At 33.7% G+C, this 144,179-nt stretch overlaps 3 protein-coding genes across 4 annotated transcripts; 2 read left to right on the plus strand and 1 right to left on the minus strand.

Annotated features, from left to right (window-relative positions):
* Window positions 1-6,419: 6,419 nt before the first annotated feature.
* COPS7A_1 (COP9 signalosome complex subunit 7a) lies at window positions 6,420-15,101 on the plus strand (the record flags this gene model as incomplete). 2 transcript variants are annotated; one of them, XM_012944304.3, is given in 10 exon segments in its annotated part: window positions 6,420-6,424; window positions 6,637-6,974; window positions 7,178-7,478; window positions 8,132-8,305; window positions 8,321-8,608; window positions 8,632-8,729; window positions 8,829-8,945; window positions 8,986-9,368; window positions 9,401-9,586; window positions 11,785-15,101. In XM_012944304.3, 10 exon segments carry the CDS (start codon window positions 6,420-6,422, stop codon window positions 11,962-11,964), a joined length of 2,070 nt encoding a protein of 689 aa, XP_012799758.2. In that variant the 3' UTR covers window positions 11,965-15,101.
* A 79-nt stretch (window positions 15,102-15,180) lies between these two features.
* CA10_1 (Carbonic anhydrase- protein 10) lies at window positions 15,181-72,196 on the minus strand. Its single transcript, XM_051208886.1, has 9 exons — window positions 71,376-72,196; window positions 47,962-48,128; window positions 44,624-44,806; window positions 40,103-40,198; window positions 39,235-39,301; window positions 36,029-36,183; window positions 23,544-23,669; window positions 20,594-20,633; window positions 15,181-16,510 (listed from the first exon to the last, which is right to left on the minus strand). Exons 1-9 carry the CDS (start codon window positions 71,452-71,454, stop codon window positions 16,491-16,493), a joined length of 933 nt encoding a protein of 310 aa, XP_051074292.1. The 5' UTR covers window positions 71,455-72,196; the 3' UTR covers window positions 15,181-16,490.
* A 44,559-nt stretch (window positions 72,197-116,755) lies between these two features.
* On the plus strand, window positions 116,756-118,363 carry DENND5A_1 (DENN domain-containing protein 5A; the record flags this gene model as incomplete). The annotated part of the gene is made up of 2 exons (XM_051208447.1): window positions 116,756-117,027; window positions 117,066-118,363. The coding sequence occupies 2 exons, from the start codon at window positions 116,756-116,758 to the stop codon at window positions 117,385-117,387; spliced, it is 594 nt and encodes a 197-aa protein (XP_051074293.1). The 3' UTR covers window positions 117,388-118,363.
* Window positions 118,364-144,179: the final 25,816 nt, after the last annotated feature.

Genomic DNA, 144,179 nt, shown 5'->3' on the forward strand with positions numbered 1-144,179 from the left:
TTACTGCAACCACCAGCCTGGCCTCTTTGAAATAGGGAACAACGTGTAAATTTCAGCAATAAATACTCTCAGATAGGATCATTAGTCTTTAGTTAAATGTGAAATCACTAACGGAAACGACAGGGTGCACCATCATTATCTAAGTTCTACAACTTTGAAAGCTTATTCACTTAAACTTCACATGCCTTTCTAGGTGGTCTGTCATGCTATACTTTTAGGTGATTTATTCGTTAGTTTCGCTTCAGCCGCTATAATTACAATACTTCAACAAATATGTAGCAACGAATATATTAAGTTATGAAAGGAATAGCTATTAAGATCCTCGTATGAATTGAAGTGCAGTGAAGTATAATTGGTGTAAATCAACGTTAAAATGAAGATTTCAATCGAATTTCCCAAGTAAAACAAAATGTATGAGGATTTATTGAAGTATTTGACAGAAACTCATAATTGTATTTAATAGTACGACTTCAAAGTTGCCTAGTATACATAATAGGTCAACTGTATATAGTGGAATCAAGCGAAGATTGCTTTATTATTATTGACCACAACAATTTCAAATAATTTGTTTCTGTGTCAACTATATTCCCAAATTGATTGCCCGTATTTCCCCCCATTTTTGTTTTACGTTGGATGTGTGCTAACCTCTTCAGGAACATCATATTTCGGTTGGCTCGGCTATAATAAAGTACACGTCAAATATTTAACCAGAACCTTCGTTATTCCATACTGCTTTTGACTTCTCAAATACTTCATTCAAAGCCCACAAAATGACGGTTGATGGTTGATTTATTTTCTCGTAATTTCGTAACCTGTTATTCTGATAAGCTGAATGTCCTGAAAGTCCTTTCAAAGTTCTGTATTCAACAGTTGTCTTTTCTCGGGGTCACTACGATCGAATTATAGGTGTTTGACTAACATAGTCATGATTATCTATTTCTACCGGTGACAACTCACAATGGTCTTTCAGGCTTTTGGCTTGGGTTGACTCTGAAATGTGGTATATGACCAATATATGAATATAATATGAACGGGGTAAAACAATGACTACACCACGAGTAATTCTCAATATAAAACAACATTCATGCCGGACATAATCAAAAGGTTTTCTTTTACGACTAAACAAAAGACATTGATAATATGCAAAACAAAAATTAAATTTGTGCACAAAATAGGGCTACTCAGTTCCATGCTAGTGAGTAACCCTCGTTTTGCAGATATAATAAACTGGACTGGTAGTGAATAGGTCTTGATGTAGATCTTAGACTGTCCAGTAGACCGCGAGGTTATCTTTTCAAGCACACAAAGCTTTTCGACACTCAATACAAACTAATGTGAGAGATAATACACATAAAAAATAAGGAAATGAATGAACACTTGAGTTGTAATGTTCAGAAATTTACTTAGATGTCTGTGGTCGATTCTTAACCAATCAACCTAAGTTGTTGTAACTGTCCAATCAGTGATATCCTATATAGAAGTCTCACCATTGTCTAAACTGAGCCGTCCTTTCGTGACAATAGGTGGTTGTCGATAAGGTCGTCTGGATAGTAAATCTGGGCTGTAAGAGATAATATATTTGATATGAAAAGGAAAAAGTTGCGTGATGCTACCACGCCTGAGTAGCCGAGCCATGTCATACCGGTTAAGTGTTCCCGCACTCACCATTTCTGACCTCTCCCTGCCAAATAATGGATGTGAATCTTCTCAGTTATCGTATGTCTAGCTTCGAGGTTCATGTGGTTGAGAACCAACAGCACAATGTTTTCGTACTACGGAAGCTTTTGACTATATATTAGGTTAGCTGCACTGCTGAGGAATTTTATGTTTTTTGATGCAACTTCACATAGTAGCACTTTCCTAATTCAGCACATCAATTGTGTTTTAATATAATGGTTGAGAGGGGGACCCGAAGAAGCGTCGCACAATATACAGAACGACGTGGTTTGATGTTATCGAATAAACCTTGGCTTTGTCGAGTTCTTTTTACTTTCAGACCAAACAGTTGAAGTCTGGTCACTGGAGTTATTATGACATCCTTGTCGTAATTTTATTCAGGTGTTTAATGATCTTATTTCTTGGCGATCCTGCTGCAAGCATTGGTCTGAAATTTCCTGGTTTATTTTCTCTGTGACTTCAGTAATCCATATACTTGCTATGTTTACCGTGGGTGATTATGAATGGTGCTGCATTTTCAAATTACGGAATTTTGCCGTTTACATTTGCTTCTATTAACTGACATACACCATGTACACTTTGTTTTGTGTGGTTTCTATAAGCATAATCGAGGTTCGCTCATCGGACCTTCGTTTACTTCCCCTTAGCTTGTTTTGCGTCGGAAGGTGCAAAGGTAATCAATAAATCTGTGGAGTAACTCAGTTTTGTCGTCATCCACTCTACCGCTCTCCCCGTTCAATACGTAAAACTTAACCTCTGATGTTAGGCTAGAGTGAAAAACCAACAATTCGCAGAGGAAAGAGTACCTTTCTCCCCATTTCATAACCTCAGGTTTTGAAGTTTAAGCTCTATGTCAATCGATATGTACTACAATGAATCACAGTCAAAATATGTTTTACCCCATTCTCTTATATATAGGTCGATATTTACGGATGTGGAAGGCGGGGATTCAGAAGTGTCGGTGTGATATGCAACCAGTCTGTCAGTGGTATGTATTTACTGGTACTCTAAGACCTCGATACCTGCTAAAATTTACCGGGATGTCTCCAAATGTTGTGAGATAATAAAGATTATTGCTAAGGACGCGGTAACATTAGGACTTCAGATTGTACGGTTCGTCAGTTATCCGATACTGCCATTAATACACCTATAAGATGCCGTCTAGAGAACGGGATTAACAACGTCTCACCATCGTGGAAAGGATGCTAATCGTCTGTGGAGATTATGAAGAAGGAAGGTCAATACCATAATTAAACGTAGAAATAAAACCTGCCGAGTTTGGACCGGAGCATTAATGTTATAACTTGTGCAATAGGGATAAATAGATGGAATATGATCACGGTGTACTTAAGTAGGTAAGGACCCCCTTGAATCTCAAAACTACACTAAAGAGGACGTTATTTAGAGACAGAAGTTGAAAGGGTTGAAAAAAGCATAGGCTAACAATTGCAGTACGAATCAGTAGGCTATGGAGCGTTTTTCTTGGGGGGAGGGTAGTGTTACAGGAGAACTGAAGACAGTTGACGAATTAAAACCCTTTTATTGTATATTCATAATTTACTGTGTTTTTGGATGTATTTGTCTTACTTAACTTTCGAACTTGTTTGTTTATATCATTATTTCGGGTTTGGTTTCCCTTTGTCGTTGGTTTGGTATTTGGTAGTTTTGTCTCCGGGACCCTACAAAATTGAAGATTGTTTTGTAATTGTTATAATTATTGTTGTTAGAACGACATTTGTTCGACTATCTGTGAATTGCGAATAGATTTGGTATCTAAATTGGAGTTTGATCGAAAGTCCGTACTTCAATAACTGGAACGAGCAAAACTTGGACGTAACAGGTAGTGATGAGACTATGGATTAAATCCTTCAAGCAGAGCGTCAACAGATCTGTTCTCTGAACTGTCGGCTCTTGCCTCTTTTTTTATTTCCCTGTGAAATCATAGAGCGTCTGTTCTGTGGTATCTTTATAGACCATCATTTACTAGCAAGCTTCTTTTTAGATCGGCAGCACAGTTTTAGGAAGAGGCATTCCTTTAGCATGGAGTTGGTGTATGAAATAGATAGATGTACTAACATCTTTGATTCTAACTATAGGGTAGGTATCATGCGTCTTAACATTTTGAATAATGTTTATCATAAAGTTCATGCAGATAAATATTTACTTACTGTTGGTTTATTGGCTTAATTCATAATTTGTCAGTCCATACTTTGCTCTCGTCCGATATTAGAGCACAATCAGTTGATTCATTCGTAGTTTGCGACCACTGATTGCAACAAAACCAAATTCCATTTCAGGTGTCACGGTTTATTTGTAAATTACGAGTAATCAACCCAAATATATCGTTTCAATAATAAATATAGCAGATACAAAATAAACCAGTTCTTAGTATTTCGGAGCAAAACTTCCAAAATATATGTCTCATGCGATAATAACACTTTCTCTTACAATTAAGTGTAAATTTAGCAATTTTGGCGACTTTGTTTTTGTATGTTCACCACATTTTTGGTTTGCATGAGATCAGCATAAGTTGATCTGTAGAATTATGGTCTACTATAGTATTAGTGCTGCTCTAATAATAGACCTAACCCTAAATTTGTAGATTTGTCATGATATAACTGCCTAATCTATAAGATCTTACGTGGAAGTCACACCGTCGACTACGCCAACTCACTGTATCGTATCAATTACCAATGCATGATGTAGAACAAGGTTAGGCTAGAGAAAGAACAATATATTTAATATGAATAAAAGATATAAGATAACATTCAGCAGGGACCACGCCTGCATGTCCGAGCCATGCCGTTCGATCAACTCTAATTCATTGAATTCCTTATTCGCGCCTTCTCCATCGTTAGGTATTTCTCCGCGTTAAATATTGAATACCTATTTTCCGAGTAGTGTTGTGTTCAGCTTTGAGGATTGTGTGGTCATGGTCCAATGCCACTACAGATCCGCCTGTGTGTTTTGTTTTCTAGTTCTTGTTTTGATCTCATACACTCTATTACCATCTCTTATGAGCCTGTTTTACTTCATCACTTGAATTTGGTGGCAACCATAGCGAGTGTCTTTTTTCGATTTTTACTCTTTGGCTGACAGATTAAACTATTCTTAGAGTATCTAAGTCAGATCCCAGTACGATAGAGAGGTGCGAATAAATAAGTAAACATTTTTGAGGATTTTGACAACTTATTCACCTGATCCACTTTAAATTTGATGAAACTGACATTTTTTGATTAGCTGATTAGAATCTTACTCAACTTAACCTCCCTGTTTTGAACTCACTAGTGGGAAGAGACAAGTATTTAACAACCCCAGCTATAAAGGTTTGGAAATTACATGAAATGCATGTTTAGGTTCAGTTATAGTGCTAACTACCAGATATTCCCCACTGTTAGCTTTCTCGCTATCCAGCTTTGGAGTCTGTGAAAGTGTATAGTCAAGTTTAGCCCCACCCATATATGTGGCGAGCGAAAATTCCGGTGATACGGAGCGCACTGTAGAAATGGAATGATTGGTTTACACAGACTCGTCTGGCGTAGAAGCAGGGTTTATCCCCGAAGACGTGCTTATCTCCACCACGTCCTCGTTTATTTGTATGTAAAACCAAGTAAACCTAACAGCCATCTTCAATGGGTCATGTTATGACTTTATGTCCGGCTTTCATCACTCAATTTATCCACCAATCAAAATACGACTTATACAGTCTCCTCACTGTGCCAAACCAATGGCGTTCGACCGGTATGGGCAGTCTGGCGTCCTTATTGGTCCTATGTCCGCCTAGCCCGTCCACTTGAGTCCAGAACACCAAATACCAGCTTCCAATATGTGAATCGAATCATTTATTTCAGACATACTGGGTTTATATATCGACCAAATAGACCGCAATGCACCATAAAGTAGGAAATAACATTTGTACACAATAAAGCCAAAAAGTAGTCAATAAACTGAACATAGCTTAAGAACAGCAAATCGTACAATAATAAATTATAGGCCAAAATAAAACTTATAGTAAGAGGAATATAAATATGCATAATCTAATTATTGAATAGTTATACCATAAGAATGTAAAGATAATATTAGTCAATTAATATATCTCAGAAGTCACTCGTGATTTAATCTACGCTCGGATATAACAGGTCATAAGGGAGATCAAAGACATTTTTAGACGTAAGGTGCACGATCCATGAGTGGCTCACGTACGGTTAATTTAAGAGTAGGAATTTATTTATAGATTATCCAGTGAGAAAAAATTATTTCGAGATCCTCGAACGAAGCCCGGTGTCAAGAGGAGGACTCAGAAAAATGACAGGATCCTGCTACTCCTATCCAGGAAAAATCCACCGTCACCGGTAAGTGATGTTGAGAGAGCTAAAGCGTTAACAAAATATTCTGATAAAGTATTTCCCAACGACAGTAATAAAAAACTAGCCATTAGTCCCAGGAACGGAGGGTTGTTGATGAATTTTGTGCTTATTTAAAAGGACTCTGTCTTACGACAACTCCAACATCTTAAATCGGACACGTCCAGTGGTTTTGATGATACACATCTACATATGAGGGCAGGTTTGGAGGATATTCGTCCCGAAGCACAGGTATTTCGGGAGTCATAGTAATCTTCACATCTGAACATTAGAAAGAGTCATAGTAATGGTAATAGAACTTCCGATACATGTAAGGCTAACTCTATTGAGTCTTTGCGTCTTACGAGCTGTTTGCAGGTCATCTCATGATTTTGATGTATGAGGTATTTAGGACATGATACTAGACGTATATGAAATAAGATTTAGAATTTGGGATTCTTGAGGCGAGGTCTTTCAGGCATGAAGCGAATAAAGTTGAAAGGTTTCGACGGGGTCAAACTGGCGAAATGTCCGTCAGACCTCTCTACTGAATATAGACTGAGATGTCATGTCCTATTTCCGCTACTTCACCACAGATCTCGAATTGATTGGGTAGTAGTGGTAGTGACGGTATTCCCCCATTACTGTTAGGCGAAAATTCAAGTCTGAAAAAGCTGAGACTATCAGACTATTTTGGCGAAGTCTACTCAACGTGTATTGCTAACAATACTTGCCCTAATCACACCGAGATGCCAGCCATAGGGCCTGTACATGTGACTGAGGAGACTGTTCTTCCATTGATCCCTAACCTCAAACCTTGTAAGATACCGGGACCTGATGCGTTACATCTACAATTTCTGTCATCATTTGCAGACATTATTTCAGGATCGCTGATGATGCTCCTCAACATGTCCATTCCATTCATTCAACTCTCTAGAGATAGGAAAGATGCTAGTCAGTCCTACATTTAAAGATGGTTAGAGGCAGATCGTATCGAACTACCAGCCTGTTGGTTTAGCCAACATAGCTGTCAAGTCATTTGAAAAGATGATTTGGGTTAAGTAATTAGGTCACATAGTTTCGTACAATTTTTAAGCTCCCGAGAAACTCGGGTTTCGGAACAAGCATTCATGTTTAACCAACTTACTTATTACGAGAGAGGATTGGACGGCAACCCCAGTCTGTCGATGTAGTATTTATAGACTTGAGAGAGGCGTCTGACAACTTTTCACACTTGGGTCTTACTCAGAAGCTCTCGAGCTTCGGAATAAGAGGTACTGTACAGGAATGGATAGGAAACTTTTTATTTGACCTCATAATGAGAGTGAGGGTTAATGGGACACCATTCGAATGGAAGCCAGTCAAGAGTGGCGCACCCCAAGGCACTATCTCAGGTTCCCTACTTTTCCTTCTCTACGGAAATGAACTACCACCATTGCTTAAGTCATCGACATTATTGTTTTAAGGATGATGTCAGAATCTGGAGAATAATAAGAAGTGAGGCTGATCATTCCGATCTCTAAGCTCACCTAAACGAATTAGTCAGATGAGCTCGACGTCGGGGCTTAGAAGTTAGTTCTGGGAAGGTTGTGCTTATGCATATTGGACGCAGTAATAGTTATGTTGTAACTGTGACTGAGGATTAGAGCGACGCGTATTATCGATCGGACCAAAGACGCGTAAAACACGTAAGAACGACCTAGAGTCCCGAGTGGCCCTGCTTCCTTGTTTAGCCCAGCCAGTTGAGTCCAGAACGCAAGTCTCAGACTCATTATATTTCAAGTATACTGAGTTTATATACCAATCAACCCGACCACAACGTACCAATAAAATATGAAACAACATTTGTACAAGAATTAACCAGATGTGGCTGTGAATGTGGGAGGTAGCGATTAACAGATTGGGAATAATTCATGAATGGTAAATCGTACAATAATAGTTCATAGGTCAACATAATCTCATAATAAGAGGGGCATGAATATGAACAGTTTAGTTGCATAACAATTATACGATAGAAATATAATCACAATATTGGTCCATGAATGGATCCCAAAAATTACCATTCATTATTCATATCGGGATACAACAAGTTATTAGTATACTATTGACAGCACATCTTTTCCATGCGTGCAAGAACATAAAAACTTAGGAACAATAATAAGTCACGACTTGAAGCAATTACACATTGCCACGCGGCTGTTGCCAAAGGGTCTCATGCGTTATGGTCACTTCGCCGAGCATTCAAAGGCTTTGAAGAGATGTTTCGAATCTTATATTCCACCTATGTAAGACCATATTAGAGTACCGCATCCATGTCTGATAATGGATACTAACCCACTTGAGCGCGTTCAGCGTGTGGGAACAGAGTTGAAGAAGGGTCTTTCTAAACTCTTTTACGATGAGCGCTTAAAACGCCTAATGATTTCCCCATGTCGTATCGTAGGACGGCATGTGACCTTATATTGGCATTTCGTATCTTTAATTATGATTGGGGTACTAATATGTCTTATATTTTTGCTCTCTCCAGCACTAATAACGTCCGAGGTCACAGCAAGAAGGTTCACAAACCGCGATCTAATAAACTTAAAGTGGGGTTCTGTTTTTCTCATAGAGCGGTCAATGAATGGAACGCTATACTCGTACAAGTGGTATCAGCCCCATCAGTGAACATTTTCAAGGAGAAGCTAGACCTTCAATGGAAAGCAAACTGTCAGGATTGACACAGGTCCACCAACCTACTACCCTTATAATTGAAGACTGAATGTTTTTCGTTTGTAGGTCAGTGCACGTGCTCATTTTGACCCTCAGGGTCGCACTCACAGCAACCTATGTCTTCGGAGAAGATAGAGTCGTTCCTGAGTCAATTATCCAATACAGATTTATCTAAACTACCTGAGCTTATTCAGTCTATCACTGAATGTCCAGGTTTGATTTCTGGTTGGACATATGCCTTTATTTTCTCGAGGTTTGTTCGTCTTTGGTGAATTTCTTGATCATCCAAAAATTAAATCGATTGAGAATGGGGAATATTCTCAGTATTACAACTTAATGAACCTATTTTGCTACGGGACGTTCGAGTTACTTTCCACCAACCGGTCTGCATATCCTGATTTACGACCAACTCAAGTTCGGAAGTTAAAGCAGCTCTCGATAATTGATGAAGCGCATAACCAGAAGCACATACCTTATGGTCTTCTGTTTAAGAAGCTCGATATTGCATCTTCAAGAGAACTTGAAGACCTTGTTATCGAACTTTTTTACCTCAAAGCCATAACAGGAAAACTTGACCAACAGAAAGCACTGTTAGAGGTCAACTCTGCCATTGGGCGTGATATACGTATTGAGCAGGTAAAATGATGATATATTTCACCAATTAGCAGATAGATGAGCTGCATCAAAAGCTGGATTCATGGGGTGTTCGAGTCGAGTCTGTATTGGCTCATATAGCTAATGAAATAAAGATGGTTAATGAGCGACGATATGAATCCGAGTTACATCAAAAGGAGATTTTGGAAGCGTCATTGTCTATCAAAGAAGCATTGCGTGGCCAAATGGCGAAATCAGACGTATGTTTTCTTGCTTGTACTTATAAATCAACAAATCTGTATTGAGGGAACTTTGGCAGATCTATGATTTTATATACTCCTATGTTTAGTGTGTGATGTATGAAAATAGACCATTGAGTCAATATACTGCTTCCAGGCCATTATGTATTCAGCGATATATGATGTGATTCAAATATAATCGGATGTATCATGATCTTAAAGTATCTATTTTCATTTTTCAAGGGATTCCAAACAATAATCTATTTAAGGTATAGACTTCTATAGGGTTGACTAAGGCTGTTTTAATTCACAAACCCGCTAGTTGCCTCGTGAAAATTTTAAGAGTTTGTTATATTCGTTATCTTGATCGATGACCGAGGGCAGATGAATTAAGTAAGAACTGAAATCCAAATTTTCTTGAATATATATTTCAAATTTAAAACAATTAGTCCCTTTGATAAATTTCGATAATGATATTAAAAGACGAAGATTATCAGAACTATGTGATATATCAGCGCAATACATTTCGAACAATCTGGTCACACATATACTTGTTAAGAGCATTTATATATAAAAATAAAAGGTCAACTAGACAGGAAACGGGGTAAGAGGAGATAAGGATAATGATAAGAGTAATAATAATAATAATGTGAACACAAAGTGAAACCTAATTACTCTGGTAATATTGACTTATTATCCAGAGTAATTAGGTTTCACTTTGTGTTCACATTATTATTATTATTACTCTTATCATTATCCTTATCTCCTCTTACCCCGTTTCCTGTCTAGTTGACCTTTATTTTTATATATAAATGCTCTTAACAAGTATATGTGTGATCAGATTGTTCGAAATGTATTGCGCTAATATATCACATAGTTCTGATAATCTTCGTCTCCTAATATCATTATCGAAATATATATTTCAGTAATTGGATTCACTAGCATGTACAGTAGTAGCAAAAAGTGAAGGTGTGATTAGATTGAATAGGCACAACCGGACTGGAATAAAATTAGTATTGCATGGACACCAGATATAGGCCTCTGTAATTGTAGTGCATTTACATTAACACTGACATTTAGGGTCACCAGTAATTGTATTAGAATAGAACTAACAGTGGTAACCGAATAACTAGCAATTATGTTGTATTATAATAAATCCAGGACCAAACTAGACTGATCTAATCTGGATTATAGTGATATGAGCACAAGTTCTCTGGCGTCAATTAGCATGTCAAGTATTTATAGATCAATATGATAGAATAAGACCAACGGTTATATAGATAGACACAACCAACAAAAGGAATATTAGGGTTCATATATATATATATATATATATATATATATATATATATATATATATATATATATATATATAATCGTAACCAATGATTGGAGACTCTTGGTGATAGGCTCAGAATCGACCACAGTGGCGTAGGTGTATACACTCTCTGTCTCCTCTTAAACGATGAGATTAAAATTACTTTATATCTTTCTTTCTACCAACTAATTCTTTCTTCCTGTACTATACCCTTATATGCAATCTTCCTTTTATATATTACCACAATTGACTTAAGTACTATGAATCCGGTGTTCATCTTGTTGTGCTAATGAGGTATGGGAACTTGGACCGATGCACATTTGTGCCTGGTCCTACGTTGTAGCTGACTGACTGATTCACATATAAGTCATTCGAATTAATGACACAACTGGGCATAATTTAATCGGTAGAATTGAACTAACGCATTTGACTGTTACATTCTCAGTTAAATATCGTGTTCCAAAATGAATACACAATTATGTTCACTTAACATGTTTGTATTAACTGCCATAGAGGTCCATGTGGCTGAACATCTCTCTAGGTCTTAGTGCTGTAGCATAAAATATGTATCTTTTTGCAGTGGAAGTTAGAGTAGCTTACTAAGGTTTTATGCTGTTATAGTGTGCGTCAAATTAACCGTTTGGCTCGTTTACTAGTTTGCTTTATATAAGTGGGTATTATTTCTAATGTGTAAGAGTATTTTAAGGATGATAGATGTCCTATTCTCTGAAGCATGTCAGTAAAAATGTTGATAATCCTGGCTTTTCAAGCTTCAAAGGATCCATTATTTACTTATGTACTGACTCTAGGATTTAAATTTTGCCATTGAGTTTATTCGGCATGTGGATTAGAATTCAAATCTGCGAATTATGGTACTGTAAGTTCTTGTTCTATTTTATAGGCTCAAAGTTTACGGATGGATATGGACGACATACTGATTCATCCAGATTTATTAGAAAGTCGTGTAGAAGCAACTCGTCAAAGTTCAAGCAACACTGAAAGTGTTGGTGATCGTGATGTTCGCAATCGAATAACTGTTTTTAAAAATCTTCGGCATGGTAAATCTTCCAAACAACAGTAGTGTTCAACAACTGTAAACATGTATGATTTATTATTCTGTGTACAACTTTTATAAATTACTGCAACTCAAAGAGTGCTGCGTTTTACCTTGAATTTTTCGCAATGTCACTGTTTTGGATATAAAGCAGTCAATTTATTATAAATTTTTCTTGAAGCAACTTTTTGACAATAAAAACAGAATTCTAGATAGTTGGTCATTTTCATACTAATCAAAGTCTTAGCAAATATCAGTTGTTGATAAGGTTTTGGGGATAAATTGTTACAGTATTGTACTTTCGAATGGTCTTTTTTCATTAGGGTATCTTTTATCTTTTCCGCAAACTGCATTTTGATTATTGGGTTTTTACTTCGAGATGGAAAAAATTAACTGGATATTTCTTACCAATATTTAACATAGTATCTTCATTTTATTTTGTTGCTTGTTAGTGTTTTACTCTGGACTCCTCTGATGACTTTAACTTGTGCAGTTAGTTCTAGTCATTCACTTCAAACCGTGCTTATTGAATCCACTGATTAGGAATGCTGCATTTTCGTCTAAATATCATTGGGTTTTGATATCTATTTCGTTTATCAAATGTATAAAATGTATAAGAGTGGTTTTTGCTTCTTGATAAATGAGGGATTTAGGTCATGACTTTGGCCGTTAGCATTTAAGAATGCAAAAGTGTAGCTTGTTTTTCACAATTTCAAGATATGGATATAGTATATAAAACTAAAAATCTGTACCAACAAAGCTGTACTGGCGTGTGATGTCTTTGTTTATACTTTTTTTCTTTACTAAAACTGAACTCCTCACTATCTTGTTCTTAGCATTGACCTCTAATGATATTGACTCCACTTATAGATTAAATATTTGCCATATAATCAGTTTTTCTGTCTCCCCACATTATATCTTTTCGACAGATTAGTGGTAGTACTGTGGAATTTACGTAGGATAAGTATCACGCTTGGATCTTAACTATTCCGTCCCTGGACCGATACATATTTGTTCCAGGTATTTATTTTATTTAGTTAAGCACATAAACCTTGGTACAAGGAGGCACCAAATAGATATGTGCCACATAAATAATTCAGTTTGTGTGAGGGGCTGGGATACTGACCAGGTACCCGAACCGGAGCAGGTGGTTTTCTTAGGGGGCTACACCCGAAGCCTTCGACCTGAAGGTCTGATTCACAAGGCAGTGGAGCAACGTCAAGAGGTGCAATTCCATGGTAACCGGTGACTATACGCTATTCGTTCCTTCAGGATATTGGAACCCATGTGAGCGATTGGTTTGGAATGTGGGTTTTCCAACTCCCCTAGGTGGACTTACCGTGTCCACCAACCCGGTTAAAGCACCGGACATTCGCTTTTTGTCCTCTCAATTTCGTAAAAAACACCCCCGCCTTGAGAAGCCAGTGAGTAGGACTTCGCTGGCAGTGGTTGTATGCGTGTGGCCATGTGAGAGGATTTTGAGAGGGAGAGCTAACTCTCCCTACTCTCGGCCATACCAGGGCATATGGGGGTATTATTTTGTATATGACTAATTGGTTTCCTAATGATCGTCTGAGCTGTTCGATTTCACAGCTGCCAACATGTACTACTGTAGTGAAAAAAAACAAGTGGGGAAGACCAGTTTGTTTTCTAAAGTGAACTTATACATTGGCTTAGTAAAGTATGAAAACCATACATTAAATTCATCCTTGACACATCTTTGCGTTGTCCTTTACCTGTTCGATTATTCCCCTGATTCTGTTTTTAATTTTATTGCTCCTCGATTTTCTTTCTGTTCTCTTTAATTTTACCTTCTGCTACCAGGCATTTCACTTCCGATTGCGGCTACATACTACTTATATCTGTCGGCATAAGTAGCATACACCACACTATCATCTGCTTTTTTTTCTTAGTCTAAAGCAGAGTGATATGGAAGTGGTTATAGGACCGGCGATGTTATATATTTGTACTTAGTACGTATTGTTTGTGAAATTGATCGTGTGTTTGCAAGTTATAAAAAGTTTTATAAAGCTTATCAGTTTCTAGTTCTCATTTGATGTTTAATGAACGTCCTTCAAATATCTGGTAAAGTGAAATAAACTAGCCTTAGTTAAAACTGAGTCAAACTCATTAACAGCCAATTGATACCGGGTTAGTAAGATATTTCATTTGAGTTGCAAAAGCATATCACACATATCTGGCTCTATCTGACTGGAACATCGGCGAAAGTAATGTGTTTATTTGTGAATATAGATAATAATTTGAGATCTGTGGGTATATTCAATGTGATTTATGGATATTTTACGTAGATCCTATTGGCAATGTAACCGTTTTTAATAATAGTCATGTTTATGATTCCTCGAAGTTATTCATTTGGAGTCGGAAATGGTGCTTTAATCTATCTTACATTCGTTCAATATTATGTGAATTCTTGTTTATAGTTCTAATAGTAATTTCGACACAACTACACAACAGTGACCTTTTTAATCCATGTTGTAATCACTACAGCTAGTAGTGGTGGTACAACAATTCGTTGAGTTAGCTGAGATCAAACTTCGATAAAATTTTAGCCAGCATTATCTGCAGTGGATTTATAATCTATCTCTAATTAAATGCCACAATAATTTATTCATTAACACAAGCCGTCGAATGAGGTTTCCAGCAGTTTTTAGTTTATAAATATTTCTGACCATTGTCGCCGGATTTTACAGTTTTATTAATCAGTTAAATATATTTTGACCGTTAAGATTTAATAGAGGTTTCTTGGGTGAGACCCACACATAAAATTTTGGATTCTATTCAGGGACCTGAGGGATGGTACAATTTATGGACCCCATGATTGCAGGTCACACTGGTTTACAGTGGTTATTCTGCCAAGTTTGAATGCTGGAAACTGCAGGGAGAAAGATGTGAGGGAGAGGAGCTCTTTCAGTTAGTATAATTTCACCAGCAAAATAAACTAACCTTGTTGAGACAATAGGTTCTGAAAATGTGACAGTTTATGCTTGATTTATTTATTTTTTAAATTGTTTATTCCAGAGAAACATTTTAATGTGACTTGTCGGTAAGTGATAATAAAAATAATCTAATTAGTTTACTGACCACCGTAGTTAGATGTTGCTATTTTTACTTGAAAGTATCTTGTATTCATGTATTCTAGTTGTGTAGAATAAAACTTGGTTTTTCATACCAAAACACATTTGTTTTATAACTCTTAGATAAGAAAATGTGCGTATTCCATACATCAAATGATTTTTCAAATACATTTCGTCCCTACATACTTTTATTGATTTCCAAGAGACATGTGGAATACAAAAATGTTAAAAAATAAGATGAATATTTTGAGAGAGATTTTTTACCTGTTTATAAATACTAATCTAGCACTATCTCATGTTTACCTGGCTGTAGTTCATAAACATGTATTCCGGGAAATCATTATAAGATTGGTGTTGAAAACAGTATGGATAGATAATTTGTCAGCGATAATGCAGGAAAACAGTAACAGTACTTCAGTCAAAGTGGACGATATAAAATATGATAAGGTCCTAGACTGTCTAGAAATACAAACATAAGTAATGAATGCAAAAAGCATGACAATTCCACAGGTCTTTGGGCGAAAATTCAGTTAATTTGAAATTAAAACATTAGATCTCTGTGCTAACTGAACTCTGACTCGCCAGCCAATTTGTTTGCTATAGTGCCGTTGAAGTAACTTCAAAAACACAGTTTATTATCATTTTGGGATGTTTTTTGACTCAAATTGCTCATCTACTATTCTTCAGACAACGTAGAATCAAGAGTTAAATGCTAAGGTTTATGGAACAGTGCGTTTTGGTCTACCTATATATCTGGAAGTGTAAATCAGACATAAGAAAGCAATAAGAAAATTAACCGATAGGCAGACAGACTGACAAACAAAAACATCAAAGGATTAAGTTAAGCGTGTATACAAAATAACGTTTCTACAGAGTTAATTATTATTTTACAAATGATTCCTAAAAATGAAAAGTATGCAATAAATCTAAGCTGAATGTAGTCAGGGCTATAAAATATAAATAAGACTGTGCCACTGAGACCGATTTTGGCTCAATCGTGGGTTACAATTATCAATGAGGTTCTACATCTACACCTGACGTGTAATTCCATATATATCTCTATTAGAAGAAGATCTAATCCAGAAACATTTATTGTCAATGGAAAATAGTAAACATAGGAAGAAAACAAGGATGCATTGCCACTTTTAATAGTGTATATATTGCTATGTCCAATACTCTTAATGAATAAGTTATAAATATGCACAATATTAATGGTGATAAAATGTTCTTCTGTATAGAAAAAGGAAAATCTAATAGAGTTATTAAGCAATTATAATACAAATAGAAATATATTTGAGTTCTAGTTTAAAGTCTATTAAAGAAAACAAACAAACAAAAGTATCGTCTTTCATATTTGATGGGTTTTCCCTGATTATTTCTCATAGAAGGCAAAACAAAACAGGAGAAAGGAGCGATCCAGTTTGATTTTGTTCAAATATCGTTTTACAGAATTCCATTTCAAACTTGTGCAATATTAGCTGAAATAAACACAGGCTAAATAGAAATAAATGCACAATCTATGGTTTATGTAATATTTTGTCATTAAGTAACTGAAAATTATTGTTATTATTAGCAATTAACTTAGTACTGGGTAGATTCGAGATCTATATTTTGTTGTTTAACTAGTGATAGACAAGAAATTTACCGATGAAAATGATCATATGAATCAGCTATGCAATTTTCCAGTGATATTCTAAGTTATGAAAAGTTTTCTTTTATGAAAAACAGAAGTTTGGTGATTTGAAAATTCTTATTCATTGTGAATCATGATAATAAAGCCTTCGACTGGTGAGAAGACATTTTATTGAAAGTGAATTTATATGAATAACTTGTACTTACATTCTTCTAACTTTTCATTGTTGTTAGGACTAGCAACATTTATCAGTTATCCGAATGGCGAGGTAAAATTATGTATTTTTATGCATATATATACATGTTAAGTTTTTTGAACTCCGCCTATAGCTCTCCCAGGATTACTGCCGGTCCGAAGCCTGTATTAAGGAGGAGAGTTGATCATGGGGTCGGTAACCCTATCCCATGCTAAAAAAACGCTAACCAGAAAAGTCATCCAAACTCTGCCCTGGGAATAGAAAAATCTTCATTTAGGAGAGTTGTGACCACTCATGGTCAAAGCCGAGATTCTTCGGAAATCACGAGGCCGACGCTTCTAACGACCAACTAACTTCCAAACAATGTGGGAGACCGGGAGGACTAATCAAATAGCTACGGAAATGAGATACAACTTGACGGTTCTAGGAAACAGTGAAACCCACTGAACCCAAGTTGGAAAGAAAAGGTTAGATTTGGTAGATATGCTGTTGTACTCTGGTCGTGAAGAAGAAAATGCTTCTCACACACAGGACGCTGCAGCGATGCTGTCTAAAGGATGATGAAAAACATTTATAGAATGTGAATCTTATCATTTCAGGATCCTCGAAGCATCTTTCAAAGCAAAGAAGGAGGGAAACAATGAATGTTATCCAATGTTATGTACCCGCCAATGATAGCAATGCCGGCGATAAAGATCAGTTCTATGAAAAGCTGCAATCGACCATAGCGAGATGCCCACGAAAGGACCCGACAATCCTGAAGGGAAATCTAAACGCCAAAGTCGGGATGGACAACACCGGATATGAAGATATCACGGAACGACATTGATGGACTGTGAGAAAGGAACGAGAATGGCTACAGATTTGCAACTCTACATGCATTCAACAAAGTGGTTATTCCCCCCACAAACGCATACACAAAGCTACATAGGTCTCATCGGATCATATTACAGAGAACCAGATCTACCATATCTGCATCACTGAAAAATTCAGATCAATGGAAAACATGAGAACTAGAAGAAGAGCTGAGATGGATCACTACCTATCGGTTGTCAAGATGAAACTAAAGCTAAAGAAGCGCTAGACAACTGAATAAACATTACTACAAAGGTTTAATACAGCCTACCTTGAAGATACCGAAAAATTCAACGAATTCATGATAGATCCTAGCAACAGGTTTCAAGCCTTACAAGATCTACTTAGGGAAGAGCAAGCTACTATGGCGAACAACTGGAAAGCTATCAAAGAAGCACAGACTTCAACGTTTCAGGAGGTTCTGGGCCTCAAGAAACACCATGCAGAATGTATCTGTTGAAATACTTGGCAGGATCAAGAAGACCGCAATTAACAACAGTCGAGCAAAAACAGATAAAGTCAAGGCACAAGCTGAATACACAGAAACAAACAAACAAGTGAAAAAGAGCATTAGAGCCGACAAGTGGAAATGTGTGAAAGACCTAGCGATAACAGCGGAATAAGTTGCAAGAGAAGAAAATATGAAACAATTATATGGTATGACAAAGAAACTAGCAGAAAAATATAGCAAGCCAGAACGACTAGTCAAGGACAAATAAGGCAAAACAGTCACTAAGATTCAAGGACAGAGGAACAGCTGGGTAGAATGCATCGAGGAACTTTAGAGTAGACCATATCCACTGAATCCACCGGACATCGAGGTAACACACACACATACCTTCCTATAAATGTCATCCCATCGACGAAATAAAGATGGTCATTAGACAAATAAAGAGTGGGAAAACAACAGGACCCGACAATATATCACATAAATCACTGTAGTCATACATAGAAGTAACTGCAAACATGCTCCACGTTCTATTCAGGAAGATTTGGGAGGAAGTACAAGTGCAGATGAATTGGAGAGAACACCTCATCAAGATACCAAAGAGAGGAGATCTGATATAATGTGAGAACCACACAGGCATCACACTATTGTCAGTACCAGGAAAAGTTTTCAACAGTGTTGCTCAACCGGATGAAAGACTCAGTAGACGCCCAACTTCGAGATCAATAGGTTGGATTCCGTAGAGGTCGGTCGTGCACAGACCAAACCGCGACGCTACGGATCATTTTTGAACAATCAGTTGAGTGGAACTCGTCACTATACATCAACTTCATTGCCTAGGAGGAGGCATTTGATAGTGTGGATAGGAAGACATTAAGGAAACTTCTCCGACACTATGGAGTACCTGAGAAGATCGTCAACATTATCCCAAATTCATACGATGGGCTACAATCCAAAGTGGTGTATGGAGGACAGCTAACAGATACGTTCCAAGTGAGGACCGATGTCACACAAGGCTGCTTATCCTCCTCCTTTCACTGATAATGTTGTCGGCATTTAAACCATCCAATTCAGAAAACTTAAGGGCATCAAAAGCATCTATTTGAGCTGAAATATTCTCCCTATATATATATATATATATATATATATATATATATATATATATATATATATATATATATATATATATATATATATATATATATATATATATATATATATGCAATTATAATGTTCTGTTATGATATTGGATTTTCTATAAACTGGAGTTGTTATAATTGCTTATAATTCTTTGGACACCTCTTCACTCGACATGTCCCCAAATCTGAATACGGTTGAACAGAAACGCAATTATCTTCCACATAAACAATACTGAATGGGAGTAGGAGTCACATTAGGGAAGACGTTAGTATATTAATAATTTTACACGAGAAGATTCTGGATCTTTCTCCAAGTATCTGCTGCGTTGATTGTCTTAGAAATGGCTAATCAATGTTCTCCAACACAATCCTTCACAGAACATGCTTTAATCAAAGCTATATCCCGCTAACAGAAGTTATCCTCATCTATTGTGTAGTCAATCCATAATGGGGCAATGTTTGACCAAGGATGAATACGAATTTTCCTAAGTCATCATACTTTCCGATAAAATAACAAAAGCGGAGATAAATAAATTCAGAAGCATCAAGTTGGTATTCATATGCAATGCAGTGGAAAGCTAAACGTGAAAAATATGGTTCAGAATGAATATTCGAGATTGAGGAGTAAAATTGTTTGGCCACTTCATATAAGGTTCTGAACCATATTCTACGATTATTGTGGAGATGCAAACTAGGTAATCTGTCCTTCTCAACGTGGCTCAGGTTAATAGTCAATGAATCCATGATCTGTAGCTATGTCTTGTTCTGTTTGCTCCTTGTATTCTTCCAACTGAACATTGTGATAGTTAGAACAGCTCATCAGCTTAAAATGGTTTTATTGAATGAAGAATTATTACTTGCTTCATGTTGACTAAACTCATGAACTGTACTCTTGTTACAGTATTAAGAGCTATTACTCGATGTTGTGGGTTGATCAAAGTTAAACTTACACATTATTGAATCCCGGCCCAGTGATCAAGAGCTTAAGCGTTCGCGTGTGAGACTTAAAGTCCTGGGTTCAATTCTCGGTTGCGAGTTTGTAGAGTTGCAGTGCTAAGGAGAATGAAACATCCGTTCAGTATTTCCAGGTTTTCAGTGGCTGTCTAACATAGATCAGTTTCTGTTTTCAATGAAATTCGACAATCTCCACAACCCCATGTTGACTAAACTTTATTTTTGTTAATAGAAGAATATAAATCGTATATATATATATATATATATATATATATATATATATATATATATATATATATATATGATATTCTAAATTCCAGGATAACTATAGCTTACCAATATATGAAACTTGTTTACGCACATCACACGCTTCATTCTACCGTTAATAAGTAAATGGAGAAATTAACGTTAATAATTAAAATAAGATAAATACAAGTTAAGAGAATGATAATTGAATAGATTATTCATTACATAATATTAATGGACGGGGAACAGCTAAAAGATAGGTCCTGTAAATATGGAGTTTCAGTGTGCTTCTCTCAGTAGTGTCTGCAAATTCACCATTACAGATGAATTTTATAACGAGTGTATATTTAAGAAATCATTTTGTTATGGAAACATTGTTTCATCATTCTAGACAAAAAGCGTTGCGCTTTGCATCTTAGAGAAACTGAAGTAGTATGTAGAGCTGACTTAGAAATATTGGGTAGTAGTTGTAGCTCTCATTATATTGTAGACAACGGTTTTTTTTCCAGACCACAGTATGCTGAAGAATGCCTTTAAATTATGAGCATATTGGCTAGCGGCGGAATCCAAGACGCGCGTTTCGTCCTATTTGAGACTCGTCAGCAGGTACACCTAGCTGGATTCCACTGCCAGCCACTATCCATCTTTGCTTAGATATACTGTTTGTATAAAGAAATAGGAATTCTAGTTTGCTCACATATATCACCTCAGAAGCCTGGAAAACTCCACTCCTCATAGTAATAGTAATCAGAAAGTGTGATGGAGCTTAAACGTGGAGTGCTGACGAGTCTCAAATAGGACGAAACCCACATCCTGGATTCTACTGTTAACCGCTATCCATCTTTGCTTAGAATGCTTGTGAATTAAAGCAATATCGAGGCATTAAACACAGTATGCACATATGCCAATAAAAGACTGATCAATTGTAGTCCTAAACATCAATGGAAAGATTTAAGTAAACAATACTAAGTGAATTTAAGCTAATCTATTTTCAAAAAAATTTTCCTTGGAATTACTAGTTATTTAAAACATCTAGGTGATTTGGCAATTTATAGACTAAATAGAATTGATCAATAACAAATTGAATATATTTAGAGAAATGTAGACAATGAAGTAAACATATTGAAATGGATTCATTATTATTTTCTTGTCGTGAAGACAAAATTAAATTAAAGCAGGTATTTGAAATTCTAAGAAACAAAAATGATATGATCTAGTCAAAACAGATTAGAAATAAATGAAACAAACTTTAAATGTATGAGATATGAGGAAAAATTTGTTGGGTTGGCAACACTTTTTAAAAAAGAATAGATAAGGAGTCAAAATGTTTGTTAAGAAGTACTTCATTGCAAGAGATTTATTAAGATTTTGTATAAGGTAAATGAATAAATTCCTTTTTAAGTCATTAACATGTAATTAATTTATCAATTTAAAAGGTAAATGTGTTATTGTAATGTTAGAGGAGTACGATAAATTTCCAAGAAACAGTTGACAGAATTGAAGATAGACATCAGATTATAGCAGATATCTGCATTGCTCTTGTATATAGTTGAGTTAGGAAATAATTTAATGATTAATGACACTCTTTAAGATGAATCTAAAATGTGTTGTATGCGCACAAATAAGATATTTCCTACTTAAAACATTTTTTTCTGGATTCACTTTTAATTGCGTAGTAGAAGCAAGAAACCATGTGTCAATCTACTTCATAGTCTTTTGATAAAACTTGGAACTGTTACTGAATGACCTTTATCTTATCATTTTTATAGTAATTTTGACTTAAGAAATAATAAGTATTTGGTTTTCATCTTCAACTAAGAACTATCTGGTGTATATTCCAAGAAATCACCATAAAACAATTAATTATCTATAAATTACTACAAATTGTAAATGCTTTTTAAAATATTTGGTCCATATAAATTCTAAACTTTAATTCATTAGATTTGAGGTTACGTATATTATTTATCAAAAAATGCTAAACTATTGTTGTTTAAGACATTAAAAAGAAGAATATATTTGTAAAATCTCAGCGAATGAATTTTAAGTAAATCCAACGTTTCGCCTGGCAATCGGGTCCAGGCTTTTTCAAGGAAAATATAATCAAACAACAAAATTATCGAATATAAAAAAATCCTTCACGTTGATTGGATGACTTATTCAGTATACAGTAAACCGAAGAACCATGTACCTATTTATATTCGATAATTTTGTTGTTTGATTATATTTTCCTTGAAAAAGCCTGGACCCGATTGCCAGGCGAAACGTTGGATTTACTTAAAATTCATTCGCTGAGATTTTACAAATATATTCTTTTTAATGTCTCAAATTAACTCGGCGCCCAAATATTGTGAAACTATTCGTTCAAATTTAGATGAAAGTTCTTATTTATTGTTGTTTAATGATCAAAACGTATTGTACTATCTATATCATCGCCTGAAAACTCCCAACCCTGTGTAATAGTACTTATAACTAGCGGTAATTAGAAAGCATTTATGATTACATTTATTTCACTAGATGAATACAGTTAAAAGTTATTAATCACTTACTGCAATTCAGATATATTCAGAGATAACATTATCGATGTTCGCATTAATTATTCTACTTATTTTGTATTGGTCAGGTGCAGGGTTATTATAGTATTGTAATAATCCTAATTTAATGATTGGGCTTGATAAGAAACGATACGAATAATATGAATTAGTTCCAGAAGTTTATTAACGAAACTAAAAGACTTAAATGCATTTGAGAATGTTTTCTGAAAGGTTTGACAATTCTAGAAAACATGACTACAGCTTTAATGGATCCAAAGTAAGAATCTTACATAGTATGGTTGAACATATTCCACATTGGATGAGGAATATTATTTTATGTAGTGGGTTCACAACTATTTATAGTACCATATTAAACTGAAAAACTATGATTTTGGGCCCTCATTTTAAGCTTCAAGAGATTTTAGTCGAAGAGAAGCATTACAATTCGCTGCTATTATTTGAATTAATTATTCAGATAATAAAACATTATCGAACGACTACATTCCTACCGAACTACGAAAATTGATATTCGTCCGAACTGAACGGTTATTAATAGCTTGAGTTGGTCGAAAATTGTCAGCCATCGATCCTGACCATAATGTATCGGCAACTCGTAATCTCCGAAGAGTCTTTAACTACAGGAAATAAGATTGTACATAAAAATGAAAAGAAAAACATCGAGCGCATTAATAACTGGGAACACAGTTTAACTTAAAGTTATTTAATTTTTTCTTGCTGAAATGTAGTTCGTTTGTTCGATAAAACAAGATTTAACAAAAAAAAGGGAACTAGTAATTTAGAGTTTGACTTAGAACAGAATAACTACTATAACAAACAAGTTATCATCAGAATGAATATTTTTAAAGTAAGGGATTGGCTATGTGAAAAGTAATTAATACTTTTTACTATTTTTCTTAGCATAGACTAATGTCAACCAGAAAATCATTTAGAACTAGAATGTATTGAATTAATGTATGATACTGTTAACCAATAATGGTGCCAATCAGTTATACTACTGACTTCTTCACTATTGAGTAGTATGAAACTCATTGAATAAATAATGATCACCTTTATTCCATTTACTTTCTTCATCTGTAATCAATTTTTATCAATCAAAGTTAAAACATATATTTATTGTATTGAGTTGTTTTTGAGTCTGTTCTACGTTATTTTCAAATCTCTAATATTTTGTTGTATAGTTTTCTAACTAAATTACATAATCAGATATATTAACTAGTTTACCAGTGACAATTTTGTTTGTCTGTTATTAAATTTGATTTGGATTAGTAAGTGATGGTGTATTGATGACATTTATTAGATACTTTTGACATTGTTAACTATTATATGAATGATTGTCCCGACTGGTTTTTAAATTTTATGATATTAAAAAGATAATAAATTAAATCTATTCAATGAATTTCTTTTTGTTTAAATGAATTGTATATGAAAACTAGTGACAAGTTTAAAACTTCCAGAGATCACTGGTAATAGTGTTTTAATGCTAAAATTTGATTATAAATAGTGCTTTTGACTTGTACACTATGTCTAAACCTTCAACGCCAAGTGAAATCTTTGGAGTTGTAAACATTTCGTATGCATCAACTCCAACATTCACAAAACTTAATAATCATTGTCAGAAACCAAAATATTACAAACTATCAGTGAAACTCTTAGTAGGTTATTAATTGTCTTGTTCTTCCTAAATCTAAAGTGAAAATTTGACTTAGAGTGAATTCGAAAAACAGATATTTGCCACTTATAGTTAAATAACCGATATACAAGTAGCATTTTTCATTTCACACTTCTTTGGTTATAGTCTTCCCAGAATAAATGATATCTATTTGTACCGCAATTCTTATTGTGCCTCCTAGGAAGTACTTTTTAACAATAAACATTGTGGATTCAAGATGTCATTGAAATAAATTATAACTTGATTGATAATAAGTGACGTTGGATAGTGAATCATGCTATGCTGTCTTGTTTCTGACTCGGAATATATTTCAAGTTAAGTTATTCAACATTGAAGCATAATTTACTTCATTTGGTTAATTTAATGTAATGAGAAAAAATGCCTCGATCAATATTTTGTCTTTATTAACGATAAAAAGCAAAATGCAGTTCCATATATATGAAAGAACTAATATCAATTTTAGAAAAAGGTAAAACATGTCATCTAGTTGGATAATTATAGACATAAGTAATCCAGTTAATATTAGTCTAGATGATAATCTATTTAGACTGAAATTCCTCCAGAAAATAGTATTACGAAATACATCTGAACAATTTTATGGAATTTCCTTTTTAGATTTTGTCACTAACCAATCATTATTTCATTAAATAAACAAATAAATAATGCATAGCAACAAACTATTTAACTTTTACCATACTGAACCGATAGGAAGAGCAAAATTATTTTTATTTTTAGGAACAAAAAAAAAGAAAAACAGAAACAGAAAAGGAATTCAAATGAATATTTGTCAATAAATTATAAAAAACCATCTTATGTATAACATTCTAGTCATGTAAAGGAAGATATGAGAACATTTCCTTTAAGTTTTCTGATTATCATTTGGTATTGTTTACTTGAATTTTCCCATTGATGTTTAGGACTACAACTGATCAATCTCCTATTGGCGTATGTGCATTATTTATTATTTCAACATATAATCATTAGTACAAGGAGGCACCAAATAGATATGTGCCACATAAATAATTCAGTTTGTGTGAGGGGCTGGGATACTGACCAGGTACCCGAACCGGAGCAGGTGGTTTTCTTAGGGGGCTACACCCGAAGCCTTCGACCTGAAGGTCTGATTCACAAGGCAGTGGAGCAACGTCAAGAGGTGCAATTCCATGGTAACCGGTGACTATACGCTATTCGTTCCTTCAGGATATTGGAACCCATGTGAGCGATTGGTTTGGAATGTGGGTTTTCCAACTCCCCTAGGTGGACTTACCGTGTCCACCAACCCGGTTAAAGCACCGGACATTCGCTTTTTGTCCTCTCAATTTCGTAAAAAACACCCCCGCCTTGAGAAGCCAGTGAGTAAGACTTCGCTGGCAGTGGTTGTATGCGTGTGGCCATGTGAGAGGATTTTGAGAGGGAGAGCTAACTCTCCCCACTCTTGACCGTATCAGGGCGTTTGGGGGCCCGCATATGTATATACTGTGCATATTGCCTCGATATCGCCTTAATTCACAAGCACTATAAGCAAAGATGGACAGTGGCGAGCAGTGGAATTCAGGACGCGCAATTCTTCCTATTTGCGACTCGTCAGATAAATGTACCTCCATCACAGAGTTGATATTCACTCTGGGACTCAAACTCAATACCATTCATTTGAAACGTCATCGCATTATCCGCTTAGCTACTGAGTTCTGATTATCGTTGTAATAAAATTAGTAAATTTCAAGTTTTTTTCCAATTATTTAGAAAGAAAATATATCAGTAAAAGGTTATTTAATAGTAGTTTAAGAGTCTATTACATTTAAAGAAAAATTATAAACAAATAATTAACAGTGATTAAATTGACATGTATAAGTGGAAAATTTGTGTTCACACTTGAAACCTTTCTTCCCCTCCAACACCACCACCACCACCAAAAAGATATCCAGTACTTATAAACTTTCATATACATATAAAAAGAAATACTCTTCAATTTATCATTTATCATTTTACTTAGTTATAATAAATATATAACTTAAACAAAACAATTAAAAGTTAAGTAGATAACTAGTTTTTTGTTGTTGGTTAAAATAACAAGGTTGATGATAAGTAGTATTTGTAATAGAAAAATGTCTTTGTCAAGTGTGTTTTCTTTTTATAAAAATAAAAAAAAGGATTTCAAAGTGTTAATAATTATTTCATTTGAAGTTAGTATCTTCACAATAGTCTTTTATTCAGTTCTGTTTTGTATTTTTAAAGAAAAATCATTATTATATTTAACTTAAAAAATGTTTAATTAAAATTCAATTGGTAACTTCATGGGGAAAAAAATCATGATTCTTTATGAATATAGTACCAAAAACCAGATTAGAATCATTCCCTGATCAAACGGTGGCTACTTACAAAAAAAACGACAACAAAACAATCAAAAATATTAATTTCATTCACTATTCTGGAAAAGAGCAACTTTAATTTGTTTAAAATGCATTTAGCCAAATTTAATGAGTTTGTCGTAGCAGAATAACAAATCTAAGTATAATTTTAATATTTGTAATATAAGAAATGATATTCCATTGCTAAGAGCCTCAAAGAATTTTGTCTCAAGAAGAATAAAGATGTTTCGGTGGAGAAAAGTTCCCGTTTTTTTACGAAGATAACGTTTTCTTAAACCGGACAATCGTATCTGTAAGTTTCTACTGAGAATTTCCAGCTTCTTTGATAATGAGGTCACAGTTGTATTAGATATGTAATGAACGAACACACAAGTGGGGACGACATAAGTATTTTAAAAACACTAAGTTCAGCTAAGGGATCTCTTTTCAACGAATTTATTATCAAGCTGTAGAATCGTATATATATAAAAATTTTGTTGTTGTTAAAGTACTAATTTCTTGAGGAAATGTTAACACAAGTAACTAAGATGACGTGATAGGGGATTATAATACTAGATTACGTAATACGAATAATAACAATAGATTTAGTGAATGTAATAAGATGACTAAAATGTTTTTGTTACAACAATAAAAAATTTACAGCATGATAATAAATTCGTTGAAAAGAGATCCCTTAGATGAACTTCATGTTTCGAATTTTTAATGTTTAAATAGGAATTAGCTGTCAATATGTATTTTAATACGGGATTACAGAAAGTTTTAGTAAAATATGAGAACCATAAATTAAATACTTCATTTGCAAATTTCAGTCATTCGTCCTTTACATTCTGTATGATTCTCCCTATTCGTGATTCTTTTCTATTTTCGTTTCTATTCTCTTCTACTTGATCTTCTTAGCCTTCGACTGGCAAGGTTTCCATTTCCGATTGGTGTTACATACTACTTATGTTTCACGACATAAGTAGCACACACTACAGACATACTAAATTTTTTCATAGGGCAAGATTTATGTTGATAGTTTTGACCTAAAGTGTTTGAACTTTTTATAGAAATCTCGTTTAGATATTAAACAGGTATAAGATTTTCTTTAACATATTTCACAAACCATCCGTAGAATGAGTGTTGCGGGATAAATGTAGTTTGAGTCACTCTAACAAATTCTGAGCATTTTTGAAAAATGTCTTTTGTTACAGTCAAGACAGATTTAATATTGCTGAAATATATTCATTTCGATCTATAAATGTTTTTGTTTAGGTTTGAGTTAAATCAACTGTGGATTTCTTGTTTGCTTTTCATAACTAAGCGTATCAATATACGTGAGATACCTTACAGTCAAATATTTGGTTCGTCGATCACATTTTACATTAAGACCCACTTTGGAATGTCTGATTTGGTTAATTAAACAGATAATTGAAAAATGACCAATTGTCATTAGTTGTTTACAAGTACACAATCGTTAGGCAGCTAGCTTGTTTAGAAAAAGAATCAGAAAGTGCTTTACTAACCTTGCTGATTGTGTTTTTTATTCTATGCAAAACAGACAGGTTTTTTCTCGAGAGTTGAGGGGGGATAGTAAATAGTGATAAATTATGTATGTACCGTTTGGTTTACTAACAATCCACCCATTTAGAAACGAATTGGAGTAAAAATATATAAAGTATAGACGGTAAAAAATATTTACATGTTTAACGAAATTGAATATTTTACTTATTTGTTTATATTTAAGTAATCATTGGGTGTTAACCATTGTGGTGTTTGCGCAGTGTTAGGGCCCAATGACCAATATCATATTTATCATATCTTTTATTGCTAATCGAATTCTGTTTATTAGGTCTCAGATTGTGAGTCCAAATGATGAGGGTTATAACCATTCAGCTAACAGTAGTGCCGTTAAGATTACATGTATAGTTTTCTAACGATTCTCGACGTCTGGAAAGCCTTGACTACCTAACACCTGTCTGGTAATTATTGTTTTCATTTCAAATTTATACATACTGATCAATAGCTCACCACCATTTTATTGGTTTCTACTCGGTTTCCTGTTATAAGAAAAAAGTTATTAGTGTAAAACTAATAATAAAAAGAAATATTTATTCGCTTAACTTCCTTTCTAAAAGATGCTTTTTGAGGAAAAGCGCAAGTCATCCGGAAAAAACAATGTTAGTTTTTGAATGCTTTTTATGTCTGATTTCATTTTACTAATGAAATATTACCTTTTTGATAATTTCTTTTTTCCTATACACTCTTGGTAAAACACTTATTATACAATAATTTAGACTTTATGGAAGCGAGTTTTGATTATCCTTACTTCTATAATCAAATCCAAATAGAAATAGAGAATAAATTTAGTTGTGAAGTTGATAAGGTTTAAATAGTAACAAAATTAAATAAAATTGGAGTTCAAAATCTGTCTCCATTTCTCGACGTAATGTGTTCTTTGATCTTCCCCTTCTCCTTTGGCATTGAGAATTCCACGTGAAGGCTTGCCTCGTGACGCAGTTGAGTGCTTTCCTCAATGTGTGTCTTATCCACTTCCAGATCTTCTTCCTGATTTCTTTCTTTTCTGGAATCTGGTTTGTTCTCTCCAACAGTAATTTGTTGCTCATGGTATTTTCATTATTGATCCTGTAGAAATAATGTTTCAACTCCCTATATATTTACAGCAGTTATTCCGGTATATATGTTCTGTTCGTTTTTTGGGGAGAGGGGGAGGGGAGGATGGGTGAATGGTGGAGAAACTATGATCTGTAAGATCCAAAACATAGATTATTATGTAGAAAATAATCTTATGATACTTTGTATCTCAATTCCTGCTTTCTTCTTCTTCTTCTTCTTCTTCGTGTTTTCATAAACTTTGTTAATATTTGACAAGTTTTTTCTTAATATTATTTATAAATATTACATACCATTTTATAATTATTTATTATTTTAATAGTTCGATAGAAATTATACTTTTGACTACATCATTATGAAGTTGGGGAGGAAAAAAACCCACAGTGCATATCAATTTGTATGGAAATTAACAAGAAGTATAATTGATCATTTAAGTAGGTTGAAAGAATTTGTCAAACATGAAACTAAGTTTAACATTAATTTTTTCTTTAAATAAAACCATTAACAGAATTTTGTCGGTAGAAATTCATTTGATTGTTGTACATTGGAAAAATGAATCATCATTCGTACTTTTATAATAATAAAGAAATTTCATACTATTTCATATTTATATTCGGTTTAAACAAAGTCACGGATGTTTTTTTCTTTTTTTCCAACCTTAAAAGTTTGATCCTTCAATAAACATTTTTCATTTTATATAAAATATAGAAGGGAAAAAAGAATAATAAACGGTGGAAACTTTATCAATGTTATATTACTCATTTAACCAATAATTTAATCACATTATAAATATATAGAGTAGTTGAGTCAAATTTTAAATGAATTGTCTATTAGATATAAAGGATTAATTTTGTTTTGAAAACACAAAGTTCAGCGAAGGGATCTCTTTTCAACGAATTTATTATCAAGCTGTAAAAAAAGGTACATTGGTTGTAGCCAGCGTTCGCTTTAAACCCGGATACGAGAATTAAATATCCAGAACTATCAACTCTATCGCTGCGACAGAGAAACTAGGCGAGGAGGTGGTTGCATTATATATGCTTTGGATACCCTAGCAACTAATATAGTTGAAGACAGTGTCCTGAATAGTTTACCAGAATCAGTTTGGATATCAGTCAACACCCTGAATCATAGTCTACTCCTTGGATGTATACACAGAGCTCCTGATAGTTCGAATAACGGGAATGATCTTATTATCAATGCATTCATACATGCATCTTCTCTAAACTTTAATGCTAAGGTTATCACTGGGGATTTCAATTATCCTGGGATTAACTGGATTACCGGTAGTTGTCAGTCATGTAATGATGAATTCTCGGCAACCATTAACATGTACTGCTGGTCACAGTGGGTTCGTACCCCAACCAGAGGCGATAGTGTACTCGATCTAATATTTAGTAGAGATGTTATCCCACTATCTGCAAAAGTATACGATGAATTTGAAAGAAGTGATCATAAGATAGTAGTTTGCGCTCTCCCTATCTATCCCTCGTATAACCGACCCATTCAAAAAAACCTGTCAATATAGAGACTATAAGCATGCTGACTGGGACCTCCTGGATTCATTGATTAAACGTTCAGACTGGGCTAACTTTTTTTCATGTAATAGTCTCATGGATGCTATCGACGAATTCTATCTGATCATTAACTCTTGTTTAGATTCCTGTGTATCTCTTAAAACGTACAGGTTTAGTAAACCTTACGAATTATACATACCAGCTAAATATCGTAATAAATTAAAACGCCTACAGAATCGTTATTTTAAGTCAAACGATTTCACAGCAGTTGCACAAATAACAATAATTTTTAATCAAATTAAAGAGAAATATAGGTTAAAAGCCATTAATGAGGAGCTTTTAGCACTTAATAGTAACTCGAATGTACAAAACTTAACTCTCCTTTTCAATAAACGCGCTAAAGCAACTCGAAATGTTGATATACCGTGCATCCAACATAATAGAACTTTTATATACGACTCTAAAACCATGGCCGACCTTTTCAGTAGTATTTTTGCGAATAATCTAGAAATCATAAATGGCTCTGCTTCAAGAGTTATGTGCGTGGCTAGCAACTCAATAAAATCTATCTCCTTCACATGCATGAAAATTAATAAGGCTATAAATACCCTTAAGCTTTCGAAAGGTCATGGAGTAGACGGGATTTCATCATTTCTCTACAAATATGGTGGTCCAGATATTCCACTTCTTCTTCTAAAGCTGTTTACTCTCTCTATGGAAACCGGTTCTTACCCTTACTGTTGGAAAACCGCGCACATCATACCACGTTACAAATCTGGAGATAAGACTGACATGAACAATTACCGGCCAACAAATATTACTCCAGTTATTTCTAGGATTATGGAAAAAATTATAAGTGATGAACTTTCCAATTATTTACTTGCTGGAAAATTTATCAATGATACTCAACATGGATTTCTTAAAAATCGTTCTTGCATGACATGTAATTTTGACTTCTTTAATTTAGTCTATTCTCTACGTAGCCAAGGATATCTAGTCTTAAAGCTATATCTGGACATTTCTAAAGCCTTTGACATGGTCAGCCACCAACTTCTTATAGGTAAGATCGCATCTTATGGGGTTCAAAATCCTTTGCCTGCTTGGCTTGATTCCTTTCTCAGCAATCGACATCAAATAGTTAAAATTGACTCTTCATTGTCTAACTCTGTCCCTGTTGGAAGTGGTGTAATACAAGGTAGTGTCTTAGGTCCTTTGCTCTATTTAGTGTTTATCAATGATATTTGTGAAAGTTTTTGTGTCGGTAAGCCCCTCCTATATACAGATGATCTTAAAGTAGTATATTCATTTTCTCCACATGACCTGAAAAATATGCAAAATTGCACCAGCATGGAGCTCAACAAGATAGCACAGTGGTGCTTGAAATGGCAACTGGAGCTTAATACGCTTAAATGTGGATGGATATGCTTCGGCGATACATCACTCAACCTAGATATTACCATAAATGGAGAAGGGTTATCTAGGTTACATACAGTAGTAGACTTAGGACTTAGATATTCCCAAGACTTGTCGTTTACTGAACATATATTAAAACAGACCTCTAAGTCTCAACGTTTAATAGGTTACATAACTCGAAATCTTTACAAGAGTCACGTATTCCAATGTACAAAGTTTGTGCTCGACCTCTTCTGGAATACTGCACGTTTATTCTTAGCAGTGCGCTCATAAAGGATAAGTTAAGGCTGGAATCAGTACAGAGACGATTTACACTTCGTATTCTTGGAGCTGATTGTACCTTAACTTATAATTCTAGATGTAATAAACTTGGGCTAGACCCTTTATGGAGGAGGAGGAGGCTCAAACTAAATCTTATCTTTTTCTTCAAACTACTTCATAAACTATCGTTTACATCCGATCACGCGATTCAATATGCAGAAACCTCTCATTATGACATCCGTAATTCCTTGGCACTAGTGAAACAAACTCATTCTAAATCATCTCTTTATATGAATTACTTCACCTATGAATTTTCTAGACTCTGGAATAACCTACCACAATCTATCCGCACGACAAAATCACTCCCATTATTTGTTCGCTGCATCGATGCATACTGCTCCTCTGAAAATGCATTGAATGGTCTAGCGCCTTTAAGTGTATCTCATTCCACAAGTGATATTTTAGGAACCTTAAATGTTTAGCCATCTTTATTAGTGAATTTCCTTAGTAAAATCACCCACTTGCTGTCAATGTGTTAACACCGCCCCCAGCAACTTTAACTAATTTGAATAACATAAACAGTATATCACTGTGTCACATGACACACGCATTTAGGTAGACCTGATTCATATATTTTGGTAATTACTGCTTTGTTTTTCCGTGCTCTGTGTTTTTGTTTTAATTTCTCTAGTTGTAGATAATTATCATTAATTCGATCTGAGACACGAATTGACCTTAATTACTCCGTTAATAAATCAACAGGCTGTCCATTTAAGAAATATTAAACATTCCCGGCTGATGCATTGGATCGCTGTAATATATGTACTACTTAAACAACTACTGAACTAGTATACTTAAAACTTTCTTTTATCACATGTTTGTTCTGCACGTCTAACGTTACTATTTATATCAAATTGATCATGCCTGTAAACTGGTGCGAATTCTGTAATTATTATTTTCAGAATATAAAATTATTATTATTATATCCCAGTCTGGTTCTAAAAGGGTGAAAGGAAGGTAGATAGGAGTTCTATACTTGAACACCTAATCGACTGTAATCAATATCCGAATCCGCAGTGTGATTTTAAGGTTGTTTATATGATTCGTTCAAATCTACCTAGATTTCTTCGTATCCAACTCTTGAAAATCGCCGAAGCTCTTACCATCCAGGAGCTTAAACCAGAACTATGCGTACAAAAGAAGTACGTCTTATCATTATCGTTACCTTGGCCTTAATTAATATTATTATTACTGCATTCCCCTTTACTTTTGTCTTATATTCTCATTGATTTATTCATAAATACTCACCATGTCACCTTATTTATTTTTACACCTCTATAACCTTTAATTATTATAACAAAAACATTTTGATCATCTTATTATATTCACTAAATCTGTTGTTATTATTCGTATTACGTCATCTAGTATTATAATCTTTTTATTACGTCATCTTGGTTTATTGTGTTCATATTTCCTCACAGAATTAGTACTTTAACAGAAAATTTTTTTAAAATATATATACGATTTTCACAGATTGAAATCATGAGTCAGTTGAAGTTAGACCACCATGGAAAACCTGGAAGCACTGGACGGCCGTTTCGTCCTAGTATGGGACTCCTCAGCTGACTCATGATTTCAATCTGTGAACATTTCTAAAATCTCCACAAACCCCTACTGATAATATATACGGTTGTACAGCTTGAAAAGAGATCCCTTAGATGAACTTCGTATTTTCAATTCTTTAATGTTTAAATGGAAATTATTTTGTTTTATCATTCAAAAAATAAATGTTAACTTTTTTCTTTTAAATATTAGACTTCATCGATAATTTTTTAATGGTAAGCATGCGATGAATTTTTCTAAACTGTTACATTAAAAGTGATACTTATTACCGATTACTATATTGAGTTGATAAAGAATGAACAAACATACCTTTTTAATTTCGGTAGATATTTGAAAGGAATAGATTAAAAGTTCAAGTTCTAGTAACCAATGTTGGGTAGTGGCTAGCAGTGGAATCCAGGATGCGCGTTTCGTCCTATTAGGGACTGGTCAGCTGGATGTACCTGAATCTCAGGGTTGATGTTCACTCTGGGACTCGAACTCAGTACCGTTCGCTTCAAACGCCATCGCGTTATCCACTTAGCTACTGAGTCCTGATAGCCATTTGCTTGTGCAGTGGGGTGAATTTAAATTCACTTGGTATTGTTTGGCTTGTATCTTCCAATTGAGGTTTAAGACTGCAATTGATCAGTCTGTTATTGGCATATGTGCATACTGTGCGTATGCCTCGATGTTGCCTTAATTCACAAGCTTTCTGTAAGCAATGATGGATAGTGGCTAGCAGTGGAATCCTGGATTATTACATATGCCAATAACAGACTGATCAATTGCAGTCTTAAACCTCAATGGGAAGATACAAGCCAAACAATACCAAGTGAGTTCAAGTTCTAGGTTTGATTGTTTTCTGGTATTTAACAGGAAAGAGAACATGAGATATTAATAAAAGTCAATAAGTTATTGGAAATATAAGCTAGCACTTTTCAGTGGCGTAGAAACATTTACAGTACGTCGTCCAAATAGTAAATTTCTTTATATAAAACCGGGTTAAATACACTAATCATCCTAGTGACGATATGCATGAACTCCTGGATTAAGTAAATGTATCATCATGTCAATTATTCTTGACTAGTATGTTTATTGCATGATCGTCTGATAAAATTCAGTTAGCCATAGAGACCATATTACATATTACTAATAACTATCATTTGAATGACTATAAAACCCTTTAAATGAGGTTAAAAAATATATTTCTTTTAAGAAATTCTAGATTTTCATGTATCGATCAAAAAGTCTTTCATCTTTATTATGGAAATTTGTCGATAATTACCGGATAATAAGTATTTTGTTCTATTGCAACCCGCCAAAATATTTAATTTGTCGTAAAAATAGGAAATAATGGAGAGAGATTGTGTAATTCGGATTGTTTATAGCTGAAGAGAAATCCTCCTATAAAATGATTTCATTTCAGTCTAAGACTCGTGTTTTTACTGACTTAAAACACTTATAGGAATCACTAGAGAAAATGTATGAATTTCATTTAACAATTAGGATTTTTTTCGTAAACTCACTTCAGTTTCAGTAATCATTATAGGATGATTCAATATGATCCAGGTAACTGTTTCATGGCATGGAGGAAATGGCAATGATCCTTCATATGTCATAAACTCATGTGTTGATGTTAGTAATGAGCGCAGTTCAAGACCTTTTAGCTGGAATGTTTCACCTGCAAACGAAGTTTGAAAAGTAGTACTAAACAGTCAGAATAATAGTATTTATAATAATTATTTACATTAGGAAATAATCATATGTTTTGATTGGTTAATGGAACCGCCATAATGAGAACTAAAATAATATTAATCAGTACTGAACTTACTCATTACATTAAGTACTATTCTAAAGTTTAAATGTTAGTGATCTTGGACGATCTTATTAGTCTTTAACTCACACTAATTTTCTACATTGTAGACTGCACATTTAATCACGATATCGCTTACTTCATACATTGATTGAATTTCCAGCTACAACATAAGCTAGTTCCCTATAATAGATTTTTATGTAAATGAATCCACTAGTTATTGCTAAAAATACCCACTTATCTTCATTTAGAATTTACTGTTTAGAATTTAGCCGTATAGTGATATGCAATTCTGCTGAATTCCAATCACTCTATGAACTTACGAAGTAAATTGAAAACGGGTTTGAAATTAAAGTACGAATTCGGTCTTTAAGCATTCAATTTGTAATCTTTCATTTTGATAAATCAGATATGCAACATTTATTTAATATTTATTAAACTTTAGTTTGAATATTGGAAGGTCTAGTAAAAGTTTTACTTGGTGTTTCTGACCAAATAAGAAATTACTGAGCAAATTACATTTCAGTTTTGAATTGTTCTTCAAATATTATCAGTTTTACAGTGAATACCATTATCCAGTTATTCAGAACTCTACAAACAACCTCTCTAATCATAATATAAGTTTCTCGGAATCAAACTATTGTTTTTTTTAAAAAAGTGATGGCTAAAGTGTACAGTATAAATAAAATCCTAATGAGTTTTCAGTGAATAATTATAGTTAGTTTCTTGTCAACACAATAAATGAATGTTTTAAAAAATTAGGATCATCAAAGAACTACATAGTTAGTCTGTTACTACACATGAAAATTATCTTCAAGATATTTTTTTGAATTAAACTTTATCAGTTTATCGTTATAATGAACTTCTCTTATTAAATCAATCACCTGTGTAATAAATGAAAGAAGGTTAACCGTGTCTACTCATGCATTATAAAAGCTATTAACATCATTTGAAAAAACAAAACAAGCAAAGTGAATGCCAACATTCAAAAGGAAACTTCAAAAGCATATTTTAATCAAGAAAGATACTTTACATTTATTTATTAGTTTACTGAACTGAATTACTTGTTTTCTGTAGGTAAACTATTTAGTTGTATACAATTTATGATCATTAAATATAAGGTAATTATAGTTCAGAATATTTGTGATAATTTTATTTACATTTTTGACCTGATTTATTAAATTTCATAAATGAATAGTAACTGATAAAAATTATTGACTGTTGTTTCCTGTGAAAAAGTTTACAATAAAGAAATAAAAAGCTAAATTTTATTAGAAAAGAAATACTTGAGCTGTTATTATCAAATATTTTATCTGTAGGATCTTTGGTGAAATTGTAATGTTTGAAGAGATCATGATATTACTTAAAAACGACAAATGGAACGAAGGTCTATAACACAATAACAGGATTAGCTAAACTAGTTCATTTCTCTCTAGTACTGTTAACTAGAAGGAGAAGATCAGATTCGTAACTTAGGTAAAAGTATATTCTACAAGCAGCCAGGAGCACGAACGAACCAAGCACGAAACTCAAGCATATATATGGCATAAAAAGGTTCCTGGGAAACTTTACAAATTGGCGTATTGAAAGAGGCAATGAACCAATGATATTTAAGATCTTTCTAAGTGGGAAATATAATCTGAAAATAAAAATTAGCGCTTTCAGTGCGGAAACGAGAAATTTAGATTTCCAAAATAAAATTACAAAATTAAGACGTTTATCAAGAGATTTATAGGGACTCGGCATATCCAACAGAAATCCTGATTTATGAGTAGTTTATGTTTCAGTATGAACATTATATTTTTTCAAAAATCTATCGAATTCTCAAAAGGTGTATAAAGAATTTCTGTTTAAGTTAAGACATTACTTAGTTCAGTTGTCAAAGTGGATAATTTTATTACCAATATGAATATAATGGTTATTAGGTTTACATAGTAGAAAAAGAAATGGATACCAAAGTTAGTCAACAATTAATTAATTTAATATTTCGATTTTTAAAATCTGCGCTAAATGTCCCTCGATAACAAAAAGTACAAATGAACCAAGCAGGTTTGAGATTCAACATCGAGAGTTATAATTAAATTTCAAATAAAATTTAATTTACAAATTATGAGAATTTATACTCTAAATGTTAAACATGTCTTTTGATGTTTATCTTTAGTCACATTATTCAAGACATATATCTAACTGTACCGGAATACTTTGAACTCATTATTGAATTCATCAGATTGGAAACATCCAAGTGTTTAAATAAAGGGTGTGTTTTTGCAACTTATAAAAACTTGGGTATCAAACTAAAAGTCCAAACTAACTGAGAACATTACGACAATGACACAGGAATGTTAAAATTATGAGTCCCAAATCGGATAAAGTGTGTTCCTTGGAATTCACTACTATTCACAATTCCCTTTACTAGGGCGTAAGATAATATCGAGAGGATCAATTAAGGACGCATATATGGCAATAGAGACTGATCATTTGCAGTCCTGAATGCTAACAACAAAAAGTTACAAACCATTACTTTTACCAAGTAAATAGATATAGAGTGTTTGCACCTCTGAGCTTGTATTGCACTGATGAAGTGATTCAACTGGGCGAAAGCAGAAAGCATCTTGTTTTGAAGCAATTCATTCTTTTTACAATGACTAGTTGCTTGATTGATAAAAGTGCTCAATACATTGATGTAAAAGGTACCGATATAATAATAAAGCCACTGTTTGGAAATTTTCCCTCACGTGTATTGTAAAACTTCCTATGATATATTTAAATATCAGTAATGAGTTTATCAAAATATACCAAATAGTTTACAAGATCTAAACTGATGAAATCTTACTATCTCAGAAATGGTTATTCAAATAAAAATTATTCCGTTGATGAATAATATATAATGACCATAATTTAATAGAGATAAATATTTACCTTTAAATATTGTTTGTTCGGCTGCAGCTACAACTCCTAAAAGGTCCTTATTCGTTGCATTTCCAATCTGTAAAGTAGAAAAGATATTGTTTATTAAAGCCTACTAATGTCTAAGCCTTCAGTAAAATTGATTTGGAAAATAGTTTCTAAAGTTATTATGAGTGATAAGCTGGGCAATTTTATCAAGTTAATACACTCGGATAAAAATATTATCATTGAAACCTCCTGAAGTTGACTAGTTTGGATCACAAAGTTATAATCGTTTAGGAGGGATTGGAGACAGTAGCACACTGAGAATACTTCAACTCTGAAATTTTACTGAGCTTCATCTCGTTTAAAAATTACGGAATGGTAATTCAGTATATCAAACTGGATGTTATAGTTCAAGATCATGCAGTATTACTGTTAGAGGATAATTAGAAATAAGTTATTTATTGTTGAGATTGCTTTCTATAGCCAGAATAAATAAATTCTATTACAAGTGCCTAGAAATTAAAATTACGTTACAGATGGAAACTAGTGGGTGTACAAAATGAATATTGTCAACAGAAAAAATGTTAAAAGTCTTTTTCTTCCAAATGAACAAGCTACTAAAATGAATTAATTTCAGGACAACCAAGAGACCACTACACCATCATTTTTGACAATTTTTCTTGATAAATTTCCTTTGTCAATCTAATTGAGTAAACAGAATTTATAAGTAAAATTTCTTACTTATTAAATGCTTTACTGACCCAGTTACCTCTTATTCACATTATCTATTATTCATACAAATATATATCTGGTGATAGAAGGATATTAGATTGACGTTTGAAATATATATGTATACCTTCAAACTATAACCATTGTATTCATTTACAAAACTTACTTTAAAGAAAACACTGATAGCAAGTATACCATTCGGACGATAAAATGCCTCAGATAAATTATTGTATAATTCATTGTTGAATGAATAAATCTGCAACTGTGAAACAATTGACAATAAAAATAATAAAAGATTAAATTATCAACAGAAATAAACTAAAATAAACATTTTGTTAAAAAGGATGGATATTGGCTAGCAGTAGAATCCAGGACACGTATTTTGTCCTATTTGGGACTCGTCAGCTGGATGTACCTGCATCTCAGAGTTGTTCACTCTAGGACTCGAACCCAGTATCATTCGCTTCAAACGTCATCGCGTTATTCACTTAGCTACTGAGTCTTCATGGGAAGATACAAGCAAACAACACCAAGTGAATTTAAACTTTTAGTTATTTTTATCAAATTTGATATCTTCAGATTGTTATCTGTTATTATTGCAAATCATTTGAAGTGATTATATATATATATATATATATAACTGGGTACATATTATTTACAAGATCGATTGATGAAGTATCCCAAATAGATTGAAATTTCTCATTTCTATTATACATACATAATTATTAACATACACTATGTTAATTTAATGTAATAGACATTATCTAAAAGTCAGCATGTTTTGGTTATTATTTGTGGAGACTATTGTAGCAATATGATAGGTCGAAATGAAAACAGTTGAGGCAGGATTCAAGCTTACATTGCAGTAGATTAGTTTTAGATGTTTAACCACTGAGTCACTGTTTCATATATCATTTAATTTTTCTTCAAATAAGAACACTGTAAATTAATCACTAAATATCAGTGTTGGGTTGTAGAAATCGTTGAGTTTCTGATTGAGATCTATCACTGTTAGACTACTGCTGATGAGTCCCATTCTAGGACGAAACGACTGTTCATTGCTTCCAGGTTTTGAAAGGTGGTCTACCACTGATCGATGTATGATCTCAATCAAAACCTCAACAATCTTCACAACTCTATACTGAAAATTATCATATGCTCACTATAGACTATCTTCAAGAGGTAATTCTCGCAGTTCAAGTAAGAAGCCATGATGAATGGAGCTAATCTGTGTCCGATGTGAGACAGTCATCCATCAAAGACAATACAAGATGTTTGTACAATTTCGTGTATTCACTAAATAATTTTTTTACATAACGATCAATTAAATTGAATTTTATTTTAATTTTCTCTTCTTGTTCATTTATTCATTTACATATCTACATATGGACACATAATTAGTACACCTATTTTATATCATTCAATGCTTCAATACTAAGAATAAATTCAGTATTTTCTGGTCTGTCGGTTGTTTTACTTCTCTTTTTTATTCATTTCTGGATATCAAGTGAAAAATTCACAGAAAATTATTCATTAAATATTTTTCAATTTTCATTTCCCATAGAAGTACATCTTTGTTTTTTTTGTATTTTTAAAAAAAAATAAACAAAACAAATCAAAATTTTAATTTAATTTTATTTGAGGATAAAATAAAGTGAAATGTTTGTCCTTTTCGGTGGTGGTGGTGCTGTTGTTGTCATAGACAAGTAAAAACTGATAAAGTATAATTTATTTGAAATAACAATAGTTATATAATAGTAGTATTGGCAATAATCATATTGGTTAAATAGAGAGAAGAAGAGGATAAGGGTTTATTTTAATAATAATAGTAATAAGTTGAATAATTATTGTCATATAATTACAAAATATTTATTATTCATTTCCGTTATCAAAATAAAGAGTAGATGAATTAATATCAGAAGGGGTTTTGTGGAGATTGTAGTAATTTCAATAGTTGAGATCATGAGTCAATTGAAGCTAGACCACCATGGAAAACCTGAAAGCATTGGATGGCCGTTTCGTCCTATTGTGGGACTTTTCAGCAGTGCACATCCACGACTCCGCCTCTCGGGATTCGAACCCAGGACCTATTAGTCTCGCGCCAGGCGTTTAAGAAACTAGACCACTGAGCCGGCATCAAACGGTGTGAGTGTCTAAATTTAACTAATCCACGAAACTGAGTAACACATCCACCATTGTCGTCAGTGAGTTACTACCTCACAAAAGAATAATAGTTTTATTGGAAACTATTTAATAAGTTTTTTTTTCAAGAATAAAGTTTATATGAGGACGGCCCAAGTGTGAATTTGAGGAAACTCTAAGAAGCTCAGAAAGGAACAAGTACATTTCATCTAATCATCGTTTGGAAGAACTATCCAGGATCTCAACGTGTAGCTTTCCTATTGGACAAATGCCAAAGACCACTGGATGAGGGTTGGAGGACTATAATGATGATTTCACTTTTAATCGTTTAAAGATCCCCATCATATTAAAAGACTAATATTTGAACGGAAAATATTCTTTCCGATAAATTCCCTTCACTTTTACTAAAATATGTAAATACTTGAGAGTTTTGTAACATATTTGATACGGTTTAGAACAGCATTCCTTCTCACTCTTCTTCTGTCTTTTCATTTGCGAATAAGAGGATTCTATTGTTTGAGTGCTCAAGTTGTACACGGTATATCAATGATCTAACCTCTAGACATAACAGTTCAACTCATCGATAACTTTCGATATAGTTTAACTTAATTTAAACTCTTAATAAAACATTTATATTTGTAATATAGGGGATGTGGAGATTACTAAGTTTTTGATTGAGATCATGAACCGATTGATATTAAACCACCACTGAAAACCTAGAAGCACTGGACGGCCGTTTCGTCCCGTTGTCAGACTCCTCAGCAGTGCTTAGACTAGTGACCATATAGCAAACTAATCAATATAATTTAATCAATACCATGGTTATTAATCAGTGATCAGCTGGTGTAAATATTAGTAAATTCAGTAACTAACCACAGGTTTAAAAATCAAGCTTTAAGTAATACTTTATGAATGAAGGATATTTATGAAAATCGAATTAAGTTAAAATGGAATTCAAACTAGTAATTCAATAGTTGATATTTAATTAGTTTTATTTCTAAGTCACTTATTTAATTTTAGTAAACATACAATCCGAAGTAAACATTTATCGTATTTCTGAAAGCTTAAAAAGGAAAAAAAAATTTCGACAATACTTAATTGTTAAAGGCTCAAATTAAAGTTTGTTTTAAGAAACAAGTCATTACTTTTTTCGTGAAGTTAATTTGAATGTATGAATGATTTGTCTGAAAGTTTTATTGTATATTTTTTTGATTCATTCGACTCAAATTCTAATTACAGTAATGGTGATATTTGCAAGAAACTCTTTCTTAAAGTGAATGATTCAGGTATCTATGAGTTTAGTTTGTTCCGCCTGGAGCCCCTCTGGGGCTACTTCCGGTCTCAAACTCTGATAAAAGAAGAGGGTTGGGCATGGAGTTGACGACCCCATCCAGTAGAAGACTAACTCCCTAAAAAACGCCACTTTAATGATTGTAAATTAAACTTGTCCTAAAGTATTTTGAAAAGCAACTTTTGTTTATAAAATTTATTTTTGTTTTATGTATACGGAGTAGATGAAAGCAGACAATTTGAATATTCATTGTGAATTGAAAATTAGTATGATCAGATATAATGACAAGTTTCTGACAAGTATTTTAGACATCAGTTATCAATGCCAATAGTTTAAGGACTGGATGATACAAGTTGTAATACCAGAAAGAAAACCCACAGGACTTACATTCAGATCTTAACAATGAGTAGTGATAAATGAATACTCAGGTTCAAAACGCTCTGTAGAATGTACTTCTACGTTTTATGGATAAGCCTGTTATTAAGAAAACTGATATCAGTAATCCAATTTTCTACTTATTGAGATGTTACAAATTGTTTCATTATTACAAACAATCCACACACTAATAGTAATGTTATAATAGTCTAAGCATCTATATAAGTATGACTGTGAGGGATGAAAATCATTTTCAATACAGAAAGATAATCGCGATATTGTGTGGTGTGTATTGAGTTATACTCTGCTAGAAAATACATAGATTCTTAAATATACAAACAAAAATTTATTTATCAAATTTGTGATTGAACAGTATAAATCCTCGTGTTTATAAAGCATATAATGCATTACAATGTAAGTTTTACAGTTTGTAAACAATTGTTTACACTATCCACAGGTTCTCAGTGTATTATAGTTTCCATATAAATGATTATATGATTATGTTTCATAGTTAGTTTCATAGTCAAACTTAACATGGAGAGACAGAGGTTTTTTCTATGGAAATGAATTACAGTGAGTATTGATTACTTTAAATCTAATTAAGTTTGGCGTTAATGCCAATCATTTATAAATAAACTATACTTGACTTAAACATAATGGAAAGGAAGCATTTACAATTAAATAAAATATTGTGGTATAAAACATGAGTCTTTAAATGTAAAGCAGGTTATATAATGAAGAAAAAAAACACATAGATGTATAGTTGTAATCGATCCTTAAAGTAAACTAATTAAACAGATTGAATAAATATTTTATTAAGGAAAATAACTTTATAACTAGAATAATTCACTACTTATAAATAGAAATAGTCTTACTTACTTCACCTGGAAATGCTTTACCATCTATTGTATGCTCTGATCCTTGAGTTGATGCTGATCCAAATTTAATTTGCATAAAAGAAATTCGATAAGCATATGAGGATGGACCACCATTTAATTGTACAAATTCATTAGTTAAACTTATACGTATATCGTATCCACAATTTTCAACTATTAGTTCAAGCTTATAAACAAAATAAATATATTAAAAACAATGTACTAATTAAAATATAACACTTATCAACAAGAGTATCCAGAGTAGATCTTTGGAATTTGATTAATTTCTTTTTATAGTAACATAAATTCAGTTATCTGTTATCTATCAAAGTCATATCAAAATTTTTCTTAATGATAACTAATTTCATAAACACATTCACAACAAATTAATTGAAGATATTCGTGATTTGTAGTATCGGTTGTGTTGAAAAGAGAGTTGTGTAAAGACTTTAATTTTTAATGGTTGTCTAGCTGAATCTCGTTTGCAATTTATATCATCTTATAGATTAACTTTCATGATTTTTAACGGAAAGATATTTGAGGATTGTTCGGCGAGACTATAATTTATGGACGAGTCAGTCCGAGGAGTTTCAGGTATTTCAAGATCACGGCACCAATTTCAGAACCTGATACTCACGTACGATCGGCTCACAGCGGATTTTAGAAAAATGTGATAATTGAGCGACTATAATAAATGGGACTACTAAGAATTTCCTTTATTTGTGATTGTGGTAATCAAATTACTTGTGGCCCTTGTGCAGATTACCGTGATGTTATTGTTTATGTGTATCACGCCGTTATCCACAGGTGGCATTTTGTGGAACCAACAACCGCAGTGCACACAAACAATACTGAAGCCATGTGGTCGAAGCTGAATGAGTTTTTGCGACCTTATCATGGCTCCGGAGGCCGACTATTATGGAACCATATGAATGATTCTCTCTACTGCATTCGTTAGGATTTTAAAACCTCTGAACCTCTTTCTAACCCTGACAAGTTTTTGAACCATGTAAAACAAGTGTATATTTTTACTCTATACGAACTGTTTTCCGACTGGCTAATATTTCTTAAGGTCAAATTAGATTCGTCCAAAGGTACTTCGTAAATTATAGTCACACAAGACTGAATCATTAATGTAATCCTTTAACACAAGTGATATCAGAGGATAAGTTTTCTTATTTAATAAAATAATATGTTAGTACAAGAACCATAAAAAAAGACTTATATGACCGGTTTCATAAACCATTGGACTAAATCAATTTGCAGGTCATTCATGCTCCAACAAATAAGATTCAGAACGTATTATCATAATATATATCATTACACCATAAATGATTGAACTATATAAAGAAAATTTGATAAAAAACTAATCATAATTAAACAGTTTTCATTCATTTCATTTATTCTATAATAGAAAAAAATGTATTCAACTATTATCTTTCCATGAAATGAACATACTATCTAATCAGAATATATTTATTATCCCCATAATTTAGGTTAATTAAATTAGACAAGTACATACATCTATCTATCTATTTTATGAATGATAAATAATGTAATTTGTCATTTAAACAAAAGTTCATTATAAATAAATAAAAATGTAGATTTATACGATATGAATAAAGAATAGAATAACTAATTACACTTATTGAATTAGGATTATTGAATAGAGAGTTATGTATGTTGAATTTATTCAAGAAAAACAACAACAGAAAATAGAGTATTCTGTCATTTGTAACATTGAATACAAATTTTTGTAAGTGGACACTTGTCATAAATGAAAATAACAAATAGAATAAATAAGAACTGTGAGAATAATGTAAAAAAAATTGTATTTGACAAATGAATATTTAGTAGATATGTGTTTGAATCAACGAGTCTGTTTTATTGTATTCATATTAGTTAGTAGTATAAAATTATAAACGATTAGTTTTTTTATCTTTGTGATTGATTCGATTTGTATGACTATTGGTTAGATTAACGAATTATATTCGTATGAATATAGAATAACTAAAAGTTTATGGGAACTTGGGTTACACTGTATTACTTTAAATAATGTTAAATGTAATAGTTGAATTCATGAGTCAATTGGAGCTAGACCACCATGGAAAACATGGAAGCACTGGACGGTTGTTTCGTCCTAGTATGGGACACCACAGCAGTGCGCATCCAAGACTCCGCTTCATAAGATTCGAACCAAGAACCTATCAATCTCGCGCGCAAATGCTTGACCTTTAGACCACTGAGCCGGCATCCAACGGTGTTAATGTCCAACCTCAACTAACATCAACTAATGCTCACTAGTGACTGGCTTCAAGAGGTATTTTCTGGAGTTCTATTGAGAAGCAGTGACTAGTGGAGTTCAACCAGGTCTGTTGTGAGATAGTAACTCACTGAAGAAAATAGTGGACGGTAGCGCAGTTTCGTGGATTAGTTGAAGTTAAACATCTACACCGTTGTATGCCGGCCTGCTCAGTGGTCTAGTGGTTAGGCGTCCGTCCATTGCTTCCAGGTTTTCCATTGTGATCTAGTTTCAATCGACTAATCAATTTAACTATTAAATTACTATGATATCGACAAACCCCCTCTTTGATTGCAAACTGAAATGTGGATATTAAAAACCGTTCAGTGAATTTATATTTAGTAGATTGGTTTTATGCTTTACATTGTTCAGATAATCTATTTGTCAAAATTTGCCGACTATATAGAAGTTATAACAGTAGCAAAACTTATTAGCCAGAAGAAAACAAAGAGGTTTTAATGTATGTTTTATTCTTACTTTAATTATTTTGATCATTTTTTTCCCGACATTCTAGTAGTAAAATATCCCCGTTTATGTCTTAGTTTAAATTATTTGTCCAACTGCTGTGTGGTGATGAAACTAGTCACTAAACTTCGTTCACATTTTAATGAATGACAAGAAGTTACTCGTTAACTGTGAAGATAATCGTTTTATCCATTGATAGTTAGTTCTTTAGAAGTTTAGTTTTCAGCTCATTTCTAGAGTGAAACTGAACTGCATATTAAAAACCAATGGTATACTCATGTTCAGGAAATTTTCATGCGAAATCACTTCTTAGTATGATAGCAAATAGTAGATAAAATAAATCATGTTAAATAATATCCAGTGAAAGTCAATCTTTGTCAGTTCATTATCTTCCTTCGTCAACTTTAAGTTGGCTTGTGATATCATGTTGGAAAATGGGGTCCATTCATTAAATTATTGATGACGTAGAGAGAGAGAGTGAAGCTTAAGTGTTAATCTGACTAAACAGTTTATCAGAAATGTTAATAAAACAAGGTTACTGAATTATCAGAAAATTTTTATTATAACTAATTTACTTGCTTTTCTAATCCTTCTATCTCCATTGCGGATAGTGAATGATCATAAACAAGATTTTTGGTCATAATATTAATCGGTGATTGATGTCTACCATTTTGACATAGGTTAGGTGATCCATTTATGAAGTTTTCTTTTAAAAGTAGCTCCTCATTCCATATTTCAGTACCTTTAATTAGAATTCACATATTCAAAAAATATATTTTATCTTTTAGTTAAATATGGTTACATTAATTTAGTTATTTTGAAAAATCACAATGTTCTTTACATTTAAAGCATACAGTTAAATATTATAAACCGGATCTATTTTTTAAAAGTATACTATGCTTTAACTATTATATTGTTTTCTAACTTATATTTGGTATGCATTCAGTGGTTGAGTAAGTTATCATCAACGGATAAGCGACTAATTCTTCAAAACCTGCTTCAAAATGCCAAGTTCCGTTGAGCAAATGGTGATTGGCTGAGCTAAGTCTACATGGATGTAACTATGCACCAATAATTAGTACTTTTTATTCAAGGTGATATAATGAAATCGTCATCTTGAACATTCATATATTGCACATAAAATATTTGTCATAAATTGTAAGTGGCATCTAATAATAATTATTTCTAATTCATTTTAGACTAGTTTTTAATTAGACCTGTCACGAGTATGTGTACTGAACGTTAGCTATAATGTTAAATTATTAAACAAAGACTCAGTATGTTACAAATTACTTGATTCTATTTTCATTCGTTTGTGTGTCTACCATTTCAACTCTTCTTTTAAAAAGACTCACTTAGTGCTCACACTTTGCAAATATGGTTGTCAAGTTTCTAAACGGTTTACTTCATCGCTAAGCAACAGACAAATAAGAGTAATCAAGAGCTTTTGAACTGTTTGATGATTTGCTGCATAGTGTGCAAATAAGTGTACTAAATATGGCTTATTCCACTGGGTTCCATCTTTTTAAGTTGCCTCATTTCGTTCAGAAAAACATTCAATAACTAGACTGTTAATATGCAGTTTTATGATTTATTTGGTAGACAATAGTATTTTGAGGATGAATATTGTTTAGAATTGAATATCTTTTCTCGTTATTCTCTTTTAATTATAATTAATGTGCCTAGGTAACCTCTTTCAGTATTACACCTTTCATTGAAAGTTTTCAACAAATTATTACTATATAATCTGTTTGTTTCAATGAATAAACATAACAATAAATCAGTTCTCTCTAATCTGAGAATACAATTTTGACTAGTAATTGTAAATAATTCTAAGTATAGGAATATTGTGGATAAGACCACAATTATTAAAGTGCAAAACCGTAATAAGGAATCAGTTAAAGCATAACAATTTCTATTTCAACTTTTCCTTCTATATAAGTCTGGATGAGGAACTTTAGGTTACATTTAAGTCATTGCTTTCGTGAATAGAAGTAATTAAATCGTAAACAGAGCTAATTGGACTTTGAGAACTTTATAAACACGTCTTATAAACAAGTGAAAATCTAAATTTATTCATGCGAAAACTCAAAGAAATACACATCAATTTTCAGTAGTCAATGTAACTACCAAAAACAGTTTCTGGTTGACTACATAACCAAAACAATAAGTTATAGTAATTTAACACGTAAAGATATAATCAGAGAGAGGTTTTGTAGATATCATAGTAATTCTAATAATTGAATTAATAAACATAGAGTTCAAATCTCGCGAGGCGGGATCGTGGATATGCACTGCTGAGGAGTCCCATACTAGGATGAAACGGCCGTCCAATGCCTTCAGGTTTTGCATGGTGGTCTAGCTTCAAGTGACTGATGAATTCAACTATATATATATCAATTCCATACTATCATAATGTTTGTTCATTTATGTTTTCAAGTTATTTTTACAAAAATCTTCGAAGTCAATACTATTTATTTTAACCTTATAAATAGAGCTATTAGACTTAGTTGTATTCAATTGATAGTTTTTTTAAATTAGTGCTAACAAATAACGAAAATTAATTATCTTGTCATCATGAAATACAGACCACCTTTATGCTCATAAACAAGAAGTTTGTTTCGTTGATTAAGATCAGGATCAACATTATCAAATGTGAAAGACAATGATATGGACATGTTTAGCAAGTAGTTGTATGCTGTATAGAGAAGAACTATAATGATTTTATTAATGATTAAGCTAACTACCAATTTTAAAGCATAAGTTACATTATAACACATAGAAATAAGAACAAAATCTTTATAATTTTAAGTTTATCTCGTTAGAGATGTTACAGTTTATTAATCATTCATAAATCATAAATATATAGATGAACTGTGTTGTGGCACTTTAAGCACCTAGCGCGAGACTGATAGGTCCTGGGTTCGAATCTCGCGAGGCGGGATCGTGGATGTGCACTGCTGAGTAGTCCCACAATAGGACGAAACGGCCGTCCAGTGCTTCCAGGTTTTGCATGGTGGTCTAGCTTCAATTAACTCGATTTCAACCAGTGAAAAAGTATAATGGTTGGATTATATGATCCATTAAACTTCAGTTGTATATTCGTTGATATTTATGATACAATTGTTTTTTTAATTTTTTTTAAAAATAGAATACCCATTAACGTTACAGTTTTTTAAAATGAATAGTGTCTTATTTGTGATTTATTTTACCTCTGTGACATATCGTAATATTTCACTAACTGATTACAGTTTAATTAAAATGATTAATATGATATTCATTTTGCATATTTCTCATTTCACAAATATTTACATAATTTCTATTTATAAATAATCTCAGTATATATATATATATATATATATATATATATATATATATATGCAGTTATATGAAAGTTGGAATTGAAATTTAATAGTCATAATGTTAATAAACAGAATCTTCTTCATGCATTTTAAAATTATTTCAACTGACATGTACATTATTCGACTGCACTATGGGTTGAACATATAAATATTGGTACATGGGGGCACCGAATACATATGCGTCACACAAGTAACTTGATTTGTGTGTGCGCTGTGATATATTCGGGATGCCTAAACCGAAGCAAGTGGTTTTCTTAGGGGGCCACACCCAAAGCCTTTGACATAAAGGTCTGATCCACAAGGCAGTGGAGCAACGTCATGAGGTGCAGTTCTATGGTAACCGGTGACCAACGATTGGTTCATACGCCATTTGTTCCTTCAGGACACTGGAACCCATGTGATCGACTGGTTTGGAATGAGGGTTTTCCAACTACCATAGGTGGACTTGCCGTGTCCACCAACCCGGTTAAAGCACCGGACATTCGCTTTTCGTCCTTTCACTTTTGTAAGCAGCACCCTCGCCGCGAGAAGGCAGTGAGTAGGACTTCACTGGCAGTGGTTGTATGTGTGTGGTCATGTGAGAACATTTTGAGAGGGAGAGCTCTCGGCCGTACCAGAGCATTTGCGGGCATTAATAGTTTACTGAATCACAGTAGTATGTGTTTTTATTTGTTAACAAATTGAGACAGGTTTTTGTATGATTCTTAAGAGCAGTTATTTAGAAACTGTAAATCTGATATTTAATGGTTAATTATTAACTTGAAAGATTATTCCAATGTAAACAATTATATATTTTGTAAGTCACAAGGAATTATGAAGCTAGTGTGTTGAGGTTCATAAAATACAATACCAGTCTCCATAAACCTTGACTGTTTTGAATGAAATAGTTTGGTACATAAGTGATTAGAAAAATGCTTTAAACCTACATTTATATATATTTAAATTGCTATATACTGCTACAGAACCTTTGAAGGTGAAACTGGTTTCATTTGTGAGTAGAAGAGAGGTGGATACTTATTATAACGTATCAAGATGAAAATTTATTACTTAATATAATAATATAATGAAGTATATTCTGTTTCTATGTAATGAGTGGTTATTTTTTTCTTTTATTAATCTACACCCATTTTTTACTCTATAATTATCAGTTATTTTTTTCATAAATTTAATTTATACGGGTTTTTTGTTGGTTTCGATCATGATAAAATATATCCATACGTAATATTAAAATAGTCTCCATGGTTTGTACTTGGTTCTTTCAACAACAACAACAACAAACAACATACCTCCCTGTGTATTTTTTAAAATTCACTTTTTCTTCATTGTGATCTATATCTAAAAAGATAGTTTTGAAGTCGTTTTTTTTCTTTTTTGTTTTTATACCTGTTTCTTATTGTAGCAGATTGGTTGGATTACAGCTGATTAACACAAATACATAGATGAACACATACATAGATATGTAAACAAACAAATAAATTACACATACCAAAAAAATAATGTGTATTGTTCCCGATATGGTTGACAAAAAAAGTTAGACAGAATAAAAGGTAAGGAATAAGAAATACATGTATCAGTTGAACATTAGACATGGATGAATTTATCGAAACAAAGTAAAAATGAAATGCAAACATATTAGGCAATAGATTCCATCAACCTTTTTTGTCTTGTCTTAAAAACATTCAGTAAAAAAATATAAAATACAAACAATGTCCAGGAAGCTTGTAAAATGAAAGAGAATTTAATCACAAAAAGATTTGAAAAATCAATATTCTGAAATTGGATCTACTCAATTTTAATCATACAATGACCATACATTATCAAGTAAACTATAGAAGACATGTGTAGACTGTTCATTTACTTAACTGTGAATACAGTAAACTGAACTAATCTATCAATAATCCTTTGTCAATATAACAGATATAATATTTACCAGTAAGATTTAATCTAGTAATTTAAGTCACTTTCTCTGCTAATTATAATAAGGTTTGATGGTTATCTCAGTCAGTCAGCTGAAACGTAGGACCAGGCACATATATACATCGGTCCAAGTTACCATACCGCATCAGCACAGCAAGATGAACACCGGATTCATAGGAGTGGTTAAGTTAGTGGTGGTAATATATAAAAGAAAGATTGCATATAAGGATATAGTAAGGGAAGAAAGAAAGATATAATGCAATTTTAATCTCATTGTTTAAGGGCAGACAGAGAGTGTATACCCCTACACCATTGTGATCGATTCTGAGCCATGTCATTCAGAGTCTCCAACCATTGGTTAGGATATTCACGCACCTCTAACAACACTCAAGATCACTAATGGCTACCTAGTTATAGTTGTTAATATTTTGGACAGTTATTTCATACTTTATAGAGATTCATTCACAGTTCTTTAGTGTTTAATGTATTGCAAAGCTAAAGAATTAATAAATATCTTACAGTTCATTGGTTAAGGCTGATTATAGTCTCAAAGAATTTTATATGTTTCCAATAAGTATCCAGTGTTGAGCTACTCGTTTACTGTCTGGGTCGTATACATATATATAATACAATCTAATATTCAATATAAATTTGCTAGATTTGGAAAGTGCATCACATTGTGATTATATTTCCATGTTCACATTTATTTGTTCTAACAGTTTATCAAATTACTACAGGTTATAATCTGTAGAAGTGATATTTCAAAAGATAAAGTTTAATAATGTTAGGAAATTTGATATCTAAACTCTGACAAAGGTGAATAAGTGCATACATGAAAACGATTGAGTACACTAAAATACAAAATTGTAGACGTCTAAGTACTATCGTACTAAGGCAGCGAAAGTTCTCATTGGTATGTGATACAGGAATTCGAATGTGCAATATTATTCATCTAAAAAGTCTACAATTATAAGTGCTTTTTAAATAAAATGTAGCCATTTCATGATTTTACTATCATCTGTTCACTTTTTCATCGCTTACCAGTGTAAATCAGTGCAGCAATTCATTGATTGAGTCAGGTATTTTGTAATTTAATCAACCGCTGAATACAAGTCAGGCTCTTCATTTTCTTTATAATTGTCGACAAATTTAAGTGAATTTCTCGTGTAAAATAAAAAATAACGATTCATATCTCACGTTGATAGTTTTCTCACTTGTTGGATAATAGCTCAGCAAGTTTAAGCAACACATTTTAGTTTGAAAGATAGTAATTCCAAGCAGTTTTAAGAAACATACAGTTATTATCCAAATGAATCTTTAGCAAACAGTCTAAATAAAAGAATTCAGCAGATAGGATGGAGGCAGGGAAAGTGTTTTATAAATAGTTGTTTGCAGGAATACTCCTAGACTTCTTACTTTGGGACGAATTTAAGTATGATAATTCCTAAGACTAACTAAATTTTTGTGAAATGTTTCGACTACAAATATCAACTATGAAGATAATTGGGATGTCTAAATATTATTAAGTAAATATGATCTACCTGAGTTGAGTAGAATTCATTAACGTTTAGTAGGGGGTATAAAAATATTGTATTTATTGACCTAATTATCTGTCAGTCGTTCGTTTTACAACATACTCAAAAATGGATTCATTACTGAGAATTATTTAAACCCTGTCATTGTTAATGTTAAAGATTTGGATTAATTAATCTCTTTTGGTGTATGTTTATTTCGTCTGGATTGTTCTAATATTGTCATTTAGTCATAAACAATTCTAAACAAAGTTCGGCAATGGATAACGCATTTAGCGTTTGAATCAAAAAGTACTGGTTTAAGGGCGTGGTATGAACATCAACAATGAATGTAGTTACATACATTTGAATAGTCTCAAAAAGAACAAAATGTACATCCTAGTTTCCATTACTTTAAAAAATATCTAACGATTGTTATGTTTATTTTTTAAATTAATCTATTACAACCATTCTGTTTATCATTTCATTTCATCTTTTCATATGTTAAGAAAGAAAGAAAGACAACATATTTAGTTTACATAAACAAAACAAAATGAAAATCATCTTTTGATTATTCTAGTAAGTAACATATAAACAATGTTTCGAATGCTTTTAATTTTGTTTTTACACAAAACAAAAATTTCATTAGACGCCATTTCAATTGAATAAAAGAATCTCATTAAGTATATTACAGATATCTATCTATATAACTTATGAATTATAAATATAATTTGTATATATTCATTAGAATTTGTAATTTTCAGATTTTCTTTCTTTTTTTTTGTTTTAATTTATGTTAATTGAATGTCCCGCTTAAATTAATTAAATTTATTTTTCAAAATAAAACAACAAATTTAAATAAAAAATTTTTCTTTCTATTTTTGTTTCTCTATTTTTGGTTGGTTGTTATTGTTTTCTATAAAATAACAACATAATATATAGATATATAATTTGATGGAAATATGTTTCTTTTTTTCTCTTTTTCTCTCTTTTTCTCATAAATTTTATAGTAAAAAAATATCGAAGGAAAAAAAAAGATTCATTTATCTATTTATATGTCTTTATTTCAATTATCTAATTAATTGTATTAACATTTAATGAAATGCAATTAATGTGGATTATTTGAAAAATGTTCATTATTTGTTTTAAATATACGATTGATAAGTTGAAACTAGAAAATCCAATATATATATATATATATATATATATATACCGAGTTACTTGGTAAAATAGAAAAACCATACTATAATTATTAATTTGCAAAATGTTTAATAATTGTCTCGAACTTCGTTGTCCTTGCATTTCCTTGCTGATTGCTTTCTATTCCCGCTCTTTTTTTCTTGATCTTCCCCATCTTCCACTGCCAGACATTACATTCCTGACTCTCGTTATATACTACTTATATCAATATAAGTAGCACGCACCATACTATCATTTAGGTATTTCAACAAGTTATCAGTTTTCTTGTTTGTTTTAACATATCATTATGCCTATTAGTCTCATAATCTATTCAGGTGCGTTTATGAAAAGTTTACGACCTATAAGCTATACAAGTTACAGAAAAGTATAATCAGAGATATTGTGGTAGCTGGGAATATGCATGGGAAAGAATATATATTATTCAGATGTCAATTCCTGAACTGATAATATCTAACTGGCGATCACTCAATATTTATCGTCAGGATCGATCAAGAAATAAGAAACAGATACTCGCTGAAATGCTTTGTGCTGAGAATTCTATATTATACCAAAATATATAATATTGAATAGTCATTAATAATAATAATAATAATACATCATCTATGTAGAATTTGTCTCATTACACGAACAATAATTAATCTATGGGAATTTTCTTGTGTTTTAAGTTGTCATTTATCTTCTTGTCTAAAATGACATTTGAAATTTTGTAACTGATCCAATTCAATGGAGAAATTAAAATTTCACAAGAAATATATTTCTTAATCATTTTTAATGGTTTAATTTTTCATTTTATAAATGATCTTATTGTTATCAGTATTGTTTTTATCATTTATCGAAGTAAAACATTATCACTGATACTATTGAGATCATAGTGTGATATTTCAATCTAGAAAAGAATAAAGTTCTATAATAGTAGAGATTAATAATTTTTATATTTTTCACAAGTATTGGGTGGATGAAGGATGGTCTAGAAATAAATACATAATAATAGCATAACTATTTAGAAATCCATCTGGTACTGCTTTAATGAATCGAGAATTTATTTCTTTTCAGGTTAATTATATACAAATGTTTCAAAACATTGTAGTAGCCAATGGAATGATTGTGAAGGATTAAGTAATAGATGTTTCATTTCACATACAAAACGTTGATTATGAAAATAATAATGCTACCTGTTCCTCCGATCTAGATATTTCATCAAGTTATCTGTTTTGTTGTTTGTTTTAGCACATCATTATGTCTGTTGTGCACACAATCTATTCAGGCGCGTTTATGGAAAGTTTACAACCTTTCGCTATACGGGATACAAGAAGGTACAATCAGCGACATCATGGTGGCCGGCAATATGCATTGAAACGAATGAATATGAATCAAATGTGGATTACCGAACTCCTAACTGGTCATCATTCAAAATTTATCGTCACAATCGATCAAGGTATAAGAAAAAGAAACTTGTTGAAATACTTTATGCTGAGAATTCTGTGTTGTACCAAAAATATAATGTTGAATAAAGCTTCTAATAATAATAAATAAAAAACTAAAAGTGGACTCAAGATTGACGATAGTATTTGTATCAATTAGATTATCACTACCAGTTAAAAATAACTATGGTTCAAATTTATAGTCTCATCTCATATAGATTGATCTATTGTTTCCAATATCCCTTTAAATCATATCACAAATGTAATATGGTATATTTTAAAAATTTCCATTTTGTAATTAGTATTCATAGTTCATGTTCAAAAGACTACATTGATCATGGATTCAATATTCATATATATCGGGTATTGGCATAACATTCAAAATTAAAAGCAAATTTATCAGAACGGATATCAAGTTAAACATGTATATCACGTTTATGTACATACTGTAGTCAAATGTATATAAAATTATTTTATTTCCCAATGAGTCGGTTATCTTATCTTGTCATTAAATATTTAGAGCCAGTTTTTAATTTACCTAACCTTTAACATAGTGAAATAAACAACAGTTTTAAAACTCAATTTAATGGTCAGATATATCTTTTCATATCCCTCTTTAGTGGCCCAATATCTGACTCTAGTTAGACCGTATGATTGCTATTGAAATATACATGTCATCAATCCTCGTATAAAATTATAGAGTTAACTCGCATTGGTGAATAATGGAATTAAATAAGTCGAATGTGTATATTTCATACAATCGTTAATTCAGACAAACGATAGAGGGAATTAAGCGAAATGATGTGCAGTGGAGAAGGAATGTAGTCCAACTCCATTTAGCCAAGCATGAATCAATATTCATAATTGAACAAAAATAAGTTAAAGACATGTGATGAATATGATAAGAAGTGTACACACATATGCTCATATATAAACAGTCAAGGTTGATAAATGAATAATTAACATGGTCAAAATGTAACTCAAGGCGAATGGATAAATTAAACTGTCCGGAAACTAGAATAAGTTATATGGGCTCAACATAGTAATTGACACTACACCTCTTTTTTCCTAAAAACATCAATTAATTTCGGTAATATTCGTTGCTTTTATATTATTCATTTCTGATTTTATTTATTTTCAAGGTCATATTTTGTATCATGGTGATTAAAGGAAAGTTTTATTTCAACTGAATAGATCCGAACCCCTTTCCTGTAGTGAAAAAAATTTTTTTTTTAAAGTCAGATATCGTAACTAGTTTTTCTTTAGTTTCTAAATGATTTCAACTTGTTCAGATTACATTAATAAGAGTATGTAAGTCATGGTGATTTTAACTAACTTTCAATATATCTAATGAATAAATTATTGTTGTCAAGACTTAGTTAATTAGAATTTTTTTGAAAATATACAAATTTTAATCTGATAAGGACAATAAAAGGTTAACTAATATCATTAACCTCATTTACAAATAAATTTAACTTTTAAGTAACAACATTTGAAATAAACAAAACTTTGTATATTTTCAAAATTAAACCGGTTTTGTTGTTGTTGGACTTAGGTCATTAAGATTTAACGTAACTTTTCTTAATATCTGCTAAAAGATTCAGAATTTCAAAACTATCATTAATTCGAATAGATTTAATTATATAGATAATCGATTATATAAATGTTGGGTGATTTAATTTTGGTAGTTTGAATGATTTAAAAATATTTATTTCTTTATTTGTTTCAATGTTAATGTACATGTTACCATTTATTATCCCATAATGTCTTTATGACAGTTGGGGATAGTATAGAGTGTAAAACTATGCTTTTATACTTAAGTGTACTGAAAAATATGGTGAAAAATATGGTTATTATTTTCATCATTAAATACTCTTTTATGACTTATTATGATTTCTCTTTCTTCCGGTGATCTACTGGATTATGAAGGCGTCAACATCTGAGGGGGGAAACACGGGGTACAGTGAACAGCTACGATGCAGTTGGACTATCTAGACATCGCAGATGATTTGGCTCTTTTATCGCACACGCAACAACAAATGCAGCAGAAGACGACCAATGTAGCAGCAGCCTCAGCAGCAATAGCTCTCAACATACACAAAGGGAAAAGCAAGATTCTCCGACACAACACAACATGCACCAATCCAATCACACTTGACGGAGAAGATTTGGAAGATGTAAAATCCTTTGCATATCTGGGCAGCATCACTGATGAACATGGTGGATCTGATGCAGATGTGGAGGCGCGGATAGGAAAAGCAAGAACAGCATATTTACAACTGAACAACATCTGAAACTCAAAACAACTGTCAACCAACACCAAGGTCAGGATTTTCAATACAAATGTCAAGACAGTTCTATTGTATGGGGTGGAAACCTGGAGAACTACGAAAGTCATCTTCCAGAAGATACAGGTGTTTATTAACAGTTGTCTACGCAAAATACTTCGGATCCGTTGGCCGGACACTATTAGCAACAACTTACTGTGGGAGAGAACAAACCAGATCCCAGTGGAGGAAGAAATCAGGAAGAAGCGCTGGAAGTAGATAGGACACACATTGAGGAAAGCACCCAACTGCGTCACAAGACAAGCCCTCACATGGAATCCTGCAGGCCAAAGGAGGAGAGGAAGACCAAAGAACACATTACATCACGAAATGGAGACAAATATGAGACAAATGAACAGCGATTGGATTGAAGTAGAAAGGAAGGCTTGGGACAGAGTGGGTTTGAAAATGCTGGTTGGCGATCTATGGTCTATTGGGGGTCACAGGGGTAAGCAAGTAAGTATAGTTGTGTTAAGCTTACCTTGCCAGATAGACCAGAAACGTTTTGTATGTAGTTGAGCATTCATAAATCTCTAAAAATCTGTATTAAATCTTTCAAAGAAAAAGTATAGAGCAGGAGAAATCTTTTGATGTATGCTTCATTTTATTGAAATTCCATTGAGAAGCCAAAGTACGAAGCGCTTTACTTATATCTTATAAAATTAAATGTAAGCAGATTGATTTATTTAACTTTGAGACTCAGTGATATTATACACCTAGTAAAGTAAGTGAAGTTCCTTTCGAATCTTCTACTCGGTTATTAAAAGGTGGCTACTGAAATCATCATTCCTCTATGGATTAAAACTCGTTAATGATTTCAGCTAATAATGAATTACTTACTCATTGGACGGGTTTAATAACGACTTGAAATAACAATGTCTTAGCCTTTTTGGGTTACTGATCGGTTGGAGTTAGACAGTAACACCACTGGATGCCGGCTCAGTGGTCTAGAGGTTAAGCGTTTGCGCGCAGGATCGACAAGCCCTGGGTTAGAATCCTGCGGGCGAGATCGTGGATGCGCACTGCTGACGGATCCCACAATTGGATGAAACGATCGCCCAGTGCTTTCGGTTTTTCCATGGTGATCTAACCTTAATTGACTCATGAACGTAACTATTAAAATTACTATAATATCCACAAAAACTCATTTCTGAAAATATAGTTTCATTGAATATATTAATTGTAACAACAAAAATGACTCATTTCTAATTAAAAGAGAGTTTTAGACATAACAGTTAAAATTAGACTAGAGTGTTTAGAGATGGATTGTATAACAAAACAGTTTAATATATCTTAATTACTTCCGCTTACTGAATAACAACCATTAACGTGTTTAACTTCATATATTTAGGTTTTTTAATAATTAAAAATGTTGTTTAGTTGAAACATGTAAGTAGACAGATAAAATGCTTGATGGATATGAAATCACTTAAGTTAATATGGAGTAACTAGGGTGTGACTGGTTAAGAAAATCAATCCAGTGGTGTGAAATTGTATACCCCAATGATATTAGATAGAAATACTAGCGTGTAGTTGTAACAAAACGTGTATACAAATAACTCACTTAAGTAGAAAATACTTATCATGTACATGAATATATGTAAATACACTTCAAATATATGTTGTTCTGGGATAAAATCTTTTGTGAGGCGATAATATCTAAAATAATAAAAATGTATTTGGTTCATTGGTGAGTAGAATCGTACTATAAAGTTTGCTTCATAAAAGTTTTAAAACTCAGAATCTGATTAATAAACTTTACCGAATGTTTTTGATTGAGATCATGAACCGATTGACATTAGACCACCATTGAAAACCTGGAAGCACTGGACGGCCGTTCCGTCCTATTTTGGGACTCCTCAGCATTGCACATCCACGATCCCGCTCACGAGATTCAAACCCAGGGCCTTCAGTCTTGAACGCGAACGTTTAATCTACTGGACCACTGAGCCGGTATCCAATGATGTTAATGTCTAACTTCAACCAATCCACGAAATCGCGCGACCAACTTCCATTGTACTGAGGTAGATACCTGTCTCTATCCGACAAGGATTAGCTCCACTGATCACGGTTTCTCACTAGAACTCCAAGAATTCCCTCACAAAGCTAGTCACTAGTGAGCACATAATAGTTATCAGTATATGGGTTGTGGAAACTACTGAGTTTTGATTGAGATCATGAACCGATTGATGTTAGACCACCTTTCATAATAACAACACCAGATCCTTTATCCAGTTTATCTATAATAATATCTGCATTATTTCGCAATACTTTTAATGATTTGAAGTGCAGAAAAATTAATATGCTTTTCTGCTTCGGTACATGAGATTGAAATTCGTGTACGATATCCATTGTTTAGCTTTAAACCAACTTTGATTTTGTTATAACGGTTGGTTTTCCACGTATACATGTATGGATATTAATTTACCTTAAACGAATATCTACGCTAGATTCCCTTCCAGTGTTTATTCTACAGGAATTCAACACAACTCAGATAAAGAACACGTGGTTAGCCTGACTGGAAGGAGGATCAGATGCAGATGTAAAGTCGAGGACTGGCAAAGCAAGGGCCGCATTCCTACAATTGAAGAACATATGGAACTCAAAACAACTTTAAACCAATATAAAAGAATCTTCAATACGAATGTCGATACAGTTCCACTGTACGGAACTGAGACTTGGAGAACTACTGCAACCATAGTCAAGAAGGTACAAGTATCTATAAATATCACCAATCGGTTCATGATCTCAATCAAAAACCTAATAATCTCCGAAATCCCTATACTGATATTACCGAATGTATCTACCAAGAACATTTTTAAACTATGTAACTATGAGAACTCGAAATTCAGTCAAAAGAATTTCAATGCAATGTAAAAGCATTATTCATAGACTATGATTTAGTAAAATTATTTATGAAATAGATTTTGTTAAATATCAGTCTTAATAGCATAGATGAATTTGATGGTGTTCAAATCTTTAAGCAAACTATTTCAATGATTTAACTCTCATTACAGTTGTAGATAACATTAATACCAAGTTTGAATAATCTACTAATAAGATTGTCTATAACAGTAGTATAAATCTCACATTGAATAATTTAGCTCATAAAGTACAATAAAACAACACATATATCAAATGTTTGTTGAATAAATACTATTAACAGCGAATAATACAGATTCTCTTCATTACATCATCTGACTAACATTAATACAATAATTTACTATTGTCACAGGATATTCAAATATAAATGTCAAAAATTAAAAATGAAAAAAATTGAAATCTGTTCAACAAAAGTGTTTTGCTTATTCTGTCTACCACTCTTGATACAGTTATCATAAACTCATCCTCTCAACAACAACAACAACAACGACAGCAACAACAGTAACAAACTACAGCGCTGAAGTTAGAACAAAAAATAACCCAAAATTTAATTCACTGGGTAAAATGTCTGATTCGGTTTGTTTGAACGAAATACTTAAAAAATAACAATATAATTGTTATTCATTTAATTATAGTAAAATTTGGCATGCGTAATGATGTCGGATTTTAGGTGTTGGTATTTCATTTTACTTAGATTGATTCATAAATGAAACAAAATATAATCAGAAAAATATATGAAACTTTTTATGGTAAATTATTTGCTCCGTTTATTAAAAAAATATGATTTGAGTTGAGTTTTTTTCTTTTTGTTGGAACTATTTAAATAACCTACATTCATTTGAAATCTCTGCTGATATTATAATCAGAAAAGACAACGAAAGCTTCTTGATTAAACCATCTAGATTAGAAAAAGAGATTTCATCAGGATCATCTATCTAAGATACAATTCTTCATTATATCATATGTAACCTTACAAGAATAATTTTGAATTTCGGTAAACGGAGATTTAATGACATCCAAATCAGATAAAATGTAACGTTAAAATATAGACATTATTATGTAACTAGTAGTGAGTAACGTTTCATTTTGACTGGAATTACGATATAATTACTGAATGCAGCTCAAGAGTTTACTAAACAACACTAATTATCATACAAACGAGTTGAAAATCGGCATTTACTGATGACATTGATTGTTGTATTTCTTAGAACAACAAACTTTATAAATCACAATTTAAAACGATGATGCTGTTCGTGTTATAACAAAATCATTATTTCAATAGTTGAATTCATGAGCTAATTAAAGCCAGACCACCATGGAAAACATAGAAGCACTGGAAGGCCGTTTCGTCCTAGTATGGGACTCCTTAGTAGTGCGCATCCACAATTCCGCCTCGCGAGATTCGAACCCAGGTCTTGTGCGCGGACGCTTAACCACTAGACCACTAAGCCGGCATCCAACGGTATTAATGTCTAACTTCAACTAATTCACAAAATTGAGCCACACGTCTACCATTGTCTTCAGTGAGTTACTACCTCACAACACACCCCGTTGAACTCCACTGGTCACTGATTCTCACTGGAGCTCCAGGAAATACCTCTTGAAACCAGTTACTGATGAGAATATGCTGAGTAGTATCAGAAGGGTTTTTGTAGATATCATAATAATTTCAATAGTTCAGATCATGATTCAATTGAAGCTAGACTATTATTGTAATGATTTAGGTACATTAATCAAGCACCTTCATAACCGTTATTATATAAATCCTAACGGTGTTTGAAATCAGAAGACAATAACAAGTGGCGACTACAGTTTATTAGCGGATAACACAAATAACAAAGCCATAAGCACATCGAGCGAATTTGAAACAGAGGCGAATGTTTGTATGCGAGCAAATATAGAAGCGAATTTATAGTCAAATCGAATAAGGGCACAGCAAGGCAAAGGAAAAGCTAATAACAGGATTTTCTTACATATATACATGGGGAAGAGAATAAATCATCGAGCGATATTTAGGCTACCAGTATTTTAGCTAGAGTCTGTCATGTGATCAAGCGTACACGTTTATACAGACAAGATATTGATCATAATTAGTACAAAGAAATATGCGGATTGTTACTGTTCAAATAACATTGTCTGTTAAATAAGTTAATAAAAGAGCTTAACAAAATTTAACCATAATCAAAATTGATTGTAGGAGAGTTGCTATACTATATCACAATCAAAATCAACCTTATAAACTATCCTTATAAGAAAAGTAGTAATATATGGATTTCAACACTTCTCAAACTAAAATAACGTTACTTATATTGAACTAAGTTAACTGTGAGAAAAAGTAATTAAAAGTGACTAGTTATTTTTGCATGAAACGTATTTGACAATCAAAGAAGGAACAATTCAATCATATTTGCAATAATTTTTAATACTGAATGTGACTTTTTTTATCAGGATTCATCCATTTTTCTCATTACTTTATTACATAAAGCAGTTGTAATTGAAAGCAATTGTTATGCGAGAAAATACAATACTGTGACATCAGTAAATAAAAATGGAATCCAAAACATCAGCATAATTGTTGTGGTTTCACAATCATTCCCCCCCTCACATACTGTCTATCCTTTAAGTTAGTTCTGCCTCAAGTAGGTGTTGTGATATCGAAACGAGAAGACAGTTTTGTCACTTGTGGAGTAGATTCTTTAGAATATGTTCAGCAAAGCATGTAAATCTCCGTCTTCACGTCTTTCTAATGTACATGCTTTTGTAAGTATATGTGAATTGATATAAGCGATTGGCGACATGTAGCAGGAATATATCTACCTTATTATGTATTACTGAACACCCCATTTTGTACAGTGAAAACAGTTAAATATCAGGGAATGTGTTTTTACAGCAACTTTTAGTCATTGATTTAATTCAAGATTTAATCACCTTGGAATATCAATTAGGTAAAAATACAGTTTATTCCTGACTTATGAATCTCCATTCTATCACAGTGTCTGATACTGTATTTCCTTATAAATGTTTGAGAGCATACATTTTCTCGAAAACAGTTATTATTGCATATTCTTCATTCAGCTTCCTTGCTGATCATCGCTTTCTGGCTTTGTATTTTCACCAATCCCTGTTTGTAATATTGCAGAAGCTATGAAAGTTTAGGTGTTGCCTATTCAAGATTTCTTTCCGTAGTATGTGTCTTCGATAGACTACATTAATTCTTCGAGAGATACCTAGACCTAGGAAATGAAACCAATTCTTTCTATCATGTTCCGCGTTGAATTTAATGTTGGAATGGATTTTTCTGAAAGTTTCAAGTATCATATTTGCATGAAATTTCGTTATACAATACAAAAATATATCATCAACATTGCATGATTTTCGAATACTGCAGTTTGTCTCCGTTTGAACTTGTTCAATCTTTTAGAGTCATTATCTGTGTTTAACCAGATTTATTTATCAGTATGACACCATAACCTTTATCTGGTGTTATTAGTACCAGATTATCATCATTTTGCAGTCTTTGTAAGGTTCTATAGTGTATTCCCACCATGACTTTAGATTAAATGGATGGTAAAGTTTGAAAATGGCAAGAAGTAACAGTCAGCTTTGATTTGAACCAACCACATTTATTTCCACCTAATGTTCTAAGGATAAAAATTTGGTTATATGGGTCTTCGAATTCGGATCCTGTATGAATTCTGATTGTAAACGTGTTTGGATTGTGAAATATAAAATCAAGAAGTGAAGTTTTTGAATGGATCGCAGTCAACTTTATACAAGACAGGTTAAATAAAAAGGTCTCTTAACAATTAATTCTTAATTACACTGAAATCAACATTTCATAGTCCTTTTTTATTATTGAACAACTAATTTTGTTTTCTCAATTTCAAATTATGTTAATATTTCAAATTAACCAAACTTACTAGTCTATAATTAAGTGAAGAGAAAGCAACAAAACACGATGAATTTGTCGCATTCTGCAGTTAATGTTCTTAATTTATCTAAATTTATGAAGGGAACAAATTGCATAATTTTACAATCAAAGTAGCTTGTAAATTTGCCAACATTTGGAAATAGCTATTTCGTAACACAGAAAGATTCTTATGCCCCATTTATTTATGTTAAACATTTCACATGTTTCATTGACCAGCAATGATATAACTGTGCGCCAGTTTTACTATCTTATACTTTCAGGAGACGGAACTGGGATGATTGTTATGGAGTATCATTTTAATCGATCACTCGTTTATCTGCTCATCAATTTTTATTGTTAAAATGTTGATAATCAAAATGTTGAGAAAACTACTCATCGCTTGCACGCATTGCATCAACTTGATAACTTTTCAGTTTACTTAAAAATATACATAAACACTGTTACATAAGTTGATGTTAGTTAACAAAAAAAACAAGCGGAAGTAATTAAGTTTCATTACACTGATTCAAACGTAAATGTAAAATGGGATTATAATCTATACTAATATAGATGAGTTATGTTTCCTCCCATGATAATTGTTTCTAAACTAATAAATAGTAGTCTTAAGAATACAGATGACAATTAAAAAAATAAGATAACTCTCTTTTGAAGATTACTACAACTGATCATTAGTTTGCAAGACACCCATGTATACAAAAACGCATAGCTACTGGACAGATATACTTCGATTAATCGATTAATTTTTACTTGCTTCATTGAGTCACTATCAATGTCCATTTCAAAATACCCTGTAAGAAAGTTTTTTTCGAATCGTGTTATATTACGGCAAACAACATCTTATTAGAAGCTGATCTACTTATATGTATCTATATTTTCCTTAGAAAAAGTATATCTGATCGCTTCAAGGTATAATCCTACGAGATAATTTAGTATGTATCAGACAGTACCTAAAATTAAAGCCACTGAACCAATTCCAAGAATCATGCTGAAATATTCATCGGTATTCGCTGTGAGAAATATAAATTCTGAGGTAATAGTACTGTTTGATTCATAAAATATATAGTAACAAATATTGACGTGAAATATTTCATATAGAATTCAGTTCGTCATCATAAAGAAGTCGTTTCAATTATACTTAATGGTAACACTATTTCGCAAAATATGATCTAAAAGGATTTATTGAATTTAGATTGATAATCTACTGGAAAAGGTTTATTTTTTTGGACGATTTTTCCATATAGTGAAGACAACATGATAATTTAGTGAGACATAGATTTGCTTGCAATTATGGTTGTGGTTTACTAATAATAGATATAACTTACTGTAAAGTCGAGTAGGTTTGCAAATATAATTTCGTTTATATAGTTTCATTCATGCAATAGCCATGAGGTCTCTCTCACTTAACCATTATGAGGTCACTGTTTATCTGAGTAAGAGTAGTTTTATAATTTTTTGCCCAGATATAACGTTGGAACGACCGTATCTCTCTTTAGTGTTATTCAGGGAGACTTAAATAGCTTAAATATTATACTAGTAGAGTGTCGGAAAAGATTCAAATATAAATATACTGAATAAATTAAGATGGAAAATACCAATCTACCTATCATTATTAACCGTTTTGTTATTAAATAGAACACAACCATTCTGATTTCCGTAATGCAAATTTACTTAGAAGGATTTGATTTGAACTAGGGATTTGTCAGTAAAACACATACTAATATTTAGTGACAAATTAGTCTATAAACGTTATTTGATAGCTACTATCTATTTTTTATCTTGGGAAGTTTTTAACAGAAAACGAAGCCTATGATTTTAGAAATTATGACAGTCGTTGTCGTTAGTCGTTAAGTCAGATCTACACATCCCCAGTAAGTAAAAGAGTTGTTAGTTCATATTTGTTTTAGAATTATTTGCTCACTGTCTAGATAATTATATTTAAATTTGTATAAGAATTTAAAATTTAATACATTCATTATGAGTCATATGAGTACCAGGGCCAAAATATGAGAATAGTATAAAACGTTTTAAATGGGAATTGTATGTATAAACCTGGAAGCAAAATTCGAACTAAGGCCTCCTCATGGAACTGCTGGATAGTAGGGGCAACCCTATTAGCCAACTTAGGTGGTCTCAGTAATCGGACCGATCATCAATTCTATTGTACCTGATCGACCCGAAGTTTCATCCTCAGGGCTTACTACTTATCTATGCATAAACCCGCTCAAAGTTTGTAGTATGTAATATGTTTAAATGATAGAAAATTAACCATAATATTTTCTTACTTAACATGTTCAAAATTTATAGCATTAAAGATTTTTCAAACGACAATGACAGTTAAATATTTTGTTTGCTAATCAACACGCTTTATTCGTGGAACTTCAAATGCCTTAATGTTAATAGTGATGTAGATTTGAAACTTCACATTTTTACAATTTATCCAAAAAAAACGTATCGGCTTTGATATTTGAAACTAACGTATCTTAGTTTCGTTGTAATGAGCCTTGCCTGGATTACTGATTTATGAAATCAATATATTTTTCAATCATATTCTTTAATTTCGTTTATAAAAAAGAACTCATTGTAGTTAGATCTGCTTAGTCAGTTGAATAGTAATTGTTTCATACAATTTGAATTAATTCTATACTAATGAGGGAATTATTTACATGGATTCTCAGCAATAGAAAATTCAAATGTTACTAAATAAACATATAAACACCACTCTTTATGCATAAATACATAGCACATCATTATTATAGCAAGTACTCTTGGATAAATAATATAATGTATGTAAGTAATAAAGCCCTCCTATCTCATACACACAAACAAATGCAGATAAAGACAGCCAGTGTAGCAGCAGTCTCTGCATCAGTAGGCCGAAACATACACAAGGGGAAAACCAAGTTCCTCAAATACAACACGGAGAACAGCAATCCAATCACTCTTGATGGCGAAACTCTGGAAGATGTAGAATCCTTCACATACCTGGGAAGCATCATCGATGAACAAGGAGAATCAGACGCAGACGTAAAGGGGAGGACTGGCAAAGCATTCTTACAATTGAAGAACATATGGGACCCAAAACAACTTTCAACCAATATGAAAGTTAAAATCTTCAATACGAACGTCAAGACAGATCTACTGTACGGAGCTGAAACTTGGAGAACTACTAAAACCGTCAAGAAGGTAAAAGTATTTATATATAGTTGTCTACGCAAGATACTCAACATCCATTGGCCGGATACCATCAGTAACCGCCTTCCGTGGGAGAGAGTAAACCAGCTTCCAGATGAAGAAGGAATTAGGAAAAGACGATGGAAATGGATAGGACATACATTAAGCAAATCACCAAATTACATCACGAGGCAAGCCCTAACTTGGAATCCTGTAGAGAAGCGGAAAAGAGGAAGGCCAAATAACACATTACGTCGGGAAATAGAATCCGATATGAAAAGAACGAATAACAACTGGAAAGAGCTGGAAAGGATTTCCCAGGACAGGTTTGGATGGAGAATGCTGGTGAGTGGCCTATGCTCCTTCACGACGAGTAACAGGCATAAGTACGTAAGTAAGTAAGTAAGTAAGTAAGTAATAAGATCTAATACTTTTACTGTTTATGCAAAAAAGGATTTGGATAGCTTCTCAGCCCTTTTTGACCGTTTTTAAAAATAATTTTTTAGCTTATCAATTACAAAAACTAATAATTCAGCTATCTAATAATTCAAAAGCGAGCCAGACAAAAAATATCATTGGGTTTAGTACATATTTACTTTAATGTACACCATCTTACTTCATATGCATGAATCGAAGAGAAGCCAGTGGTAAGAATAGTTAATATTCGGAAATCAGTTTATTGAAAATTATGAAAATTACGGAAATACAGTATAAGAAAAGGGGGACGAAAACGTAAGCATGAATAAAATGTTTAGCGCTGAAGGATTTATTTAGAGTCACTTGATCATCATATATCGTTGACGCTAGGTGTTTTACCAAAACCAATCAAAAAGTAAACTTATGCTTACATAACATAAAACGGCAGTTAGGAACTTTACGAATCAATACCTTGTTTGTTAAAGCTCTTACTGAACCTGTTCTACTGGTTTGCTAAAATGTCTTAAGTAGCTGATTAGTAGGACTGTGCATTTGAAGATCAAAACACTCACAGTTAAAGAGAATTTCAAAATTCATTAAATGATTTATTTTACATACAAAATACCCAGTACTTGAATTTATGACAGTTATTGGAAAGAAATCTTAGATCAAATCAATTTACTTGTTTGAGTGGTTATATAGTACAGAATTAACATGATATATGGTAAAATTGTCACTTTTGTTGCTAAACAAGAGGAGTTTGCCAGAACTAGGGCAGAATCCTATTTACATTAAGACGTCATTAAATGTTATTTGTGCGCTGGAGTTCAACGAAGCGTCTGAACTTTTCTGATGTGCTAGAATCCATTGGCATTCATACTGGATCAACTAGATTCATCGAACCTTTGTGTTTCGTTAGAAATCTATACAAAATTATATTTACTCACACCATTCTAAAATTATGATTTCATTCGGAAACTATCATCATTATTGGGTGGTAACCATAAAAATACACAATAAGTATAAATAATTGTTTTCATTTCAGGACAGATTGAAGATTAAAGACTTTAAATAACAATTTCAATAAACAACAAAACTAATAACAAAAATAAACCGAAGAAATATATTTGAAGTCAAACATTTATGACAAATAGATAGACAAGAGAGAATAAAGTTACTATCGTTCGTATTAATCTAATTGATATAAATAACCCACTTATGTTGTTGAGCATTATCACTAACTGATTTAAACAATGATATTCCATCATTTGAAATATATTATCATATAATTTTAATTGGAGATCCTACTTTGAAACCGAAATTAGATATGAATACATGATACATATATATAGTAAAGGATATATATCAGCTTAATTGAGGAATAGAAATGAACAAGATCGTGGGTGCGCACTGCTGAGGAGTCTCACATTAGGACGAAACGACCACCAGTGCATCCAGGTTTTCCATAGTGGTCTAGCTTCAGTTGATTCATGATCTCAACCATTGAAATTACTATAATATCCACAAAACCCCTCTTTGATTGTGATAACAAATATGATCAGCTAAGTGTAAATATACACTGTTTTGTTATTAACGATCTAGTGACTAGTGTTAGAAATAGAGTTTGGACACATGGATAACATTCTCAGATTAACTTCAATATTGGGACAGTCTACATAGATCCAAGTGTTAGTCGAGCTTAAACTTCAGTTAATAAACAAATCCGTACTCTGATTAATCATGTTTAGTGTATACACAAGGAAAATTCATCAGTTCGAGTTTTCTTCTTTTTTAAAGGATTTTTATCCAGAAATACATTCATTACTTTAACTAGTTCAAAATCACTTACCTACATAACATAAATGTAAAATGAAAATTCTCATTGTTACATTTAAAACAATCAACATATTTTCTATCATCTTGTGCATCCTTTCTTTGTATAAAAAAACGTATTTGAATATAGAGAATTAGTCTACATTTGTCCAATAGAATAAACTTTGTATTACTATAGTCTATAGTCTGTGTTTTTAATTCTGATCATATTTATCCTGTACTAACAATATAAACACTTATATAACATGAATTACTTAGTTATTCAGAAAGAAACTTTAATTGATGAATGAATGTTTAAAACAAAACTACTTATATCAGCTTGTAATAATCAAATGTATCTATATTTCAAAAAATCACTATATAACTGGATAGAGTAGTTAACCAATCAAAATGAACTTCTTTTTTCTTTTTTTTTGAGAATAGAAATGACAAGCATTCGTTAAATGTTTACAAAATTTAAATGACCTAAAATTGGAGAATGTTGTTTCCATATGTTAATAACTGGTTTGTTTCTATTTCTATGATCCTTCTGATTACATTTAATCTGAATTTCAACATTTTATCTTAACTTACTGAGCCATCCTTTTCCAATGATAATTTCACTATCTATCTTTTGATGAATATATAAGCCATTAACAATCAGACGATTATTAATTCCGCTGTTTGAAAAGAAAGAATTTTTTAATAGCTTTGTTTATTCTACCTCACTGTCACCACGTCTAACAGAGGTTTATTGTCATTATTATTGTAATTATTATCATTCTGAAAAAATAAGTATATATATTTGCGATTGTACAGCTTTTAAAATGAATTATCCGAAAAGAGAACTCTTCGCTGAACCAATCTTTCTTATTTAATGTCTTAATGAGTGCATTCTGTTTAGTTAACAACAAAAGTTATGAATAACATGTATTGGTCAGCATAAAACTACAAGATTAAATTTATAAATTAGGTAGTCATCACCACACTATGTTCAGTTACATAAGAGACATTTGACACAAATTAAAGGTATTGCAATAGATTCCAATTCAGTATACGTTTTAATAGTAGATTTTCAAAATAATAAGGAATTTCATAAAATCGAGATCATTCTCAGTTTTTTATAATCTGAGAAGCTGTGACCAGTGGAGTTCAACCAGGTTTGTGTGAGATAGTAACTCACTGAAGACAATGGTGTCACTCGATTTCGTGGATTGGTTGAAGTTAGACATTGAAACCTTTGGATGCCGGCCCAGTGGTATAGAGGTTAAGCCTTAGTGCGCGAGACCGACAGGTCCTGGGTTAGAATCCCGCAAGGCGGGATCGTGGGTGCGCACTACTGAGGAGTCCTATACTAGGACGAAACGGCCATCCAGTGCTTCCAGGTTTTCCATGGTGGTCCAGCTATAATTGACTCATGAACTAAACTATGAAATATTTTCATTTACATATGTTCTAAAACATTTTTCTTCAATAAGTAAAACGCTGTAGAACATTTGTATTAAAATAAGTTGAATAAAATGTTTCACCTATATCCAAAGTATAGACTAAGTAGAAACTATGCCAGAAACTGAGGTATCTAAGCTTGAGTTGTATAGATTGCATCCCAATGATAAATTGTAGCGTTTTATAAAACAGCTTAGCAGGATTTCGCGATTCTTATACGTAAGTAATAAAAATTCATATTTTTTGGACTGAAAAATGCTTTACAATATTTAAATATATTAGAAATAAGTTATCGACACGACTAACCGGAAACATAATAAATTCTTCTGGATGAATAAGGAGTTTACTTTTAATAAAGACTTATAAATACAAAATATGTATAATTTAGTCAAAATCAGATATGAGGAATTTCAAAACTCCCATTCTCTAGGGTTATATCAGAAAGTTCCAGAAGGTTTCTGGATTAATAGTGAATAGAAAACATACTGAGCCGATATTTCAAGAGCTTAAATATAGACTAGCTCTTCGTAAGTTGTCAAAGTATACTTTCTAACTATCTATATAGTTATTGGGGTAGTGATCAACAACCAATAAAAGACATTATTTTTTAAATTAAACATAACAACTTCCATGTATTAAATAAGATTCAGAGACTATTCACTTCACGTAACTTTGTGAAGACAAGTTTTCAAAGACGTTCTTCCTGCAGGCTGTGAAAAAAAACATTACGGTGTCGAGGAGGTATTGGAGAAAATAAGATCTAAACACTAAAAAGTTATGTTGGAATAACAGAAAACAAAGAGATAGAAAACTTTCGTATCTATGATATACAAATTTTATTTTTTACAGGAAATGTTTTATTTTCGTTACAGCTAAATGACAAGAATAATGAAATTCGGATAAGTGGAGGTAAAATCAATTTTTGGAAAGCGAATACTTAGATAAATGGAGATAAGATGAAAAGAGCATGAAACTGGTATCTAGAAATCATCAACTCGTGTACCATTTAAGTAATTGTCAAATATTTCCAGAACACAAATTGTTCTGTGTCTTGGCGTCAATCGATAGTATGAACAAGTCATGTAGCTATGATTATGTATTTTGTGGTCTTGATGTATGATCTCTGGAGGTTTTTTTGAAAATAATATAATATCCTCTTACCAAACCTCAAAGTGAGTAAACTAAATGTCGTCTAATAATATTTCATGATCTTTTGACAATAAGAACTGTTTCATAACCTAAATTGATAAAAGTGCATGTCTGTATCACCAAAGCTCAGAAAACAATGTTAATTCATCTAGCTCATTAAAAATTTTTTACTTGTAGGTATCAGTGCCCAAGGTCGGAGTTGATAGTTTCAAATAAATTGAACATTGGGTAGAGGGTTAATATTAAACATATTTTTGTTATATCCCAAAGAGTAGAAAAATGTATTTCTCACTTTTCGTGACTTAATGTTAGCCACTTCTCGAGAGTAACCATCCAGTTCAGAGAACAAAACTCCATCAAAATCCAAAGTAACTAAATAACCGAATTACATTAACACAAGTTTAAATAGTACAAAGGAAACAATGTGGAATATTTTTAGTACAATCCGAATCATAATAGGTCTGGATATGTTAATCTCAAGTTATTCTCGGTCAAGGTGAATTTGCATGACCTGTCACGAAGGTGGTCTTTGGAGGTACTCAACAGGAAACCCTTGACCTGGTTTTCGTGCTATTTGGTGCTCGTCAGCAAGATGTATCTGTTATAGCAACTCACATGCAATTAAGTTTGTTCACGTTTAATTCAGTCAAGCCCTTTTGTTAACTTATTTAACGGACTGAATCATCCGTACAATAACAACTTATCTATATCATTATACATTTATTATCGTTTCGAATGTGTGAATATGTATGCTTGAGCATTGCTTACTGCCTACGTATATATTCACCCTGCTAGCTTTACTATTAGTCGCTGAATTGATTCGATGATTCATTAGTTTCCCTATATATATAAGCATGTACATTTAATCCTATTCACTCGAATCACTGACTCATTCATTCGTCTCTCCTCTTTGTCGTCTGAGCTATCTGCTAATCAACTGTAGTTACTGCTTCTCTTTGCTTTCTGATTTCAAACACCGTTGTGGTTTACATATTAACGGTCACGAGGGTGATTGGTTAACGAAGCACAACCACTACGTTCTAATCTTGAGGGAACTGGTGCTTGCTGACGGATTTGATCCCGTGTCACCCAGCTTCACAGGTAGAGACGTCGCCATTGAACTATCCGGGCCGCGACTGACCTCCTGTGGGACTGAGATGTATTCACAACTGATTGATCACTGGGTGGTGATAAATGTCATGTGTGTCAGGTCGTTCTTAGTGCAGATTAAATACTTTCGATCAAGTTGCCATGTGGCCACCTGTCTAGGTGACTCGACATTGTATGCACTACCTTTTAGAAATCCATAACTCGTGATACAGCAATCATTCAAGTTGATAGTTTTGAGTGTCATCAAATTAAAATTAGACATTTTTAGGCAAATCACATCTGTTATGTATTGGGTATTGAATATAAAAATTCTGTGTTACGATAATCGCTGTCAAATGATGTTAACGTTGGATATCGTGTATGCTTATGTACAACATTCTACCTAATAATACATACGAACAACGTATTCATCAGTTGCATTGACAGTATTAACTGAGAGAAAGCCAATAATTTACGTTTATTTCCATTTTGGAAATCTTTTAATGTGTGACATAAAACCAATCGAAGGCAGCACAGAGACATTATTCTGGTTCTTTTAGAAGACTTCTTATAATATCATTTACGCAATTTATACAAAGAAAAAATAGATTTAAGTGAATAAAGGGAGGTAGGTGTTTAGAAAGCATGTTCATCTGTGTAATGTAGAGAGAAAATCTTGTTAACACACTATTTCGTAGTTTGACCTGTATTATTCTTATTATATTTTCTGAAACAATCTGTTCAGAATTTATCAACTTCTGTTCAATCATCATCGATTAAGTCCGTCATATAATCTGAAGTAAAACCAATAATTCACTTATGATTGGCATTCTACACAGAGATAAAGTGATCATGTATGTGTGATGTTAAATTATGTCATGTGAAATAAGTTAAATAAAGTTACAAAATTCAGCACAACTATTACTCTATTCAAAATTATTTCGAACATTTCCAGATGCTTAGGGAATTTTCGATAGATCTTTTACTGCATAGACAGAAATTTTGACTTCATCTTGGGATAAAATGTTATGATTTGCTGCTTTTTTCAATTTTAGCAATTTTAGAGGTATAGACGAATAATTTGTAGTTTAGTGATTTCACTTTATGGATATTTAGATATCTGTTAAGTAGGCAAAGTTGAATGTAATGTATTAACGTGAAATTTCTGTTTCTGACAAGTATGCTGCCTGGACATCATGGCATTAACTATAAGACAATAGCTGTTGTGGTTAATTTCGGTTATAATATCTATAATGGCCAATCATTTCACAGTGTGTAAACGAACACGTAAGCTTTTCTAACTTACAGTTCAGTAGGATACAAATATTGTGAAGTCGAGAAGAAGGCGGCTGCAGTCAGTTTGGTAGACAAAAATTTCAATAAAATGTTTCATGGTGTAGAGCATAGTTCACGTTAAGTTAATACAAGAATATCATATCTCGAACAAACATCACACTTAAGTAAATCGGTGTTATACCGAATTAAATGTCACACTGGAAACGCAAAGTAAATACCACACTGAGTAGCTACCACACTGAATTAGGACGGAAGTAATGTCAACATAAAAATCTCAATGAGTAAAAGAATGTAATTTTGCTTTTCAACCCCATCATATCATTACGGAATGTAAATTGTTAATGATTGTTATTGTCCACTTATTTATAATGCCTTTTGTTGAGATCTAACTGTTAAACATTTTAGCAAAAACAAGAAATATACGCTTAAAGTGTTAATCACTAAAACTGAATTCCATACTTTCTGTTAATATTCCTCAGGGATCTCGATTAGAACCTTATTAAGATAAATCGCCAACAATAGGGAATGAAATGTTGATTAGTGTCACATTCATTCCAAATTTATTGAAACTCAAAAATCGATTAGGGATAAGTGTGTTTTGTCCGTCTAACATTTATATGACTATGTGCTGTTGAAGCTGGTTGAAATATAATTCATAATTATTCAATGATTTCACCAAAATAATACTTTAATCATGATTACATTCATTCGTAGTAATCAAGTTTTCATATAGGGAAACTCGACGAAACTCGAGCTTACGAACGATGTAGAAACGAACATTAATGACGTCGTAATTGTTTGCAGTTTCCTTGTAACCGTCAAGATTAAAGAAAGTATTTCTTGGTGTGAACGCTTTATAGCCAATCTTTGTAATCCGAACCGTTTCATCGTAGCTGACATCAATTCATGATGAAAACTGATCCTTAGTCTAAAACACACCATATCAACTAACTTCAAAATTTAATCGCAAATCCTGACTCAAACATTTTCCCTGAATTGCAAGAGATAATTCTCATGAAAATATTCATTATTTGAGTCAGAATTCCTCATTATTCGTAATATTATGACGAGCATTTGTAAAACGCCAGTAGTAATTTTCATCACAACTGAGATAACTTTGTGTATATCACCAGTAGTTATTAATTGATTATTCTACTCCCAATCAAAAAGAAATTTGACTAATCCTGCTTTCAGATTATTTGGTTAAATATCTGACTCCAATTCTAAATGTGGATAATTATCAATTTAGCTGTTTTGAACGAAATGATGTTATATGGCAATTGTTTACTTATTTTTTCATTAGGTACTCATTTAATTGTATTAAATGACTTATTCGCTAACAACTCCTCCTGAAGCCTCTCCGAGGGCCACTGCCGGTCCCAAGGCCGGGTAAAGGGGGAGGGTTGGACATGGGGTTAGCGACCCCATACCGTAGAAGACTAACTCGTTAAAAAAACGCTAACCAGAAAAAATTATTCAAACCATTTAAACTCTGCTCTGGGAGCCAGAAGGTTTTCATTTAGAAGGGTTGACACCTCATGGTGAAAGCCGCTTATATAATTGTAAACTTGAGATTAGTCAATGCACCAAGTACTTGCTCGTCTGAAAATCGATGCAGCTTTTTCAGTTGTATACATATGTTTGAAAACAATATGTCAATTATGTCTACGGAAACACAAGTGGTTAGTGGAAATTCCAAGGGAATACATGTAGAATGTTAGAAACATCAACATTTTCAATAGTTTATTAGATTTTAATTTCTAGTTTAATTTTGTCAATCATTTGGTTGAAAACAGTAGACTACTTACTTTGCCAATAAGTAGCTAAACCGTGTACTCCAATTGATTTGAAAGCAAGCCTAAAATTTTCCATATTCGAATTGGTTTCATCACATTGACGACAAACATAGTGTAAAATGAAGAACGTGAATGTGGATCCAAAAATGAGCTTGTATTTCTCTTACAATGAACAAGAAAGAAAACCGGGATCAATCAACCGATAATTTAATTGAGTTGTTTATGTCATGTGACACTGTAAACATCTTTCAACAAATCAATGGGATGCGTTCATCTAGATGTGCCATTTAGCATTATAGAGGCTTAAAATGACAGTCTGAACATCATGGCAAAACATCCAACTGAATTGAAAACAATGAATCATCTCTGTTTTCACATTATTATTCAGATCTATACAAAAAGTACAGCTTCCACATTTACAAATGGAACAGCAAATTTTACTTTGTACTGATAATGTTGCAGATTCACACTCTATTCGACTTGTTTTAAAGAATGCTGATGTTTTTGTTAATAGTGTGACCGTAAAGCCGTATTTGCTTACTTTATTTGGGAAATTACGAAGATGGTGTTGACAGTTAGAAATTTAGTATGTCATATGAATTATTGTGTTTTACTAACAAGGAAGACTGTCGTAACCTTTATGATCGCATCCTTTGAGCTTCACTGAAAAAAATGTGATTAAAGCATACAGACTTATTGTTAATGAATACCAAATTACACTTGATAAGGCTTCATGAGAGAAACCGAGTATTAACAGTGATCGAGAATTTGATCAGTGTCAACGTTGTATGCAATGTAGATATTGAGATTTAGATTTTGTAGGATGATAATAATACTGATAATAAACTTCTGTTAGACATGGTGACAGTGAGATTAAATAAACAAAGGTGTTAAAAAAAATTTTTTAAACAAGGAAAGTTTAATAATCATTTCAAACATGACAGTAGTATGGAATTCAGTGGTAATGATAGTTATGTGAAGTTGTAAATCGGTTTATACACAGGCGAATAACACATGAATAAATTGTCTTTCTGTGTTCTATTAACTATTCTGGTTAAATTGACACAAACGAAATCTCAACATTCTATACTTAAACTGCTTTCATCATGTGGTACGCCTCTTGACAAAAATAATGAGAACCTGTGTGGTATCTTTGTAAGCCTGTCATTCAACGGCGAACACATTCTGTAAATTACAAACATTTAAATTTGCTCTTTATTTGGTATTGAAAGTGTTGATAAATTATTCGATTAATCCTGATTGGTTGGATTAAGATAATATTATGTTCACGATTAAGGTGATCCGTGACAAACTACGATTAGGTGTTTATCGGTTCGTTTAACATCGGTAGCAAATTATGAACGAGAGAATTTCGTGTGCTGGAAGTATAAGGAATTATCTCTTAAGAACTTTATTGAAATGAATATCAGTCATGTAATTATTACATGCCCTCGACTTGATTTTGTCAAGCTCCTGTGTGATACATCACAACAGCATTGTTCAGTCTAGTTCATTCACAGCTGTTAGTCTAACGGTATTATACATTATTTATCACGGATTCCAACTGCTTCTGTTCTGACTGTGATGCACAATGTTTGAAATTGTTGATTCGGTTATCTACTGTTACATATACTCAAGAAATGATGTTGACTAGTCATTCAAGAAACAATTTAGCTCCAGCAAATAAAGTAACAGACTATGAAATTCTATAGTATATTTGACGAGAGATATGTAAATTAACAGTTCAGTCAACATGTCATGATGCAGTCCTGATTAATTACAACATTTTGGAGAAATACGAGCAAGTATATAATTTCGGTGTGATGACTAGTAAACTAAACTTACGACTAACAACATAGGGCGATATGGACACGCAAATATTCGCATCTCATAATTGGACATTATGTTAATTTTGGTCGATCTTGTCACTTGGCAAGATGTGTTACCGACAAATCTACATTTTAAGAACAAATGGGCATTCGTAATTAGAAAAATAGTCTGTTTTACATATAATTATGAAGTCAGTGCAATATGATGGAGTGTATTTTAACAGCCAGATCTGTAAATCTTATTCAATGTAGAAGGCGGGTTGATCAGTCTCATAATACTAATTACTGAAGGAGTGTTGTAATTACTCAATGGTCAGCTTTTGTATTTCAAGAATTTATTAAAAGTTATTCTAATATTAGATGTGTGAATGTGAATCATAATCATGAACGCAATTCATCAACCTACAACGATAATTAGTGAATGAGAAGGCTTACTGATGCGTGATTTGGAACGTTGTGACCTTTGCTTATTTCTAGGAAAGAGGTTTTCACTGTTATTCGTTGTACGGCGAAATTCAAAGTCTCATTACATCAGTTGGTGGATTCTGCGATTATCGGATGGAAAAAGGTGATAATTTACAGTTTTTCCCTTTGCTACTGCTGATCAAGTTAATTTGACAACTCGTTTCCTGGGTGTAGTTGGTTTTGATGGGACGTTCTAAACCAACAATCAAAATTCGCTTATTTTATAGAAATAAACTTGGATATGAATCTAATAGCTATACCGACCTCTATCACTTTCATTTGTAGTGAATTTTCAACAGTAGTCTCTGGATTTCTGTCATTTTTTAATAATAATAATAGTAATAATAATAATAATAATAACAATAGTCGACATCCACTTGGGGATGTCACGAACGATTTACCAGCGACAGTTGCCGCAATAATCGAAGTGCATCCAAATCCGTATCGCCTTTCATGTTGAGCATATCTAATTCAAAACATCATGAAAAGAGTATATTATTTTTCGATTAATCTTCCACTGAAAGTAAAATAGTAGTGTTTGGGATTAGGGAATATTTCGCTACTCTTTTTTTCATGTTAGCCAAGCACACAGATAGGGAAACAGAAATAATTTGCCAAAATAAATCCGCCTTCTAGTTTCCGAAACATTTGTCCGTAATCAAGTCAACAGACGCTACATTTCTGGCACAAAACAGTATGAATTTCATGAAGGCGACATAGAATCTCGTAGCTCTATGGGTTGATGAGAAACACTCCCATACTTAGATTAATTTTCAATGTGCTTCTGAGGACTGGCCCACATTAGAGGCACCCACAAAATGATCTGAATGTTCCTTCTTTACTTTATTTAGTATTGCTATTTTTATGTACTATTACAAATTTAAGAAACTAATAACTGTAGCGAATCAATACTCATGGAGCGGATACGTTAAGTAATAATTACATAATGACATTTCGATTATAAATTAACATTGAGTAATTGAAAGAAAGAGGATTAATAATAATCAAAGTAATTATACGAAAATCAAGAAGCTGCTGCGTTGCATAACATATAAAAAAGAGAAGGAACAGAGTATTTTGATGATTGGTCAGTAGAATAGTAGGCATGTAAGAATCAAAATACGAAAATGGAAGAGATACGAAAACAGTTTATCAAAGTTCTGCTACAAACGCTACTATACTGATGGCCAAGGTAACGAAAGTGGTTGTACAAGCTTCTTCTGGATGCAAAGGTTAGGTTTATGAACATGGATTGCAATGGCTTCAACAATGTGCAAAAGATCCACTCATAAACCATGCGGCAAATTTGATGGAATATGATAGATAACCTTAAAAGCTTTACTCAATTCAACTTGATGACCTGTGTCAACCAAGTGAGCGAGAATAGAACTTTTAATCACTCTTATCTGTCTTTTGCTCAACCACGACGGACGGTGCTTTGTTATACGATAACGAACTTGTCGAATTGTACGCCCTATATAACTGGCTCCATAGGAAGAGTTGAATCGATAAATACACGTGGATTTGGCGAATTCAGGAAATCTGTCTTTATTAGCTGTTCCTATTGTGGGGTGGTTGTAGAAGACAGCGCTCAGTCTGGCTGCATTAAATGTTTTTTGTACCGCCTTTCGTAATCTCCGAGTCACAGTTTCTTCAGTAGTATCATTTAGGAATTGTAATTTTACGAACAATCCATTTTTGGAAAGGTAGGTACCCTTGTCCTTCTTTTCATCTCCTTCATGTGTTTGTCGATGAATTTCATTGGGTACCCGTTTCTACTAAGTTACGAATATTAACCAATTCATCTACAATAGTGTCATCCGAACAAATCATTCTAGCACGATGAGTCTGGATCTTTATCAAGTTCCTTTTGTATCTGCTTGGTACTGCACCATAGGAATGAGTATACTGTCCAGCTGAAGACTTTCTGTGTGACCCTCTTTTTAAAGTTTCATCCGCTCATCTAGTTAGTTGGACATCAAGAAATGATATGCTATTGGTCTGTTCTTCCTCTAGTGTGAAATTATTCGATGGGTGAACGTTATTAAATATATTAAGTAAAATGTCCTTTTCATGTTCTTTTTCTAATATTCTGAAAGTATCATTTATATAGCGATAATAAGATGTTAAATGGTTAATTTTGTTTCCAAGAGCTCCATTTTCCAGTTTTGCAAGGAAAATGTCCGCCAGTAGAGGGCCGAATGGTGACCCCATCTAATTATCAAAATTGGACATTCATCGTGCATCCAAGAATTAACTGTTTTATTGCGGATGCGGGAATTACGGTTTCTATGTGCCTCTCTGTTAATTCATTGCAAATGAAATCGACTGTTTTAAGTAGGGGAATGTTAGGGAATAAGTACGATACATCTAATGATATCATGAAGTTATTCTTGACCGATAGATTTTTTATATTTTCAACAAATTCAAAGGAATCCTTGACACTATGCTTAAAAATTTCTTTGTGCAATGATTTGAGAATTCGCACCAACTATTTTGCTATAGTATGATGGGCTGAGTTATTCATATCTAAAACGATTGAAGGGGCAAGCCACTTTTAGGTATCTTTGGTGGGCCATATAGTCTTGGTGTAATCGTTCCTGTAAGTTTCAATATTTCGAACGCTTTTTCTGAAACAAAACTTTGTTGTTTTATTTGTCTCACTGAATCTCTTAGTTGCTTTTCAATCTTGGCTGCCACATCATTCTTCATTATTGGTTTCTGAAATTTACTTTTATCATTTAAAAGGGCTTTCAGCTTGTTTATATAGTTGTTTTTATCCATGAGCACTACCCCATATCCTTAGTCTGGTTTTGTGATTAGTAATTTGTCATTAGTTTTACGTTTTCTAAAACCTTCCTTGTGTTTTTTCGTCAAAAGCCCTTTCAAATTATGTCCATGATTTACGTATCTAAAACAGTAGATGTGCTAATAATGCTACTTTGAAATTATTCAGTTCATTTAACAAATATTCATTACAGCTAATACATTGTTTAAACTGTTGTTTAAATACTTGACTAATTATAATATGTTACTTACGCCTGTTACTTCTAATAGAGCATAGACCGCCGACCAGCATTCTCCAACCCACTCTGTTCTGGGCCTTTTTTTCTAATTCCATCCAATTCTTGTTCATTTTTCTCATGTCTATCTCCATTTCGTGATGTAATGTGTTCTTTGGTCTTCCTCTCCTCCTTTGGCCTGCAGGATTCCATGTGAGGGCTTGTCTTGTGACGCAGTTGGGTGCTTTCCTCAATGTGTGTCCTATCCACTTCCAGCGCTTCTTCCTGATTTCTTCCTCCGTTGGGATCTGGTTTGTTCTCTCCCACAGTACGTTGTTACTAATAGTGTCCGGCCAACGGATCCGAAGTATTTTGCGTAGACAACTGTTAATAAACACCTGTATCTTCTGGAAGATGACTTTCGTAGTTCTCCAGGTTTCCACCCCATACAATAGAACTGTCTTGACATTTGTATTGAAAATCCTGACCTTGGTGTTGGTTGACAGTTGTTTTGAGTTTCAGATGTTGTTCAGTTGTAAATATGCTGCTCTTGCTTTGCCGATCCGCGCCTTCACATCTGCATCAGATCCACCCTGTTCATCAGTGATGCTGCCCAGATATGCAAAGGATTTTACATCTTCCAAATCTTCTCCGTCAATTGTGATTGGATTAGTGCATATTGTGTTGTATCGGAGAATCTCGCTTTTCCCTTTGTGTATATTGAGACCTACTGCTGCTGCTACACTAGTCGTTTTCTCCTGCATTTGTTGTTGCGTTTGGGATAGAAGGGCCAGATCATCTGCGAAGTCTAGATCGTCCAACTGCATCCTAGATGTCCACTGTATCCCGCGTTTCCCTTCAGATGTTGACGTCTTCATGATCCAGTCGATCACCGGGAGAAAGAGAAAGGGTGAGAGTAAGCAACCTTGCCTAACACCGGTCTTCACTTCGAACGACTTTGCCAAATGTCCTCCATGCACAATTTTGCAGTTTAATCCATCATAGGAATTCCGTATAATATTGACTATCTTCTGAGGTACGCCGTAGTATCGAAGAAGCTTACATAGTGTTGTTCTGTCCACGCTATCAAATGCTTTCTCGTAGTCAATGAAGTTGATGTAGAGTGATGAATTCCATTCAATTGATTGTTCCACAATGATCCGTAGAGTTGCGATTTGGTCTGTACACGATCTATCCTTACGGAATCCTGCCTGTTGGTCACGAAGTTGGGCGTCTACGCAGTCCTTCATCCTGTTTAACAATACTCTGTTGAAGACTTTTCCCGGTATTGAGAGAAGAGTGATGTCCCTGTAGTTATCACAGTTGCTGAGATCGCCTTTCTTCGGTATTTTGATCAGAAGTCCTTCTTTCCAGTCTGTTGGTACTTCTTCCTCATCCCAAATCTTATTGAAGAGAATGTGGAGTATCCTTGCAGCTGCCGCTATGTCTGCTTTTACTGCCTCTGCTGCAATGTTGTCTGGTCCTGATGCTTTACCACTCTTGATTTGTCTGATGGCCATGCTGATTTCTCCAATTGTTGGTGGGCCAACATCGATTGGGAGGTCCGTGGGTGCTGCTTCGATGTTGGGTGGGTTCAGTGGGGTTGGCCGATTCAAGAATCTTTTGAAGTGTTCTACCTACCTGGTTCGTTGTTCTTCAATGTTGGTGATTACCTTGCCTTCTTTGCTTTTCACTGGTCGCTCCGGTTTACGGTGATTTCAAGAGAGTTTCTTTGTTGTGTCATACAATTGTCTCATGTTTCCTACTCTTGCAGCCTTTTCCGCCGTCATTGCTAAATCCTCCACATATTTACTTTTGTCGGTTCTGATGCTACTCTTAACCTGCATGTTTACTTCTGTGTATTCAGCTTGTGCCTTGGCTTTTTCTGCTCTTGTTCGGCTGGTATTGATTGCTGCTTTCTTGTTCCTCCTTTCTTGAATCTTATCCAGTGTATCAACAGTGATCCATTCCTTGTGATGGTGCTTCTTGTGGTCCATAACCTCATGGCATGTTGAAGTCATTGCCTCTTTGATCCCCTTCCAGTTACTATCCATAGTAGTTCCTTCTCCATTGAGTAGATCATGAAAGGCCTGGAACTTATTGCTGAGGACTAACTTGAATTCGTCGAGTTTGTCAGTATCCTGAAGAAAGGCCGTATTGAACTTTTGTGATATTGTCCGCCTCGTTGTCCAGTGCTTCTTGAGTTTCAATTTCATCTTGGCGACCAGCAAGTGATGATCTGATGCTATATCAGCTCCCCTCCTGGTTCTCATATTCTCTATTGTCCTCCTGAACTTTTTGTTGATGTAGATATGGTCGATTTGGTTTTGTGTAGAGTGATCCGGTGAAGTCCATGTGGTTTTGTGTATGCGTTTATGTGGGAATATACTGCCATCTATGACCAGTTTATTGAAGGCACACAGGTTTGCAAATCTCTCACCATTTTCGTTCCTTTCTCCCAGTCCGTGTCGTCCCATGATGTCTTCATATCCAGTGTTGTCCGTTCCAACCTTGGCGTTGAAATCTCCCATCAGAATGGTCAGGTCCTTTGTTGGGCACTTCTCGATGATTGACTGCAGCCTATTGTAGAATTGATCTTTAGCGTCTTCATTGTAATCGTTGGTAGGCGCATAGCATTGGACGACGTTCATTGTAATGCCCTCTTCCTTTGTTTTGAAGGAGATTTGCTGATCCTTGGTCCATGAGATTCTCATCCTATAGGTGCATTTTGTGTTTGTTTGGACAGCATCAATGCAACTCCTTGTGTATGTGGGGCATTTTCTTCATCATGGCCGTAGTATAGCAGAAGCTCCCCTGAAGCTAGTCCTTGTTGTCCAACTTTCGTCCAATGTGTTTCACTGATCCCAAGCACCTCTAGGTTGTATCTCCTTATTTCTGCAGCAATTTGGAAGACTCTCCCGGTCTCCCATATAGTACGAGCATTCCGTGTACCTAGATAAATGGTTGCTCTGTTTGTCAGAAGGAGCATCGGCCTCGCAACTTCCGAAGGAATTCGGCTTTCATCATGAGGCGTTATAGTTCTTCTAAATGAAGACCTTCTGACCCCCAGGGTAGAGTTTAGGAGGTCTGAATAATTTTGTCTGGTTAGCGTTTTTTTAGCGAGTTAGTTTTCTACGGAATGGGGTCGCTAACCTCACGTCCAACCCTCCTCCTTTATCCGGGCTTGGGACCGGCAGTAGCCCCCGGAGGGACTCCAGGCGGAGTTAATTATAATATGTGGTAATGATAAATGATGACTACAAAATCTACAGTTTATTTATAAACATATTAAACAGTGAATCATCCAAGGGTGAATGTATGACAATACATACAATCCGGTCATCATACACTTTTGCATAGTTACTGAATTGCGAGTCATCATTCAGATTATTTAAATAAAACAAGAACAAATATTGGTGCAGAATAGTATGAATTCATATTATTTCGAGGTTTCTCGTCAGCTGCTTACAAACCAAAAAATGTGATAGAATTTTTACATTGAGATAGAGTGAAAACAAATGACATAGATGAGTGTAAATAACTGGGTTACAATAATAACTATATATATATATATATATATATATATATATGCTAGAACAGGTCAGAGGTCAAAAGGAATTAATTCGGGTTGGGTGGTGTAATAATGGAATTGAATAATCATAAGATAGGTTACGTAATAATAATTAAATAGAATTTGAAAAGTTAAGATGGTTTAGGAGGATCAGGTGGTGGAAATGCGTAAATAATAATGTGGTTTAAGAATTATGTAATAGGGGAGGAATATAAATATTTTAAAATACTTACTTACTTACGCCTGTTACTCCTCGTGAAAGAACATAGGCCTCTCACCAGCATTCGCCATCCAACCCTGTCCTGGGCAATCCTTTCCAGCTCCTTCCAGTTGTTATTCATGCTTGCCACATCTGCTTCAATTTTCCGACGTAATGTGTTCTTTGGCCTTCCTCTTTCCCGCTTCTCTTCAGGATTCCAAGTTAGGGCTTGCCTCGTGATGCAGTTTGATGATTTGCGTAATCTATGTCCTATCCATTTCCATCGTCTTTTCCTAATTTCTTCTTCAGCTGGAAGCTGGTTTGTTCTCTCTCACAGAATTGTGTTACTGATGTTATCCGGCCAATGGATGTTGAGTATCTTGCGTAGACAGCTATTTATAAATACTTGCACCTTCTTGATAGTGGTTGTAGTAGTTCTCCAAGTTTCAGCTCCGTACAGTAGGACTGTCTCGACGTTCGTATTGAAGATTCTCACTTTGATATTAGTTGAAAGTTGTTTTGAGTTCCATATAATCTTTAACTGTAGGAATGCTGTCCTTGCTTTGCCAATCCTCGCCTTTACGTCTGCATCTGAACCTCATTTTTCATCGATGATGCTTCCCAGCTATGTGAAGGACGCTACATCTTTCAGAGTTTAGCCATCAAATGTGATTGGATTGCTGTTCTCCGTGTTGTATTTGAGGACCTTGATTTTTCCTTTTTGCATGTTGAGGCCTACTGATGCAGAGACTGCTGCTACACTGGCTCTCTTTATCTGCATTTGTTCATGTGTATGCGATAGGAGGGCTAGGTCATCTGCGAAGTCCAAGTCGTCTAATTGATTCTGAGCTGTCCATTGTATGCCGTGTTTTCTCTCAGATGTCGAGGTCTTCATAATCCAGTCGACCACCAGAAGAAAGAGGAAGGGAGAGAGTAAACAGCCTTGTCTGACTCCGGTCCTTACTTGGAATGCATCTGTCAGCTGTCCTCCATGCACTACTTTGCACTGTAGTCCGTCGTATGAGTTCCGGATAATGTTAACAATCTTCTCAGGAACTCCGTAGTGTCGAAGAAGTTTCCATAATGTCCTCCTATCTATACTGTCGAATGCCTTTTCATAATCAATGAAAATAAAATAATAATAATAATAATAAAGCACACGAGGACATAGAGTTTACTATGGAACAAGAAGCTGAAGACAAATTCCATTTCCTTGATGTTGGGATCCGACGAACATCTGATGGTAAATTACATAGACATATTCACCATAAAAATACCTGGAGTGGTCTTTATCTCAATTACCACAGTTTCTGCCCAATGAGTTACAAAAAGGGTATTGTACGAACCCTTTTTGACCGCGCTCAAAAAGTCTGTTCAAAAGAATACCTTGATGATGAAATCAATCTGATTACTAATGTTCTACGCGATAATGAATACCCATTGAAATTTATCCAGAAATATGCAAAAAGCAATCCTCATACAAAATACGATGGAGTAGAAAGAAAAACCTGCTTTTTACACTTACGTTTCAAAGGTGATGAAATCGCTGGAATAATCAATCACAGAATAAACTCTGCGTTGAAAGTCACCTACCCAGCAGCAAAACTTATGACAGTATGGCAAACGAACTGCTCACTTCAACAAACCAAAATCGACAAGCCCTCTTTTCTTAGTAGCTCCAACTGCATCTACCAATTTACATGTACGTGCCAAAGCACATACATTGGAAGAACTGAGAGAAGAGTGCATGTCCGCATTTCTGAGCATGTTCCAAAAACTTGAGGCTGCGTGGGACCAGGGCTTTCAACAGTGCAATAGCTCGATATCTACTTGACACCGGGCACACCATCGACATTCCTCATGCTTTCAAAGTTATCAATAGACAAAGAAGTACGACCACCCTCCGTTTTGCTGAAGCTATTATGATCAAAAAACTTAAACCTGACTTATGCATTCAAAAAAAGACTTTAATTAACTTATCACTACCCTGGTAACCCTTTATTATTATTATTATTTTATTTTATTTTTATTTATTTTAAAATATTTATACTCCTCCCCTATTACATAATTCTTAAACCACATTATTATTTACGCATTTCCACCACCTGATCCTCCTAAACCATCTTAACTTTTCAAATTCTATTTAATTATTATTACGTAACCTATCTTATGATTATTCAATTCCATTATTACACCACCCAACCCGAATTAATTCCTTTTGACCTCTGACCTGTTCTAGCATATATATATATATATATATATATATATATAGTTATTATTGTAACCCAGTTATTTACACTCATCTATGTCATTTGTTTTCACTCTATCTCAATGTAAAAATTCTATCACATTTTTTGGTTTGTAAGCAGCTGACGAGAAACCTCGAAATAATATGAATTCATACTATTCTGCACCAATATTTGTTCTTGCTTTATTTAAATTCATAAATGGAACCAATTGCATGAAATTCAGATTATTGTTTGTAATATAACATTTCCTTGTATAAGATAACATGAATCGTAAAATAAAAGATGATTATTTCTGTATTGACGATTCAACAATTCGTGAATATTTTTTGAAAAATCTTTTGACACTTATTGAAATATTATTTGACCCTAAAATACCTTTTTATATTCTAAATATAAAGTATTAGTTAGTTATCGTTGAAATCATGTACCGATCAGTGATAGATTGCGATTGAAAACCTGAGAATACTGAACGGCATGAATAATAAAAATTTAGCGACTGTGTCACTTCAACTATTCTTATGATCAAAGCACATGCTATACATTTGAGTGTTATATATACCATCAATTCATTATTTACATCTAATTAACTAATTCATATAGGCAACAAAAAGAGTTATTCCACCTACATGAACACACACTTTCAAGTACATGTTGATCAGCCATTTTTCATCAATGTTGTCAGTCACGCCCACGGTTTTTTATCAGCAGCGATCAGAATTTCAATCATCTGTATAATAGTGTCAGGCTGAAGTGGTATATAAGCATCACAGTATTTTCATTTTAGACAATTATAACCTATCTACCGAAAATGAAATGTACTTTATTTCTTTGGATCTTAATTGTGATTTCATGTGGAATAATATTTCACGGTAAGTAGTTTTCTCGTAAATCCGGTGTTTGGTAATGTAGCGCAGTTTCGTGGATTGGTTGAAGTTAGACAATAACACCGTTGGATACCGGCTCAGTGGTTTAATAGTTGAGTGCTTGCGCGCGAGACTGATAGGTCCTGAAATCGAACCTCGTGGGGGGGCCGGATCGTGGATTGGCACTGCTGAGGAGTCTCATAGTAGGACACGACGGCCGTCCAGTGCTTCAAGGTTTTCCATGGCGGTCTAGTTTCAACTGACTCATGATTTCAACTACTGAAGTTTAAATATTGCAAATTTCACCTGTTTATTTTTGTTTGTTTGCTTATCATGTGTGGAACAAGTTGTAGAAATCTGTAGGTGTGTGTTGAATGTCAGCGTTTAGTCACAAATACCTGACTTTTTAATTCGTTTTGTCATTTTGTTTTTGCCGTAAAAATGGTTATCTTAAATTTTTGTCCAAATCACACCATATTTGAAGAGAACAATATGGATTAACGGTATTCAGAGAAATGCATTACTCCGTTTAGCAGATTTTTATACCAGTAGCGAAAACGAATTTTATTTAAGATGTTGAAATTCACTTATTTTATTTTAAACCACAGTGGAAAGTGGAGGGGTGGTAAGTTTTGAAACTAACAGATCAAGCTTTATTTAAATCAGAAATTCTGTTTCACTTTCACGAAATACAGTTGTATATTATTCCGGATCTATCGTTAATGCGACTATAATTCGAATAGACTTAATGGGTCTTTTCACGTCTAATATAAATGTTAATAAACATAACCAGCTAAACACATTGTACATTACTAAATGTCTGATTGAATTAAAGACTTGTCATTATAAAGTGATCATTGTTACGAGGGTCGTCATGTCATATACATAAATTTTAGATCTAGTAGGTGAAAGTATAAGTCACGCAGATGATATTGGTGTGTATTGAAATGTTCAAATCATCATGAAATGGAACACATAAATAATATATCGAAATCAACTATGATGAGGATAGATTTCAATGACCAGACACTGTCGACTAGCGGAAAAAAACGAAGAGTTAATTGACCGAAAAATGTTAAATAGAGTTGAATAGAGTGAAAATAATCAACTGGCTTTACTTGCCAGTAACTACAAATCTGCTACATAAATCAGTGTGAAAAATATAATAGTCATGGTCTTCTCTCATAACAGCTACTAGATAAAATAGAAAAAATGGCGATTCAGTAGATGGAACATTGATGGTTAGTACCTATAATTCAAGTTGTGCTTAGTTTTAGTATAATTTAGATGTAAATAACTCAGCTAATTAGCATACACATAGCATTCATATAGGACACGGTTCCATCTTCTATAATGTAAAACGACTAATCTGTGTGTGTGTACAATATACTCCTACATCATGAGCAATATTCATGATCTCCTTTCAGTGGGATGCATATAAGAGATCCTTACTGATCAACGAAATTCTGGGGGACATCAAGATGTATATTATTCTATAAAATAAAGCATAAAACTAAGTGGTGTTGTTTCTTTAACTCAATGAATTAATTTTAGCAAACAATGTATACTTCAGTATAGACTGTCGTATCTCAAGAGATCATGTAAATTTAACATTGTTTAAATCATATTGTGGCGTAGACTTTCCTATGTGGCAGATAATTCATGATTTGTCGAATAGATTTCTGACAAACTACCACATATATATAGATCGTCTATGGAGCATTTAACTGGCACGCCTGAAATATGTGGTAATTTGGAAAGGTATAGTCACTGACGGTGTCGTCTGGATTTTGTTTTCACTACTGGTGTTTCAACGAATGACTGTGAGTACTAACACGTAATACTGAATAAAAGCATTATTATGACTAATGTTATTACCTCCGTTACTACAATTAGTGTGAAGAAATTTTCATTATATCACTCTATATCACACTTCTCGCTTATTTGGTTCAAAACAGATCAACATGTAAGTAATAATCTGGTTTCAATATTTAAGTCTACTACTGAGTTAATTTGTCAAAGAGGTTGTGATAGATCTATCTTGTAAACTAGAAACTAATTTAGTTTGTATAAGAAGTTGACTTTACAAATACGAACCAAGATGTCACTTTTCCTGTGTGCTGATTCAAAGTTAACAAAATCTTAAAACTCTCAACCATGATGTATTATTACTCCTGTTTGTAATATGCTCATGAATATATATATATATATATATATATAATCCAGAAGATAAACCTGATCAAAATGATTGTAATAGTTGAATTCATGAGTCAATGGAACCTAGACCACCATGAAAAATCTGGAAGCACTGGTGAGGAGCACCATACTAGGACATAATGGTCGTCGAGTGCTTTCAGGTTTTCCGTGGTGGTCTAGCTTTAATTGACTTGTGAATTCAACTATTAAATTACTAAAATCTCCACAAAACTCCTTTGTGATAAGCGATTTTTTGTTTCTTTTAAAAAGGCTGATTCTGTAAGTTATGAACTTAATCTTAAATCGAACTTGATGTACTGTCAATATTCAACAAAGTTTTCAGTGAATGGTAACTGGTAATTTCGGATATGAATGAACAACATTTGCGAAGAAGAAACATATGTAATGATGTAGTCAAAAAATCGAATGGAACTTACAGTTAGTCATAAATCTCTTGTTATTCCAATCATTCATCAGGAAATGAAACAAAGTGGATTTCAAGTACATAGGCGTTAACTGAAGGCCAATTACCGATTACTTCCTTTTTACTTGACTCGTGACTGAAACATACCAGGATATTTTTAAATAATATACATCCCAGTCTTATGTTCTTATGTTCGTGATATTTTTAAAAGGGCTGTCAATTTGTGATTTTCATCTATCCACTTCGTGGATCCATCGATGGTTTTACTTCTTTCCAGTCATTTACTCATGGATATACAAAGGCTTTAGGAAACGATGCAGCGAGAAGTCATCTTGTAAGTGCTGGTTTAATTTCAAATTTTTTTGAAAATATATTTATTTATTTATTCTTGGAAAGATATTATTCATCTCTCTGATTCAGGATTCTAATGTTCGAAATTTAGTTTCTGTGTCATGATGTATTCCAGTCACTGGGTCAACTAACTCAACCATTTTGGTGACAATGATTTCTAAAGCCTGCATATTATCATTTCTTCATGTTATGATAATAAGAGTTCAATAGCTCTAGCATGATCTACGGTGTTGTATTTCGTCTTCCACTGAGCTTAACTATATATAGATGATGCATACAATGAAATTTTAAATTATAGGCCAGTCTGAAAAACATTCATTTCAAGAATGGTACAATTGATATTTCCAGCGAGTTCTGTGTTGGTACCTAAAAACCTAAATTAGTTGGCTTTGTACTGATTAATTTAAATGCTTTCGAACAACTCGTGCTAACTGTTATTGTGAAATGTAATTTTCCATGTTCACGAATAACTTACTGTCTGACCAATCAGTCGTGTAGTTGAAATTAAACATAGTTTGATTTTATTACATACATTGGAAAGAGAAGGCAATGTTAACAATCATTGGTCATTGTCAGTAGGACACCAGTTAGACTACCTAAAGAATATTGTGCAGTAAAGTATGGAAATCTGACATTTTTGTAAATGCTTTAAACTTTACTACTTGCTTTAATTAAAGAGAAGTGCTGGATACATAAATCGATAAAAAATGTAAGTCGGCTGATTTTGTTTTACCTACAACTTATTCTGGTGTATGACTACATTTGAATAGCCACTAAGACGCATGGTGTTCTTTGAGTTATCTTCTATGTTCTTTGTTCTCATGAGGTTGCCAGAAATATGAAAAACAAACAATCAAGCTCAATTCATACACATTTTCACTATCTTGAAATACGGTAACATCTGAAGAAACCAAAAGAGATAACCAAGGATTAACGTAAAGCACTGAACTAATACGCCACTTTTAATACCAAAGTGTACATTGCAAATTAACTGTGTTGTTAAACAAAGGAAGGGTGAAATACCTTAAAATACAATAAAAGAACGACAGATTTAACACCATGAAATTAGCATTAATTTTGATATGTCTGGGATATTGTATCCTTTAAATTTTTTATTGAATTCATTTCGAGTGGCATTCAAGCACCAGAGAGTATGTGTTTAAAATCAGATTATTCCAAAGTGTACTTGGATTTAAAATGTATGGAGAAATTTTAACAGTAGAGCTGTGTAGAATATTGTTAATTGGACTAAATGGTTTAAATGTTGCTATACTTAATAATTATTCAGAACCTTTAACCGACTAACTATGGTGTTAGCTAATTATACTGGTATTCAGAAACATCACACAATCAACCTTCTAAAGATATCAATGCTTTGAAACACGACCAGTGCTCTATTAGTTTCTTTATCATTTTCTTTATTTACTCGATGTGCCCTGCGTAGTCAAATAGAGTAAGTAAGAAGTGTTATGTTTTATTAATTCACATTCGTGTAGCACGATGAGATTTAACACTAAACCAATTAATACTTCATGGTTGACAAGTCTGAGATAATATTAAAAATGTCTGTTGAGATAGTAGTGTCAAATTAAATGTTCGGTTTAAATCTGTAGTAGAGAGTAGATGAACCAATCTTGTAAAAACTCAAAGTCAGTTTTACGGTTACAATTATGAACATCACAGTGTTCTGAAATTCCACTCTTTAATCAGTTTCTTTTCTTTGAGCATGTTTCCTCAATCTAACAAAAGTTATTTCTACTTTTCCTTCCTTTTAAAAATGAATTCGAAACTGTGTTTCACAATGTTTCATTTTCATCCTATTTTAAGCGGGCAATTATATAGAAACATGATTATCTCATGTTAACTTCACTATCTATCACCCATTTCAGTGAAATAAAATCAATGTTATTTTACAGTGATCAAATTGTGTTAAACAACATTCAATGGAATGTGAACACTTAATCAAAATGGGAATGTAGTTACTATCGATTGGATTAGTCTAATTGAAAATAGTAATGGAACCTGCTTTAATAAACTACAATGAATATTTGTAACGAATAATTTAGGTCGTAAGCTCTATCAATGTAATATTACCTTTCTGTCAGTCAAGTTTAGGTTTTCATAAAATATGTAGCGAATTTCCTTGTGTCATAAAGTGAAAACTAATACTGTAACTCAAATGAATGCGAAAAAATCCGTAGTGCATACAAGACTAGTAGTAATATAACCAGGACATTCTATTTTAAAATTGAATAGTCCATTTATATTCGTAAATGTTTATTTTGAATTTGAACGGTCGTGTATATCATCATAACCAAGGTGCTGCATTTAAGCAATTGTTAGAACCATACAAAGTTCAAAGAATCCTCATATACTTATAATAATTGTTAGTGCATTGAATTCTTGTCCCACCTCGTAAATAATGTAGGGGATGAATATCGTTAAATTTTCCACTAGTACAACACTCCATTAAATCACATCATTTGTGAGTGAAGTTAAGTAGTATCTTTTAAGACAAGTTTAGAGCTTTCTAATAATGGAATGTAAGATTGAGTGTTGGCAGTTCCTTTAATCCCAGAAAAAACAAGTTTACTTAAAATCATACGCGAAATGTGTAACTCCTCTACGTACAATATGAATTTGATTTAGCAGTTAACAATAACAGCTGTGGTAAATTATACACCACATGCTGTGTAAGGTTGTTTAAATAAATGTTCGTACAACATTCGTCAATAGAATAACATGATATCAATCAATAATTCGTCTATTAGCACGGAGTACCAGATTAGTGTTTCCTTAATGTAGACAGAATTTCTCTGAACAGGTGTGCAATATGAATGATAAGCTTAGAGCGTATTAACTACCGCACATAAAGTAACAAACATTTAAGTGATATGAAAAAAAGAGTAAACGATCAAGTGACGCTATGCTGTAACAGTTTTTGATGATCAGTGAAATTTCAAAATCCTGCCAATATTCATCTGTTTATAAGTGTGAGTATTTTACACTGAGTTATCACTTATAATTAATTTAATCCTGAAATCCTGAACACTGGTAGTTGTTAATCCATGAAGAAAACATTCAATAGTTTTATTAAATTCAGAAGCGAGAATATTTTTACATTTAGACTATGTTGGAAACAAACAAAATATATTTACATTATTACATAGTATAAAAGGACTTTGAGCTAGAATTGTCAATAATTCAACTTAGCTTTAACCCATAGACAGATATGTATGAAATCTATATGTATATTTTTAGCGAACTCGTACACCTACAATATCTGTATTGGTGACGTGAGTCAGCTTTCTAACAAACCATTCCTAGAGATGAAAGCCTACTACCTCATTTGTTTATACAATAACATTTCCTCATTCTGGAGTTATGGTTTCTATTCATCACAACCAATATACCATTGATCACAAGATGATGTATTTCTTTTCCGATGTGCTCTGATACCAGTAAAATCGTAAAACAACATGTGGATTATTATGAAGTATGGATAATACTGATTTTTACAATCAACTGTTTCCTAGATTATTACAGTCATTATGTGGTTTAACCTGTAAAATCCCTTTCAGCTAAAAATCTTTTATTTTGGCATGTACACTATAGTTGTCTATCATGGTAATTAAATATGTGCTCACTTCCAGCCTGTTTTACATCATCTGCTTCTGTATTCTCATGGCTGCTAAACTGTAACATTTTTGGTTATTACGAGATTTCGTAAAAACAATGACATAACTGCAATTGAGTGTTTCATTCCATATCTTCTTCATTATTATACGGAAGACTTATAATGTAGAGTGTAATAGCTAGCACATCTAAGTTATAAATTGCTCAAAACGGAACTATAATTTTGAGATACTTTTAAGAAAAAAACGCAATTGAATTCCTGAGTATATCACGGATATCGTTGGAACATTCATACAACTGAACTGGTGCCATACAAACCGTCCAGTTCCTTCTGTTTAATCAATCCGAATTACGTATTTGAGTTCTGCTAAAAAGTTCTTTCCTAACACTTGAGTACTGTTAAAAGAGATAATTAGTGATTTTAAACTATTCATAAACTTTTATTCCGTTAGTCAATGCTTTATTACTTACTAATGAGATCTGTAAACCTGCTTCTTCATAGATTGTTCATTCGTGTGTCGACTTGACAATATTTGTAAAATAATATGAATGGCTTTATTGTGCCTTATATGCTTAGCACAGTATGGAATAATCAACACACCACAATTTTTATAAAAAATCTTCAGTAGTATAATTTCAAGAATATTACATGGAAGATAATAGGGAAATATAGTGTCGTCAATATCTAATTTCGAGACTCATATTTCGACATCATATAATTTGCAGTTCGTTGATGTACATTAAAATAGAGATTGTTGAACAGGACGATAGATAACGAAATAAATCACTCAGAAACAAACCAGCATTCTCCAACCCACTCTCTTCTGGGCCTTCCTTTCTAGTTCTATCTAACTTTTGTTCATTCTTCTCATGTCTATCTCCATTTCTCGGCGTAATGTGTTCTTTGGTCTTCCTCTTCTCCTTTGTCATTGAGGATTCCATGTGGGGGCTTGTCTTGTGACACAGGTGGGTGCTTTCCTCAATGTGTGTCCTATCTACTTCCAGCGCTTCTTCCTAATTTCTTCCTCCACTGGGATCTGGTTTGTTCTCTCCCATAGTAGGTTGTTGCTGATAGTGTCTAGCCAACGAATCCCAAATATTTTGCGTAGACAGTTGTCAATAAACACTTGTATCTTCTGGATGATGGCTTTCGTAGTTCCCCAGGTTTCCGCCCCATACAGTAGAACTGTCTTGACATTTGTATTGAAAATAATAACTTTGGTGTTGGCTGACAGTTGCTTTGAGTTCCAGATGTTCTTCAATTGTAGATATGTTGCTCCTGCTTTTCCGATCCGCGCCTCCACATATGCATCAGATTCACCTTGTTCATCAATGATGCTGCCCAGATATGTAGAGGCTTTTACATCTTCCAAATCTTCACTGTCAAGTGTGATGTGGTTGTTGCATGTTGTGTTGTATCGGAGAATCTTGCTTTTCCCTTTGTGTATGTTGAGACCTACTGCTTCTGAGGCTGCTGCTACACTGGTCGTCTTCTGTATTTGTTGCGTGTGCGATAGAAGGGCCAGATCATCTGCAGATCCTCGTAGCAAAGCAAGTTTAAAAAAGCAATCCTCGTCTTTCACAATTTACAAGTAATACAAACTAAGAAGTTTTCAGAAGACGTTTTTTGGCATAAGAGACTGACAATATGTAGATATTAAAAGAAAGCAAACTCATGAAGTGTTGCGTATGTAATCTGATGGTTTGATAAAGATCATAGATAGTTGTTTTAATTTGTTTATTCCATGAAGCTCTTGGTGTACTCTGTTGTAATAATTCAGGGTAGAGTAAGAGTTAGTATGATATTCATTACCAGTTGATTGAATATTAGTCGACGGCTTCTTATTGTATAGACGTGAGTGATATGAAGATTTATTTAGACACGTTTTGCACAGAAAACATGAATCGTGTGGTACAGAGTTTATGACAGGTTTTACTACAAATTATTGATAAAAGGAAAACAACTTATTTCAGCCTGTGTCATTTTTTACTCGATGCATATGTATTCCCGAATAAAAATATATTGGTTATCAGTAAAAAGATAGTCAACACAATGTGATTATTAGCCAAAGATCATAAACTTGTCTCAGTAGGGACACTTTACAATCTTCTATAGATAATGTGATTTGTGGAATGTGGTATATATATGTACATAAGGACAGAATTTGATTAGAAATGGAAATTTAAAGCGATAATTTTCCCATACATTACGAACAAAAGCGTTACAAATACATGGAGTTAAATTCCTAGTTCGAAGGGATAAAATTGATTGTTTTGATGCGATCGGAGATTAGTAGAAATTGTCGACGAACTATTGGGTGAAAATGGATTTCCATCAATGCTTCTTATGTATCCATATTCATGGAACAGAACGTGAATTGAAGTAACCAAATACTGCCATTTCTGAAAATGTCTTGAAGAGACGATTAATTCCTATTGGGGTGTTGACAAGACGTTCACAATCATAATTTTTACACAGCAACAAGTGCGATTGTATAGCTTCGGAAATGACGTCGTTGAAAACAATGCTTTCGTCTCAGAAGCGTCTTTGCAAATATGTTTAGCAATTTACACTTCACTAACGATCAATTGGGTTATGATTTGTCTGTGGAAAAATTAGGAATGAATTTTATATTACTTGAGACATGACAAGTAGTCCACTGTTTCAAACGAAATTTCAAATGTGATAACAATTCATAAATGATTTTAGTGTTATATTGTGGAAAGGATGTAAGTGTTAGCTGTAATAAGAGAGAAGGCGAATAACTGTCGCAACAAAATATACTTTTCCATAAACAAAGATTTCATGTTTTGAACACACAAAAGTATCATAGATTCCACTATCAACTAATATCCGATTCTGTTTAATAAATGCTTGTGACAGATGGCAATATGAATGCGATCCGCTCAGGACGCACATATGGTAAACCAACTGATAAGTTTATAGTCAGTAGCATCATCAACAAGCAAATTCAACAGTGCAAATTACATTTATTCTCGTCGTTTCAGCATTCTTGAATTACGCGATATTCTCCATCACCTGAGAAAGGTGTCAATGATTGAGTTTAGTATGATTGTAGAGAACGAAAATTCAGATCTAAAGTGTCATGGTGTTTCTGACAACTCATGGCAATTAACTACGTATCCAAAAAGACAACTGTTGTACTTAATAAGCAGTTGATGTTCTGTACGATACTCTGATGCGATTTTAATCTGTCTAGTGTACTTCTTCAACATTCAGACGTATAAGTTTAAGTGATTATATACATGAATTACAAGGCTATGACAAACTATACATAATAATGAATAATAATGAATCTGTGATTATATTACTGTATTTTATGATTCGTAAAATGTATAAGAACTGTTAATGTGTTATCTAAAATCTTACAATATAGACAGTACAAAAACACCTAAACAAACTTTGTAACAAATCTAAACTAGAAATAATAATTACTTCTTCCCGATGGAATACCTTAAGACGTTCTACATTTTCCATCAGTCGCCACGTTATAATACATTGTGTTAATTTTCATACTTAGTGTTAATCGTTTCTATGATCATTGTAAATATTAATCACAGCAACACAATGGTGGGTTAAGCCTAGTTGGTGATATTGGATATGCTTTTCGAAAGAGTGTTTATCTACTTAAGTTAATTAAGTAAAACCAGACCAATGTTGATACGTTTGCTTCAAGTAAATTAATTCATAATTGAAAGTGGATGAAGAGCAATCAGAATAAGAACAGCAAACCAAAGGTCTTGAATATGCTGACCAGATGTTTTCGTGGGTAACCAGAATCTCTAACCAGAGTGCCTTCCCCACAATAAAATAATTAGAAAAGGTTGGTCCTTAAAATAGTGTATTTCATCTTCACAAATTTATGAAAGTGATGATGTAGTTCGAAAAGCATGAGGCTAATACATTTAAAATATTTCAGGAAAAGGCTGTATCAAATTACTAAAATTACTCCAAATCATTTTATATTCAATAGTCATTAGACTAATTAATACTTTGCGTGAGTAGAGTATCTTTTAAGCTATCTTCCTTCTGTTAGACAAAACGTTTTCAAACTATGATTCACATTTAGTTGTTTCCAAATGTTTTAAATGCACGTCGATTCAAATTTATACCAAACAATGTCGTTGCTACTTTCGTGAAAGTTTGATTAAGGACATTCTATAGAATTACACTCAGAACTTCTGATTAGTGTGTTTAAGTACAGTTTACCGCTTTTTGAGAGAAATAAGATTACTCACCAAATCCTAATCACCTCAATTCTTTCTTCCCAACTTACTAAATGATAGCATCTTATCAAATAACCCGGTTAACTGTTATATCCCGATGAGAATAATGAATGGTAACTGCTGGAATTTATTTCTGGACAAATACTATATGTATACTTTTATCTTATAATCGTTAAATAACTAAACTATTCATATTCGTGCTTCTCTTATTGTGAGCTTTATTTTGACCCATAGACTATTATTATACGATTTAGCATTCTTGAGTTATGCCCTTGTTATCAATTACTATCTCCTTTATCCACAGCCACATTTGCCTAAAACTTGTACAAATGTTGTTTCCTATTTTATGGTACGATGTGGTCTGTCTGATTGATATATAAACCCAGTATGTTTGAAATAAATGATTCATATCCTAGAGGTTGAGATTGATGTTCTGGATATAACAGGCTGGGTTAGGCGGGAAGCAAGACTGATAAGGGCTCTAGGCTGCTCGTACATGTTATATGCATCATTGTTCCAATCGATAGTTCACTGTTCTCTAATTGGCTGTATCATTACGTTATACATTAATAAGACATAGAGCACAAGTTATAACATTAACTATGAAAAGTAACTGACAAGTAAGTCTGGTACTTTCGAAACGAACACATTACTTACTACATCAACCTGTTTTAAACAATGCATCGAAAAAGTAATGAGTATGAATTGAGAAAGTAAATTTGTTACTTATTGGTCCACCCTAATCACATTAGCATAAGCAAGATTTATGACCAAATGTAACATCAATTAGGCACAAAAACTAACTGCTATTACTTTTATAGACATAAACCGTCTTCAATATTTTGTAGCTGTAATGTTTCAATAACTTCAAAAGTGACTACAAGTCATATATAATTTTAATTGTATGGTTATCAATGGTACACTGAAATGACGCCAATCTGAGACGAAAGCTACTTGAAAATTCTGATAGATGCCATTACATTATGGTTCATCATTTACGGCCAGTTTTTCTTCAGGCAATTACATTCTAACCATTTGTTTGAAAACTTCAAATCCAGTTTACCAAGAGAATCTTCAGAATAACGCTATTTGATTCCTCGATCTCTTACAAGAATAATTTCATCTTTAACATTTGCTATATGATCGTTTTGCAACTTGTTTAAAGCTATAGAAAATTGATACTTAGCAAACAAGTTTAGTGTTTAAGCGAAAATAATAAGCCAATGTGATTTTAGTATGGTATAAATACATTGTCTAAATATACATTAATGTATTGACAGTTATAGTTTCTAATTGAATAAATGTTAATAAGCTAAGTACTATCGGGATGAATATTTAAGTTACTCATTTTTAATATCATAAATAAAACGGGTATTTTTAAATCTGTATTCATGTTTATGTAGGACACATGAAACTCGGATTCATCTTCACCAGTAGATTTTCTTCTGCTTTTCTCACTCCTAGCAACACTACAAATATAGATCGCAGTTCAGGAATATAGTGTAGAAGTAATCTCATAATATGACTTAATATATATCTGGATTGTTCAGATCAGTCAAGAACAAAGAGGAGAAGTCAATCACTGAGAATCAAGAGCAGTGGAACAGATGGCTAGAACACTTTTTTTATTTTTTTTATTATTATTAATGGCTTTATTCAATATTATATTTTGGTACAATATAAAATTCTCAGCATAGGGTATTTCAACAAGTTTCTTACACAAAAAACAGTAACAAAGACAAAAAAAGGAAAAAAAGGTTTAAAAAAATCTGAAAAGATTAGAGACATGTTAAGAATGCAGGTTAACTCTAACAACCTGTTCGTCACAGAGTATATTTGCTACGTAACGTATTATAGAACTTTTATACTTTTGTTTGCGTGCATGGATTTTAATGTAATTACGTCACGTTCTACCAGAAGATATACAAGGAGAAAGATAAGAGTGAAGGGAATGGTTAGTATCTGATAAGATAACACCTGCCAGGAGTTTGCATGACTTGCGATGTTTATCCACAACCATATTAATTATGACCTCGAAAGAATCACCGCACATCTTGCTAACTGTCTTCAACACTCTCCGCAATACAGCAAAGCCTTTTCTCAAAAGCACGGGAAAGAATAATGGAGAACAGTAAAGAATAATAGGTAATATGCAAGAATTGACAAATTGTAAGAGTAAATGACGAGTAATCCGAAGAGCATGCAGTCTCTTTATGTAGTAGGTCAGACGGAAAACCTTCTTTGATAACAATAAAACATGGGAAGACCAAGGTAGATCAGAAGAAAAGGTGACACCAAGATAATTGACCTTCGACGCCGTGTTTATCAAAGAATCTCCAATGGTACAAGCATTATGGGATCTCAAAATAGTGTTTATATTCCGTTCATGTCTCATACTAAAGTTAACAGCTTGACATTTAGACGGATTAAGTATGAGACCATTACCAACAGACCAACAATCAATACGAGACAAAAACTCATTCATTTCTATGGGATGTAAAGAGGAAGAGATAGGCATACTTACAATGAGATCATCCGCATATTTCACAAAAGTGTTTTCTGTGGAAGATGGCAGATCATGCAGAAAAAAAGACAAAAGAAGAGTTGAAAGAACAGCTCCTTGTGGTACACCTTCATGAGACAGTAGAGACTCTGAACACTTTCCTCCAAATACAGTGTACTGTTCCCTTCCAGAGAGGTAGGAACATAGCCAGTTGGTTATCCAGCTGTCAGTGTTGACGCTGATTAACTTGTTAGGTAAACGTTGTCTTGGTATAGAATCAAAAGATGAAGTATAGTCCGGAGAAGCGCATCGAACATACTTCTTACCCTTTTCTAAGTTGAACACTACATTGTGGTGCAAAACGGCAACAGCATTTAAGGTGCTTCTTTTTGCATCTGTAAGCAAACTAATACGGACTAATGTGCTCTTTTACCGCAGGCTGAAGTGGAAGTATTAATAATTTTTCCATTGTTTTGTGGAAGGGTGGAGTTATTGCATTGGGTCTAAATTTCACATTATTATCACCAGATACTTTCTTGGGTACAGGGATTATTTTCATCTTTCTCCAAATTCTCGGTATGAGAATAAATGACAAGGATCTGTTAAAGATAGTCGTGAATGGATAACATAGGACGTCAGCACATTTTTTAAAAAGGAGGTTTGGGATACCGTCAGGTCCTAAACATCGGGATGAATTAAGTTGTAGTGTCAGTTATTATGCCAAGCCCATAATGTATCTTATTCTAGCTTTTGGACATCCCATTTTATTCATTCTACTCGAGCCATACTTTGACCTTGTTAATTATTCGCTTGCTAGCCTTGACTGTTTTCATATGAGCGTATGTGTGTGTACACTTCATGTCCTATGACTCATCACATGTCTGCAGTTTATTTTATCTGCCTATAAATATTGAGTAATGCCCGGCTTGAATTGGAGTTGGCTTCCCAGCCATCCTCCCTGCGCGTCATTTTGCTCTGTTCTATTACATTCACTTTACATACAAAATATATATATTCAAAGGCCATTCTCGTTAATTGACTTATCTAAATTCCGTTATTGACTAACGTGATTTAAGTCGATGATGATATACGAGAAAAGGCGATAACAATCATTCGTACGCTCAAAATGGAGTCAGATCCAAGGGTCTCAAAATTGTTAAGCCCGCCGACGACGAACGCAACGCAGCAAGCTACGTCGATGAAGGAACGTTTGCACTCTATACGTCCGACGGACAAATTCAGCGAAGCCAGCGCAATATCCAATCCGACGCAATCAGCAAAGCCTGTGCATCATGGTATGGACATGCTCAAGTCGTATTATCTTATCGATGCTTTGTACTCATGTCAACCATTCTCATTGATCCATTCGTCGGTTTGTTTGATTACGATTCAAATTATCATTATGTGCTTATTATTACATTATTATCAATATCATGACCGAATGTGGAATTATTAATCATGTTCATGCTGTCATTAAATTATGACATTTTCGCAATCATATCACTCACCGAACAAATTATCATTTTATGAAAATTCCACTCCACTTTGTGAGAACTCATTGGGATATTTTACTATTCAAAAACGTGAAATTTTCCTGCTTTAAGTGAGTTCGTTCCGATTTTTCATGTCATTTTGATCTAATATTGGATTCATTCACTTAGTCGAGGTCAGCAATTTATGTTATCACAACACACATTTTTCATTTCGAAGTCGCCTCCTATTATGTCTGTGGATGCCTCTAACTAGCTGATTAGTAACCATTACGTTCATTTTATCTATTCTTCCACGTGCATAACTACATTCTGCATCACTTACCATTCGAAAACGCTATTCGAGTACTGCAACTACTATTCTATTCACATCGCACTGTATATCAGAACATAGAGTTTAGAGCTAGTCTCTCAAAGATACACTCTTGTTCGTCACATCCAAGTCAGTCTCATAAGTCGCCATCGCTAATCATATGTATTAGTATTTCTGTCATGCCTTGGTACGGTTTTGTAACAAACGAGATCGAGCGCATCTCCCTCAAACCACACAAACCACTCTAGGCTTCATGACCAAAAAGGAATACGACTCTACGTACCTCGTCTACTCAGTCACTATTCTGTTCCTCTGGTCATTCTACTAATACATATTCAACGATAACTCAATGCATCTGCCATAACGCAGACGACAACGTTCACTGACTTCATATTTTATGAATATTATCAATTGCAGTACAGCAACGAATATCACCCGTCGATGCAGTTATTATTTCACGACTTAACTATTATCATCCTACGAACGGGAGTTACGCATTTAAATTCGAATTCAATCATTGCTAGTCGATGCTATTTATTCTGCTGCGGCTCAACAGAACATATATTTAACGTATTTCACTATTTCGTCAGCATCACAAACCAATTTCTGTCATATTCTACTGTACTCATTTTGACGATTTATTTCCCTGTCATACCCACAAACAATTTATTACTATTTTCACAATAATTTGAATCACTCATACAAACGTGTTATTTTATCGTTCAGACAGTCATAGCATTAGTACATGTTGATTTTTTGTACGCTCATTAATTTGCTCATATTCGCATGCTAACGTTTCCATTTTTGTCCGCATCTTTTCTATATTCATGTATTTTGCATAAGTATGACATTTTCATATAATACACTCACCCTTCATGTGACACTGTACTTTATCGAGTGTTATACAATTTTTTTGGTTACTTATTGTTAACGTTAGCTTCATATCACCTCTGGTGCCAACAATGATTGTGAGTGAACTCGAAGTCATATAAATGGACGATCGTGCTTATTGGAATGCCATAGTGTACTGTATTGTTAGTGGCATTATTGCTTTTGTATGTAAATGAAATTCCTGGTCTTCTACCGTCGTAGATCTTAGTATATATTGACGATATCAAAATATTGTTATCCATATTGGTCACAATGCTTGAGAAACAAAGTTTATCTGCACGTTGTCCAGACACACAATAAACAAGGAATCGTTGTCATCCAAGACTTGAAAATCACTTCACATTGTCGTGCTATATTTGCTAAACACTTTAGAACTCTCTGGTCAGTAAGTGGGGCTTTTTCCTCGTAGATGTTGAGACATCTTACACTTTGCAAGCAGTGTTCATGAGCCTTATACAGGAAGCAAGTCCGTATCTGAGAGGAAAAGGTTAGTCATTGGAAAAGTGTCAAAGAACCACAACTAATTTGATCCCCGAGACCGAATAGTTGCCGCATTATAAACTAGCAGAACTATAACTACTTTTGTTGTCATTCAGAAGGATCAGAAATGACTTAATCGCAGCGTTCAACTCACATAATCATAAATTTTGATCTGGCATGCCCTCATTTTTTTGTCTCGCAAAACAGTGAATTTATGATGGTACTGTGGGAAAGTACTCAAGTCTAAAACAGAGTGCTTGTCAGCTGACTATTGACTTTCTCATCAAATCATAAGCAAGAATAGCTCCCCAGCTGAACACATGATTGAGATTTCGTCAGTCGACAAGTTGAAAAGAAAATTGTACGAACCGAGAGACACTCGTCACGAGGAACAACAGAGGATGCCTAGATTCCGGTCACTACCTAACTGATACTGAAACTGGGTGACGATCGCGTAATCGCTTTAACCGAGAAGATTTTTTGTATAGCACAGAGTTATTAATTGATTATCCTGCTCCAAATCAAAAAAAAAAATTAGACTAACCCTGTTTCCAGATTATTTGAAAAAATATCCGACTTCAATTCTAAATGTGGATACTTATCTATACAGCTGTTTTGAACGAAATGAAATCACATGTCGATTGTCCAATTATTTTCTAAAAGCTACTCATTTAAATTTCATTAAAAAACAGGAAAATATGAAATAACTTTGTTGAGTTGTGCATCGATAGTATAAATAGTGTCTTCGAGTTTGTAGCACACCATTTTTCAACTATGTGTACATATAACCTATCTTTTCAGGTCGGATAAAATCAAACTAAACAAAGGCCACTGTTGAGATGGTGAAGATTCATAGTTTGATGGAGTCTCGTTCTCTGAGCCCGACAAAATGAAAATCCACCAAATTAGTTTGTGAATTTTCATTAACCCTTCATTGTGATTCAGTCATTGAATCAATTGTGTATATACCCATATGTGTGATAATTTACATATGTGCTGTCTAAGTTTATCTATTTCCACTACTGGCTCGACCGCAGATAATTAGTGAGTTACTATTCATTTACACATTGATTTTAATATTCTGAGCAAACATTTCATATGCCTCACCAGTAAATGGTTTGTAAACTAACGTGTAATCTTTTAACTTGAGATTAATTTGTGCATTAGGTGCTTGTTAATTTGATATTCATTTGTATTGGTTGTTTAAATCATAAAGAAAACTGACCGATCGCAGTCTTAAACATGAATGGAAGAATCAAGCACTCAATACAAGTGCATTGTACATCACTTCATTGTACAAGCTCGTGGCTAATTGGACTCAATAGCTATGTGGATAACGTGAAGTCATTTGAAGTGAACGGTACTGAGGTAGAATCACGTCGTGATCATCAACTCTGGGATGCATTACATACAGCTGACGAAACGTAAACTCTGGATTTTACAACCAGTCATCATTCATATCTTCTTATAACAGATATCTGATGTTGGAAATAAAATAAGCGTTTTAAAACAGAAAAATTGAACAATATTTATTTGAATATAATGGTGAATACAGTTGACCGTTTGTTACTGCATAGAATAGTATGGAAGTGTGAAAGAGAGGTCAATATGATCACAAAAAATTGTGTATCCAACGCGTACTGAACATGTAATCTATAATTGGAAAGTTGAGTTTAGTCAGTGCATCAAGTGCTTGCTCGTCTCAAAATCGAAGTAACTTGTCCAGTTGTATACACATGACTGAAATCGATATGTAAATTGTGTTCACTGAAACACGAATGGTTAGTAACAATCCTAAGGGAATACATGTAGAATGTTAGAAACATCAACATTTTCAATGGTTTATAAGGTTTTAATTTTGCGTATAATTCTTTCAGTCATTTGGTTGGAAACAGTGGACTACTTACTTTGCCAATAAGTAGCTAAACAGTATACTCCAATTAATTTGAAAGCATGCCTAAAATCTTGCATGTTCGAATTGATTACGTGACATTGATTATACATATAGTGTAAAATGAAGGACGTGAATGCGGATCTAATAGTGAACTTGCATTTCTCTCACAATGAACAAGAAAAAAAACATAATCTGAATGACAATCAACCGAATTTGCATTCACGTTTTATATCAAGTACGTCTAATTGAAAATGCCATGAAAATTGTGTGCTATTGTTCGTTTAGTCTTTAACTATAACCATAATTAAGGAGTATACAAACTGAAAAATCATCTAGCTGTTCTCAGGTCGGATTTCAACTAAAATCTTGGACAGGTCAGGAGATAAATTTCGAGCCTAAAAATGTACCTTCTAGTTTACGAAATTATTCGTCAGTGATTGAAGCGTCAGATGTCACCTCCCATTAGTATATATACAAGATCAGTTATTACCGAAGATGCACAAATAGTCGATTGTATTTCGACAAACAAAATAATGCCAATGTTGTGTAGTAAACGCACAAAATTTCGAAGCTGCATAGATGGACGAGAAACACTAAGTACTCAGATTTGTTATGAAGCACAAATCGACAGAAAGTAAGCAGTCATCAAAATATGAAATATCCTGGTACTGTATATGAATTAGGAACCAAGTGACAGATAAAGCCCCTTTTTTTGAGTCACTTGCAAACAGATTTGAAAGTATCCTTGCTACTTCACTCAATATTGTTATGTTTATTTATAAACATACATGTAAAAATTAAATCACTAATTATACATTCCATGTGTGGTTTTTCGTATTTTCGAAGACAGTGCTATTGGTGCACAGCTAGTTTTACAACCGTCCGAGTGTATATTGTAAGTAGTTACGTAAATTAGCTTCAAAAACATAAGGGCACACACACAATCACTAGCAAGCGCTATTTCAATTAATAAATAGTATATTTTCAGTTAGTTTATTTAAAACATTTAGAGTGATAAATCAAATAATTAAACGGTTATGTTTTTTGCTTTCATGTCCATGTAACATAAAATGTAATCGTGTGGTTTGTAACATTTTTTGAAGAATACGGTTTCATTGTTCCTATAATAATAATAAACATGGATTTTTTACTTAGTTAAGCATAAAATAGGCATTGGAAACAAGAAATTTCGTTTATTGAAAGTCAGCATGACTTTAGTAAAAGGGTTAATAACATAGTATAAAATATCTGAGGATGTGCATATGAATTGTCTTGTAAGAACCTGTTAAAGCTTTAGTGTCTTTGTAGTCTTATTAAAGTGTTTCATGCTGAGCACCGTTGAAATATGTATGGAGTGGTTGTAAATTTCATTGTATTACAGAACTACAAAAGTGTACTGTCTTCATGTCAATGGTTGTTTTTAATTATTGACGATTAAATAAATTCCGAAGGGATAAATGAATACTTTATTTAGACAACTACGAAGAAAAATGAGTGAACTTACGTCACTACACAGATACCGTCTTAACTAGCTCTTTCTGTGTGAAGTAAGTAACAATGTATAGAGGATACAAATAACGCATGACTATGAAACGTCTTTACATGTAAATTTAATAGTAATTGAAAAGTGTGAAAACGTGGCTGCCGAATCGAACTGAAGAGATTTACATCAGTAATTCTACACTATACTGGAGTACTACAAATTCAAAATTCACTAAATAATTTATATCTCAGAGTGGTAGCGACTATTGGCATTTTTCGGTTTACTTTCTTTTTCTGGATTTATTGAAAATAATATTCCACTCATCAACTGTTTGGTTTATTTCTTTAGTACAGCTGTAACGATAAGTGAATTTATTCACTACCACATAATACTGAGAAATCTACCACCATGATGATGAAGCTTCGGTCTATTTCAGTTCGACACTGTATGATACAATTTAACAAACGAAGTGAATGAACAAAAACGTGTGTACAAATTTCAAGGAAAAATACAATCAAAGTACATTTTTGGAGGTCCAAGTTTTGTATCTTGTATTTATGGAGTACATAAATGAAATAGTTAAAATATGAAAGTGCTTAAAAATGGTGTGAGTGTAAGGAGAAAATATATTGCTGCATGTATATTTCATAAAGTGGAGTGGGTTTTTAATTGATTCTTCGTAATTTGTATTTCATTTTTACAAAAACATGCGCATGTAAGTTTTACAGACCTTAGTAAATGATGATTTCTAAAGCCTTTACTTAGCCCTGAGTAAAATGATAGTATGATTTGCAAACTTTTCTGTTTTGACATATTCGCACCAAAGATTTCTAAGTAGATACTTTCAGAGAAATAAGATATTAGGTTAACTGATATTTGAGAATTTAGTATGATTATACATTATGTGTACGTATATAAGTGACATAAATTGTTTAACAATTTACAGTAAAAATGAACGTCAGTTGTGAGCATGAACTAATGATCAGGCATAGCTTGGTTTCAATAATATATATATATATATATATATATATATATATATATATATATATATATATATATATATATATATATATATATATTGCATTTAGTTCTACAGTGCAACTAACAAATGGTTTATTTTTATGAATACAGAGACAATGGTAAATGATGTTTCTAATAGCGTCAGAAATGTTGACTTTTACTCACAGTGAAATTTCTTCTTCTAGCATCCTCTCTATGTTGTCCTCTGTCATGCATCAATTGCTGGTTAAAAGGCATACAAACAGAGATAAAGTAAGTGAACTATTATAATAATGAATATATAGACAGTGTTGGGTTATCAATATTCAATGCTGCTTTTCTCATATCAAAATACACCTAAAGACAACAGATTTTGAATAGAAAGAATTATGAAAAATACTTAGTTGCGAGTTCATTTCTTAAGGTAATCCTAATACTTATCCATTCCTACTGGTTTCGAGAATTCTGAAATCTTCATGGTTTATTTTGCGAGACTTACTAAATGGGCGTTCCTTTAAACACACATGTTTGCTGCTAAAAAATAGATCAATACTCCATATATGAAGTTTCTTTAAATCCAAACCGTCACGATAAAGTTCGATTCCGTGAAGAGACTAGATATCTAGAGAAATGTTTTCGAAAACAAAACCAAACTGTCTATATTAAGACTATCATGTGGCCATTATCAAATGGTAGGGTAAGCTGTAGCGCAAAAATGTTGAACATCAGATATCTGTGGCCTATTTGAATAAATAAAGGATAGCCGCACTAAAGATAAATCCTGTAGCTCAGCAATTTTAATACATCAGGTTTATCATGTTCTCTAGTTTTAATACTGTCAGAGACCAGTAAATGGATATACCTTGTAGCATGTGACATAATGTCATCTGAAAGAAGACTATTCGAGAATAGAAGAATGAGCTGAACTGAGGAAGGGAAGTTAATTTATAGACTTTTCTGGCCATAATGTTTTAAATCTTAGTGAAAACAATGTAGTTTAATGGTAACTGACGTATGGGTACCGGAGCCGAGCCTCCATAATTTACAAATTATTAGATCGTGTAAAGAAAATGATGAGTCATAAAGTTGAAGATAATTTTATCTAATATTAATTGAGTTGCGAACGCGAGTTTAGCGTAGAGTAACATAAGCCTTATTTGTCTACTTTCGCAACATGAAATTTATAAAGTGTGATTTATATGATTGAATTCATGTCATGCTGTTCTGAAAATGAGTGTTCTTTACTCATAAAAAACTTGTAGTAAGAGAGTAGTATGTCTGGCCTTTTTTAAAAAAAAGTAGTTCATTACTTACCATTTCGGACTATTGGAAATAAAACAATCACTTTTTATTAACATACGAATCACCAACCTGCCTATGACAATATACAAGTTAAAATATTTCTTCATAATTTAGTGAGGATATTTCCATAAAAACACCATGGAATATACTGACAGTGCAGTATATTCGTGTTTAGTGAACACTCAGATTTTACCGTTTCAAATAAAATAAGCAACAATAAAATTACGTAAAGCCAAATTAAACATTCGGTTTTGAATATTTTGTCTAAATATACTACCGACTTGATATACTCACAATGACTTCGTGTTATATCGAATACATTTCAAAAACTGTGATATGATTAAAAAGTCTGATTTATATGCTTTTTGAGTTACGTAATCATATCCCTGTTAAATGCTGGGCAAATAAGCGAAGTTCATTTCTATGACGTTAGTTTTTATGGTTTTTGACAATTATGAATAAACGAGCGATTGCTTTGACAATGTCAGCATCTATTTATGACTTCGTTTTATGAGATAATTAGTGCCTTACGAAATCCAACATAACTTGTTTATTTCAAAGAAACAGTTCATTCTCATCAGGAACATTCGTTAAAATCCAAGAGATACTTGGGACTGACCAGTAATAATGACGTGACTATTTGTGCATTATGAAACACTAAATCACAAATATATTTTATTAAAATACGAAACTCACACTTCCACTTTTCACTAATTATTTGGATCGAAATAATAAAAATTTCAAACTAAATTAGTGTTTGTTATTAGTTAACTGTTATGAGTTGCGTAGAAACATATTTTCTGTACAACAGTATTTATTAGTTATTTTTTTCAAACAGAAGGTCAACCAAAACGATTATCTTAAACTAGTTAAGTTTCTTTTTTGTGAAATTATGAGGAAAGAAGTTGAAGCTGGTTTATCATACAACGAAAAATCAAACAAGCATGGCTAATTTGATATCTGCGTTAATACCTCAATCTGTCTAATAACAAGTTACAAGATATATTCTACGGATTCTGAAAAAGTAAACAGAAATTATGTCGACTTGCATTTTCGTTAATTAGTTAATACAGTAAAGCGAGTTGTTAATTGTGCGGGTGACAGGAGATCTTGTTTTACCGTCGAAAAATCACTGAACATATGAGAGTTTTAACTGAAAAGTATGTTTAAATTCATGAAATTAAATGAAGGTAAAACAAACTTCTCCAAAAACTTATAACGAAAACATGTTCAGTATGAATAAGAACAGAAAACAGTCAACCATTCGACAGATATGTCAATTACAACGAGGTCAAATTACTCCATAACATATAACAGAATCAGGCATCAATACCCTGTCAAAAATAGATGAACCACGATCATTTGATGAACTGAATCAACGAACTACAAAAACCACAATTAAAACGGCTTATAGATTTTCATAGGTTGAGGAATTATCGCTTAGAACTAAATCAATTTCTGTTCCAAAATGACTGAAACAAGTTTGTTGAGAATTTATCACAATATTTGAATATGAAAACTATTTGATGTGAAATTAGACGATAACACAATTCTCAGATATACATATGTAGGATATGCAATAATTAGAGAGAAATATAATAATTTTACACTTAAAATGAAGTTTCTTTGGTCACTGAAAATTATTATTTAACATAAACAGTAGATAAAACGAAAAATACTTACCAGTTGGTAGTATTTCTGAGCAAATAGCAAACATGCATAGCAACAACAAAACACAATGCATTATTGGAATTTAAAGTAAACTGGTTTCTATTGAGAATGCCACAGATTTTATATACAATTTCCTGTACGGTGAAAACAAAATCCTGGTGTAAATGCCAGTCAAATTTGAAGAATTTAATTAATTAATCACAAATAAATTCATGGTTTCAATCATTTAGTAAATGTTTGATTTCGGATGATTGAAGTAATAAATTTTGACAACTACCTTGTTGTTAACAATTTGATGGATAACATATTAACTCATTAATCTTTACATAATCCATAACTCGTGATACAGCAATCATTTAAGTTGATAGTTTTGATTGTCATCAAATTGGAAATATAATGATTATTTAGGTGTTTGCCCTTCATATAATCTGAAGTAAAACCAATAATTCACTTACGATTGGCATTCTACACAGAGATAAAGTGATCATGTATGTGTGATGTTAAATTATGCCATGTGAAATAAGTTAAATAAAAATACGAAATTCAACACAACAATTACTCTATTCAAAATTATTTCAATCACTTGTACATGAATAGGGAATTTTCGATAGATCTATTACTGAATAGATAGAACATTTTGGCTTCATCCTGGGATGAAATAGACATTTTGCACTGTTTTTCAATTTTCCTAAGTTTTAAAGATTTAGACCAATAATTTGTACTTTAGTGATTTCACTCTAGGGATGTGTAGCGTAGCGTCGAGTCGCGGTAGACTATGAACACCACTACAAAGGAACGCGTGCCAGGATATGCATAAAAACCCCCGGAAGCCAAATATCAGAAGGCAGTTAATGGACCAAGTCGAGATATATTTGCTGGATACAAGCTTGGCTACTGAGCGTAACCGGATCCGCGCGAGGTCACAATCGAAGTGTAAGAATAATAATGGAAGCATAATATAGCTGTCGTTAGCACAGTTAAACAAAGAGCACATTAAACAAGCACAGGTACAATTGGTTATAATAATAATAATAATTGTTTTCATTAAACCAATCGTGTTCTCGTGATAAAAGTGAGTCACTACAGATGTTTAGATAGCTGTTAAGTAAGCAAAGTCAGACGCAATTCATCAACGCAAAATCTCTGTTTCCGACAAGTATTCTGCCTGGATTTCATGGTATTAACAATAAGAATGTAACTGCTGTGGTCGATTTCGGTTAAAATATCTGTCATTTCCAATCATTTCGCAATGTGTAAACGACCATGTAAGCTTCTCTAACTTAGAGTTCAATAAGATACAAATATTGTGAAGTCGATAAGGCGACAGCAGTCAGTTTGACAGTCAAAATTTTTAATAAAATGTATCATGGGATAGAATTTATCATATTAATCGACTATATACAGTCAGTGTAGGTTAGTAGTTACCGTAAACATCTTCGTGCTAACACGATTCGCAATGCATGTTGTTGAGATTGAACTGATAAACATTTTAGGGAAAACAGGAAATGTTGATGACTAAAACTCGTTTTCATATTTCCTGACAATATTCCTTAGGGATTTCGATTAAAACAACAACATAGAATGAAATGTAAAGTGGTGTTACACTTATTGAAACACAAACACCGATGAGGGATAAGTGTGTTTGAGCCGTCCAACATTTATGTGACTGTGTGTTGTTGAAGCTGATAGAACTATAATTCATAATTATTCAGTGATTTCACCAATATAACACTTTAATCATGATTACATTCATTCGTAGTAATCATGTTTACATACAGGGATACTCGAAGAAACTAAAGTTTAGAAACGACGTAGAAACCAATATCAATGACGCCGTAATTGTTTTCAGTCCACTTGACGCAGTCAATATTAAAGACGTTTCTTGGTGTGGACACTTTGTAGCCATTCCTTGTAATTCGAACCCTTTTATCGTAGCTGATATCAATTCATGATGAAAACTCTTCTTCTTGGCCTGAAATACATCGTGTCAACTAATCTTGAAATCTAATAAACAATCCTGACACAAACACTATTCCTGAATTGTAAGAGGTAATTCGCATGAAAATGTTCATTATTCGAGTCGGAATTCCTCATTACTGGTATTTTTATCACGAGCACTTGTAAAAGTTAGTAGTATTTTCATCACTTTGTTCATTTCTATGGTTTTGACCGTTAATTACAGTTATGTCCTTTGGTCTGTCTACCCACTCTTGGTGCTGAGAATACTTATCTGATTCAGATTAAGACCTTGGCGCGATAGGCTGACCGATCTAACTTTAAGGCTAGTACGCGTGAGTATGAAATAGGGTAGAGAGAAGAAAACTATTCTATCACCTGATTGGCTGACAAGCACGCGAATGAGAGAAGAGAAGACAACGAATAATATTATCCGACCGGCCATTTTTTTAAAAAACCTCCACCCCCAAAAAAATTTTTCCAACCCAAAATTACAATATTTTTCATCCCGTGTTTCGTCCAATGAAATGGCTAGTTTCAAAACTTAGATTTAATTGGTTAGTTATGTCTTGAAAATTGTTATAAATTATCAGTACTTGTCGACGAAGCACATTCCAATCGTCATTATGGAGCAGAGTAACGTGCCAAGTACAAGCGCTGGTGTTTCTCACGTAACGGAAATGGAGGAAGTCTTTTTGACTACCTTGTTTCTGGTTGCGTTTCCATCGGTTGAAGCGTTAAAGACCACTATCACAAATTTGGAAAGGTCGACTTACAGTCATTATGTAGTGAGAGATTCGCATATTGGCAGAGATCAAAAATCGCACATTAAATTTGTGTGTTGGCGAAATGGGCGTATAAGATCTAGCGGTTCGTCACAACGTCTTAGACGGAGGAGGTAATTTGGTAAATGGTTTTATAATTTTTTTAACGAAGGGCTTCTATGAACACCCAATGTCCGGCCTTCATGTTTTGTAAGGTTATAGACGGCTACTGGACTGTTGTCCGTGGGAATGTGCATCACAATCACGAGTGCAGTTCCCTGAGGTACCAAGGTAATTCATGGGTGCGCAGGTTGACGGATGGGGAGTTTGAAACTGTGAGACCGCTGCTAATATCTGGTACCGCTGCATTCCGCATAAAGAATTTTGCTTACCAATCTTATGGGAAACGTCTGAGTGATCAAGATGTCTGTAATATGCGGTACAAAGTGTTCTCACACGCGAACCTTCCAGGTAAGCAATCTGCCAATTTATAATATACACTATAGGTGATTACGGGAAATTGAAAGCTCACATAACATCCTTGGGTGGGCTTTGCGAATACGAATTGGACGATGAGAACTGTCTATCGTATTTCTTCTTCATGACTGCTGAGCAACTGAATTTGGTCGGTCACTTTTGTGACGTAACTGGTTTTGACGGGACGTACAAAACGAATAACGAGAACGTCCATTTATATCAAGTCGTTGCCCTTGATATGAATTTTAAGGCAATACCCATCTGCATTGCCTTCTTAAGTCGCGAAACGTCAACATTAATTTCTGTATTCCTGCGTTTTTTCCAACGGTGTACCAACAGTCAACAGCTGGTAGGCATTGTGACCGATGATTCACCTGCAATTGCTGCTGCTATTACGCAGGTGTATCCGGATGCACACCATATTCTGTGTCGCGTACACCTTGTTCGGAATGTGATAAAGAGGGTAAATGTTTCGTTCATTAACATTAACCCAGTAACCGTTATTGTAGAGGGTGCGATCAGAAATTGTACAACTGTTCTTTCGCCTCATGTTCACTCGAACGGTTGAAAGGTAAATCGAAATCTATATAACATGATTTTGTAGTTTTAACAACGTACTTTCGTTAATCGAAATGTCGGATGGAACGTTTGGCAGATACGTCAGAGACCACCTTCTACCACGGAAACACAAATGGTCCACTGCTTATCGACTGCCATCCACCCTCTTTGAACTGAACAATACGAACTTCGTGGAGACGAGTCACCGAGTCTTGAAGATGTATCACCTTAGTCGAAAAACACCGGTTCTCAGATCCATTTTCAATGTGCTGCTTCGTACTGGATATTGGATGGAAGCAAGAGTACATAAATATTCAACGGATTGTCGGGGGAAAGCCGATATTGGTGAGGAGCCACCAATCAACGATACCTAAATTTTTCATTCACACCCTACAATTTTTTTAAAATGGGTGGTAGGGAATCATATTGGCCGGTCACTTAATGTCAACCATCAATTGTTATTTGATGTTCATTCTTATTGGTTGTTTAAATCATAAAGCAAACTGGCCAATTGCATTCCTCAACATCAATGGGAAGATTCAAACAGTCAATACGAATGAATTGGACTTCACATCATTGTACATGTTAGTGGCTAACTGGACTCAGTTGCTAAGTGGTTAATGCGAAGGCATTTGAAGCGAACGGTACTGAGGCGGAGTCATGAGGTGATAATCAATTCTGGGATGCACTACATCCAGCGAGTTACAAATAGGATGAAACGTGCTTCCTGTATTTCACTGCTTGTCATCATCCATCTCTTATCATAACAGTTATTTAACGTTGTTGAAAATAAAATGAGCATTTTAAAATATAGAAAAATGTGAACAACATTTATCTGAATATAATGGTGATAACATTTGACCGCTTGTAACTGAATAGAATAAGATGTAAATGTGAAGTACAGGTGATGTACAATGATTTAGATCTATTCTTACTAATCGATCTCTCAGTAGCAACCAATTTTGTGTTTGATTATTTCTTCTTGTGTTTATCACTGACAGTTGGTGGACTGGGTTTTGTTGGAGGTAATTCTGTTTGAGTGATTCAGGGAGGGACATTTGTAATAATTGTGAACGAAAGTTTATGTGTTCAATGAATATGATAATGAAATCGGGAGTTATCAATCGACTGCCTAAACATGCTTTATATCATTGCTGCTTGATATCACCATTTATTCTAAAAAGATTTTGTTATTATTATTATTGTCGTTCTGGCAATGAATTGTGCACATTAAGCACTCACTGATGAAGTGGATTTGAATATTAGATACTGTGTTGCACACAATGAAATTAACGTAAAGCATGGAACTAAGTGACTTACAACACTGTTACTATTCAATGTTTCACTAAACTATCACGTTGTAAAGCTTATCTTACTTGAAACTTCACACAGGTGGAAATTAGTTTGATTAATCAAACAGATCAGTTTTTATGGTTATGAGGTCTGATGTGGAGTGTAACAACTGCACAATTTGTGACAGTTTAGTAATGTTAATGAGACGAAGTGAAATTAACTGATCCTTTCTATTTTAACAAGGGTCAATTTGCTGAATTTCAAATTACTGACAATTGTTGTTGAATTGAACTATCCATTGATTGTAATTGAAGAAAGAAGAAGCTATAAGTGACTGGTACAACTGTTGTTTCATAAGAATCATTGTGTTTCACTAACAAGGAAGACAGTCGTAATGTTTGTGACACTATCTTTTGAGCTTCACTGAAAACATGTAATGAAAACATACTGATCTACTGTTAATGAATTCCAAATTACAGTTGATAACGCTTCATGAAAGAAATTAATTATTAACAGTGATTTAGAATTTAATCAGTGCCTATGTGGCATGCAATGTAGATATTGAGATTTAGATTTTGTGTTTTAATCGACTGCATAATTATTATTATCTGTATGATCAATCTACACTTTTATCTGAGCCGTTGTGTAAATTTGCTGGGTATTTATAGAGCGCCAACGTGAGTAAACAGAGGATCCATAGAAGCATAAACAAATCGGTAGGGAATCATACAAAACAGTGGTAATGACAGTTATGTGAAGTTGTAAATCAGTTGATAAATAGGCGAATAACACATGAATAAATTATTTTTCTGTGTTTCATTAACTTTTCTGGTTAAATAGACACATAGGAAATCTGAACATTCCACACTTAAACTACTTCCAGCAAGTATTGTAACAGCATTATACGTGGTATGCATCGTGACAAAAAATGATGAGAATCTGTGTAGTGTATGTATGTAAAAAAAAATGGAAATCAAATTGTGGGTGGCCCTGAAAAGGGCCTTTACTCGTTCTCGCGGTCGGACGTCGGCACTATTAATTTGTAATGGCGCCACAGATAGGACAGTGCACTGCTCGTACGTTCGGCAATGGGTCGTAGGCACAGAAGGTGTGAAACATTGCTTCACATCTACAGGAAGCCCAACCAACCGCATCACCGGTTTCACATGGAGGCTGCGCAAGATTACAGATGTCGCATAGTCGGTTCTCGTCATCCTCTTCTTCATTTTCGATGTCCCGTTCAGTTAACTCTTCGGAGTTAATAGAAATTACTTCCTCCTCATCGTTACTGAGCGTTTCATCCAAACCAACAGTTCCTCGCTGTATAAACGGCACTGCTACGTTAGTCGAGGTTGTTGAATGGGTGTACGAATGCTGTTCTCCATGCTGGTTTAATGGCGTTGTTGGTAGTCTACCGTGAACTATGAAGCCATGAAGTGAACTGCATTGTTCCTCCGACATTCGCCTGACCAACGCTATCACTGCATTCTTCATGCTTGGCTGACTCAGTTGCATTGGGAAATAATTTTCAACTGCAACATGAGTCAGATAACCATCATAGTGTAACCACCTGTCACAAATTGACTGTACGTTCACATCGGTGTTACTGTGTGTGCCGTAAGCCAATATGTGACGGCATGGTAATCCGTTTTCAAGGAAGAATGGACACAAGCGCCGGCTAGTATCGACGTGTACGTAGTACGTCCCCGTGGCGTCCATAGCGGTGAATAAATCTTCCGACAATGCACACTGTGTTATAGGAATGCGAAGGTGTCGCTTCAGTAGTGGACAGGCAACTAATGTCAGTCGTTCCTGAAGTCGACGAACTACCGGCTCCTCACCAATATCGGCTTTCCCCCGACAATCCGTTGAATATTTATGTACTCTTGCTTCCATCCAATATCCAGTACGAAGCAGCACATTGAAAATGGATCTGAGAACCGGTGTTTTTCGACTAAGGTGATACATCTTCAAGACTCGGTGACTCGTCTCCACGAAGTTCGTATTGTTCAGTTCAAAGAGGGTGGATGGCAGTCGATAAGCAGTGGACCATTTGTGTTTCCGTGGTAGAAGGTGGTCTCTGACGTATCTGCCAAACGTTCCATCCGACATTTCGATTAACGAAAGTACGTTGTTAAAACTACAAAATCATGTTATATAGATTTCGATTTACCTTTCAACCGTTCGAGTGAACATGAGGCGAAAGAACAGTTGTACAATTTCTGATCGCACCCTCTACAATAACGGTTACTGGGTTAATGTTAATGAACGAAACATTTACCCTCTTTATCACATTCCGAACAAGGTGTACGCGACACAGAATATGGTGTGCATCCGGATACACCTGCGTAATAGCAGCAGCAATTGCAGGTGAATCATCGGTCACAATGCCTACCAGCTGTTGACTGTTGGTACACCGTTGGAAAAAACGCAGGAATACAGAAATTAATGTTGACGTTTCGCGACTTAAGAAGGCAATGCAGATGGGTATTGCCTTAAAATTCATATCAAGGGCAACGACTTGATATAAATGGACGTTCTCGTTATTCGTTTTGTACGTCCCGTCAAAACCAGTTACGTCACAAAAGTGACCGACCAAATTCAGTTGCTCAGCAGTCATGAAGAAGAAATACGATAGACAGTTCTCATCGTCCAATTCGTATTCGCAAAGCCCACCCAAGGATGTTATGTGAGCTTTCAATTTCCCGTAATCACCTATAGTGTATATTATAAATTGGCAGATTGCTTACCTGGAAGGTTCGCGTGTGAGAACACTTTGTACCGCATATTACAGACATCTTGATCACTCAGACGTTTCCCATAAGATTGGTAAGCAAAATTCTTTATGCGGAATGCAGCGGTACCAGATATTAGCAGCGGTCTCACAGTTTCAAACTCCCCATCCGTCAACCTGCGCACCCATGAATTACCTTGGTACCTCAGGGAACTGCACTCGTGATTGTGATGCACATTCCCACGGACAACAGTCCAGTAGCCGTCTATAATCTTACAAAACATGAAGGCCGGACATTGGGTGTTCATAGAAGCCCTTCGTTAAAAAATTATAAAACCATTTACCAAATTACCTCCTCCGTCTAAGACGTTGTGACGAACCGCTAGATCTTATACGCCCATTTCGCCAACACACAAATTTAATGTGCGATTTTTGATCTCTGCCAATATGCGAATCTCTCACTACATAATGACTGTAAGTCGACCTTTCCAAATTTGTGATAGTGGTCTTTAACGCTTCAACCGATGGAAACGCAACCAGAAACAAGGTAGTCAAAAAGACTTCCTCCATTTCCGTTACGTGAGAAACACCAGCGCTTGTACTTGGCACGTTACTCTGCTCCATAATGACGATTGGAATGTGCTTCGTCGACAAGTACTGATAATTTATAACAATTTTCAAGACATAACTAACCAATTAAATCTAAGTTTTGAAACTAGCCATTTCATTGGACGAAACACGGGATGAAAAATATTGTAATTTTGGGTTGGAAAAATTTTTTTGGGGGTGGAGGTTTTTTTAAAAAATGGCCGGTCGGATAATATTATTCGTTGTCTTCTCTTCTCTCATTCGCGTGCTTGTCAGCCAATCAGGTGATAGAATAGTTTTCTTCTCTCTACCCTATTTCATACTCACGCGTACTAGCCTTAAAGTTAGATCGGTCAGCCTATCGCGCCAAGGTCTTAATCTGAATCAGATAAGTATTCTCAGCACCAAGAGTGGGTAGACAGACCAAAGGACATAACTGTAATTAACGGTCAAAACCATAGAAATGAACAAAGTGATGAAAATACTACTAACTTTTACAAGTGCTCGTGATAAAAATACCAGTAATGAGGAATTCCGACTCGAATAATGAACATTTTCATGCGAATTACCTCTTACAATTCAGGAATAGTGTTTGTGTCAGGATTGTTTATTAGATTTCAAGATTAGTTGACACGATGTATTTCAGGCCAAGAAGAAGAGTTTTCATCATGAATTGATATCAGCTACGATAAAAGGGTTCGAATTACAAGGAATGGCTACAAAGTGTCCACACCAAGAAACGTCTTTAATATTGACTGCGTCAAGTGGACTGAAAACAATTACGGCGTCATTGATATTGGTTTCTACGTCGTTTCTAAACTTTAGTTTCTTCGAGTATCCCTGTATGTAAACATGATTACTACGAATGAATGTAATCATGATTAAAGTGTTATATTGGTGAAATCACTGAATAATTATGAATTATAGTTCTATCAGCTTCAACAACACACAGTCACATAAATGTTGGACGGCTCAAACACACTTATCCCTCATCGGTGTTTGTGTTTCAATAAGTGTAACACCACTTTACATTTCATTCTATGTTGTTGTTTTAATCGAAATCCCTAAGGAATATTGTCAGGAAATATGAAAACGAGTTTTAGTCATCAACATTTCCTGTTTTCCCTAAAATGTTTATCAGTTCAATCTCAACAACATGCATTGCGAATCGTGTTAGCACGAAGATGTTTACGGTAACTACTAACCTACACTGACTGTATATAGTCGATTAATATGATAAACTCTATCCCATGATACATTTTATTAAAAATTTTGACTGTCAAACTGACTGCTGTCGCCTTATCGACTTCACAATATTTGTATCTTATTGAACTCTAAGTTAGAGAAGCTTACATGGTCGTTTACACATTGCGAAATGATTGGAAATGACAGATATTTTAACCGAAATCGACCACAGCAGTTACATTCTTATTGTTAATACCATGAAATCCAGGCAGAATACTTGTCGGAAACAGAGATTTTGCGTTGATGAATTGCGTCTGACTTTGCTTACTTAACAGCTATCTAAACATCTGTAGTGACTCACTTTTATCACGAGAACACGATTGGTTTAATGAAAACAATTATTATTATTATTATAACCAATTGTACCTGTGCTTGTTTAATGTGCTCTTTGTTTAACTGTGCTAACGACAGCTATATTATGCTTCCATTATTATTCTTACACTTCGATTGTGACCTCGCGCGGATCCGGTTACGCTCAGTAGCCAAGCTTGTATCCAGCAAATATATCTCGACTTGGTCCATTAACTGCCTTCTGATATTTGGCTTCCGGGGGTTTTTATGCATGAGAAGTGATTCTTATGAGAAAATTATTCCAATTTTATGTTTTCATAAGGTCTTCATAATAATCATGCTTAAAATTATACATAGCATTTTGAGTGAGAAACTTGTGACATAATCATAAAACAGTAAGTGTGGAACTTTTGAAACGTACACATTACTTACGGCATCAGCCTGTTTTAAACAAAATAGGAGATATTGGTGTTCAATCGCAATGTTATAATTATTGTGACAGAGTTTATTAATGATTTATGCACATTTATGTATTTATTACAAGCATAAATTGGAACACCGAAACTGGATAACCAAAGGGAATCTCCCCGTCCAAATGTAACCTCTATGGAGTGGTTAATGCAAAAGAATTTTCCTTATTGTTTTTTGGAGAACGTTTTATATAATTCATCTTTGATATTTGAATTCGCTTTTGAGTAAGTATTCATTGGTTGTATGAAATTTTACATCAAAAATGTAACGATATTTTGCAAGTTCTAATAAATAAATAAAAATATAAAGAAATAATAATTCGACTGTGTGAATCGACTTCACTCCCTATCAACGCGAAAATTGACGGAAATTTCATAAAGTCAGAATTGACGTAACTAACATTGAAGTGAGTGTGTGTTACTGAAACGAAGTATAAATAAATTCTATCCAGTAACGTGAATAATCCATGTAGTAACTACTCTGTCTAGATAGGTTATTTAATCAGAAAACCAAATTCTGAAAATTGAAACTGTGACTAGTGTTTACAAGAACTAGTCATCTCATTGTATTGTGTGGTTTACGTAAAACTTTTGACATTTCACGCGATGGGCAAACCTAAAATAGTCTGTTTGCACGAGAAATCCTCGATAACATAGAAAAATCAATTGATGTGTTATTCAAACAGTTAAACTAAGGTTCTATGAATTTCTTGTTATGGAATGTAGGTTAAACCAACGTCTAAATGATTGGATAATCCATCACATTCATAAATACCTAAAGCGCTCTCAATATATTCATTCGCAGACCAAACGCTTGCAAAAATTCAATTTTGCTTAACACTATTCTGCATTTCAACATTTTTACTTTACTTACTAACGCATGTTACTCCTCGTGAAAGAACATAGGCCTCTCACCAGCATTCGCCATCCAACCCTGTCCTGGGCAATCCTTTCCAGCTCCTTCCAGTTGTTATTCATCCTTGCCACATCTGCTTCAATTTTCCGACGTAATGTGTTCTTTGGCCTTCCTCTTTCCCGCTTCTCTTCAGGATTCCAAGTTAGGGCTTGCCTCGTGATGCAGTTTGATGATTTGCGTAATCTATGTCCTATCCATTTCCATCGTCTTTTCCTAATTTCTTCTTCAGCTGGAAGCTGGTTTGTTCTCTCTCACAGAATTGTGTTACTGATGTTATCCGGCCAATGGATGTTGAGTATCTTGCGTAGACAGCTATTTATAAATACTTGCACCTTCTTGATAGTGGTTGTAGTAGTTCTCCAAGTTTCAGCTCCGTACAGTAGGACTGTCTCGACGTTCGTATTGAAGATTCTCACTTTGATATTAGTTGAAAGTTGTTTTGAGTTCCATATAATCTTTAACTGTAGGAATGCTGTCCTTGCTTTGCCAATCCTCGCCTTTACGTCTGCATCTGAACCTCATTTTTCATCGATGATGCTTCCCAGCTATGTGAAGGACGCTACATCTTTCAGAGTTTAGCCATCAAATGTGATTGGATTGCTGTTCTCCGTGTTGTATTTGAGGACCTTGATTTTTCCTTTTTGCATGTTGAGGCCTACTGATGCAGAGACTGCTGCTACACTGGCTCTCTTTATCTGCATTTGTTCATGTGTATGCGATAGGAGGGCTAGGTCATCTGCGAAGTCCAAGTCGTCTAATTGATTCTGAGCTGTCCATTGTATGCCGTGTTTTCTCTCAGATGTCGAGGTCTTCATAATCCAGTCGACCACCAGAAGAAAGAGGAAGGGAGGGAGTAGACAGTCTTGTCTGACTCCTGTCCTTATTTGGAATGCGTCTGTCAGCTGTCCTTCGTGCACTAGTTTGCACTGTAGTCTGTCGTATGAGTTCCGGATAATGTTAACAATCTTCTCAGGAAATCCATAGTGTCGGAGAAGTTTCCATAATGTTCTCCTATCTACGCTGTCAAACGCCTTTTCACAATCAATGAAGTTGATATACAGTGACGAGTTCCACTCAACTGATTGTTCGACGATGATCCGCAGTGTCGCGATTTGGTCTGTGCACAACCGATCCTTACAGAATCCAACTTGTTGATCTCGAAGTTTGGCGTCTACTGCATCTTTCATCCGGTTCAGCAACACTCTGTTAAAGACTTTCCCTGGTACTGACAGTAGTGTAATGCCTCTGTAGTTTTCATATTTGCTCAGATCTCCTTTCTTTGGAATCTTGATGAGGTGTCTTTCTTTCCAGTCCATCGGCACTTGTTCCTCCCAAATCTTTTTGAATAGAAGGTGAAGCATGTTTGTAGTTACTTTGGTGTCGGACTTCAGTGCTTTAGCTGGTATATTGTTGGGTCCTGCTGATTTCCCGATCTTGATTTGTCTGATGGCCATTCTAATTTCTTCCGTCGTTGGTGGATTGACATCTGTAGAAGGGTCTGTGTGTGCTGCTTCGATGTCCGGTGGATTCATTGGAGCCGGCCTATTCAGGGGTTCCTCGAAGTACTCTACCCATCAGTTCCGTTGTTGTTGAATTTCAGTGATTGTCCTACCTTCTTTGTCCTTGACGGGTCTCTGGTTTACTGCATTTCCCTGATAGTTTCTTCGTTGTGTTGTAAAGCTATTTCATATTTCCTTCTCTTGCGGGTTTTTCCACTGTCGTTGCTAGTTCTTCCACATATTTCTTCTTGTCGGCCCTAATGCTTTTCTTCACTTGCTTGTTTGCTTCTATGTACTCAGCTTGTGCTTGGAATTTCTCTGTTCGTGTTCGACTGTTGTCAACTGCTGTTTTCTTGTTCTTCCTTTCTTTGATCCTGTCCAGTGTTTCTGTCGAGATCCATTCCTTATGATGATGCTTCTTGAGGCCCAGAACCTCTTGGTACGTTGAAGTTAATTCTTCTTTGATACTTTCCAAGTTGTTCTCCATAGTAGTTTCTCCTTCTTTCAGTAGATGTTGCAAGGCTTGGAACCTGTTGTTGAGATCTATCTTGAATTCATTGAGTTTGTCAGTATCTCGAAGGAAGGCTGTATTGAACCTTTGTAATGCTGTTTGTCCAGTCGTCTAGTTCCTTTTTAGCTTCAGTTTTAAATTGGCCACAACTAGGTGGTGATCTGAAGCTATGCCAGCCCCTCTCCTGGCTCTCATATCTTCCGTTGTTCTTCGGAATTTTTTATTGATTCAAATATGGTCTATCTGGTTCTCTGTAGTGTGGTCCGATGAAATCCATGTGGCTTTGTGTATACGTTTGTGTGGAAATATTGTGCCTCCTATGACCCATTTGTTGAATGCACATAGCTTTGCAAATCCTTCTCCATTTTCGTTTCTCTCTCCCAGTCCATGTCGTCCCATGATATCTTTATATCCGGTGTTGTCTATTCCTACTTTGGCATTTAGATCTCCCATCAGAATAGTTAGGTCGTTTCTTGGGCACTTCTCTATGAACGACTGCAGCCGCTCGTAGAATTGGTCTTTAATGTCATCGTTGCTATCATTGGTGGGTGCATGACATTGGGTAATATTCATTGTGATCCCCTCCTTCTTTGTTTTGAATGATGCTTTGATGATTCTGGATCCGTGAGATTTCCATCCTACAAGTGCGTTTCGTGCTACTTTGGACAGCATTAGAGCAACTCCCTGAGTGTGCGGAGCATTGTCCTCTTCATGACCGGAGTATAGTAGTATATCTCCCGTAGCTAGCCTTTTCTGTCCAGCTTGGGTCCAATGGGTTTCGCTGATTCCCAGTACTGCCAAGTTGTATCTCCTCATTTCCGTTGCTATTTACCTGGTCTTCCCGGTCTCCCACATTGTTCGGACGTTCCATGTACCTATAAAAATTCCTGCTCTGGTTGTTGGAAGGGGCATCGGCCTCGTGGCTTCCGAAGGAACTCGGCTTTCACCATGAGGCGTCATATTTCTTCTAAATGAAGACCTCCTAACTCCCAGGGCAGATTTTAAATGGTTTGAATAATTTTTTTTCTGGTTAGCGTTTTTTAGCGAGTTAGTTTTCTATGGAATGGGGTTGCTAACCCCATGTCCAACCCTCCTCCTTTACCCGGGCTTGGGACCGGCAGTAACTCTGGAAGAGCTACAGGCGGAGTTAAGGATTATCAGTGACTGACATAAAAGCTCAAGTTGACAGAAAAAGGACGGCATATCTGTAATTGAGGAACATCTGGAACTCAATGCAACTGTCAAGACATTTCTAGTGTATGAGGCTGAAAATTCAAGAACTACCAAATGCATCATCAGAATAGTACAAGTATTTATAAACAACTATCTACATAAGGTACTGCAGATCTGTCTTCCAGAGAGCGTCGGCAATGATTTACTCTAATTGCATACAAATCTGCTTCTACCTGTGGAGGAAATTAGGGAATGATGCAAGAATTGGATAGGGTTTATATTGTGAAAATCATCATACAGCATCACAAACCATGGATGAACTTGTAATCCTGAAGGCAGAATGGAGAGTGGGAGACTAAAGAATACATCGGGCCGGCCATTGGGGACAGACACCAAAAATGGGTAGCATTTGGGACCAAGTGGAAAGGTGAGTTCAGGACTTGGTTGGTTGGAGAATCTTGTTCATCTGACTATATGGTCCATGAGACGTAACTAAGTAAGTGTATGAAAGGAATGGTAGAAACAGATAAATAGTATCATCTTTGATTATGCATTATAGGTTACTAAGTCGTTCACTTTGAAGCTTGAGTTTGCATTAAGCAAATATAGACGAGAATGATATTCGATAACCATTTCTAGTTAAATTCAAATGTTTTTTTTATTTTATGCACATTATCCAATCGAATTAATGTAAAATCTGTATGAAATCTGAATGTTTCCGAAAAGCAGCAGGTGGTTTAGAACAAGATATTCATGTCTCACAAACATAATTCCTCTTGTAAGTAAATGATATTCCTAGTCTTCTCCGCCGATCTGTCGATCCTAGTATAAAATGACGATATCAATATATTGTGATCAATAAAATGATGGTGTCAGTTGAGGGCTTCACAATGACCTACGGAAATTACCTGAATGGTTTAGAATTTGACGCACTCCAGTGGGGCTTTTTGTTACGTTGATGTTGAGACGGTTTAGACTTCGCAAACAGTGTTCGCTCGTCTTAAATTTGCATACAGCAAGCCAGCCGTGTCTGAGAGAGGAAGGAGAGTCGTTGGAAATATGTCAAAGAATGGCAAATAAGTGGAATCCCGAAACCGAATAGCTGCCGTATGATAAGCTTGTGGAACTATATTTATTTTCATTGTCATTCAGAAGGATCAGAAGTGACTTGATCACAGCGTTCAACCTACTTACTGATAAATTCGGATTCGACATGCCCTCACTTTTCTGGTCTTTTAAAACAGAGAATTTATGAAGACACTCCGGAACATTTCCCAAGTCTAGAACATGTTGCTTGTCAGTTGAATATAAAATTTCTCATCAAATCATCAACAAGAGGAACTCCCTATCTGAACACGTTAATGAAGCATCGTCAGTCGATAAGTTAAAAAGAAAATTGTACAAATCAAGTGACACCTATCTTGAGGAATAACGCAGTCTACCCAGCTTCTAGTTCTTTCCAATCTCATACTGAATCTGTATGACGATCACATGATCTATTTCACTTGAGAAAATATTGTGAGAAATCGTTTGCAATTTTATTGAAAATGGAGATATCTGATTTCGTGAAACCTCTTTGCAACAAGACAATATTCGCCTTTACAAATATTTGCAAATTTTCTCTCAACAACCTTCAGGCAGTTAGGAAACGAGTATATATCTTCTGGAAAACTAGACGGATTTGGGGAATTGTCGGTTGTCTGTTGATCTCTGAGACGACTGTAGAGCCGAAGATCCGTTTGATTGTTGATCTTACAGTTATAGATATTTAGAATGAAACCGAAATTCTGTTCTTGCTTCACAGAATTCATTGGTTTATAGGATGATGTCAGTTGGTAGTTAAAATAATTATCTCCCTATATTTGAAGTTACATTTGACAGGCATATATTATTTGCTCTTAGTTTCTCGAAAAATAGAATAGTTTATAGTAGACTTTGTTTGCTTGCTAAATTACCCGAAAAATAATCTGAACCAATGTGTTTATTTTATGAGCACCACAAAGCATTTTTAACTGGTTATTCTGCTCCAAATGAAAAAGAAATTAGACTAACCCTGTTTCCAGATTACTTGAAAAAATATCTGACTCCAATACTCAATATGGATACTTATCAATATAGCTGTTTTCAACTAAATGAATTTATATGTCAATTGTCCGATTATTTACTTATTAGCTACTCATTTAAATTTCATTGCGCGATGTTCTTGCTAACGGAGGTTATGTGACACAAATTTGCTGAGTTGTGCATCGATGGTAAAAATGGTATTCTTGAATTTGTGTCGCAAAATCTGAGTCGATTTATAGCTATTTTCCAAATGAAGTGTTTATTTTATGGTTCTCAGATATTACTAAGATCTTCTTTAGCCTCTATAATAACTAAATCAAGCGGAACACTTTCCTCGATAGCAATGAAACATTCGAAGATCAATAGAGGTCAGAGGAAAAATATGCACCACGAGAAATGACATTTGATACTGTGTTTATCAAAGAATCCCCAATAATACAAGCATTACGGGATTCCAACAGGGTGTTTATGTGCCGTTCATGTCTCAAGCTAAAGTTAACCGTTGGATATTTAGACGAGTAAGAATGGGAGGCCATTAACAACAGACCATATTCAATAAGAGACAAGTCATTCGTTTCATGTAGAGACGTCAAAATCAGTGTACATACAGAGAGACTCTGGAAGAGGTTGCTGTAATCTGTCCGCAAAATCAAATAACCAACATAATTTGTTCGTTGGGATGCATTCTGTAATTGTTTATGAAATATTATTTATTCGTTTTATGTATATCGCTCGAAAGTGGAAGCCCCTAATTATATATAATACCTCAATTCTATTGATACTAGATTTTCTGCATATAACATCAATATGAACTAGAGAATTGATTGTGGAATACTTCATCAACACTCTCAATACCAAATAAAGCGCAAATTTAAATGTTTCCAATTTACAAAATGTGTTCGCCGTTGAATGACAGGCTTACAAAGATATCACTTACCAACGAAACAAAGTTATTATCCATGTAATTCACAAAAACTTATTCTTCATGTTAATTCGAATAAAAGTTTATAAAGCTTCTACAAAATATCTGTGATTAGACATGTACAATATGATTGATACTCTCATGAATGAACCAGTGCATAGTAAACTGACACTATGGTATCTATATGCCCATCCACTTCATTTATCTGTATGTTGAATCAAGTTCACAGAAATAGGTAAAGTTAGCTATTGCACAACAACAACACTTTTGCAATCTGGTATATACATACACTACACAGATTCTCATCATTTTTCACGAGGCCTACCACATGTCGTGCTGTTACAATACTTGCTGGAAGCAGTTTAAGTGTGGAATGTTGAAATTTCGTTTGTGTCAATTTAACCAGAAAAGGTAATAAAACACAGAAAAATAATTTATTCATGTGTTATTCGCCTATTTATCAACTGATTTACAACTTCACATAACTGTCATTACCACTGAATTCCATACCACTGTTTTGTATGAATTCCTACCGATTTGTTTATGTTTCTATGAATCCTCTTTTTACTCACACTGACGTTCTATAAATACACAACAGATAGAATTGTAGATTGATCATACAAATAATAATATACGTTCAGTTAATTAAAACCCAAAATCTAAATCTCAATATCTACATTGCATACAACGTTGACACTGATCAAAATCTAAATCACTGTTAATAATTGATTTCTCCCATAAAGCCTTATCAACTGTAGTTTGGTATTCATTAACAATAAGTCAGTACACTTTCGTTACATTTTTCGGTGAAGCTGAACGGATACGGTCATAAACTTAATGACAGTCTTCCTTGTTAGTAAAACACAATAATTCATATGAAACAACGGTTGTAACAGTCATTTATAGCTTCTTCTTTCTTTAAACACATTCTACACATCGCTCATTTCAATATTGGTGAACAATTGCCAGTACGTTGAACTTCAGCACCATCGACTCTTGTTAGAATAGAAAGGGTCGGATGATTTCACCTCATATCTCATTGCCATTTCTAGACTGTCACAAATTGTGCAGCAGTTACACTCCACATCAAACCTCATAACCATAAACACTGATCCGTTTGATTAATCAAGTGGATAATCTGTAATATCAATTCTGCACAATTTAATCTAGTTCAGGATAAATTTCAAACTTACATCTCTGTTCTACCACGTACAAACGTATATTGGAAATAATTGAAAGATTCTATTTTGAATAAGCTCTACTCATTTCCACCTGTGTACAGTTTCATGTAAAATAAGCCTGATATCGTGATAGTTTAGTAAAAAATTGAATAGTAACAATGTTGTGACTAAGTGCATAATTAATTAAATGCACAATTAATTACTATTATGACAATGCTTGAGTTCGGTATCAGAAAATCTTTTCAGAATAATAGTGAAATCAAGTAGCAATGATATCAGGGACTATACTTGACGCATTTTTAGTCAGTCGATTGGTAACGCCCGATCTCATTATCATATTCATTGAACACGTAAACTTTCGTTCACAATTATTACAAATGTCACTTCATTAATCACTCAAACAGAATTACCTCCAACAAAACCAAGTCTATTCATTGTCAGTGACAAACACAAGAAGAAATAATCAAACACAAAAGTGATTTTGACTCACAGATCGATTAGTGTGAATAGGTCTCAAATATTGTACATCAACAAATGAAAGTATCTTATATAATATGCTTTCGTGTCATTATTCCAATCACCTGACATACTGAATTTATAACTGACAACACTAACTACACCATCCGCATGATTTACCAAACAAAATAAGCAAATATGTCTTCACGATCACACTAGCAACGAAAGCACATCAAAATTCTACAAACAAGTCGGGTAAAGTATGAATTAGTAAGATTTTCAATACAATGTAAAATTTGATGTTCGATTGGTAAATGTGTGAGCTCTATTTGTATAGATCTGACTAATAATGTTGGAATAGAGATCATTCGTTGTTTTCGATTCAGTTCGATGTTTTTCCATGAAATTCAGACTTTCAGTTTTAATCCTTTAGAATCTAATATGCCACATGTAGATGAACGCATCCTGATGATTGTAATTATTTGTATACATCTGGACAAGTTGCGTCGATTTTGAGACGAGAAAGCACTTAATGCACTGACTAATCTCTAGTTTCCAATTATAGATTACATGTTCAGTACACGTTGGGTACACAATCCTTTGTGATCACATTCACCTGTCTTTCATATTTCCAGGCTATCCTATTCAGTAACAAAGGGTCGAATGTTTTCACCATTATATTTAGATATATTGTGTTCACATTTCTCTTTGTTTTAAAATGTTCATTTTATTTCCAACGACGTCAGATAACTGTTATAAAAAGAGATGGATGATGACAAGCAGTGAAATACAGGAAGCACGTTTCGTCCTATTAGTAACCTGTCTGGTGGATGTAATGCATCCCAAAATTGATGATCACGCAGTGATTCCACCTCAGTGCCGTTCACTTCAAATACCTTCGCATTATCCCCTTAATTATTAAGTGCATTTATCCACTTGCTTGTACAATGAGCTGAAGTTTAATACATTTGTATTGACTGTTTGAATCTTCTAATTAATGTTTGTGACTGCAATTGGTCAGCTTGCTTCATGATTTAAATAACCGACATAAATGAACATCAAATATCAAGCCCTTAATGGATTAAATAATCTCAAGTAAAAAGATCACAAGTTAGTTGTCAAACCAGTTACTGTGACAGAATATTAAAAGTGTGCTCAGAATATCAATATCAATATGCTAATGAATAGTAACTGACTGATTGACTACGGTTACAACCAGTAAGGGAATAAATAAAAATAGACAGCACATATTTAAATAATCACACATGTGGGTATATAAACAGTTAATTCAATGACTGAATCATAATAAAGGATTAATGAAAATGCACTGATCATTTTGATGGAGTTTCTTTCTGTCGAGCTCAGAGAACAAAAGTCCACCAAACTACACAACGTCTTCGCCATCTCAACAGTGACCTCTGTTTCACTTGATTTTATCTGACCTAATTTACATGTATAAGTAGTTGAAAAACGGTGTGCTACGAATTCAAGGATACTATTTGTACTCTTGATGTATAAATCAACAAATTTATTTCATATTACCTCCGTTAGTAAAGACATATTGCAGTGTAATTCAAGTGAGTAGCTAATAAGTAAATAAGTGAACAATTGACATATAAGTTCATTTTGTTCAAATCAGCTGTACTGATAAGTATTTGCATACAGGATTGGAGACAGATATTTTTTCAAGTAATCTGGAAACAGGGTTAGTTTAGTTTCTTTTTCATTTGGAACAGAATAATCATTTACTATTGCTTGGTGGTGTACATAAAATAAACACATATTGTAGTGAACGACAACTCAAGTGGAGACAATCGAATGTATTTGAATATAACATTACGGGTTTTAATTTTGAGTATAATTCTATCAGTCATTTGGTTGGCAACAGAAGACTACTTACTTTGTGAATAAGTAGCTAAACCGTGTACCCCAATTAGTTTGAAAGCAAGCCTCAAGTTTTGCATATTCAAGTTGGTTTAATGACATTGACGATAATCATAGTGTAAAATGAAGAATGTGAATGTGGATCCAATAATGAGCTTGTACTTCTCTTAAAACAAACAAGAAAGAAGAACCCGAATCCGAGTGGTTATCAATCGATAAAGTAATCGAGTTGTTTTATGTCAAGGGACGCAGTAAATATCTTTCAAGAAATCATCAGGATGCGTTCATCTACATGTGGCATATTAGATTCTAAAGGATTAAAACTGAAAGTCTGAATTTCATGGAAAAACATCGAACTGAATCGAAAACAACGAATGATCTCTATTCCAACATTATTAGTCAGATCTATACAAATAGAGCTCACACATTTACCAATCGAACATCAAATTTTACATTGTATTGAAAATCTTACTAATTCATACTTTACCCGACTTGTTTGTAGAATTTTGATGTGCTTTCGTTGCTAGTGTGATCGTGAAGACATATTTGCTTATTTTGTTTGGTAAATCATGCGGATGGTGTAGTTAGTGTTGTCAGTTATAAATTCAGTATGTCAGGTGATTGGAATAATGACACGAAAGCATATTATATAAGATACTTTCATTTGTTGATGTACAATATTTGAGACCTATTCACACTAATCGATCTGTGAGTCAAAATCACTTTTGTGTTTGATTATTTCTTCTTGTGTTTGTCACTGACAATGAATAGACTTGGTTTTGTTGGAGGTAATTCTGTTTGAGTGATTAATGAAGTGACATTTGTAATAATTGTGAACGAAAGTTTACGTGTTCAATGAATATGATAATGAGATCGGGCGTTACCAATCGACTGACTAAAAATGCGTCAAGTATAGTCCCTGATATCATTGCTACTTGATTTCACTATTATTCTGAAAAGATTTTCTGATACCGAACTCAAGCATTGTCATAATAGTAATTAATTGTGCATTTAATTAATTATGCACTTAGTCACAACATTGTTACTATTCAATTTTTTACTAAACTATCACGATATCAGGCTTATTTTACATGAAACTGTACACAGGTGGAAATGAGTAGAGCTTATTCAAAATAGAATCTTTCAATTATTTCCAATATACGTTTGTACGTGGTAGAACAGAGATGTAAGTTTGAAATTTATCCTGAACTAGATTAAATTGTGCAGAATTGATATTACAGATTATCCACTTGATTAATCAAACGGATCAGTGTTTATGGTTATGAGGTTTGATGTGGAGTGTAACTGCTGCACAATTTGTGACAGTCTAGAAATGGCAATGAGATATGAGGTGAAATCATCCGACCCTTTCTATTCTAACAAGAGTCGATGGTGCTGAAGTTCAACGTACTGGCAATTGTTCACCAATATTGAAATGAGCGATGTGTAGAATGTGTTTAAAGAAAGAAGAAGCTATAAATGACTGTTACAACCGTTGTTTCATATGAATTATTGTGTTTTACTAACAAGGAAGACTGTCATTAAGTTTATGACCGTATCCGTTCAGCTTCACCGAAAAATGTAACGAAAGTGTACTGACTTATTGTTAATGAATACCAAACTACAGTTGATAAGGCTTTATGGGAGAAATCAATTATTAACAGTGATTTAGATTTTGATCAGTGTCAACGTTGTATGCAATGTAGATATTGAGATTTAGATTTTGGGTTTTAATTAACTGAACGTATATTATTATTTGTATGATCAATCTACAATTCTATCTGTTGTGTATTTATAGAACGTCAGTGTGAGTAAAAGAGGATTCATAGAAACATAAACAAATCGGTAGGAATTCATACAAAACAGTGGTATGGAATTCAGTGGTAATGACAGTTATGTGAAGTTGTAAATCAGTTGATAAATAGGCGAATAACACATGAATAAATTATTTTTCTGTGTTTTATTACCTTTTCTGGTTAAATTGACACAAACGAAATTTCAACATTCCACACTTAAACTGCTTCCAGCAAGTATTGTAACAGCACGACATGTGGTAGGCCTCGTGAAAAAATGATGAGAATCTGTGTAGTGTATGTATATACCAGATTGCAAAAGTGTTGTTGTTGTGCAATAGCTAACTTTACCTATTTCTGTGAACTTGATTCAACATACAGATAAATGAAGTGGATGGGCATATAGATACCATAGTGTCAGTTTACTATGCACTGGTTCATTCATGAGAGTATCAATCATATTGTACATGTCTAATCACAGATATTTTGTAGAAGCTTTATAAACTTTTATTCGAATTAACATGAAGAATAAGTTTTTGTGAATTACATGGATAATAACTTTGTTTCGTTGGTAAGTGATATCTTTGTAAGCCTGTCATTCAACGGCGAACACATTTTGTAAATTGGAAACATTTAAATTTGCGCTTTATTTGGTATTGAGAGTGTTGATGAAGTATTCCACAATCAATTCTCTAGTTCATATTGATGTTATATGCAGAAAATCTAGTATCAATAGAATTGAGGTATTATATATAATTAGGGGCTTCCACTTTCGAGCGATATACATAAAACGAATAAATAATATTTCATAAACAATTACAGAATGCATCCCAACGAACAAATTATGTTGGTTATTTGATTTTGCGGACAGATTACAGCAACCTCTTCCAGAGTCTCTCTGTATGTACACTGATTTTGACGTCTCTACATGAAACGAATGACTTGTCTCTTATTGAATATGGTCTGTTGTTAATGGCCTCCCATTCTTACTCGTCTAAATATCCAACGGTTAACTTTAGCTTGAGACATGAACGGCACATAAACACCCTGTTGGAATCCCGTAATGCTTGTATTATTGGGGATTCTTTGATAAACACAGTATCAAATGTCATTTCTCGTGGTGCATATTTTTCCTCTGACCTCTATTGATCTTCGAATGTTTCATTGCTATCGAGGAAAGTGTTCCGCTTGATTTAGTTATTAAATAGGCTGTAAGCATTTGGGACTACTATCTGTCAATTCTAAAATATCACCTACTATTCTCTGCTGTTCTCTATTTTTCCTTCTCAATATTTGAGTAAACTCTTTGCTGTTTTTTGGGGAGTGCTGTAGGAGTTATGTGTTTTTGTAGTGAATCTTTTCAAGTCATTGTCTATATGGTTGACGCTATCCGAAATAATATACATTTTTCAATGTAAAACTTAAATTCATTATTATATGTAAAATTTTGAATAGGCTTTCAAGCAAGTATCACTTCTTTCTCATGATAAGTGAAGACAGCTGTCTGTAGAAAAATTATCGTTGATGATTGACGTCTCAAGTTAAAAACAATCACAATCAACTAGAATTACCGTATGCTACTTTTAAATGTAAGCTTTCACTTATTGAATATAAATATCTGTTCCTCCTATCAATGTAAACGTCACTTTCTTTCAACAACATGCATCTATTATCTGACACCCGTTTCCTGTGAGTGATACATGATACATTATTCAGTATTTCGATCTTGTTTACGGTGCAATTAATATTTATCCACTGGTAAACCGTCATCATCAGTTCTCGTGATTACTGAATAGATAGAAATCCAAGAACGTATGTGCACTGAGAATGTCACGCATGCTTATTGTTCAGTTTTCTTGCTAAGAAGATATAAAGAATTTTGTTAGATGTCCAGAATTTTCAGCACACATGAATCGAATGTGACGATTTTGTTTTTCTATGGTTTTGGTAAGATATCATTATAAAGAATTGAAAATGGAGCACTTTTCCTTTAGAACTATTAAGCATAGTAGATATTTCCATACTTATTAAGTTGTTTGTAGTTCACGTAAGTTGGAAGATAACACTAAACGACTGAGTTGTTGTATGACATGGTGTTACCTAGTAAATATATCACAGCTAGGAAACCTCTAGAGTACAACTGATATTTGCTCTAACCATGGCAGATAAGATTGATAATAATGATTTAAGATTAACTGGAGCTCATTTTATGATTTTTCTTCTGACATCCTCTCCCTCTTTTCCACGATCATGAGTATATTTCTGAATATAATGTAAACAAATACCGATGAAATTATTGAACTGCTGTAACACAAAGGAAAGAGGATATATTCATCAATATTATTTTCCCATATTAAACCACATGTATACATAATGGAATGAAAGATTAAAAGGCTTGGTCATAGGCTCATTTCTTTTGATATACGAAATACTTGTCAAACACTACAAATTTTAGAAATGTTTGAAATAAAATCTGTTTATGAAATATCATTCAAGCGCAATACCACAATGGTACTTCATACTAATGTAAATATAATCTCTACTCTGTTTTTGAATTTTACTTATCAACTTTATTGCATCACGATAGTCATTTCTACGTGAATAAATTGCAATAAATTGTAATATGGAGAATAGCCTGGATGGAATATTTCACATGTTTATGATTCACATGAGTAAGTGTCAGACAGGAGAGTTAAAATGTCATGGCTCAACTTTTCACTTGTTCTGTATCAGATTTATTATTTTCTTCAAAGACCATTACATGGGCATGTCTAAGAATATATAACAAAGCATTCTCTAAAAAAAAACTTTTGAAGAGAAACTAAGAGAAAGCAAAGAGGAAAGTATAACTGATTTGAGAGGTTTTCGCCTCGAGATGCTTTTCTACTTTATAATGAAAATTCTATAAGTTAATTGTAATAAAAATATTGATTTGAAATCTGAAGCGTTATGACTAATAAATTTATTCGATTCACATTGTGTGTTGAACAAATGATGAAATAAAATGAGATTGAAGACAATTCATTACAACAACAGACTTCACTCGTCTGTTTCTTCGACACAGAATTTGTTAAGTGTGGTACATGTAGAAAAACGTGATTCGAATTACCGTTTTCCAATAATTGAGGCCACTTGTTTATCCGTGAAATATGTTTTTAGATGAAAAAGTAATCAAACTATTTCAAACAGTTTTTATTACTTACCGAATCAACCTATTATAAGCAAAACACTCATGCTTATAATAAATTTAACAATGTTTGAATGTTCTGTACAGTTATTTCTCAATGTAAAATGTATTCACATACGACAGAAGCTTACCTTTTCATAATGTTTTATGATTGGATCAACATCACAAAGATGATGTTGGGGTACCGCAACAATTCAAGACTATCTGTAAAACAAGCTGTGAATCATGCTATTGTGTTTAGAGATGTCTTTATCGGTTCATTTTACATCACGTGAAATTATTGAATTCGAATGGAGAAATTTTGTATGATATGTATGAAATGCAATTTCGCACGTTTTTGAGAACTAAATTACACTTTATAATGCTCAAAAGATAAATCTTTGAAAAGTTAAAAACAAATGGATACTGCAGTAAGTCTGCTATAGACAAACGTTTATTATTTTCTTACAGAGCCCACCTATTTTGAATAAAAAAAGGAATATGAATGAAAATAAGTCAAACAGTCTGTCTGCGACTATCTCTTTTGAATAGACATTCAGATTTATGTATTCATACAAAACGTGTTATCCTTCCGATTATGTTTCAGAAAACATGGCGTAACAAAGATATACAAATTGAAACACTTGGTCGAATGACATTTCATTGTGAGCATGATTCTTGTCTATCAAATGAGTTTTCCTGACGATGCGGATATTTTTATCACATTGTTACGTACGTTTGTGAAACGTGGAAGGGTTACACACAACTGACTAACGAGAGCTTCATTTAACAGTAACATTATGCGATATCAAGTTGCGGTTCACCGTAATATCGAGGCTTAGAAATGTCACTTATCTCGAATAAAATGTAGGATAAGCTCACATACAATCTGTCTATTTTGAATTTTGGCAATATAAAATGGTAGAAACCATTGCCGATAATCAGTTTAAATACATATGAACTAACGAATGACTGATTCATTCCATTCAACATAAGCTTTCACAACTTAATACGAAGTGTATGAACAATTAGTATAAATGTGCAAATATTTCGATCTGTGAAGCTTTCAATTGACTGACAGTGCTGATCACAACTATGCAGCAGGTTTGGCTGAATAAAAATAAATGAAGAGAGAACTTCTGTGATGTGTTGTGGAAATGTTTTGTTTTAATGAAATTGGATATTTAGAAAATCTTAAAAGATGATAAAACAAGAGACGGTTTCATATGCATAAGTTTAATTGAATGACTTGGTAATTTTCGACTTTTGTGAAGAAATGGTTGATCAGTATAAATGTGTCAGTATCAGTGAGTATTTTGTCACTCTTCTTATGCCTCTATTCCATTTAAACTTTTATTGTATAACAGTTTGCTAAACAAATACTCTATTTCAGCAGAGTATAATCCGATAAAACAACTCACTCCCAATCAGAGCTATTTGTAAAATAATCTATACACAACAATACGAATACTTTTGTATGACCGAACACCAAATAACAAATCGCATTTAATAAAGTATGGGACTTACATTTCCACTTTTCACTGTTTATTTGAATTAAAGTAATGACAATCTCAGAATCATAAGATCAATCAGCATTTGTATTATAAATCGTGTGAAGACGTATTCGGTACAAAATATTATTTACTAGCTACTACTTTTCTTCAAAAAGTAGATAAAATGATTGTCTTAATACTAGAAAATTGTATTTTCTATGAAATTGTCGTAATTTGTTTACGATTAAAGTAACATCAGGCCAATGTAGGCATTTTGGGATCTGTAGTTAAGGTCTAATCTATCTAACGAAAAGTTATAAGATATGCTCCATACATAAATAAGTGGAAGTCAGAAGAGCATAAATTTTAGCATTCAGTCAATATCGCTGAACACTATGTACAGTTATAAGGACATTTTGTTCAACAATAAAGGAACGCTGAAATAATGAGATTGTTTAACGAAATTAGCTCTAAAGCGCTTAAGAAAGCTAAAGGAAAATACTAGTGCTACTTAGCGTAAAAGTGATACATTTTCGACATGTATTTAAACTGGACAACATAGCACATTCAATAGGTAACTTTACTATTATTAACTAAGATGACTGTGCTGCGACGAAGAATTGTAGTTTTGTGGCTTCTGTTGTACTGTGGTTTAATCCTTTTCAGTGAAAGTATTTTTCTATGTTTGTTTAAGGTTGTTTTGACAGGATGATCACGCAGTTGTTTCTGTTTCCTTCTGTGGGTGGTTTCGAAATCTTGATTAATTTCTCATCGAAGGTTTTCTCTTTGTATTGTAGAGGAACAAAACTAAGAAAATTTGTATATTAGCCCGTTCAAGTAGTTTTCTTGTTTATGTTTCTTCGTAATGACCTGTGTTTTCTTCTTGTAAGTAGAACATCTAGAAAGACTATTTTACCACCATTTTCTCCCACACATGTGAATTTTATGAATGGATGAATTGTATTGAATAGCTCAAGTGTTTCTATCAATCCAGTATGGTCGTTACAAAGGATAAACGTAGTGTCCATATATCGGCAGTAAAATGAAATGATTAAGACACTGCGCCATGGAATCAAGACCATATGCTCTCTAGATCCGGTCGAAGATGAAACAAAGGCACTGTACATGACCCTGAAAGAAAACGGATATCTGGAGAAATTTATAAATAAAACATAGCTAATAAAAGATATATATATATGTATATATTATATCTTTTATTCTCATGGCTGCTAAACTGTAACATTTTTGATTATTACAGGATTTAACGAAAACAATAACAAAACAATGAAGCATCCACAATCTCAGTTTACAAGTAGGAAACTTAAAGGTGATTAATCAAAGACATAAAACATCGATACAATCAGCTCCCTAACTCATATTAATGTTATATGCAGAAAATCTACTATCAATAGAATCGAGATACTCATATGTAACTATGGACTTCCACTTTTGAACGATATACATAAAATGAAGAAATAATATTCCGTAAACAATTACAGAATGCATCCCAACGAACAAATTGTGATCGTTATTTGATTTCGCAGTCAGATTACGGCAACATCTTCGAGAGTCTCGCTGTGTATGTGCTGATTTCTACCTCTTTAAATTCCCTTGAGATGAACGAGTTCTTGTCTCGTATTGAATATGGTCTGTTGTAAATAATCTCCTATTTAATTCGTTTCAATGTCAAACGGTTAACCTTAGCTTGAGACACCTTAACACTCTGTTGGAATCCCGTAATGCTTGTACCATTGAAGATTCTATGAAAAATTCAATGCTAAATGTCATTTGTCGTGGTGTATATTTTTTATCTGACCTCTCTAGATTTTCAAATGTTTTATTGTTATCAAAGAAAGTTTTTCGTCTGTCTTACGACATAAAGAGGTTGCATGCTTTTGCCAATGTTCCACATCTACTCCTACGATTTATCGATTCTGGTATATCACCTATTATTCTCTGCTGTTCTCTATTATTCTTTCTCGGATTTCGAGAAAACTTTTTGGTGTATTGAGGAAAGTGCTGAAAGCAGTTATCAGACTGTGTCGTGAATCTTTTCAAGTCGTTAGCAATATGGTTGTGGATAGACATCTAAAATCTTGCAAACTCCTGACAGGTGTCATCTTATCCGACAATAACCGTCTATTTCATTTGTATTTTCTGGTAGAACTAGATACGAAAGTTCTACCATAACTTATCTAACAAATATACCATCTGACGAACAGATTGTTAGAGCTGATCTAGTCAACAACTTGTATTCTTAAACAAGTTTCTAAACAAAAGTTGCACAGATATGAATCTTCATAAAAAACATTTCATGTTATTATAGGTAGTTTATCTTCTTAAGTTATGCATTTAAGAAAAGAGACTAGTTGGAACACCTATTAATGAGAATTCTACATTGTACCAAAAGTATGGTATTGAATAAAGCCATTATTAGTAATAATAGCAATAGTTTATTCGAATACTGCCATTCTACACACTGATTGTGCAAATTATGTGCTTACTGAAATTAACGTTGACTGTAAAAATAAACGAGTAAAACTAATTCTAATCTTTCACCATACAAGAATCG

Source organism: Schistosoma haematobium, chromosome 1, assembly GCF_000699445.3.
Source record: "Schistosoma haematobium chromosome 1, whole genome shotgun sequence".
NCBI lineage: Eukaryota > Metazoa > Platyhelminthes > Trematoda > Strigeidida > Schistosomatidae > Schistosoma > Schistosoma haematobium.

What these genes read in the sequence shown, in the direction of transcription:
- CA10_1 (XM_051208886.1), bottom strand. Translation starts at nt 71,454, where the DNA reads ATGCACAAGATGATAGAAAATATGTTGATTGTTTTAAATGTAACAATG. An exon ending in GTAAAGCATTTCCAGGTGAA is followed by an intron (nt 40,199 to 44,623) that starts GTAAGTAAGACT and finishes ATTGTTTCACAG; the next exon opens with TTGCAGATTTATTCATTCAA. An exon ending in CTATCAGTGTTTTCTTTAAA is followed by an intron (nt 39,302 to 40,102) that starts GTAAGTTTTGTA and finishes TCTACTTTACAG; the next exon opens with ATTGGAAATGCAACGAATAA.